Genomic DNA, 138,056 nt, shown 5'->3' on the forward strand with positions numbered 1-138,056 from the left:
TCCATGTTATACTCTATATGTTTTAGACCATCATCTTTCAGTTTTACTCCATGTAGAAACTAAAGCACTGTAACATGATACCAAAAAGGGAAAAGGGAATAGGTCATGTATCCAATTAGTAAAAAAGGGTTTTCATCAAAAAAGGTGTGCGTCCAAACTGCCATGAAAAGATAAAAACAATATTTGAGGCACTCCAAGAGCCTTTATTAAACTCTGGCTACATGCCTACACGTTTCGACACATTCTCTTCATACTCTGGCATGTAGCCAGAGTTTATTAAAGGCTTTTTAACATTAGTAGAGAGTGCCTCAAATATTGTTTCTATCTTTTCATGATTGTAGTAACATGATGTTTTTTTATGGGAAACAGGTCTGGTTCCAGAACCGCCGGGCCAAATGGAGGCGTCAGGAGAAGATGGACGCCAGCAGTATGAAGCTACACGACTCCCCGGTGCTCTCCTTCAACCGGCCGCCTATGCACCACACCAACATGGGGCCCGTCACCAACTCCTTGCCCCTGGACCCTTGGCTGACGTCCCCTCTGACCAGCGCCACGCCCGTGCACAGCATCCCGGGCACACCCGTTCATCACAGCATCCCAGGCTTCATGGGCTCCACGCAGGCCCTTCAACCGGCCCACCACGGATATACTACGGGCCACCACGGCTTTCTGAATAACCCCCAGGCCATGGGCCAGGGGATGCAGACCACCATGGCCCCTCCACCATACCAATGCCCTTCGGCAGCCTTCGCCGACAAGTACCCGCTGGAAGACGTGGAGCAGAGGCACTCCAGTATTGCGGCCCTGCGGATGAAAGCCAAGGAACACATCCAGCACATGGACAAAACCTGGCAACCTATGTGATCCGTGATTTGCACAGCGCCGGACATGTACACTGTATCTCGTACCGTACCTGACCGGACGGACACTGAGCTATTTTTCTGTCTTTTTTTTCATTTTGGAGCACATGATGCGGGCATCGGGACCTTTTTTTTTGTCCAGCTTATTTTATTTGGCTTTGAATCTGTAAAAGACAATTATGTAACAGTGTGCTCATTTTGGAGCTGTCTCATGCACAGTCACCACAAATCTACACTTTGGATGATGCAGGTGAGGTGCTGAAATGTATCAAGCTGATATCGAGTGCCACTTAGTGTTTTGTACATCTGTGACACAAATGTCTATGGACTAAAGAAAAGTTAAATCTGAAAGGGACCACTGGGATTTCAAAACTGGAGGGTTTATAAAACAGACTTGATTATTTACATGTGGGTACTGATTTGTTTTTAAATCAGTAATAGTCTGTCTGGTCTTTCAGACAAACCATTTTCATAATGTTGCTTTTTTATCTTGAGGTTTATCTCCACTCAACTTTACATCCAGTAGAAATACTCTTCAAGGCTCTTCTCGTTTCAAACTGTAGCTGGCCTATTAATGTGTATAGCATTTCATCTGGCCTACCAGGGATCCATTGCTGATGACTTTTTTGACAGAAGGTTTATGTGCAAATGTTTTATTTTTTGTTTTATTTTATTTTTTATTTTATTTTTTGTTTTGATTCAACAAAACATTCAGGTCTCCCAAATGATAAAATAACATTCTGGCTGAAATGTTTCTTAGACCGGTATTTGAATATTAACTCACACAACTTAACAGTTAGACTACATTATGTAAAGCATGGTTTGCTCTTTTAGAGCATGTTAGAGCTCAGACTCATTGTAGTATTACTGGTGTTAACCTGCTGGATTGTTGCATGTAATACTACTGGATACAGCTTTTAGAATTGGGATTTAGTGACGTGTAGTCTGTTTGGTGGAAACAAGGTAAAATGAATGGTTATTATGCCATTATTACGAACAACTTTCATAATCATTACAGGTGGCTGTCATTGTTGTACTGATAAAATGTCCAACACATATATCCACCGTCTGAATATGAATGATTTCCAATTATTATGAGAACAATGTCAAGTGAATCCCACTTGGTGAATTGTGAACTATAATTGGAAATTGCACTTGGTATTTGGTTGAATGTGAATACTGGAGGTTTAAAAAAATAATAATAATAATAATAACGACCAGCAACAAGTTGCTTTGACAATCACGAAAGATAGTCCGTCAGATGTCTTTAAAGATGCTGGGGAAGAAACAGAGTTAGCAAAAAATATCTTCTTTAAATGACTGCTGCTAAGTCTATGTGGCGGACACTCTCTTGGACACAATCTCTGACCAGAAAGGGGCTGGGGGGAAACCTGACGTCTGAGTCACTTGTAGTCAGAAGCGGTTTTTGAAGAGTCTGGGTGACGAGGCAGCAGAGGTCACCCATGGAAGCCGTCTCTGCTTCACTGGTCATTAGAGGAGAAAGCCCTGTTGGCAGCGCGACCCCTTCCATCTCGGCCTCGGCCCCGGCCGGTACGTGCAGAGGAGCAGAAGGGGACTCGACTGATGTGTACTGCCACCCCCACCGGGCTTCGGCCATTGTTCGACTCAATTGATCCAAGCCTCATCTTCTTTTGTGTAGATGTTCCTAAGGAAAAACGGTCACAGACCAACCACACTACAGGGTGTCTGTTCTGCAACTCAGATTATGGAATACTGGATGGAGAGAGAGAGAGAGAGAAAGAAACAAAAAAAAACATTGCCTGTGAAGAGGCGTTTTTTTTTTTTTTTTTTTAAATATGGACCGCAGAGTGTATAGGGGCCTTTTTGTTTCTGCACTTTGCTGACGTCTGATTCTGCCACTGTTTGGCACAGTAGTCATGTGAAAGTAATTACACACACTGACCCTAAATGTGGCGATCTGGTTTAATTGAAAACCTCATTGTTCTCCCGAGCGTTGTTAAAATGGTAGCATTCAGTTCTGAAAGGGATGCTGAAGATGTGTTATGTTTTCATAGAGAGGGGAAAGTGGACAAGGAAACAAAACCTCTCCACACAGAAGTGCAATTTGCAGACTATTTTGAAAGGCAACCTAAATAGTCTGTCTGTGTCCACAGCCAATAGCATACACATTGTACACAGGCGGCTCCAGTGTTTGTTCTATTAATATAATTATTGTTTTTTTATTTTCATTTTGTAATTTTTAATTTGAAATTTCTTAAAGGTCCAATGTGTAAGATTTCCCTTTCCGTCTTCCAACTTGCCAGGGTTGTGCTCGTAGAGGTGAAAATGGAATGCCCATTGCTGTTATGAATTTATCATGTCATAGAGAGAAGAAAATGAAAATTTAGAATGATGTACTGTATGTATACCTCTGGTTGGGTACAGTTGAAGATGGTACGTGAACATGGAGGTTAGACCAACTTTCATGTATATGTATGTAACAAACCGTAAACTTAACATCTAAAGCTGATAGGGATGCTTGGAAATTAAAGTGATGAATGTACAATACATACTTTGATAATGAACGTTCTGGACATTCAGTGTAACTCAGACCACCATTCATTCAGTTGTGTTTGTTTTGATATAGCATACTGTCCGATTAAAGGTCTTTCTGTGTTTGGAAATGTCTTTATTTTGTGGAGAGCTACCATTGTTACTACATACGTACCAATGTGCTTTCCCGGATTCCCTACTTTATCTTCCAAGTATCATCACTTTATCTCATGGGTTTTGTAAGCAATAGGAAAGCCTTGCAAAAACTTCCAATTCCTGCCTTTAGTCAGAAGTTGTTTTTGGACTGAATGTTAAGCCAAAGTTGAGAGAAGTGAATTGCACAGGTTATCCATCTGTGTTCAGTTTTTCCCTTTGAACAATTTTAGTATAGATGATGTAATGTTGTCATTTGGAATGTATTGACATCATGTTGTCTATGTTCTGCACAAAATGATCAAAAAAATAAAAGTCTAGTTTGATAGATTCCTGTCTTGGACACTTCTCTGTACAGTTCAGACTTTGCCTTAATGACAATGAGTAATAATGAGTTATGAGTTAGAACAATGAGCATTTAAAAAAAAAAATCTAAATGAAAAGTTTTACCAGCACTCTTTGCAGGATGCACAGAACCAACACCCAACCCTCACACCACCCCCCCTCCCCCCAACAAGCACACATGCACACATAGGCAGACTCACATGTACACACAGACAGACACACACACACATACGCACACATGTAAGTGCGCTCGTGCACACACACACACACACACGCACGCACGCACACACACACACACACACACACACACACACACACACACACACACACACACACACACACACACACACACACACACACACACACACACACACACACACACCCATGTACATGCACACACACACTCCCATCCTCCCTCTACCCTACTCCTCTGCTCCTCTCCACCTCTTGCTCCTGACTGGTGGCACCCTGCCAGCCCGTTAGGGAGATGAGGCTCCAATCAATCACGATCCCCAGGAGGGAGTGCGGAGATGCAGGGGGGGGCGGCTGGGCGGAGGTGGGGGGGTTGTAGAGGGAGAGTGGGGCTAGTGGAGGAGCAGGAGCTCAGTAGAGGGGGAGATACAGGGGGGGGGTTGTAGAGGGAGATAGGGGGCGCTGTGGAGGAGCAGGGCCTGCACAGCGGGAGTGTGGAGGCGGTATGGGGGGTGGGGGGTAGAGGGTAGAGGGGATATGGAAGGGCATTGGGGTGTAGAGGAGGAGATGGGGCTGTACAGAGAGAGCGTGGAGGCGGTATGGAGAGGCAGAGGGTGTGGAGGGGCGGGGTGGTAGGTGGCGGCGGGTGGTGTGTGTATAGAGAGGTATAGAGTGGGGGGGTGGCAGGACAGGGGCCATAGGGGCCAATGCTGTCTAATTGTCCCCAGGTGGGGGCGGCTGCTGCAGCACATGTTCAGAGCCGTCCCGTCGTGCGTCGGCCACGTCTACCGTGTGCGTGTGCGTGCTGCGCCCTGGGACAGATGGGGGCCCGGACGGACGGACGGACGGACAGGACATTGCATCCGACCCGACCCGAGCGGCACTCTTATCTTATCGCAAGGCCATCTGGGTCTCAGACACACGCAGGCACACGCACGCACACGCGCACACACACGCACACGCACGCACACGCAAGCACGGCTGGACAAGTTCAAATGAAAAAACAATCATGTTCAATCAAAGTGCTATGATGCTTGCTTACACATTCTGTGATTCTGTCTGATGTAAACATAAGGGCTTTTGAATGTATGTTTCAGGATGAATGAGTTTAAGTTTCCCCAGACAGCTGTAAAAGTTTGGAAAAAAATATCCATGTCACGGCTCAGCCTCCCTCTTCTCTATGCAAACGTGAAGTATGCATAACTTTAAAAGAAAAAAAAAACCCACAGAAGGCCCTGCCTGATTAAAACAACATTCTTGTGCAGACTGTTAAAAGCTGTTCCTCGGTGCCTTAGGAGGAGGAAGTGTTATTAATTGTAAGAAAAAGAAAAAGGGGGTGGGAGGAGCACAGGGTGGGATGGCTGCTCATCGTGGTTAATGATGTAGAAAATCCCCCAATTAGAGCCTTTTCCTGCGGGCCAGGATGAGTTCAGCGCGGGGTTCCCTGACAGCTCACGGATTAGTGCCCATGCAGGCCCTGGCCTGAGACGCGGCAGACACTACTGAGCACTAGGACATCTTGGCACGGTTGTGGGCGCGCGGCCCAAGCAAGGGCCCGAAGTAGGCATGCGTTGAGCTGGCGTGAGTGGCACAATAAAGAAGCATGGGAAAAAGAGCAGCGCAGCCCACGGTCATGGTCACCACTGAAAGCGTTTCTTTTCTTCTCTATTTTTTTTTTTAGGGAGAGGCTCGTTGTTTGAGCATCCATTTGTTTGGCCAGCGACCTCTATATCCAATGCCTGTTGCACATGAGCGCTGTTTCACTTGTTTAAGCTTTGCTACGGTTAAAAGTGTTTGGCAAAGAGGCCTGTTTGCATCATTACCTCTATGATGTTTACAGCCTTAGGGTGTTTTATTTGTGAAAACGTGTCTTTTTTGTTAAAACATGGGTGAGGAACCTACGTTGAATGGCCTGCAAGGCCGCCTCATCTGGTCCTTGACATCATTTTCATGTTATGCAGTTTCACATGAAATATGACATGTTTTATAAAACATCTTAAAAATTACATTTGTAATACAATTAAGTTATATTGTCAGGGGACCCAGTGAGGATGGAGTCTGTTCTAATGTGCAGGGGGAAATCCTGGTTTGTGTTCATAGTACGGCCCTTGAAGGACTTAACAAAATTTAAGTGACCCTTTGAATGTAAAATGTTCCTCACCCCTGGTTTAAAAGAAGAGTAGCTAGAAGGCTACAAGTACCCTTAGACATTAACTGGTCCTCTTGGAAGATGCACTGCTGAAGAAAACTGAATGATAATGATCCCACATCAAGGCATTCAGTTGATAAAAAAACTTAATTTCACGGGTTAATGCATTAAACAAAATGACCAGTGCATATCGACCATAGGGAATAAAATACATACAAATCTGTATGACAAATGAACCTTGAACTAGAGGGCAGCAAGTCTTTGTTGAATTTGGGAGGTGCTTTAGATGGACAATGATAAAAATAAGTCTGTGCTAGGCCAGCTTATCCAACATCTGTTAAGGATATTTCAGTTGACCCCTAGGGCAATGCTTAACTTTTACTTTTTACAGTAAGCTACGCTATGCTGACAACCACATAGTCAGGCACTTTACCACAAAAACATTGGCCTAGCAGTATGCACAAGCATAGCAACAATACTCAACACAACAACTACATACCGTGTGTGATAGTTAGTAGATGAGACTATATGGAAGTCATATATGGAACATGTATATATGGAAGACAACTCAATGTTGGTGTAATCTCTGACCATGAACAGTAAAATGATTGGTGCATTAAGTGAATATATATGTTCTTTTTTCTGGAACTGCATAGTTATAACTTTATTTATAATGTCATTGTAACTACTACACAGGAAGTGTTTCCTTTATTCATCAATAGTCAGCAACATAGCTTTTCCATGGATTTAATTTGGAGAATGGAGGAAGTGGAGAAGTGCCAGTGTCTACAAATGTGAATCTAAATAATATGAACAATTATTTAAGCTCTTTTCAAGAGAATATGTTCTTTTGTGTCAGCCACTGTCATCTCTGTGCAGTCTCTAAAAGATGCTGCAGTTATGCTGCCCAGGAATGACAAAACTAACCTTGGGGAAATACCCAAAGACAACTAACTAATAACATAATAGTTATGTACAAACCCGTCACTCACAAGTGAATCACTCACAAGGACTGGTATTTATTCATTTAGAACAATTAAGTCTCTAACGACTGTAATTAATTGCATAATCTATTATTTTGTTCCCCTAGCCTTAGCCTCAGATGGGGCCCGGGCTGGAGTTAACAGGCTGATTGGAAAGACGCGTCCCTCGGTGGGGATAATAAGGGAAAGGAGCGGAATTAATTGGGTTTGATTAAGGAAGCTTTTGAATGGGAGACAGCTTTTTCGCATGACATAATTGGAGGTCAGTATGGGGGGGGGGTGAAGAGGGGGGTGCGGGCCGGTGGTGGGCGGGGTTGGCTGGCGCCAGCCTCTGCTGTCCTCTTTTGCTGTGCACTGGTTGAGAACACGGTGATTGGCAGGTTATAGTAAACAGCCAGACGGCAGGCTCTTGGGGAGCACACAACTGCTTGCCATCTCAGTGATCCCAACATAATGTGCTTTTTAAAATATGTCTTTTGAAATTGATCTTTCTCTTAAAAACTTATTTAAAAAAGTAAAAAAAAAACCCAACTAGCTATTGTGTGTAAATACACAAATATCACACAGAGTGAATGTGATGGAGTGTGGCTTATGTGTGTGTGTTTGATTGTGAAGAAACGCAAATTAAATTGCCCCTGTGTAATTTCTGTTACATCGTGACATTGGCAGTGAAGTACATATTCACTTTGACTATGTCTAATGCAGCTTTTGGAAACCAGACTATAAGCATTGAAGCCTACTGTTTTAAAACAGTAGTAATCAGAATGCATCATGTTCAGATTAGATGAGATTAGATAACTTTATTAGTACCCAAAGGTAGATTTGGTTTGTAGACAAGTGATCTCCACTCATACAAGACAAAACATCTTAATCCGTACTGTTGGTGACAGAGCTTTTTGTGTTGCTGCCCCCACGCTCTGGAACAGTCTACCTCCCAACATACGCCAGGCCCCCACACTGGCTACGTTCAAGAAGCACCTTAAATCACATCTATTCACAGAGGCATATGGACTTTAACTTCACTGCCCCCCCCCCAACGTAAAGTGACCTTGGGTTCCTTGAAAGGCGCTTTATAAAACCAAGTTATTATCATTATTATTATTATTATTATTATAAACATTTACGACACATATAGGCAAGCATTCCACACTTGACATTTAGTCAATACCAAAAAGTTGTGCATCCTATTGAAGGGACATGGAGTCACATATTGACAAAGTTCAGGGCTCTGTATTAACTTTTCTCATAACCAGCCAAAATGGCTTGTAGAAGTTTATCTTACTCTCCAAAACCACACTCAATAATAATGGGTCAATGTGGCTAGTACATTTTCTTTTGTACCAGCCGAACTGAATATTCACCAGCATTTGGCTGGTTGGCAGGTGTTAATTTAGAGCCCTGTTCATGTTAAATTAAGTTATCTGGTCACGCTTTCTATGAATTATAGGCCTCACTGGGGTGTGGTGGTGGTGGGTGGTGGGGTGTGGGGGGTGGGTGGGTTAATTCTGTGAATGGGCCATGTGAATACATGGACGCATACACAAAGACACATGTCACGTGTGTGAACACAGTCATGCACACACACATGCGCACGCACACACGCACGCACGCACGCACACACTCAGGCGCATGCATGCATGCGCACACACACACAGACACACAGACACACACACACATACAGGCACACACACATGCAGGCACATACAGGCACACACACGCACACACACACACACACACACACACACACACACACACACACACACACACACACACACACACACACACACACACACACACACACACACACACACACACACTTACTTTCCTCATGACGTTCCATTTCCCCCTCTGCATGGGAGGAGGATGGCGGAATAGAACTATGCTGCCACCTATAGGTCTACCTCACAGAGGCCTCCTGCAGTTTGAGTGTCCAAGTTCAAACTTTTCACCTGTCTGTGGAATAGACTAAAGGAACACAACTAGGCCTAAATAAACTATAATGAACAACACACTTGAGGATTTTCTGAATGAAGCAAAAATGTAATATTATCCCAATACAATATGTGATACAATTTTAGTTTGCCATTAAAAAATATATGTGTGTACAATATGTGTTCAGGCTGGACCCAGTGTCAGTGAACTACCTTTGATATGGCATCCTTTCTCACATGATGTGTACGCTAACAATACTTTGCACATATGATAAGTAGCCTACTTCAGTCTTCAGCCTATTTTTTTTCAAACATTTCTTTATTGAAATTGTATTGTTTACAAAACATCTCCACCCACACCCACCCTAAACCCAAGGCACACACATAAGAAACAAAATACACATAACAAAAGCAAAAACAAAAAAACAATAATCATCATCCCAAAAACAAAACAAATTCCCATTCAAATTCCCACTTTATCACAGCCCTCTATTTTAATATTATTACTTTTTAGAAAATCATAAAACACATACCAAATTTTCCAAAACCTGTCTAATTTCCCCTTTAGAGTAAAACTATTTATTTCTAAAGCAAAATAAAAAAAAATCCCCTTCATCCATTGTGCCAACACCCATGGTACTTCTGATTTCCATTCTCTGGGCAAGCTGCGCTTGGCCTCCAAAAAACAGATATTGAGAAGACGTCGCAAATAATGGCCTATAACTCTATATGTAGAGTTGGCTATGTAGGCTGTCAAGCCATACCCATATTGCCTAACCTGCATGGTGCATCATAGCCTGGTCCTGACCATCCCATAATACTACAATTTCATTTCGTATTCATTTCATTCGTAGTGCGGAGCCAAGTCTCTTGGCGGAAGTACGTAGGATGGTGTGCGAGGCTAGGTGCATCAGCTGGCTGGTGGTTTCACCCTCTGGTTTCACTTTGTAAACAGTTGCTGCTGGAGTGGAGTTAAATTGAGCCAAGGCCAGATAACCAGTCTGCAGATGTAGACCAAATTAACACCAGCCAACTAGCCAAATGCTGGCAACATTTCAGTTGGGCTTGTAGAAAAGTCCAATTTAGGCTGGTGGTGAAAAATAGTTAATTTTGGGCCCTGGATGTAGGCTAAGTGTGTAGTTATATGCAGTGGTGTAGTCTACGTAGAACGCGGGTATACGGAGTATACCCACTTCTAAATTTCAGGGATTTCAGTATACCCACTTAAAATTGATTGATCCATTGTTTTGAATAGCACAAATATATACAGTATACCCACTTCAAAAAATGCTCAAATATACAGTATACCCACCATTAAAAGGTAAACTACACCACTGGTTATATGTAGGGATCTCTGACTCAAAAGACCTGTGAGGGACTTACGCCCACCAACAGCTAGAGGGCATCGTAATTTTAACTGCTTCTTCGTGAAGTCGCGCCGACAAAAAGATTGTGATGTATTTCCGGTGTCTGGAAATGGAGAAATACAGCGCCTGTGTCTGATTATATTACAAAATTTGCCTATGTTTTAACCTCCAAGTGTACCTTTTTGGTACACAGGAGATTTTTCTCAGTTTGTCGCTGTCCGCAAGTACCACTCACTCTGCTTGATACACCACCACCATGGATATTTCCACACCTCCAGACGGTTCGTAGTGCAGACTTGCATGAGCTGAACACGCTAATTAACCTAGCGTGCTGATCATGTTGACTGCTCTCAATACAAAATCACAATTGTACCCCAAATTCACTTTTCACAAATCATTTCTTGATGCCGATACACAGTGTTGTTTTATTTGAAAGATTACTTACATTATGCTGCTTTAACTTTTCATTGAGAATATTACTAAGGCAGCTACATGACTAGCTGGCCAACCTACCGGCTAGCACTAAAGTAATGCTATTTACCTTAGCATCACAGTGGTATTGCCAAACGAATTGCTTTGGGTCGTGTCTTGTTTGGTTAGAACTAGTTCTACATTGGGCAGCGACTGTAGAAGCAGCGTTGTCTTGCTCTGATCCATATAGTTCTACAGGCGTGATCTAGAATTTTGTTACGCCCCCGCTAGCCTTGCTCTTCATGTTGTTGACCCATTTGCGCTGCTCCTTGAGTGTTAACTTGCCTGTCGTCTCACAGACCAGGAGCTGAGAAATGTCATCGACAAACTGGCTCAGTTTGTTGCCCGCAATGGTCCGGAGTTTGAGAAGATGACCATGGAGAAACAGAAGGACAACCATAAGTTCTCCTTTCTATTTGGAGGGGAGTTCTTTGGGTACTACAAATACCAACTCGCCATCCAACAACAACAACGTAAGAGACCCCCCCCCTTGAGCATGTCTGTCAGATTCTGTGTTCCACTGTAAAGATCATTTTGAGCTGCATTTGAGAAGTTTGTTTTGCTGTTAACCTAACACTATTACTGATTTCAGTATCTACGCTCTGTTGCGTGCAAATGTTGTGTATTTTGTGTTTCCTCTTAGATTCTTCCACACACGAGTGTGAAGATTATAAATCGGAAGGTATTTACCAATTAATGCCAAGCAATCTGGGTTGAACCCCATGCATTTGTTTTACATTCTACATGGAATAATTTTGCATCAGACATGCTTGAGGATTGTGTTATACCATGTCGTTTGGGCTTCCGCTGTGATTTAAGATTTTGTTGCATTTGGCATTTTTTCTATCTGATTTGGAATGGGTTTAATTTACAAATGCATAAATCATTTTTTGGAAAGGCCAAATCAGTTTATTTTTGGTGGTTGCAAGTATTTGATTGTTCATTATTGTTATGCTGTACAAATGTGCAACCACGATGTGGGTTGAGCAACTTGTTGGAAGATTCATGAACCTAAGTGCTAAGCAGTGAACTGCATTGGTCTGTGGTGTCATGGAGACCTATGCATGTTTAACTTTTTCCGTATTATAAAACAAGTCGGTCATTGTTTTTGTTGAAGTGCAATGTCCATATTCTTTCCCTTGATTCCCATGAGTCGACATATCGGGTCTGTTTCCCCATCACTGCAAAGTGTAAACATGGAATTGCACATTGGCTTGCATGAGTTGAAGTGCATGCCATACCGTGCAGCAGATGCTTCTCCCTGTTGGCTGGCGGGCCTGTGGCACTTCCTTTCAGTTTTGGTGGAGTTTTGATTCTTTCTCTGCTTACAATGATCTTGATGGATCTCTGTGCAGATTTTTTTTTTCTTGAACCCTTGCCTTAAACTGGCCAAATGAGGGGATTGAAATGGCAGTGTTCTCTATGACATTATTAATTAGTAATTAGTCTAGCGGTCTGTCTGTCTGTCTCTCTCTCCCTCTCTCTCTCGTGTCTAGTTATGTGCAAGCCTCCTGGGAAGGATATTCCTGACGTGCCCCCACCCATCGCCATCCTGCCCCCTCCGCCCATCCCTCCGGCCACCCCCGGCGTGGACGAGCTGATCCAACAGAGCACATGGAACCTGCAGCAGCAGGAGCAGCACCTCATCACACTCAGACAGGCATGCTCACATGACAACACACTATAGGCCTCTGCATTAGATACATTACATTAAGCAGACACTTTTATTCAAAGCGACTTGCAACAGAGGACCTAACCAGCAACACACAATGCATGAGGAGAAAATGGCAAACATAGTCATACAGTCTTTATAATTGTGATGCGGTCTTGCAATTCTGGGGTGCATTTCTCAAAAGCGTAGTTGCTAGCAGCTAACAACTTGGATAGTTGCCAATTGGAAATTGCATTGCAACCAACAAAGTAGCTACCGTAGTTGGCAACTACGCTTTCGAGAAATGCACCCCTGGGCTAGAGTTTGAAGTGTGTTGGACCTACATCTGGATGGTCTCAGGACCAATGTCCCTCAGGTGACAGTCTGGATGGAGGCTGTTGTGGACCAGTGCTTTCCTCCCACCCCCTATTGCTTCATCTGTTTTAAGCCATGTTAGCCTAAGGCAAGTGCAAAAAAACGCCTGCTGAATGCCAAAACCCTTTTTGGGAAAAGGTGCCCTCTACCTATGAAAGCCTAAATATCTCAGCCTCCGAAGCACATAAAAGCATGAAATAAGTCATTTTGCATTAAAATGTCTCCATTCTAACATACCTACATTTTGAATAAAAAACTGAAATCTCAAGAGCCTGAATATCTGTATATGTAGCTCCAGGCGCCAAAGGTCAAACAACATACAAGCAGCATCAGGATAAAATGGGTTAAAGCACAGCATCTAAACCCATCATGCTCATTGGTGCTGTCCAGCTGGTTGTGCCCACATCTGTGGGCGGTATGTGTGTTGAGGAAAGAAATGTAGAGCAGAGGATGAATTTCTTCAGGCGATACAGTTGCCTTATTCGCCATACATGGCTGAATTAACTGGATATCAAATCAGACAGGACTAATTTTGCTGATGAAAAGGAAGGCAGAAAGCAGCTCCCTGAGAAAACGGCCTAGTTGTTTTGTTTACACACCAGTGAGGGATGCTTTTGGATTGGTCAGGAAATATTGTTCAGTTTCGTTATTTCGCCAGTCTATCAGTTGTATTGCTGTGTTCAGACCCTATTACCATAGCTTTGTCATCCCTCTAGTCACCCTAGAAATATATCTGCAAAATAATTCTGTTCGCTTTTGTTGCTGAAGTCACTCATGTCGTCACGTGAGAGACTTGGATGTTAGATTTTGCTTATCCACTTAAAGCTGACAGCTGTGTTAGTATTGGCTAGTGGACTCCACAAAAACTTTTTTACGCTGCCCTGCCGTGGCCTAGCGGTGGGGCACTGGGTTACTACGCCGGCGACACGGGTTCAATTCCAGCTCGGCTCAGTTGCTGATCCTTTCCCTTCCCCATTCATTTCATGTCTCTCCTCCACTGTCCTGTCAAAAATAAAGGCAAAAGACCCCTAAAGAAGCCGTTTCTTCCGCAAAAGAACCCTAACTTAGATAAATGAGCTGTTGATGTGACTCGTTGTGTGTGTGTGTGTGTGTGTGTGTGTGTGTGTGTGTGTGTGTGTCGTACAGGAGCAGGTGACGGCGGCCATTGCTCTGGCCATGGAGCAGCAGACACAGAAGCTGCTCGCCGACACTCAGCTCGACATGACCGAGTTCGACAACCTGCTGCAGCCCATCATCGACACGTGCACTAAAGACGCCATCTCTGTACGTCAAGTGAAGTGAAGGGTGCACATTTCAAACACTGTGGGTGCATTTCAATATGTGGATTCCCTTCCTCCACTTGTACTTGTGGCCTCACGTTTTGCTAATGCCCCACCTCCGTGGAGAAAACAATTGAGTTTCCCCACTGCCAACCTAGCAACAACAATTTCTATTCTTCTATTCTTCATTCAACATCCAGTTTGCAAATGAGAAAATGACTTTGCAATTCAGCTTTTGCGAGATATTGAAATACAATGCTGTTGTCAATGATGTCATCACTTCCTGGTACAAGGCTACAAGCACAAGTGGAGGACGCTAGTCTGCATATTGGAATGCTCCCTGTCTGTCTGATATGTTTGGAAACCATGCAATGTTTGATTGTTTCATTATTTTTTGCATCACATTGGAGATCCCATGTTCATGTGCAATGTCATTTGTGTCATTTCATTTCATGTGTAATGTTATTTTCATAGGCAAGGTTTTTAAAAATACATATTGGCCCGTGTACATCAGGCGCTACCTACGCGACCCAGGTAGCTGGGGTGGTTGAAGAAGTTTCGCCATGAATTCGTTTTATTCGCTCTGGACGCTGCACTGACATGTTTGATTCAGCTAATCACATAACGGCTCTGTCTTGACAGCCTGGGACATTCCTCGATATGAACGTTCCAATTGGTTTTCGCCGCGTCATAGCGAATTCACTTAAGATTAGCTTGAGTTTAATCGTCAAAATTCGCCCTGGTCGCTCAAGAAGCTTCGCTCCTGGCGAATTCGCTCTGGTAGCTTTATTCGCCTTCCCTCCATAGAGAAACAATGATTTCCGCCGCGCAGGTCGCTTAGTTTGCCTTCGATGTACACAGGACTTATTTCATCTGTAAACTTTTCAGTACTAGCATATAGAAGCATTTTTAGCTCAGATTCACAATACTGTTTTTTGACCATTTTCTCACTCACTCTCTCTCTCACTCACTCTCTCTCTCTCTCCTATTTCTTTCTCTCTCTCTAGGCCGGTAAAAACTGGATGTTCAATAATGCGAAAGCTCCCCCGCACTGCGAGCTGATGTGCTCCCACCTCCGCAACCGCATCACCACAGAGACGGCCCACTTTGAACTCCGCCTACACCTCATCTATCTGACCAATGATGTCCTCCATCACTGGTGCGTCCATAAGCCCCAAGACCTGCTTGGAAATTTCAGACTAGCATGAACTGACTTGTGTTAAAAGATGACAGTCTGATTTTACGATAGATTGCTATTCATGTCGATCGGTTGCTCCTGCTTATGTATAATGTATTCATAGAGTATATACATACTGCGACGCTGATATGCCTATAGCCAGGGTGCGATTTGTCAGAAATCCAGAAGGGGGGATATGTTTCAGATTTCAAGCAATATCAATGGAGTTACATTAAACTATGATTAAAATCATGTAGAAAAAGCGACAATGTCAAAACCAGAAGAGGGGAAAATCCCCCCATCCCCCCTACAAATCACACCCTGCCTATAGCATGTGAATAAAATAACACAACACAACGTATAAGCATAACTGTTCATTATATGTATACGTTGTTGTGTTTTATTCACATGCTATAGGCATATCAGTGTCGCAGTATGTATATACTCTATGAATACATCATACATCAGCAGCAGCAATCGATCGATATGAATGGCAGCTCTGTGTGACATTAATCAGTGTGTTCAGTATTTTGTGATGATTCACTTTTGGGTTCAATTGGCCTGTCTCGCACATGCACCTGCATTACTGTAAGGCAGCTATGCACAGGGACACTTATGAACTTTGATGCGCGCCTCTTACCTCTGTATCTCTAAAATGCGTCTTTATATCTAGATTTAGTATATTAAATGCAGTGTTTCCCGCCGAATTTTTGTTAGTCAAGGTGGTGGGGCGTCAAAAGTATATATTTTTTGGCTAAGCAACTAGAAGTTACATTCACAACATGACATCTTTATCTTTTCAGGGGACCTAGTTAATGTGGTAGGTGTTTCCTGTCAAGGTGGCCGTCTTAGCAATAAAGTGCTGGGGGAAACACTGTTAATGTGTTTTCTGGTGTAATGTGTGTGTCGCTGCAGTCAGAGGAAGCAGCAGCGCGACCTGTTGGCAGCCCTCCAGAAGGTGGTGGTGCCCATCTACTGCACCAGCTTCCTGGCCGTGGAGGAGGACAAACAGCAGAAGATCACGCGGGTACATACTCCAATAGAAAACACGCACATCCATCTAAAAAAAAAATTGGGTGCAGGACCAGAAAAGTCCCATGAAAACTGAAAATAAACTCCGCACACCAATCTCTAAGAGAAACGAGAGATTGGTGTGGGGACTTCATGTATTTTATTATTTTCATACATACATTTGCTGTCATATATTTACTGTTAGTAGAATGGCAATGGCCAAGGCATAATCTATCACTAGACTGTGTAATGGAGATTCAGAATGAAAGGTTTTGCATCTAAACTAAGAATGGTTAGCATTGCTGTGACAAGGTGGTGATGGCTATTACTATAGTTGAGTAGTGTGTACGTCAAGCGTCACGTCACATTGTACGTACAAGTATGGCTATTACAATGATGTGGAAATACAATACAATATGTATTATATAACGCAGTATCACAAGTATGAAGTTGGATTCATTTAATGCACAGAGAGCTGAAAATACCCAATGTCTATTGCAGTTATTGCAGCTCTGGGAGAAGAATGGCTACTTTGATGAGATGACTATCCAGCAGCTCCAGAACCCAGCTGTGGGTCTGGGCCAATACCAGGTGAGCCTGACCAGTCTCCTTCCTTATCGATGTGCATCGCCCAGAGATATTACAGGGGGTTGAATTGTACTCTTTCACATCCATCTGTGGCAGTCAGTGATGGGAACCTTCACTCAGAAAGCTACGATAACGGCCACATTTTTCCCAGCTGTTAGCTAAATCGGTGATCATTACTAATTTAACAGTTTAAAGGACTTCCATTTCTCACTCCAAAACAGGAAGCAACAATGCTTCTTGTCCTCATTTTCACTCTTCTTCAATTGAGCTGCTTATGGGTAATTCCGTGTCGATTTAGGCACGGTGCAACTTCTGTCATGGTAATGTGTCCTGAGCTGAGCTGAGTACGGGCCTCTGCACACCGGTTCCGACAGCACAGCGGAGCTCTATTAGTTCCGAGAGTATCGGTTAGCCCCGTACACTGGCGTCGATGTGCTATAACGAGGAATGGCCAATTTCATCACAGTAGAGCATGGATAATCAATGGGGAACTCTGACGAAAATAGAGCTCTCCCCTAATCGGCAACCGATATCCACGGACATCCGGGTTCGTATTGAAAACAGTGGAATCAAAATTTGGCAGCGCAGTGCTTCGCACTTTGTTGAAACCGGTGTGCGAAGGCCCTCACACCAACTCCTGCCTGGTGTGGTCCCCCCTAACATAGCTGGATTATTCATAAGGGCCAACGGCACAGTGCCCAGGACCAGCGAGGGGGCACCACAAGACAAAAACCTTACAATCATTATCATGAAGGGGGCACAGGGGAGATATATTGCCCAGGGGCACCACATTGGCTTAATACGGTCCTGTCCCCTAGGCGTCCCTGATCACGGAGTATGCGGCGGTGGTGCAGCCCATCCAGCTGGCCTTCCAGCAGCAGATCCAGTCCCTGAAGACGCAGCACGAGGAGTTCGTCTCCAACCTCCAGCAGCAGCAGACGGCAGCCGTGGCCGCCGCCGCATCAGCGGTCGGACAGCTCAACCCCGCCGAGGGGGACGTCAAGTCACAAGCCACCCAGCCAGGTGATAAACACACGCATACATACAGTACAGGCCAAAAGTATGGACTCACCTTCTCATTTATGCATTCTCTTTATTTTTGTGGATTTTCATTGTGTATTTTCATGCAGGGCATAAAAACTGTGCATGAACACATGGAGAATTACGTACTTACCAAAAAATATCATTGTTGTCCAACAGCAATGACGGCTGTCTATCCACCTGACGTCGACACGGCACAACTGATGGCCCCACACATTTCAATAAGCTTATTTTTGTCTATTTTCAAAGAAATATGCCCAGACAGTCATGTCAATCCTAATTGAACATTAAATTCCTTCAATAACTCACTAGAATTGTATAACTGGAATTTTAAGACCTAAAACCTAGTTTTAAACACTTTCCAATTCAAGCATTTTACAGACATTTTCTTGATATGATATTGAGTCATAGCCAGTCACTTGGAGAGGTCAAACCTGTGTTGGAGGCAGGATTTTTCACTTTTACTTTTACTTTTTGTATCACTGTTTCACCTAGATAACCAGCTATGCTGTCCAAGTGACCTATTATCAGATCAAGAAAATCTGTCTTGTATTGCTTGTATAAATTAAAATGGACTCGAATGACTGGGTATTTTTACTTGAAAAGAGACAGAAACATAAGCTTGAAACATGTGGGACCCTCAGTTTTGCTGTGTTGACGTCGCTGTTTAGCATTTTTTTATATTTTTTAAATAATTCTTTTTATTTTTTATATATTTTCATTTTTCTGTTAAGCAAAAATTAGACATGTGTTCATGCACAGAAATAATGCCCTCTCTGAAAATGTATTATGTTCTTTAAAAAGCCACAATTAATTAATTAAATGAAAAGGTGAGTCCATACTTTTGGCCTGTACTGTAAATGCACATACATACACACGCATACATAATCACACATGCACACACACACACGCACACATAAATGCACGCACACATAAACATACACACGCCAGAGACGTACACATTTTCCCCATTTATGTGGTATCCACAGGGTTGAATGCTGCATTTATGACCATAAAGCGTTCATGTCATATGCTTAGTTAATAACCGCAACTACAACCAAAATGATGTCACTGGTTTCTAGTTAGTCATGGCCTTTTCCATGTACTGTTTGGCAGCTAGTAACATCCTGCACAAATGCTGCAATGCAATGACCAACCGTGCACTGAAATGCGCTCACTTGGCCTGTATCTGAACTTGGACACGAACACAGAAGAGAGAATGGCTGTGGGTCTGTTTTTAGCACTCTAACCCCACCCCTTAATCCCTTCTCCAGGTGAGGGGAAGCCCCCTATGGCGGGGCCCCCAGGGGAGTACGACGGCACCCCCACCCGGCCCCCAGACTCCTCCGCCCCCGGCTCAGAGCACCCGTCCTCCAAGCAGGGATGGTTCGACCCACAGCACAACATGCCTGCCTGGAACCCCCAGCAGCCGGTGAGTCACCTTCCTGCCTGACCATCTGTTCCTCTCGCTCCGTCTCTCTCCAACACTCGCTCTCTCTCGTTCTCTCACTCTCTCTCACTCTCTTCTGCCATCTCTCTGTCGCTCTCCCTCTCTCTTGCTCTAATGCTCCGCTCACTCTCTCTCTTTCTCTTTTTCCCTCTCTTTCTCTCTCTCTTTTTTCCCTTCTCTTTCTCTCTCTCTCTCTCTCAAGCTGTTGTCTGGATGATTCCACTGAGAATGTGACATACGCATAACCGTGCTGCTCTTAAGCATGTCTGTGAATTATTGCCTTTTATCCAGGTCTGAACATGTTAGTTAAGGAGTTAAGTTCTTCTTGGAGCTTAAAAGACATTCATTTCATCGACATGTATTGTTTTTAACCATGTTTTTTTAATACCAAGTATTTGAAGCAATTAACATTGACGTGTGTGTGTGTGTGTGTGTGTGTGTGTGTGTGTGTGTGTGTGTGTGTGTGTGTGTGTGTGTGTGTGTGTGTGTGTGTGTGTGTGTGTGTGTGTGTGTGTGTTTTCAATGTCCAGCCTCCGTTCGACCCCACCCAGGCGCCCCCTCCCTGCCCGCCGTGGAACAGCCACGAGGGCATGTGGAACGAGCAGAGGGACCCCAGCTGGAGCGGGCCCCGCGGAGGAGGCGAGGGGGGGCCCTGGAGCGGCCAGTCGGAGGGGCCCCCTCCCAACTGGAGCGGCCAGTACGACCAGCCGCCCTGGAGCAACCAGCAGGACCAGCCCCCCTGGGGTCAGCGGGAGCCCCCGTTCAGGATGCAGCGGCCCCCCCACTTCAGGGGCCCCTTCCCGCCCCACCAGCAGCCCCCGCCCTTCAACCAGCCCCCACCGCCGCACAACTTCGGGCGCTTCCCGCCACGCTTCATGCAGGACGACTTCCCCCCGCGACACCACTTCGAAAGGCCCCCTTACCCGCCGCACCGCTTCGACTACCCGCAAGGAGACTTTCCAGGCGGTAAGCACCATGGCGATGATTGGACAGGTAATTTATTGAAAACGCCGTTTTCTTGATCCATAATAATGATCGTCAAAACTTTCCTGCACTTTGACTGCACTAACCTTGTTGCACCTACCTAATGCTTTAGTTCTCCAAACATTTGGACTCATTTTTAAGTCACTTAAATAAAGGCATGGGCGCTATGCAAGGTAATGTGATTTCCTTGTCCTTTGCTGCACCCAGACATCGGGCCCCCTCCTCATCACCACCCTAGCCAGAGGATCCCTCCGCCCGGCATGTCTGAGCACCCTCCGTGGGGTGGCAACCAGCACCCTGACTTCGGCCCCCCGCCGCCTCACGGCTTCAACGGCCAGTCGCCCCATATGAGGCGGCCGGCCCACTCCCACCAAGTCAGCCAGGACGACCCCAGCCTGGTCCCCAACGTGCCCTACTTCGACCTGCCCGCCGGACTCATGGCTCCCCTAGTTAAGGTGCGGCTCATCGGACATTTTTGTATTATTTTTTTGTGATTATTTTTTTAATGTCTTTTGTTGTTTTGCTCTTTTTTATTTATTATGTGATTTTTTTCTTGTTTATTTGTTTTTGACGTAAGGCTCAAATACAGATAACACACGGTAATCACAGACAAATGATAGACCAAATCACCAAAACAAAAAATCACAAACAACTGCAGCAATGTACAATACAGCCAGACCATACAAGATGAACATCTTAATAAGCCAGTAAAATGACTGGTGACTCACCAGACAGAACATTCCATTGACTTTCAATGGGGTTTCATTTCTGGCAAATTAGAATGTACATAACCACCAAAATAACCAAGCGTGGTATAGAAATCTATGGGGTATAATGAAGAGGGAAGTGTGGGTCACCAGATCAAAGAACAAAAAACAGCTGACAGCTAAGCATCAAGGATATCTGGGCTTCCATAACCCTCATGCAATGCCACCGCCATTGACTTCAATGTTAAACACAGTCAGGTCAGCAGTCTAACCCATGACTGTGGTTTTGAGTAATGAACCAGGCTGAGACTTTTTAAAGCATCAGGACGCTTTTACCAGTGTTTAGAGTTAATTCGTTGATTCAGATGATTAGGTTAATAGCTTGTTTAGACAACCTTTTCATGATATGCACATTTTTTGAGATCGGAATTTTGGCTTTTCATGAGCTGTATGCCAAAATAATCAATATTAAAACAATACAAGACCTGAAATATTTCAATTGGTGTGCAATGAATCTAAAACATATGAAAGATTATTTTTTATCATTACATTATGGGGAAAAAAATGAACTTTAACACAATATGCTAATTATTTGAGAAGGACCTGTATATGAGCATATCATCTGCATATAGTGAAACCTTGTGCTCCGCACCCCCTCTCCATTGGGGGCTGCAAGGGGGGGAAAGGTGTTACAGATTCTAAGGGCCCAACAGCACTGGCAAGGCCCCAGAAGGATGCTGATAACATAATTTGTCATTTTGGGGGCCCAAAATTTGAATCTTTCATGGGGCCCAAACATTTTAGCAGCGCCCCTGCCCCTCTCAATATGCCTTTAATGTCAATATTGTTACGTAGCGCAATTGCCAGTGCCTCAATGGTTAGGGCAAATAGAAGAGGCGACAGGGGGCAGCCTTGTCTGGTACCATGTTGTAAATTAAAGAAAGGTGAGAGATTGTTGTTAGTTCGAACAGCTGCCAGGGGTAGGAAGTATAAGACCTTAACCCACTGTATAAACGTGGTCCAAAGCCAAAACATTTCAAAATGTAGAAGAGAGAGTCGATTTCCACGCGGCTGAAAGCCTTTTCCGCATCCAATGCTATCAAAACTTCTTTGCCTTTTGGTGGAGTGGGATCGTAAAGGATCTGAGCAACCTACTTATATTAGAGGACAATTGTCTATTTTTAATGAACCCCGTCTGATCCTCTGATATCAAAGCTGGTAGTATTCTTTCCAAACGCTTGACTAACATTTTGGCAAGTATTTTATTGTCAACATTTAGAGAGATTGGGCAGTATGAGCCACATTCTAAAGGGTCTACAATTTCAGAAATTAAAGTCATTTTTTTGTCAGCCACTAGGGTGGATAACAAAGCAAATTTAAAATTGAATCCCACTCCAATGTTGTTCCTATTTGTGTCATACAGTTAGAAGACCATGATTATAAGGCTTTGGACCCCAAAGACATCCGGCTACCGCCCCCCATGCCCCCCAGCGAGAGGCTGCTGGCTGCAGTTGAAGCCTTCTACAGCCCCCCGTCACACGACAGACCCAGGAACAGGTATGCACTATACTCCACACCAGTGATTCTCAAACTGGGGGCCAGGGCCCAGTTGTGGGCAGTGAAGGTTTTCCAGTTGGGCCCTGAAATCGTTTTCTAATCTAAAGCTAAACCATATTTGTTGCTGTATTGCTGTTGTTGACTACTCATTTCTGTTGTAGTCATCGGGGCAGAGGTGGGCCCAGAACATTTGTGAAAATGTCAAGTGGGCCCCAAGTTGGAAAATGTTGGGAAACCCTGTCTATGGGGGACTGCACACTCCACACTATGGAGGACTGCATTCATATTTAATATACGGATGATTGTGATTCTGCCCATACTGTGTGTTTTAGAATATGTGTATGTTTTAATGTTTTTGTTTGGTATTGTTTTGTGTTCAGTGAGGGCTGGGAACAGAACGGCCTGTATGAGTTCTTCAGAGCGAAGATGAGGGCACGAAGGAAAAAGGAACAAGAGAAACACAACAGGTAAAGAGGATGATATTGGCCCAGGGTACAGCAGCTGATGCTCACTGTCTTCTTCTCATTTCACTCACATAACCAATGTTCTTAGGGGTGGGCGATATGACAGTATTAAAACGTGAATTGTGAAATCGAGTCCAATATCGTCTCGAATCTGCCAAAGTGGTGATGATCAGTATCAGAGTGATGTCTACTTGTGTTGTTGTATTCACTTTTATTCTTTACATTATTGTTTTTCAATTGTGCACTTCATGAGAGTGTCATCAGTGTATTTACATTTAATTAATTACTATTTACAAATTGCAAATATAAAATGCCTATTTTTTGCCATATTGCCCACCCCTAAATGTTCCCATGCCCGTGTCCTCTCGTCTCCTTTCTTCCAGCATGCGGGCGAGTCGCTCTCGCAGTCGCTCTCGGAGCAGGGGCAGGGGCGGCTCCGTCTCCTCCCGCTCTCGGTCCAGTTCTTCCAAGTCGTCGCGCTCCTACTCCCGCTCTCGCTCCCGATCCAGATCCAGATCTTACTCCCGCTCCAGATCCAGGTAAACACACACACACACACACATACACACACACCAGGGCTTGACACTGGCACCTGCCAACCAGCCAAATGCTGGTAAAACTTGGCTGTGGCTGGTAATAATTTCAGCATCACTAGCCAATTTGGCAGGTAGCTTATTCTCTGGCATGACATCAGCATAGCCTATATTCTGTACTTTGCCCCATTGTGTATCAATTGTTTGTATTTAAGTTCAAGAAAAAAAGCTGTCATTCAGTTTCTATTTGTTCTATTTGATGTGATTCCAATTAGACTGCAAATAGATGGTGCAATATTGACAGTATAATTCATCTGTGTGTGTGTGTGTGTGTGTGTGTGTGTGTGTGTGTGTGTGTCTCAGAAGCAGGAGTCGGTCGCATTCGTCACGCAGCCGGTCCCGCTCCAGGTCTCGTTCCCGATCGCCAGAGAAGGCAAAGCGCCGGAACAAGTCTCGCAGTCGCAGCCCCGGTCCAGGTCCAGGTCCTGGTCCTGGTCCTGGTCCCGGTCCGGTTCCTGTACCCCCGTACGCCAACTTTTTTCTCCCCCCACATGTTTTAATGTCCATTTGTTTTGCAATGGCTACGTTGACATGAGCCCTTTAATTTGGAATTAACCTCATTTAATTCTTAATAAAGCTTAATTCCGCTTTACTGTAATGTAATGTAACGTAATATTTGTTATTTTGTGTACAGCTCGACGTCTGGGCTGGGGGCGGGGGGGCCTCCGCTGCCCCCCACCGTGCGGCTTGGAGAAGAGAACAAGGGCCATCAAATGCTCATGAAGATGGGTAAGACCAGAGCCACTTGCATTTACAGCTGAGCTGTGTGTGTGTGTGTGTGTGTGTGTGTGTGTGTGTGTGTGTGTGTGTGTGTGTGTGTGTGTGTGTGTGTGTGTGTGCACGTATGTGTATACATGTGTGTGTCTGTACGTGCGTGCGTGCATTCAGTGATGTATAAACTTCAGACTGAAAGGAAATACGGTACTTGTGAATTGGCATACTAGTCTACGACTGATGTGCAAGAATATGGAGCAATGTCATGTACTACATCAGCCCAAAATAGTTAATAAGATTTTTGAACTCGCTTTTTTTTAGTTCATGTTTTACTCGCGTTTACTCGCCCTGCACTCTGTCATACCCTGACTCATGTAATGTTAAGCTTTAGTTCTGTGACTCTAAGACACATCGGTTGAAGACTCTGTTGCCTCGAGTATTTAAGCTCTCAATTTCGGCCTGTTGACCTGGTTTTGAAACTGGTTATGTGTAATTTGAGCGCTTCATTGCATCTCAGGTTGGGCATGGGCAGTCATGGGTAGGCGTTTAGGGCATCAGACTTGTACCCCAAAGGTTGTCGGTTCGTCTCCTAACCCGCCAGGTTGGTGGGGGTAGTAATTAACCAGTGCTCTACCCCATCCTCCTCCATGACTGAGGTACCCTGATCATGGTACTGTCCCGCCGCACTGCTCCCTTTCCGGTGCCATTGGGGGCTGCCCCCATGCACGGGTGAGGCATACATGCAATTTCATTGTGCGCAGTGTACTTGTGTGCTGTGTCACAATGACAATGGGAGTTGGAGTTTCTCAGTTGGGCTTTCACTTCACTTTGCTTTCACTTTCGCTCTCAGGTTGGAGTGGCTCAGGGGGGCTGGGAGCCAAGGAGCAGGGCATCCAGGATCCCATCAAGGGGGGTGACGTGAGAGACAAGTGGGACCAGTACAAGGGCGTGGGAGTGTCACTGGACGACCCCTACGAGAACTACCGCCGCAACAAAAGCTACAACTTTGTGGCTCGGATGAAAGCCAGAGAAGAAGGTGGGATTTCTGTTCATTTTTGTTGTTGTGTTGATATGAAGGCTATTTATTTAGCGAACATTATGGTAAAAAAAAAAAATCCTTCAAATATTGTTATGCCTCACTTAATAAAGTGTGTAGTTCAACAGTTTGACTTTCTAACTGCTAAAATTAAATTACTTGGAAGTTGGATCTCTTTCAATTTGGTTGTTGATGTACTGTTAAAGCCAGTTTTCATTTCTCCAACAACTTGATCAGTGTGACATGTTCACCACATAAGCTAAGGCCTGTTGGAGTGTCTAAACATATTTTCTCTCTATTTTATTTTACAGTCAATCGGGAACCATCATCGGAGCCTGCAACGACAGAATGATTTTAAGCCCCATCCAGACGTTTATTTTTTTGTTTGTTTTGTTTTTCTAAACCAATCCTGAACACTGATCGCAATTGTCATTCTTGAATGTCCCCTTCTCCCTGCTCTTGTACTGAATGACAAAAGAAATTGTGTAAAAAAAATCTGACTTTTGTGTTGTAGGTTTCTGTTTTTCTAGTCATGCGCCATAGTGCAAAAGGATGTTTTAAACCCATGTACTCGCATCAGGATTTCACTCATTAATTCCAAAAATAAAAAAAAATATTTTTAAAATCGTGCTGTCGACTCTTAACACTCATTTTGTACAACAGCTGCTAGTGAAAAAAACAATGATAGATATAGAAAAAAATACATAATTTAATAAGAAAAATGTCTGTTTGGCACAAAATAGCTTTGTCATGGCATTCAGTGATTTTTATAAGTAGTGATATTCTCTCATCTCGCGATGCACTTCCTCCAAAGCCTCCTCCATGGTGAGAGTGGGAGGTCTGTGTTTCTGGATGTACTAGAGAGAAAGAAAACCACATTATAGTTACTAGTGAACATTCACTATAGCACAGCAACAACATGGAAAGTGTACTGATGATATTCTGGTGAGAACACAAATGTATACAGATCTAATATTAGGTTTTCCAGACATATCCACCAAAAATCCACACTTTTTTAACTAAGGAGATTTTTTTTTTCTTACAACTGAACAAAAAAAAATGTCATGGCACTACCTTGATGGTGTCCTCCAGCGTTGTGTACTTGTAGTCTGGAGGCTCCAGGGCCTGTACCAGGGAGCTGTACACGTGGCGGCTGGACTCTATGAAATGTCTGGTCAGAGCCAATTGCTGCTTCAGCATGTCATTCATGGCGGTCTCCACAGGCTTCTGAGATGTTAGGGCTGAGAGAAAAGGCAAAATACATTTTAACTCATGCATGCGCGTCAACATTTTTTACAAATATTTTTCAAATATTCATTCATGGCAGGCCCCTACAGGCTTCTGGGATGTTTGTGCTGAGATAGAATTCACAGTACAATAACATCCTTCGAAAGTGAACCTGGTAAGGAACCTGTATACAAGTATCATACATACCTTCAAGAGCCTCCTCAGTGACTATGTAGTGTATTATAGGTGTGGGTTCCACATAAGTGGAGGCCAATGCATCCAGCCCTGAAAAGTCATCATAAAAAGGTAAGCAGTACCGTTATGTCACACTACACATCATTAACTCAGTAACTGTCAGTATTGCATTGTATTGCATGGTGTCTGTATTATTTACAGTTTTAATGTGAAGGAGAAAAGACGCATGCTGGATCACCATTGGTGAGTACACCTTGATCTATTATTTAATTAGACCGTTTAAAAAATGAAAGCTTTCTGTATGCATTTTCACGATCTATAGCATTCAAAAACCATTAATTCACTCATTCTTTCAAGTGATGCAGTGGCCATTTATCACCCTCAACAGACATTGGCCATGTTTACATGATGTTTTTAATTCCGAATTAAATAGTTCCGTCGAGTTTACATTGCACTTTCATTTAATTCCGAATTGTGAAGTGTTTACATGATGTTTTCAAAGCGGAATTAAGTTTTATTCAGAATTAAATCGACTTCTGAATTAAATGTCTCATGTAAACGAGGCTATTGTTTGCAGCCACATTTAAAACATATCATTCGTGAAGAATCATGACTTACCTGATTGCCAATTGAGGCATTTGCTCTTCTCAGTCTGAACCGCAGCCTCTTTCACATCATTTCTATGAGGCTCCCTGGTTGGAGTGAGTGTGTCAGACCGCGAATAAGAGGAATATGACCTGGAGTAGGAGTCCTCTTCACTCTTGCTTTTGTATGACTTTATACTGCCCATCTCTGATCTGCTAGCCACAGATCTGCCAGACTGCGTGTCTGTGTCCCTGTGTGAGTCACTGTGGAGGTGACTGCGTTCAGAGTGTTGGTCCCTGACAGGCTCTGCTTCGCGCTCTACGTCCGTCAAGTTCTCTGGAATCTCACTGACGCTCTGGTGAGTCGACTCAGACTTGATGTCACTTTCAAAGTCACTCTCGTAATCCACTGCGGCGATCAAGCTTTTGTCGTCTGGGAAAATGTCGTCCAGTGAGCGTTCGCTGGCATCTTCAACTGGCTCGAGGTGTATCTATTCACAAGGATGTAAAAAAGAAGAAAAAGTCACATGGTTAAAACTTAAATTCATCAGGTTTGGACAGTACACAGTGCACCTTAAATTTTTCCATGGATGGAGGAAACGTGGAATCAAGGACATGAGAACGGATTGATTATGTATTGCACAACTGCACCCTACCTACGTCATCTGTGAACTAACCTTTTCCTTTGAAGATAGAAGTAGTCCTAAAGGCTCAGCAGGAACCAGGTCATCTAAGGTCAGGACGTTCAACTTGAACACTGAAAAGGAAAAATGGAGCACAGAACAAGATTATAAGACGGGAGCATATCAGTGAACAAGAACAATGGTTGTTTTTGAGACCCATGGCAGTGTGCCATGATGGTGAGTAGCTGCAGGAAGGAGAGAAGCAATGGTCACCAGTGAAAGTAGGCGTGTTCGCTATTGAGAAGCAACCTCTAAATTATATTTTTTAGAGTCATCATGTAGACTGGTATGCTGGGGATCAGACGTGCCATGCAGTGCGCTTGCATGCTGTTCCCTCGCAAAAGCGTCTAGTACAGTGGTTCCCAACCTATGGGTCGGGACCCACCTTATGGGTCGCCAAAGATCCACAGGGGGTCGCGGAGCCCTCTTGATTTTAAGGGGTTTCGTTTTAAATATATATAGCCCATGTTGAATAAAAGACAAAACATTTAACTAATAAATGCATAGAAGCAACAAATTGTAAGTGCTACATTAAACATTTATTCTATATTTGGCCAAAGACGAATAGAGCAATAAAATAGGCCTAAAATTAGTTTTCGCAGGAAACAGAGGGCATCTTGTGACTACGTCTCATGCGGGTGCTCACGTGGGTGGATCACCAAAGCTTGCAATAGTAAAAACATGGGTCGCTTAAGAAAAAGGTTGGGAACCACTGGTCTAGTAGACAACATTGTTTGCACTTGGCCTGCCAATATCATAACCTTGACCAACGTCACGATAATCTCAACACCTGTGTTATCATTCCTACTTGGTACCACTGTCGTCTTAGACATGGGTTCACAAGATGGCCGAGATGGAATATCATAGAATAGAATGCCTTCCCTTGTCACTGTACACATGTCCAGAATGTCATCAAAAGCAGCACCTTCCTCAGTTGCTCCCTGTCCATGGTTGTTGTAGACCAGTGGTCTCCAATTATTTTTTCCCCAAGGGCCAAATTATGTAGTGAGAATGAGGCTGAGGGCCAAACCGCCAAATCACCCAACCGTATGGTCAAAGCTAGCGTACATTTGTTTCACCATTTCTTCCAATCTCATGGCGGGCCAAATGTTTGCCATGCCTGGGCAAAAAAAAACAGTGTGGCATGGCTCATATCAGGGGTAGCCTGGTCCTGACCATCCCATAAGACTACCATTTCATTTCGTATTTATGGTATGGCATTTGTTTGCTCTGAAGCGATTGTAGGAAGCAGGAAGTTTGCACTCAGACCATTATTGGACACCTCTCACCCAATCGCTGGCAGTTACTTAACAACAACATAGCGCAGACCAATGGCTCTGGCGCAGATGTGTACGTCGTTGTCACGAGCGTTCTCCCCCTTTCGCCCCCACGTGGGGGGTGTATTCGCTTATCTGCTGTTTTCTGGGGGGGCGTTGCGATCAAAATTCTACTGCTCCAGGCACTCCACAGAGAAGCACGGCCAGACTACAGTAGTGGAGCCAATCCTTTGGCGGAAGTACGTAGGATGGCTCGCGAGGCTATATCAGGGGAGCCTCCTTGGCTGGAATCTACCGTTATATGGGGGGCCTCGTCATGATTAAGTTTGGGAACCCCAGTAGTAGACCATTTGCAGCAACATGGAACAAAATGGTGCAAGATGGACGATGAAAATAGGATTCTCATTTATGAGATGCTGTTGACATAAATGGGCTTGTATATTGCACAAGGTTTCCCTTACCATCAGACACTGCACTTCTCTCGCTGAGGGTGTCATCGTTGTCTGTGAACAGCTCCTCCAGGGACTTGATATCTCCGTGTATGGATACTGGTGACCGGGAGGGTCGAAGAAACCTGCCTTTTGGGGAGGACCTCCTACTAGATGACTGGATGTTTGGTGGCGACAGAGAGGGAGAGTACACTATGGATGGGCTCCTTAGGGAGGACCGTACAGGACTAGCTGCCTCACTGGGAGGGAGCGGGGTCCTATGTCTGGTGGGCATCTTTGCAGGACTTTTCATGAAAGGCTGTAACACAATGACAAAGATGTTAAAGAGTCAGAAACATGGTATCTGTGCCTAGTAGTTACATTTTCTGAATCTGCAGAACATCAGCATCAACTCACCTTCTCAGCAGGTCTGGGACTTACATCTGGAGAACTGAGAGCTCCTTCCAGAAGAATTTTCATGTCCTCTTCATCACTGTCCAAGTCAATGCCTTTACTGGCAATCGTGTTAAGAGGAGCTTTAGATGCTATTTGTTTGGTGAGGTCCTGTTTACTTTTTTCTGGGACCAATGAAATGTCTTTTTTCTTTAGAAAACGTGTGCCTTTCATAGTGAGGTCATTACTAGAGTGTACAGACAGCGGGGTCTCGTGGGGACTGGGAGGGCTCATGGGCTGTGCTGCTTGGCTAGCCTGACTGCGGTGTCTGAAACGCTCCTCTAGCTGAGCAAGTCGACTGAGTGCTGCACTCTGGGACCTTGGCTGAGGTGTCCTTGCAAACTCCTCCATGGGCGGACGATATGACCCAGTCGGTGCTGAAGACTGTCTATCGCCTGTGTTGGGATGCTTTTTCAGGAACCTAGAGCCCCCACCCACGTCGGATTCACTTGACTGCTCATCTTCAATTATTTTGATCAGAGGAACGTCATTTATTCCGCTTTGTTCGCTGTAAGCGTCTTCTGAAGAGATGTCACTCAAATCTTGGAAGTGAATCTGCCGAACAGGCAACATTCCATCCAGACTGCTGCCGCCTTGAGGTGGAACGTTGCCCTGTGCAGAAAGATACAATGTAGTTCTAAAGACTGCAGTGTTGCAAGGATACAATGTTTACCGGTACAATGTAATGTTAACGTGCTACGTGCATTGGCTACTTACATTTGTTTGTGAACTTCCAGAAGAATTTGCTCCTCTTTTTGCTGCAAGCTGGGCCATTGCTCTGTCCAGTGCGGAGCTTCTGCTAGCCCCCCGTTTCCACATGATGGGGAGTCTAGCTTATTTCTCAATAGAGAATCTATTTTCTTAATTTCAACACAACGTGCATAGTCGCATTTGTCTGTAAACAAAGCACATCTCTGTTTCGGCTAGGTTTCATTCCACTTCGGGTCATGTTTTGATGTCGGTAGGTAGGCTACACATGAAAAACCTGTAAACTTACGGTTACCGTGCGCGTTTAAGTTTGGGATATCCCCAGTATAGACACATCGCATTTATCATATTCGCATTTCACCTACACATGAGATTACAGTGGGCTTTTGGCGACAACTCCAACGAGCCATCAAGAGTAGCGTCCTGGGTAACCAAGGCGGATAAGCGATGATGACCGCGTTGGGCTGCGCCTAAACACTACGGCAAGTCACGAGGTTCGTTTCTCTTCTTTCTCGTTGCGCTATTCATCATCCCATAGGCGTTCGGATCATCTGATCTTGTCTGGTGTATTCAATTGAAAACCCACAACAAATTCTAAATTGGCAGTGGGGACTTCCATATCACCTTCATAGGCAATGTTTGTAATCCATCGTATAAGCCAAAATTAAATTTATTTATGCACTGTGCCTTTGCCTGTTAAAATGTGGGTCAATCAGGACTTCTGTCTAGTCGGCATTAGGCTGGTATTATATAGGCATACGCAACAGTGTTTTTACATGTAAATGCAACAATAGAATCAATACACTAGGCTATGCTTTATTTGTACCTATTAGAAAATACAATGAATGGGAGGGGTAGCCTACAAAAAGATGCGCTGATGTCCTCTGGCCAGAGCCATTGATAACACAGAGTTACGCCTACCTTTGATCTCGGCGGGAAAGTCACCTAGTGGCTGTGTAGACACGCTAATGGCTCTGTAAAGTTCTAAACAAACAGAGAGCCGTCATTGACTTCTACTGAGCAGAATAAGCCTTTCTACAGTAAGCATTGAATAAATATGCACACAAACGGGATCCATCCCATTTTTTTAGGTAATTCGTCTAGTACATCTAGGTGATATAAAATACTGTGTTGTTTACACGCTACTGTCGTAGAACTGGTGTGTTTTTATCACGTTTTGAGGGAAATCACCATTAGCTTAGCTAGGAGCCCGCCACTTACCTATGAGATGCTAACTTTCTTTGTAGCTTCTGACTGTAATCGTTAAAGCGTTGTGTTCATTATTTACACTACAATTATTAATTCGTTAAAAACTAATCACATACACTTGTATGTCTATAGATCTCTAGCAGTGAGACGCAGGCCAGCTTTAGCCTTTATGAGGCTGCATCAGACCTGCCAAAAACATGCATCGTTGCATGCAGGCAGAGTGAAGAGGATCAGGGCAGAGACGTGTAGTCCCTCTGGTCCCTACACACGACTCTGAATCAGTGGCATGGAGCAGGGCCATGGATCTGTCATGTGGACTAAATAAATTATAATTAAAAAAAGACAACAACTGTATAACCAGTACTTGAGTGGGTCAATTAATTTTTTTTAAAAATGTATTTATGTATGTTTTGAACACAGAAATACACTGGATGCTCACTGCTATGGTGCCAAGTTAGACAATAACCTAGTGTGAATATGCATTTTTAATACTGTATACCTTTTGTTATTAACTGTGTGAAGGCATAGCATAATGGTAGAACATCATACAGACACTTGGAATGCTTTGTAAGCATCAAACTGTTGACAGAGCACGACACGCATGAAGAATTCACATAGGCCTAAGAGTAAGGTTTGAGGTTTCTTTTTGCTCAGCGTAACAGTAATACAACAACAAAACTGTACACTTCATAGTTGCAAAACTGAGCTAATGGAACATATTTACAGCAATGCAAGTGATAATGATAAAAAACAAGAAACAGATAGAGCAGTCCAGTTTTGGGTGCAAAAACACAGGTAGTGTAACAGATGTAAAGAAACTGGCCATAATACAAACGAAACATCTGGAGTTGTTTTGGAATGGTGATGTGGGAGAAGAAATGGAGCCTATGCAATCCTACAGAGTGTGGAAGGCCAAAACAGGACACAGGCTTGTCAAGTGATCCGGTTTCTGTAGTACCGAGTAGTTGTAGTATGGAGCCTCTGCAGGTGTCATGCAACTCACAGCACTCCTGAGTGTTGTGCCTGTCAACAACACAGACATGCAGCGGTCATACTCAACGTGTAACATTGAAATAGACAGAAAATTAAAACTGTAAAAGGGGTCTATGCTGCTGTATATGAACAACAAATATCATTATCAGTGAATATGGTACACCTGGAGCAATTAAGTGAAGAACCAGATGAAGGTGGGAGACAAGCTGTATGAAGACGAGCAATGAAATGAAGAATCACATTGTAATAACAATATACACACCATGACTGTGAAGGTGGAAGACAAGGTGTATGAAGAAGGGCCGGAAATCTGTTCAGGGGTCATCAGTCAATGATGAGTGAATATGACACAGCTGGAGCAATGAAATAAAGAAACACATGAAGTTAGGAAGGGCACTGACAATCTGTTCAGGGGTCATCCAGTGAAGTAAAGAATCACATAGTAATAATAACAACACACCAAGCAGTGAATGTGGGGAGGGGGCAAGCTGTATGAAGAAGGGCCGGATATCTGTGAATGATGAGTGAACATGACACATCTGGAGCAATGAAATAAAGAAACACATTGTTACAATATACACACCAAGCTGTGAGTGTGGGGGCAAGCTGTATGAGGAAGAGCAATGACAGAAACACATGAAGTTGGGAAGGGCACTGACAATCTGTTCAGGGGTCATCAGTCAATGATGAGTGGATATGACACACCTGGAGCAATGAAATAAAGAATCACATGAAGTTAGAAAGGGCACTGACAATCTGTTCAGGGGTCATCAGTCAATGATGAGTGAATATGACACACCTGGAGCAATGAAATAAAGAATCACATGAAGTTAGGAAGGGCACTGACAATCTGTTCAGGGGTCATCAGTCAATGATGAGTGAATATACAATATACAATATACACACCAAGAGCAATGAAATAAAGAATCACATGAAGTTAGGAAGGGCACTGACAATCTGTTCAGGGGTCATCAGTCAATGATGAGTGAATATGACACACCTGGAGCAATGAAATAAAGAAACACATGAAGTTCTGGGGTAATCAGTGAAGTAAAGAATGACATAGTAATAATAACAACACACCAAGCTGTGAATGTGGGGAGGGGGGCAAGCTGCATGAAGACGAGCAATGAAATGAAGAATCACATTGTAATAACAATATACACACCATGACTGTGAAGGTGGAAGACAAGCTGTATGAAGAAGGGCCGGAAATCTGTTCAGGGGTCATCAGTCAATGATGAGTGAATATGACACACCTGGAGCAATGAAATAAAGAAACACATGAAGTTCAGGGGTCATCAGTGAAGTAAGGAATCACATAGTAATGATAGCAACACACCAAGCTGTGAATGAGGGGAGGGGGGCAAGCTGTATGAAGAAGGGCCGGATATCTGTGAATGATGAGTGAACATGACACACCTGGAGCAATGAAATAAAGAAACACATTGTTATAATATACACACCAAGCTGTGAGTGTGGGGGCAAGCTGTATGAGGAAGAGCAATGAAATAAAGAAACACATGAAGTTGGGAAGGGCACTGACAATCTGTTCAGGGGTCATCAGTGAAGTAAAATGATAGACTGGCAGACAACAAATATAGACATTAATCCACCACTCATTCAAATCAATCAGAAACTATTTGATTTCACAGAGCTAAAAGGAGAAATACAGGTATACGGCGCATTGTCAATGCGGTGCACATCTGGCTGTGCATAGTAGTTCGACTAGCCAACTTCAAAACTGTTCAGCAAACTGTTCAGCAACTGTTCAGCAAACATCCATGGTTTACTCAACAGAAATATATATTTCTCGGTTTCTGAAATACCTGGGGTCATCAACTTCAGTACTTTAATATTCGGGACTCAATTGTATTTTTTGTAGCTAGCCAACACATCCACACGTAAATGCTTACTCGCTACGCTAACCACATGCAGCTACATGCATTCAAATAGCTGGGAAGATCAAACCACGAATGTACACGGGTAATATGGCGTTATATGAATGTGGGAAGTAGAAAACACAGTCGTTTATGATACAGATAGTAGCGCATTGTATAGGATTGTAACGTAGCCACTATGCTAACTTAAGCTACCAGAAGTGGTTATTCATTCCTAAACAGCGTTCGTCTTTAACATCGACATCGCAATTTTCATGCAAACCACATGCAATTACATAATTGAAGGCTATACTTTAGACAACGGATACTGAAACACAGAAAACATTTCGATTTGTTCTCCCATTTATCAACTTACCGAGAAAGGTGTCGACAGTCAAACGAAAGTCTACGGGGCCCACTTCCGGATATGGAACTTCTTGAAGTCTACAGGGAGGAGCCATGACACGGAAAATAGACCCCGCCCCTTGCCCACGTATGCCAATGGGATATACACAACTCTTTTCTATTCATGACTCTGGCTCTGACATCCTTTGGTCTCATGCCATTGGTTACAAGCACGTCAAGAGAAGACCAATCGGACGCAGCCATCTGTGCAGGAGCCGGACTAGCAACGCTATCTGAATATCCTCTTAATTTCAGGGCTCATCCGTAAATTGTTTGATATAGTACGAATAACACCACCAGGTCGTCGGAGAGGTGCAAGCATGCGACCCGCCTTTGCAATATTTGCATTGCTTGGATTCCTATCAGCGACAGATGCTACTGTATTCCTGAAAGAGCAATTTCTGGATGGAGGTACATGCTGCATGGCTGGAGTAGTCAGCATCTATGGAGGTTCATAATGCCCATGCACAGTGTTCATTTAATTTGTGAAGATGCGGTGGAGACAATTGTGCACAGAATTCTGACAAATAGTAGCCAATTGACACATTTTAATCAAGGCATGCATGAATAGGTAGTAGTATTAGTTGGGATTATTATTACCAAAGGAAATGAAGGAATTTATGTGGTATTACTTTACCATCTTTAAGTAATAATGCAATTTCATGGTCCTATCTGAAATACATTATAGTACTGTATATTTTACCTTAAGACTATGTGCAGTGTCAACTGTGTCATCAATATTGCTCCATTCATGTTAAACTGATTTCTGCCAATGGTCATGCTTTTTGAATGTTCATTAATGGAAGCAAGTGTTGCTTTTGCCTTGCATCCATTTCCCCATATGTGGTTAAGAGCTGGTGACTGGCTGAGGTTTTAGCCTAATCAGTCAACGCCACAATATGATGCCACAAAATACAGCCAATGCCTCATACTGTATGATGTTTTGTTTATAGGGTGCCAATCCATTTTGATGAGGAAATACTTTATTATGTTGACCTCATCAAATTACACCAACTCACGTAGCAGCAGAAAATGGACCGTGTAATTTGTGACATATCATTACACAATAATGTTCCACAAGCAACTTGTTACCGCCATTGTCCCTTTCCATTGTCTTGACTGATTTTTCATTTTGTGTCTTGAATGCAAGGCAACAAGGCAAGAGCAAGCCACAGACATATTGTAAAGGCCTCAGATAAATTGTCATTGTGATGTACCGCAACTTATTAACTTAAGTGTTATCTCTATTTCGCTCTGTCACCTCTGCCAAGATGGCTGGAAGAGCCGTTGGGTGGAATCGAAACACAAATCTGACTATGGCAAGTGGAGGCTAACCGCAGGGAAGTTTTATGGAGACGCCGAGAAAGACAAAGGTAACTCAGTGTTAACACTTTAATGTAAAAGCACTGTGATAGCTCATTGGTTTTTCCTCATTTTTTTTCTTTTGATCGCCCATTTCACCTGTGTCTGCTCTGCCCACAGGCCTTCAAACGAGTCAGGATGCTCGCTTTTACGCCCTCTCCAGCCGCTTTGAAGCTTTCAGCAATGAAGGGAAGACTCTCATCCTTCAGTTCACAGTTAAACACGAACAGCAAATAGACTGTGGGGGCGGATATGTGAAGCTCTTCCCAGCCGACCTGAACCAAGAAGACATGCACGGAGACTCCAGATACTACGTCATGTTTGGTAAGTCCAGTGGGCCATCATGTTATATGGTCCCTCCTGGCTGTGTATATAGTGTATATAGTATGTGATTGTTGGTGTGGTTGTATGACTTATTGTGTTTGTAGAGTGTGCTGTATGTATGAGAGGATATGTGTATGCATGTGAGAGTATGTGTTTACGACAGTAGTTGTGTGTGAGTGTGCATGTATTGCGCTTGATGTCCTGATGTTTGTCCCTGTGTACTTCTATTGTGTTTTGAATTGTATACTTTGTCTTCATATTTGCTGTAACACGTTATGATGGTGGTGAAAACAAATTTCCCTTTGGGGACAGCAAAGGCAATCTAATCTAATTGAATATGCCGATCTACATTTTGAAGCACTGACTTGTGACTTTAATGAAAATGATGAATGTTTCTCCTTGCTTCCATTTCCAGGGCCAGATATTTGTGGCTATGACACCAAAAAAGTCCATGTTATCATCAACTACAAGGGGCAGAATCACCTCATCAAGAAGGAAGTGAAAGCCAGGGTAATTACTGATGATTTGAGTAATTACTAGTGTTAAACTGCAAATGCTGCATATGGATGCTGTATAAGCTTCTTAAGACAATAAATGAATCCATACAGGAGGAATGAGTATTTTGTCACCCCTATTAACCCATTGATGCCTGATGTTGCGTTGCGCAACATTGGCCCTGGCGCTTGGAGCTGCATTACGCAACATTCAGACCCATGAGATTTGAGACAACTTTATTAAAAATCCCTGTTTGTTTGAGACAAATTAACACATTCTAATAAAATATGAAGGTCTTGGCGTTTAAATGCAACTTAGTGCATATATTCATGTGCTTCAGAAGCTGAGATATTTAGGTTTTTATAGGCTAAGGGTAGCTTTTCTTAAAAAGGGCTCAGGCATTCAGCACCCTTTTTTGCAGGTGCCTTAGGCGTCAATGGGTTAATGGTATGGGTTAGAAAAGCATGCTTGTACGTTTGGTTGGCAACTCTTGGGCATGTAAACAAATTGAGCAAGATCATTGCTTCACTCAGGAGACGACAAAATACCTTGTGGTCGCCGGTCTACTGGGTTCAAAACATGGGCTCATGCATAGCTAAAGAGAGAAAGCAGCACATTATTACATTAGTGAAGATTATTCCTGGCATGTGGGAGTAGCTATACACTGTTAGTTTGTGTCACCATAAGCAGTTATTGAAAGTGTGTTTATTTTAAATAATGTTAGGTACCTGTAATGTTTTTACTTGATCAAACTAAACCTGTTACTTTGATACCCTAATATACCCTATAGGATGATGAACACACGCACCTCTATACTCTGATCATAAGATCTGACCAGACGTATGAGGTCAAAGTTAACAATGAGAAGCTGGCCTGGGGTAAGCTCGAGGACGACTGGGACTTACTTCCACCAAAAACCGTCAAAGACCCACACGCTGAGAAACCTGCAGATTGGGACGATCGGGTCCTCATTGATGACCCCGAGGATTTGAAACCAGAGGTTGGTGACTGGTTCTTGTCCTGAACATCATTGTTGTGAGTTTTGTGCACCACTCCCCCCCCCGGCCACCCACCCCCCCAAAAGCTGTCATTAGCATTAGCATGAAATGTCCAATGAGTTAATTTGCCAAACATTTTTTGGGGGGTGGGGCTTTGATGCCTTTATTTGTTCAGGACAGCCATAGAGAGTGGCAGGAAATGAGTGAGAGAGAGAGAGATGGGAATGGATCGAGAAGTGACCTTAGGTTGGATTCGAACCCGGGTCCCTGCATTTATGGTATGGCGACTGAGCTCACTGAGCCACGGCCATTCTTATGCACCTTCTTAAGGGAATTATCTAGAGGGGTAATCCAAACGTTGTGAGATTATTAGTGGATGAAAATGAGTTGAAACATAACCACATCAAACCAACAAGTTTTTAGCAAGACCTCATCTTGCATCACAAACCAGAATAGCTTTTATTGGCGCTGTTTTCTGGAAGTTCAGTGTACACCTTAACAGCTGACATCTGCTCTTATTCTCCCAAGGTTGTATAGAGAGCAGTGTTGCCAGATGTGCCTGATCAAATCCCGCCCAAATGGTGCGCAAAAACCGCCTGGAGGTGCTAAATTCTGACCAATTTCAACGATTTGTAATGATTTCTATGGGCAGAAAAACCTGCCAAATGGCCAGTAACCGCCCAATCTGGCTCTGGATTTTCTAAATGATGCCATTACATTTCCATTTCCCACTGCAAGACATTGTTACTAGACGCCCTGACCCTTTATAAGGTCTTCCAGAGAGATATTAACAGCTACAGTAGTCCAGGCTCCCAGTGGTCCAGCTTTGAAACTTGGAACCTCTTTGAAACTGACCTTAGTGAGGTGGGATGTGCATACAGTACATTTACTTATTTATTTATAGACTTTTATAGACTTGCCTGATCGTGAAACTGCCTGATCGTGTGTGCAGTGATGGCTGAACATTAATGGTTAAACAATAGTGAATATTTTGGCCAGATGTTGGCTGACCAGTACTTGGAGTGTGGCATGAAAAGTTGGCGAGTTATGGTCACTGGAAGAACATGTTAGGAGTATGTTAAGGAAAGAAAAGTTGTGCTTCAATCAATGGTGGTACTCATGCCTTCATCATGTTTCCATGGAGACCAGGATGAAAAAGAAAACCAACTATAGCTTTATATCCCAGCTTTTAGATTCTGATTAGTAACCAATGGCTGATTTCAGAGGACATGCATGTGACAGCTGACTGTCTACTTGATCCCATTTAAAGGACATCATTTGAGTGGCGTCTTCCATCAATTATACAATTATTTATTATTAAATCAGGGTTGGGACGAGCCTGAGAATATTCCAGATCCTGATGCTAAAAAGCCGGATGACTGGGATGAGGAAATGGATGGGGAATGGGAACCTCCCATGATCCCTAACCCTGAGTATAAGGTAGGTACACACAACACACATGTGGGCTGTACAAACTGCATATGAAGAGTTTCATTGCAGTAAGATGTAAGGGCTATTTTTTCCACCTTTGCATTTTATTATTGGAAATGACTATTCAGACGTCCTATCATCCATGTGCAAATATTTTGAGAATATACTTTTTAAACCTATATAAAAAGGCATTTTGCAAAGCAATGCAATGTAATGCCTAATACGAAAATGTCCCAAAATGGTTATACATACGTCTTTCTGCAACAGCTCTTCATATTAACACTTCACAAATACATAATGTACTATAAATTGTTTTCGATGTATTACAGGGAGAGTGGAAGCCGAAGCAGATTGACAATCCCAACTACAAAGGTAGCTGGGTGCATCCCGAGATCGCCAACCCAGACTACACGGCTGATGGCACCATTTACAAGTTTGACAACATTGGCGTGCTTGGCCTTGATTTGTGGCAGGTATGCATGACCCCATTCCTGGTGACCTCGTTTTAACCTCAACATCATTTTCATACATTCTTAACCTTTTTGTAATGCCCATTGTTAGGACTGGGTGGGTTTGTTTATCCCTCTGCATTGGATCTGAGGCGGTCGCTTAGCAACATGTACTAACAAACCCCTGATCTCAGATGATGAGTGAGCTTGAGGCATGTTTGATTCTGGTTCAATTACCCTTCTGCCTTGATAGGCTGGTGAGACTGCCGAAGGACATCACTACCACCCATTTATTCACTGAGGAGGGAGAAGAAGTCGCACACAGAAGCTGAATGCAAATCAGTGAAACTGTATTAAAAGCAGTTTGTCTTTGGTTTTATTTATTTTTGGCTTTTAATACAGTTTCACTGATTTGCATTCAGCTCCTGTGTGCGAGTCCTTCTTCTCCTTCCTGAATCACTCTTTTGGAATAACGCACCGAGCGAAACTTCCTCAGAAAGACAAAGGCGTGGATGCCAACTTTACTTTCACCTTTTTTGTAAATTGAGCCTGAATTTGGTTAGGATAGCAGGGTAAGGCACTTCCTTATTTGCCTCAGATTGGCTCACTTCAATTGGTTTATCAGAGCTGACATATGAAGCTTTATATACACATGGTGCAACATGCATCCATATGAGCAGAGAACATTTCTTAATGGCGCTGATGTGATGGGTGGATGTTTTATATTCAAATTTTAATTGTGTGTCTTGTTGTTTGAGAACCTCCTTGGATAAGGTTGTCTATATCAGCACACACGCAACTCAAAAGGCTTCAGAGTGAGCGTGACCTTATCTCTGAGATCTTAGTGGCTACACGAGGGATAAACAAATACACCATAAACAGACATTTGGAAGTAGCTGTGAACTTGACCATATCATATGTTTGTACATTGTGCATGGAATCACATTCAACGCAGTTATTTTTAAAGTCATACCTGTATATTCCACTTTTTTAGGTTAAATCGGGGACCATTTTTGATAACTTCCTCATTACGGATGACGAAAAAGCAGCAGAGAATTTTGCTAAAGAAACCTGGGGAGCCACAAAGGTAAGTCATTTATGGTTTAAAATTGTGCTATCTGTATGAAATGGGCAATGTGTAAAATACACAAAGAAAAACTTCAAAATGTGAATGTCTTGAAGTACAGAGAGTACCATCAATGCGACAGTGCAGTCAGAAGATTCTCATTATATAAACAAAAGTTGTACACTATATGCAGCTCATATTTGTTTTGATGTGTTTCTCTGCGTTGATCTACAAACATTTACAATATATTGAACACCGTTGTTCCGTTGAGGGAGTGGAGAACACAGAGCTGCAGTATTTCTGTCTCAGTTAGACATTTTCTCTTGGTGTGACCTTTCCTCATAATGCATTCAGTATATCACTTTTATGGTGTAAAAAAATAATTTTATCGTTTTTGGTATGGGACAATGGTAATTGTCATCCATGGTATTGTTGTTGGTTTAACATTTTAATGTTTAAGGTTTAAGATTATAAGCAGATGCTTTTCTTGTCTCATAGGGACCGGAGAAGAAGATGAGAGAGGAGCAGCTGGAGGAGGAGAGGAAACAGAGGGATGAGAAGAGCAGCAAGGACGACATGAAGAACACTGCTGGTGGTGATGGAGATGAAGGTCTGGATGAAGAGGGTGAATATGAGGAGGAGGAGGAAGATGAGGAGGAAGAGGAGAATGACTTTGAAGAGGAGATTCCAGAAGGTCAGCTGGAGGAGGAGGAAGAGGAGGAAGAGGACGCTCCTGCTAAAGACGAACTCTAAAGATGTCCACCCTGTCCGCCCAAAGACACAGGGGGACAAACTACAAAACCCTTTTCTGTTTTTCAGCCGTTGGGAACGAGAGGGTAGAGCAGGCAATATTTGCCTTACTAATCGTTTCGTACTGCTTTTAAGGACCTTTTATTATTTATTGTGGACCACACTTTACTTGAAGCACAGTCAGTCCTGTAGTTGTGATATTGTTTGGTGCTGTTTCTTGTTTTATTTCCACTTATTGGTTATTTATTACAAATCTATTTAGTATTAACTTCTTCAATGTCTGTGTTTTAAAGACTTCTGTATATTAAGTTATCTCCTTGTCTCTGCCTTCTGTCTCCCAGAGAATACGCGTCTCTCGATTTCCATCCAGTATTTGTTATGCAGACTGATTTAAGTTTTTTAAATATATTTTTATTTTACGTTTTTTTTAATTTTTTTAAATCTCCGCCAAGGAGGTTATGTTTTAGTACATATTTGCATGCCTGTTCACACTTCTGTTGTGCTTTAGTTCATATGAGCATTGTGGACCCTTAAATTTGTGTCCTACAAGCTTGCCCACTCTCACCAGTTTCCTTGAATTCCAAAACATTGCACAATGATTTATTCTGAGAGAATAAAGAGACACATCTTCTATTTCGACGTTATGACTCCAAGAAAAGTTTTTGGTGCAGATTGAATAAATGTTTCTGGTCTACAGCAAAGTAAAACTCTTCTGGGAAATGCTTTGGGCATTGAGATTAACCTACAGTAACTTTCAGCCCTGGTTTGGTTAATGTAGGCCTAGTCCTATAAACTCAACTGGGGGTTTTGGGCCAGCTAGTTTCAGAATATCTGCTACGTTTATTTTTAATAGATTGCATTTCAGTTGCATTCTGCCATTTCAGATCATTGTAGGCTACTTTAATTTTAATCCAATAGTATGTGTATAGTTATTTTTCACCCTAAACATGCAATTTATTAATTGCGCAAGGACTGTTTGTGCGCGTAGGGATTGGCGTAAACCAACCAGGGAGTCCAAAGGCAGTGACCACATGGGCTTTTAAAAACCCTGTCTTGTCCTCGGCAGCAAGTAGATGGCGTCTGACCATAATATTATCTTCTAGTGAGATAGCTGAGTCACATCCAAGTGTAGAGGTAACGGTAATAGGAAATTCTTCGTACTTGCGCTGCCAAGAAAGCTTTCCACGAGCTGGAATCTAATCGAAAATGCTGACAATCACCCTGAAGACTTTACAGCAGCAAACGTTTAAGATAGAAATAGATCCAGAACTAACGGTAAGTAACACGCTGGAGTTCCCATGCCCAAGTAAATGGGCTACTGCTCGGGCGAGAGGGACTGGGAAATACCGGGGCCTCGTCGTAAGCAACTTAAATATGAAGGGGGATACTATTTTAAACCATGTCGCAATTCATGCTATATGAGAGTGACATTCCGTGTTTGTCGAGGTGCTATGGTTTTACCGATGTTTTCTCGCCACACCGGTTTTCTGCCCAGAAATGACAGCGCAATATTTGCTCAGGTCTGGTTTGAAATCACGGTGGAGTTCCCTCTCCCCGCACTCTTGAAGCTATCGTTTGAAATCTGACAGATACATTTGCAGTGGGAGGGGGTGCGTCCTGAACATTCTCTGAGTTTGCCCTTAACAGTACTTGAAGAATGTTTCTTTTTTGTTTCTTTTAATACGGCGATGGTAAACACATGATTTTCAAAGTGTCATTACGCATTAGGCTACAAGCTGCAACCCCTGAAAAACATAATTTAGCCTAGAATAGTCAAGCAAGATAAAAACAAAGCTCACACACAATCATCGGACTTACAGTTGTACAAAGCAAGGGAAACATGATTTCAGAATTATATTGTGTTACATTTGTTGTTTTACCAGTGTAGATGCAACCTTTCCAAACTAATGCTTGAAGTCCATAGACTGAGTGCCCTCCCCCGCCACACTGAATGTGCTACATGAAATTAAATAAAGTAGTCATTCACAATGACTAGGGCAAATAGTATACATCTGCTGTAGGATACATTTGTTACTACATGGTAAACAATATTACAATTGAATGTGGATGGTTTCCTGCTTTTGAAGTTGCTCTGGTTTTTGTTGTTTTAGGTGCGAGCTCTGAAGCAAAAAATTGAGGAGGAACGGGGTAAAGATGCCTATCCTGCCACAGGCCAAAAGCTGATATATGCAGGTAAGATATGGTTACACAATTGTCACATTTTGCCTTTGTGCATTTTCTACATTTCTAAGTTAACCCATCATTAAAAGTGTTTAATTGACTGTATACCACTTCTTGTGATTGCATTTGCCATGCAGGCAAAATCCTGAATGATGACATCCCTTTAAAGGATTACAAAATCGATGAGAAAAATTTTGTTGTGGTTATGGTGGCTAAGGTGAGACAAACAAATGTCTACATCTGTGCTTCTCAGTCCTTGTACGCATGGTGTTCATTGACATCTACTTCACATCCCTCTTAAGCCTACTGACTGGCCTGTAAAGAGGGGAGGGTAGGGAGTGAACAGTAAGTCCATTGGGACACCATTAATATTACAGTGTTATTAACGATGGACCACATTGTTATTCTATCATAACAGAAAGCCCAATATTTTGAGGTTACCCCTACCATACCTGCCAATGCTACTGTTTTCCCAATGCTACTGTTTTCACATTTTAAACCCATCTCCCACCGCCTCTCTAGACCTGTATTTAGCTACTGAAATGTTGGCAGACCGCCACCCCTTCTGAATTTCAGATAGATGGCAACTAAGTTAAAGAATTCATGCTAGATCATAACACATCTCCATACACCATTTACTCACCGGCAGCACATAAGTCAATAGTCAATAATCAATAGTGTTACTTACGAGCTATGGAAGCACCATTCTAAGAACTCTGTAAGCAGTTTCCAATACATTTGAAATAACACCGTAGGCGTACATGAGAGAAAGGTTGTACAGCTCATCAGACTGGTAGTTTCACTAATAAGTGGAATCATCTGTTTGAAATAGGGATGCAAATTATCGATTAATTCATTAATCATTGGTTGATAGCCTTATTGATCAACTTACGATTAATTGATAAGCGGCGTTTTCTCACCGAAATCTCAATATTTCTCGAAAAAAAACTACTAAATCTAAAAATTTGAATTACAAAATGGAGATAAAATGCCACATTTAAATTAATTCTATTTAAATTCTTTAATCCAAAGGTGATTTAAATATTCCCACTATTCACACCGCTAGACACACCCTCTTCACATGTCCATTTCACCTGGGTCTCTTGTCAGTTGAATTGTCGATTAATTGCAATTAATGTTTGTTAATCGATTAACACATTGATCGATTAAAGTCGATTAATCGATTAATCGTTTGCATCCCTAGTTTGAAATACACCGGCAGTACAGCATTGGACTTTTTTTTATCACACCACCTAATAGGGCTACTGATCAACATCTCTGTTTGTAATCGAACACACAAAGATATATCATATCAACTGAATAACCACACCTGATTAATTAGTAAGGTGTGTATGATATGAAGTAAACATGAGCACTGGTTTGAATGGTACACATAGGGGAGCTGGTTTGAATGGTTCTCCCAACATGCTTTGCAGTGTGGAGCAAGTAATATTGATCATTTTCTCCTCAGCAGGCAAAACCAGCTTTGCCACCAGTCCAGGCCAGTCCAGGTTCCATACCGACTCCATCTCCGGGTGCAGCGCCTCTCATGGACATAGTCGCTCCACCACCCCCCGCCTTAATGGCCAGACCTTCTGCAGCACCAGCACCAGTCTCAGCACCAACCCGAGCCCCAGCACCAGTCCCTGCACCCAGCCAAGCCCCACGTCCTGCTCCTGCCCCAACCGTCACCCCTGCCCCTGTATCTGCACCTGCTCCAGTTTTACCAGCTCCAGCCCCTATGCCGAGCCCCGTTCACCACCCAGCCCGACCACAGCAGACTCAGAGCACAGCCAGTCAGCCTGCCTCTGGGCCAAGGGCTCCCAGCACAGGCTCAGCAGCAACACAAAGTGCCACCACAGTCGGCACACCGACCGCAGGGGACACATCCCGGGACTTTTTTCCGGAACAACTGCTGGACACGGACCCAGCACTCCTCGCATCTGGGTAAGGAGGGACTAGTGCATGGTTTAACGTCGTAGCAGAGCAGTCGACAGGCCTGTTTACTCTTTGCTGAAAATGCACAACTACATCATAACATTGCTATGACAATGACATGGTCATTACCATTTTGGTAACAATAAGGTTATAACAGAGGCTCTGTGCTAAGGGATTAATATTTAACCAGCTGTGATGTTTTCTTACCTTCTAATCATTTCATACCTTCTGGTCATTATGATGTTTAAATTGAAATTCATAATTTATAACACTTTCTCTTCTAGCCTTGACCTGGGCCTTTTAGAAGAGGCAGCATCAATTTTAGGTAAGAATTTGAAATATTAACCTTGATTGCCTTTTAGAAGAGGCAGAGTCAATAAATCTTGATTGCATGATGATACCATCATTGAAACTCAGACAATGACAATCATCACAGTGGCTCTGATGTTTGTTTGATCAGTTACAGGGCAAGCGTACGAGAATCTGGTGTCTGAGATCATGTCTATGGGCTATGAGAGGGAGCAGGTGATCGCAGCACTTCGAGCGAGTTATAACAATCCAGATCGTGCAGTGGAGTACCTGCTCATGGTAAGACACTCTTTGCTGCTGAAAGCACACATGATTGTAAGGATTGCAAGGAAAACTTGCAAGGATTTTTATTTGTCATATGCAAACTGCAGAAATACTTACTGCAAACTGCATAAATGTCATGCAAACTGCAGAAATGAAAGTATAACTTGGAAATTATAAATATGACGTTTGAGTTGTCTGGCACTATTGTGCATCTATGTACACAGTACAGGCATAGTGCAAATTTGAAACTTCTTTTTTTGTTTTTTACAATTTGGAACAAAATGAAAGAGAATGGCCATGTTTTACAGCCTTAACATAAAACAAACAGCATAAGACAATAAACACATTTAGAGTCAGCTGACCCATTTTCTGGGATGTACTGTAGTTGTTATTACATTGTTTGTCCTTCACAAAGGCCTGGGATGTGCAGAAATATGTTTTCGCCACTAGTTTCAATGCAAGATGATGCCCATTGTGTTATTATTATTATTTTTTGTGATGATAAGGGCATTCCAGCAGAGCCTGAGCAGCCCCTTCAGGAGGTGACGCGGCCCACTGCTGCTGTTGGTGCTGGGGCTGCTGCCGGTGCTGCTGCTGTTGCACCCGTCCCTGCTGTGCCCAACCCCACTGCCCCACCTGCAGACACACCTCAGGCCACACCCACATCAGGTGAGAGAGTGCTATTAAGCTCATACGACTTAGATTTTTGTCGATTGATGTAGACAAAGCATGTGAGCGAGAACTTGTTGTCACAATATGCGTTGTATTAAAACAGCGCATTTAAAGTCAGCCACAAATATGAACGAGACGAGACAGGCAGTGAGGAGAGGCTGAAGTGGGGACCTGCGCAAACTTGTGTAGGGGTGTGAGGCAAGACTCGTATACACACATGAGTGAGTTGTTGACCGACCAGTTCATGGGCGCGTGACCTCGGAGGCGGTCTGCAGGCGAGCGTTGAAGGGGATAAGCAACTGCAAAGGTTGCAAGATCTGACTGCAGTCGCATTCATCCCGAGATAGTTTGACACCATGTGACATGTCACCTCGTCGACACAACATCACCGAAATGTTTAAGTTTGACAGGAAATCTAACCGTCATGCAACTTTTTGAGCCAGAATGCATTGCTGTCTAAATGCGGATGTAGCCGTTGCGGTATCTCGATCGCACCTACTGCCCTGATGGCTTGGATTGGTCTTCAGGTCTTTAGGTTTTCAGTTCTTCATGATTTGTTGTTCATCTGTCACACTCACAAATGTTTCAATTTATTGGTGCGTGTGTATCGTTACAGATTTTAGTCCACACAAGTGTCTTAGTATAGTACATGAAATGGCAGCTGACTAAAGGGGCTGAAAATGTGTACTTTTGAACAGGCACAGGCGCTCCATCTCAGACGCCCTCCTCTGGTAACCCTCTGGAGTTCCTGAGGAACCAGCCCCAGTTCCTGCAGATGAGGCAGATCATCCTGCAGAACCCTGCTCTGCTCCCTGCTCTGCTGCAGCAGCTCGGCAGAGATAACCCACAGCTACTCCAGGTGGGTGAGGCACCAGTCGTCAAATACAGTAGTAGTGGTGGTGGTTAATTAAGCATGTGCTGCCGTGGCCTAACGGTAGGGCACTGGGTTCGATTCCGGCCCGGGTTATTTGCCGAACCTTCCCCATCTCTCTCTCCCCACTCATTTCCTGTTCCTCTGTAACTGTCCTGTCACAATAAAGGCATAAAAAGTCAAAAAAATATATCATAGCCTGGCCTTACTATCCGTAAACCACCTGTCAATTCACATTTCCATACTTGAAAACTTGAGCATATTTTTATAACATGTCTAAATAATTTTTAACCATAACTATAACTAGCCTGTGCATCCTGAATTGTGGACATCTGTATATAACTTGATATTATATTCTTTAGTTTTGGGTATGTTTGGGCTTTTGGGGATTACTTGGCGGAGCCTTTAAGATCTCTCTTAAAACTGGTGACCAATTTCAAATTGGGAACACTGATGATGGGCTACAGTTCCGAAAAGTTGTTTTTACCCACTTTGTCTTTGTCTTTGGCTTTTCTATATTTTCGGGTGTTACGATTTCACAGAATTGCATTCAGCTCCTGTGAGTGACTCCCTCTACTTCCTCCTCATTCACAGTGTTTACTTGCATTTGTAATAAGTCTACAGGTATGTTAAAGAACTAAAAAGAACTGGAAGAATACAACTATTCACAGACAAAGATGGACATACATACCTGTATTTGTCTTTCTGGCACTACACCACTGGGCATCATTTGTTACAACAGGATAATTGACAAGACGTGAATCAAAATATATGACCGTGCATTAACATTTAATTAGAGGGTTCACGTTAGCCAGTAATACATGCCCAACTGTCTGTACAGTATGTGAAAGTGAAAGCCCATTGGGAAACTCCAACTCCCATTGTCATTGTGACACAGCACTCCACAGCACACAAGTGAACACTGCACACTGCACACAACAAATGTGCATTTATGCCTCACCCGTGCAAGGGGGCAGCCCTCAGTGACGCCCCATGGGGAGCAGTGCGGTGGGACGGTACCATGCTCAGGGTACCTCAGTCATGGAGGAGGATGGGGGAGAGCAATGGTTGATTACTCCCCCCACCAACCTGGCGGGTCGGGAGTCGAACCGGCAACCTCTGGGATGCAAGTCTGACGCCCTAACCGCTCACCCATGACTGCCCAACATAGGGTATGAGGGACTTATGACGTGTTCGGGAAAACCAATCTTTATCTGAGTGGTGCATTCACAAATGGATCTTTCGTTGCTCATAAGGCTGAGTGATGTGATCTCGTGCTTTACAGCAAATCACTCAACACCAGGAGCAGTTTGTCCAGATGTTGAACGAGCCCCATGGCGAGGAGGAGGAGGGTGCTGAGGCCCCTGCAGCCGCGCCACAGACAAACTACATCCAGGTCACCCCACAGGAGAAGGAGGCCATCGAGAGGGTACGGCACACATCACATACAGATTTGTCACAATATCACGTTTTAGTAACCAGACACTCACCAGATGAATATACAGTGCCCTCCATAATTATTGGCACCCCTGGTTGAGATGTGTTTTTTAGCTTCCAATTATTTTAATTTTTTTCTAAATAATATGGGACCTTAATGGAAAAAAGAGAAAAATCCAACCTTCAATACAAGTGCATTTATTCAGTGGGAAAAAAATCCCACATAAAGAAATAATTATTTGACATCAAATAATGTGTGTCACAATTATTAGCACCCCTGGTGTTAATATTTTGTACAACCCCCTTTTGCCAACAAAACAGCACCTAATCTTCTCCTATAATGTTTCACAAGATGGGAAAAGACAGAAAGAGGGATCTTCAGCCATTCCTCTTTGCAGAATCTCTCTAAATCATCCAGAGACCTGGGTCCTCTCCTCTGTACTCTCCTCTTCAGCTCACCCCACAGGTTCTCAATGGGGTTGAGGTCAGGGGACTGAGATGGCCATGGGAGGAGCTTGACTTTGTGTCTGGTGAACCATTTCTGTGTAGATTTGGCCATATGTTTAGGGTCATTGTCTTGCTGAAAGACCCAGTGACGACCCAGCTTCAGCTTTCGGGCAGAGGGCAACAGATTTTGATTTAAAATGTCCTGGTATTTCAAAGCATTCATGATGCCATGCACCCTAACAAGGTTCCCAGGGCCTTTGGAAGCGAAACAGCCCCACAGCATCACTGACCCACCCCCATACTTCACAGTGGGTATGAGGTGCTTTTCAGCATGCGCATCTTTCGTGGTACGCCAGACCCACTTAGAGTGTTTGTTGCCAAAAAGCTCAATCTTGGTCTCATCTGACCAAAGCACACGGTCCCAGTTGAAGCCCCAATACCGCTTGGCGAACTCCAGACGCTTGCGTTTATGATTGTGAGTGAGGAAAGGTTTTCTCCGTGCATGCCTCCCAAACAGCTTGTTGGCGTGTAGACAGCGCCTGATGGTTGATTTGGAGACTTTGTGACCCCAGGATGCTACCATTTGTTGTAATTCTGTAACAGTGAGCTTTGAAGATCTTTTGATTTCTCTTACCATCCTCCTCACTGTGCGTGGTGGCAAAATAAACTTGGGTCCTCGTCCAGGCTTGTTTACCACTGTTTCAGTTGTTTTGAACTTCTTAATTATTCCTCTCACAGTGGATATGGGCAGCTGCAGTTGAGTGGCAATCTTCTTGTAGCCTCTGCCTGACCTGTGAAGGTCGACGCACATCTGCCTCACTTGTATGCTGTGTTCCTTTGTCTTTCCCATGTTTAAGAGTGGATAAGAGAAATGGCCTCGGTGTCACGTCATATTTATACCCCAGGGAAACAGGAAGTGATGAATTACTAATTAAATGTTCCTACATACTTTGGTAAACTTTGTAAACTACTGTAGAAATGACAGAAATGCTTCAATTATATTTATTTCCTGGGAATTGTTAAGGGTGCCAATAATTGTGGAACAGGTGATTTAATGAAAAATAATTATTTTTTAGTCAGGGATTTTTTTATTTTCTTACAATTCATTTGAGTTGAAGGCTACATTTTCCTACAATTTTCAGTGTGACAGTATTCTTCTGCAATAAACACTGAATTTATTTTAAGGCTTTTAACACATCTCAACCAGGGGTGCCAATAATTATGGAGGGCACTGTACTTTTAGTTCCGCTTTGCTGCTCCTCCCATATATAATGTCTGGAATAAAATCCAATGTCAGGCTCTTCAAGGCAGCCAAATAATGTAAAAAAATGGGCCAATCAGGCTCGCCACGCACACATTTCTATTGATGTGATGCAGCAAAGAAGTCAAATCTAGAAGTTTAAATCTACCACATTCATTCTTTTTTAAAGATGAATATAGAGTGGTTTTGAAGGCATTTATTGGTGGCAAGGACAGTTTTTTTGCTGTTTTCCAGACAAATTAAGGCTCAGCCACCTTAAGTACGGCTACAATGAAGCCTTCACAGATTCAAGATTCAAGATTCAAGAATTTATTGTCATTGTCAAAAAGGCAACGAAATTGTGTTTGGGGTACAATACGTACGATGTATACAAGGTGGAACTACAAGGTGGAACTACAATCATCTGGCGAGAAGCACAATAACGTTTTAGGAAAATGTAAGTAGTTGTGACTTTATATGAATCACATTTTTAATTACATCTTTGTTTTGCAGTTAAAAGCGCTGGGCTTTCCAGAGGGTCTCGTCATCCAAGCTTACTTTGCATGCGAGAAGAATGAGAACCTGGCTGCCAATTTCCTCCTCCAGCAAAACTTTGACGATGAGTGACCGTGTCTGTTTTTGCAGTGTATATGATGGTGATAGTCAGGGAGATGGCCACGAAACAAAACAAAAAAGTTGAATAGATTTACAGATTTATTATGTGTGTATGTGTGTGTTTTTTTTGGGGTGTGTATGAGAGAGAGCGATACACAGACTATTTGTACTGTATGTGGTCAAGTTTGTAAGGGGTCAAGGCCAGGGATATGCAGTCTTGTAGAAAGTGTTTTCTTGGAAAACAGCCATGGTCTACAAGTCGAGTTAATTTTAACAGCCACTCCCTTTTTATTGAACCATATCACCTCAACTGTGAATTTTGCACTGCTGCTATTGCTGCTGTTAGTATTTATTATTTTTTGTGTGATATGATTGAGGTGGCCACTGTATTTTATTTATGCCAAAGGACACACCATAAAAAGTTATTCTTTGGGTTTGCTTGATCACCATAAACCATCCATGTTCATTTATCTATTTAGTATCAGCGCTGAATCTTACAGAAAAGTCATAAAAGAATGGGTTTTGTCTGCAATGTCCAACTGTTTGTCAGGTTGTATAACAATACAATAGTAAGCTGTCTGAAAACAAGACTTGGTCATACTCCACAAATCTGGAAGATTGTGTAGTATAAACATCTCAACCATGCTACCATCATTAAAATGCCTCCTTGCAATCAAACCTTTAGGCCCAGACGTGTACAGACTAAGAAGTTTTGTGCTGTTCCTTGCCTTGTTTTTCAGTTTTATTGGTATATGTTATTTTTTTAATCATTTATGCTTTAACCCATTTTAGCCTGTAGCGACATATACACTGCATTCAGGTTCTTGAGATTTGAGTTTTTTATTTAAAAAGTGGGTATGTTAGAGCTGAATGAACATTCTAATGCAAAATGAGGGTCCTAACTTTTCAATGCAACTTAATTCATGTTTTTACGTGCTTTGGAGGCTGAGATATTTAGGTTTTAATAGGCAGAGAGCACATTCTCATAAAAAAGGGCTTAGGCCAAAATGGGTTGATGCATTGTAATGGGGAAGAAAAAGTTCAGTCCACAGTTGAAATGTCAAAGAAAGAGGTAGGCTGTTTTGAACAACAGCAAAATAACATATCGTTGCATTTTATCCAATTTTATTTAACAGTTTGTGTCAACCTGTTCCTTTTTTTTCAAAGTGTGTTGCTTAGCTTTTTGAAGGACAACATTACTCTCTTTTTGCTTTTTGATGCGTAGAAGGCCTTGGGAAAATAAATAAATATAAATAATTACCCCCCTTTTTTGTAAATGTTGGCACTTTATGGGAAAGAGTGTTGTTATTATTGGAGGTTTAAACATTTGCATGACTTTAAAATAGCCCGGGGAGTTGAAAAAGTGTCACGGTCTGGTGGTGATGTATTGGTAGCTTTACTATTACTGTTCTTGTTATTTTGGCAAGAAGACGGTTGACCTGTATGAAGTGATATTTGCCTTAACATAAAAAAGTTGCAGGTTTGCTGTATGGTACATAAGATTATTGTTTAAGCATAATGTGAAATAAATAGCTTTTACAAAGCTGAATTTGAAGTTTGGCCTTTTGTTCCAGGAATGTTATTACCAATTAATAAACTAACATGGTTCCAAATCATGCATATTGTAGTGTTTTAGCTTTATGTAATAGGCATATGCATTACAGGAATTATTTAGGCCTTTAAAACATCTTTGTATAGGCCTACGATTCTGGTATTTTTGTTGTCTTCATTTTTATTCCAGAATGTATTTTTTATTTGTTATGATCAGCGCATTGCAGAAAAATAGCTCATTCAAGGGGATTCCCTAAATAAGGAATAATTATGATACAGCTATGTGAACATTATGAGGAGACTTTTGAACTATGGAATTTAGCTATTACAGTAGAACTAAATCCAATCCATGACTGATGAGAGGTCCTGACTCCTGACAGCTCACCAGACACTCCATTCAGTCGACCCTGGGAGTCATCAAGGCATTCGTCCACTGGGGGGTGTTTTTCCGAAGGGTGTGCGTGTTCCCGCAGCAACAGGGAAGATGGCAGCCCTCACATCTCTCACCCAGGTAAATGGCAAGGAATGCATTCATTCTGATAAATAGGATCGTGCGTAATAAATCACAACGGGTGGTTTGTAAAGCCATTTGTGCCCAACACTGTTATTTGTCGTAAGACTTTGTCCAAGATGTGTTTGCCTATCTTGTTGACGACATGGGTCAAGGCCTAATTAAATCAGGCTAGCAAGGGAATAACGTTACCGTTATCTGTATCGCCGCATTAGCTAGCCACCCAATGCCTAGGTGATCAAGAATATGTAAACTAACATGAGCTAGGCATGATTTTCTATAAATTGTATGCTTTCCCTGGTGTGCGTTGCAAACGCAATCCAGCTCGTGTGAACACATTACCACCAGCATCATCTTGCATCGCACGACTAGCTAGCTCACCAAATCCATCACTGTGCATTAATTTCTGTAGCAAGCTACCGCTAATGTTTGCTACCTTGACCGCAGTAGCCAGCGTGACCAATTTGTGACATTACTGTGATGCACATGTTAATGGTATTTGCAGGAGTAATTGTTGTCAACATGCACAGTGTAGGAAAATGCTACAGGGATCTTAGAGGTTAAAAACTAGCACGCGAGTATGAAATGACATCCCCGGCTAGATAGCTTGGATGGTGATTTTATCCACTCTCGCCCATCCTCTTAGCCATGAAACTTGGATTAGGGTTTATTATCATTAGACTGACGGAATTGAATGTAACTTCAACATGTTGAGTAGCATCCCGTTAATAAACGGTGTTGTATTGTTTTCATTATAGTATTTTCCACACAGTTTAAGTTAGAAGTTGGTCTACCTTCCACCAGTAACGTTACTCCGGTGTGTTCTCCAGCCAGCTTTATATCACATCCTTGCTGAATAAATCATATTGGCTGGCAAGCTTTATTGTACTTAATAGCCACCGCGAAAGATGCTGAAGGCCATGAACGCTTCGGTGAAACTGTCAGCGGTGTGTTTCCTAAAGGCAGTCGTCAAGTGGCAAGTCTAGCCCTCAAATGTAACTGAATGAACATTTGCTGGGTGAATGAGATGAGATGATTCCCAGATTCACGCTCCCATCTCATTACACTCCCATTTCATCTCGCTCCCACTAGCCAGACTAACGGTACCACCGCCATATTACGGAGCCAGTTATCTTGTTGATGTTAGTTTTTTGTTTCTAACCCTAACCCTAAACCTAACCCTAACCTTAACCCTAACCCTAAACCTAACCCTAACCCTAACCCTAACCCTAACCCTAAACCTAAACCTAAACCTAACCCTAAATTGCTTGTATGTGGCAGTATATGATAATACGTGAAATATAATCGGGTGGGGACCGCAAGTCCGGGAGTGATAGAAACACCGGGGACCGCACGTCCGGGAGCGAACTCCGTTGGGAGTCTCAGTCTGTATGCCGATAAGATGAGGCATTAGCTACCGCTGGCTAGCTGCATTAGCCAGGATGGCAAATTTTACCACCTTCATCTGGATATCGTTAAGACAGCTGTAGCTCCCAGCTCTAGTTCTAGTACTAATATATTTACCAGCTGCGACTGGCTCAGTTTACAATCACTCTTGGTACTTTGTAGTAAGAAATACTTCACCATCTGTTGAACACACAACGTTTACATTTGCCATTAATTGAGGCTAAGCACGAACGACAGGGTTGTTAAAACATGATCTGCATGTAGATGGGCCTGTGTCATGCATGTTCTAAACACAGCCTTCTCTCTCCAGCAGTTGTCGAGTGGGAACCCCATGTATGATAATTTTTATAGACAGGTAAGATTAGGCCTGCATTAAGCTCCTATCAGTTCATCCAAAATACTTGAAAATACAACTGTTATGATGTGTGATAATGTTATTGTTAATGTTATAATGTGAACATACAGTGTGATCTTGTTTGTGAGGAGTATGCCTGCTACTACTACTACTGTTGTTGACAGCTGCTGTTAAGCTCTTGACATTTCCAAACCTTTGTGAGTTGTAGAACTAATGTGAATTAATATGTCAATGACAGTTGCTTTTATGCTCAGTGCACTACAGCAATAGCAGCAAATGCAATACTGTTCAAGTATTACAATTTTGCATTATAATTTATTTCTCACATTTAATGGAAGAACTACTCTGTATGTGACCATGATATACAGTGGTGCTCATATGTTTACATACCCCAGCAGAATATACGCTTTCTTGACGATTTCTCACAAAATATGAAGGATTACACAAAACCTTTTTTTTCACTCAATGCTAGTGACTGGGTTAAGATATTTATTAGCAATCTTCTGCGTTTATTCTTTCAAAAGAATGATCACAACCCAAACTATCCAAATGACCCTTTTCAAAAGTTTACATACCCTAGTTTCTAATGCTGAATATGACCCTGTTTAACATCAGGGACCGCTCTAAATTGTTTGTGGTAGTTGTGGATAAGGCTCTTAATGTTCTTCTCAGATGACAAAACAGCACATTCTTCCTGGCAGAATGGTTGTTTCCTATAATATTTTTGGGTGTCTTGCTGGAACCTCACATTTGAGGTTTCCCCTGAATGGCTCAATGATGTTGAGATCAGGAGAGTGAGACGGTCGCTCAAAAACTTCATTTTATTGTTTCTGAAGCTAATGACGGGTTGATTTGGCTTTCTGTGTTGAAATATTGTCATGTTGGCATGTCCAAACAATGGACCATGTGCAGTTTCAAGGCTGATGTGTGTCAAGTTTCCTCCAGTATTTTTCACAGGGCAATGTATTCATCATTCTGCGAGTATGGATCAAAAGTATAATGCATTTGTAACTCAAATGTCCCCATGAAATCAGTGGTCCATGACCATGTTTCACAGAAGGGTATGGTGTAACTTTCATCATAGGCTCCGTTGACTGTTCTCCAAATGGTACTGTTAATAGTGGCTGAAAAAAGTTCCATATTGATCTCATTTTTCCAAATGACATTGTCACAGGCATTCTGATGCTTCTCACTATGCTATTTGGTGTATCATATGCAAAATAACATGTTTGCATTTTTGTAGTAATGGCTTTCTCCTGGCAACCCCCAACAGCCCATCTTTCCTCAAGTGCCTCTTTGCTGTACAGTTCAAAACATTTTTTCATGTTGTCCTATATTTCACCTGAAGTTATTTTTTGGTTGTCCTATGCCTCCTGAACAATTTCCCTTGCAATGGTCATTGCAATGCAATGATTCCCTTGCCCAATGGCTTGATTTCAACCAAACCCCCTCATATTGCATTTCTGAACTGAAATTCCAACAGTGCCAACATGACAATATTTCGACACAGAAAGCCAAATCAACCTGTCATTAGCTTCAGAAAGAATAAAATGAAGGTTTTTGAGCGACCATCTCACTCTCCTGATCTTAACATCATTGAGCCACTCAGGGAAAACCTCAAATTTAGTTTAGAGGTTCCAGCAAGACACCCAAAAATATTATAGGAAACAACCGTTCTGCCAGGAAGAATGTGCTGTTTTGTCATCTGAGAATATTAAGAGCCTTATCCACAACTACCACAAACAATTTAGAGCGGTCCTTGATGTTAAACAGGGCCATATTCAGCATCAGAAACTAGGGTATGTAAACTTTTGAACAGGGTCATTTGGGTAGTTTGGGGTGTGATCATGCTTTTGAAAGAGTAAACACAGAAGATTGCTAATAAATATCTTAAGCCAGTCACTAGCAATGAGTGAAAAAAAAGGTTTTGTGTAATCCTTCATATTTTGTGAGAAATCGCCAAGAAAGTGTATATTCTGCTGGGGTATGTAAACATATGAGCACCACTGTAACTTATGATAATGTGTTGTACGTCTTATTGTAGGCTATAGTGTTCAATAAGTAGTTTACAGTATAGTTTGTAGTTCAATGGGACTCTAAGCTATTTTTGTAATGCCACAGTAAGCTCTATCATTGTGTTTTCTATGTTGTATGTGTGTTGGTAAACAAGCAACAAAGCTAACTTGATGGACTCAATGGACTCGATGGACTCAATTAATTGTCTTCTTGTTAGGTTGATCCAGGGAACACAGGGAGAGTAGGGCCAACAGAAGCAGCCCTATTTCTCAAGAAGTCTGGGCTGCCGGACATGACACTGGGGAAGGTGGGTGCTTTGAGAATAGTAGAAATAAGATATCAGTATAGCCTTATATAATAATAATAATAATTATAGTAATAATACTTTCCTTTTATATAGCACCTTTCAAAACACCTAAGGTCACTTAACATGGTATACAGTAGTGTGCGCGTGCGCGTAGGTGCATGTGCTTGTGGAACTAGCAGCCAAAGACCTCCAGGAAAAGATGTGTTTTGAGGTGTTAGTTAAACTTGGCCAGTGAAGGGGCATTTTGAATGTGGTTGGGAAGTTTGTGACAAAGGAATGGAATAGAAATATTAGCCTGGCATTGCCATATGTAAGCTCCTGTCGAAAACATTTTTCTTCCACGTTACGTAGGTTTTCTGGGAGGGTTTTAGTCTTGTTACCAGACAACCAGCCAATCAGCGAACGGGGAAGGGATGAATGGAGGGCTGGGCAATGACACACATTTCAAACTTCTACTGAATTCGGCCCTCACTACAGTGACTGTTATATGTCGTGACTCGTGACCAAATATTGGTGATTGGGTGAAATAAGACGCACTTTTTGTGTACTCCCCCCAGTAATCATTTTTCAATTGGCCGTTCAGGACCGTCTTTATGAATGACTTTAGTAAGAGGGTAACCGGCTAACCTTACATGTGTTGTTATTTGGAACGAAACTGACTTAGAAATTCTTTCTTAGATATGGGATTTAGCAGATCCGGATGGAAAAGGCTTCTTAGACAAACAGGTAAGAGTGAAATGAAATAAAGTGTGAATTCTGTTAAATGATTTTGCTTTTCTTGTCAGTCTTATTTTATTAGCATGTCATGAAATGATTTGGTTGTTCTTTTTTTTCTCTGTTGATTCAGGGATTTTATGTTGCGTTGAGGTTGGTAGCATGTGCACAAGGTGGCCAAGAAGTCAGCCTGTCCAGCCTCAACCTCACAGTTGCTCCGCCAAAATTTGTGAGTATTTATGACTCTTGTTGACGAGATGGAGGGAAAAAAAACCAACATATGAATAATGCTCAGTGTTTTTGTTAATTCTATACTGACTTAAATATGGTTGGAGATTGGTAGAGTTGTTATTCAAAAACTGATCAGTTGTTAAAGATCAGGCGTTTGGGATGACGGTGTGTTTTGTCTGTGGTGTGTTTCTCTGCTGTGTTTGCAGAAGGACTCGAGCAGTCCGTCTCTCAGTACAGTATCAGCTTCGAGTGAAATCCATTGGATTGTGAGGGTAAGCCTTTTCATTCGTTTGAAATCATTTAAAATGGTTGATGTGCTGGTGACTATACTAAGAAGCTGGTTCAGGAGTAAACCAGGTAAAGTTAAGAGGTCTTCTAATAGTGTTTTCAGGCAGACCAGAACGGAGCCTGTGGTGGTGCCTGCACCAGATACGTTCGGCACTAAAGTGCTTATCTGTGAACCGCCCGTGTTCATACCGGGCTCTATACTTTTTCTGCATATAACTGTGTAACCCGGATGAACCTGCTGACGGCCACGTTGTCGTCACGGTTCGCTGAGAAAAACCTAGTATTTTGCGGTTCGCATTGCGAACCAACTTTCCGGTTCTCGAACGCTAAAATATGTGGCATGAACACAGCGGCCGGTTCGCTATTAGGTGCGGGAACGGGCACCGGCACGGTTCTCAGTCGGCCTGAATGTGCCTAAATAGAAGAGCCTGGAGGCCTAATTTTCTTACTTCAGGCTCTTCTATTAGATGATTTACCTCTTAATTTACTCCTGAACCAGTTTCTTAGTAGAGGCCCCTGGTCTCCATTTCCCTTCACTGTCTGATTCGTCTTTTTCCTTTGTTTTTATCCACAGCCTGAAGAGAAGGGCAAGTTTGATGGCATATTCGAGAGCCTTGCACCAGTCAATGGACTTCTCTCTGGAGATAAAGTAAAGCCCGTTCTTATGAACTCAAAACTACCTCTGGATGTGCTGGGAAAGGTAAAGCGTCGTTACAATACATCAACTAGAAAAGCACCCAGAGTGTGCAGACCTCCGCCAAGGAAGTTCAGTTTGTTTTTAGACACATAGGATAATAGTGTGATGATGTGGTGTCATTTATGCAGGTTTATACACACCATTAGTGTGTTCAGATAAATAATCAATCAAGTTGTAACCAAATTATGGTTAAGGTTATGTCACACATAGGCTATCTACTGGAATTTGTGTGATTACGGTTCTATAGGCCCCAAATATAGAGTGATGAACGTCGACCAAAATGCAATAGCCTGCTTTTTGTAATGAAGGTCCTATATGAGAAATAGGACCTCTAGGCTACTGCTTGTTAACTGCTCTAAATATAGAGTGCTTTAACCCTATCCAGACCGGGCTTTTTTGGCATTCCTGGGACCGGGGGGGGGGTTCTTTTGACCCCCCCCTCATAACTTAGGAACCGAATGGCGTATGACCACCAAACTTGGAGGGGATGATCTTCAGCCATTAATCTCTGATTGACATAACTTTGGTGTCATTATTGGGTATTATGACGTCATTATGACATCATTTCCTGTTTTTATTGCCCCAATTGTCACCGAATTGTATTTTCCATCTTACTTGGGTAATGCACATCAATTTTACTTATTATGTGCATCAGACCACTTCAAATGTTCACAAGGGTTTCTGATGCTCATGGAAATGTAAAAAAATGTGAAAAATTACTTGACAAAATCACGTCGTAGATATGGCAAAGCGGCTTCGGTTTCATATAACATTGCCGCAAGCAGTCAGTCCTCAACAACAGGATACATTATTACCAAATTTGCAGGGCATGATCTACATAAGACACACAAGCAATGAGAAATAAAAAGAAGAAATAAAATTGAGGTGAAATGTGCATTGGTAACGATAAAAACAGCTATTTGATTATAAATGTGATGACGTCGTCAAATTAGCATACATTAGCATAAATTAGCATAAATTAATGATAATTTATTAAGCTAATATTATATTAGGTAGGCTAATGTTATGCTAATGTAATGGAATAACTATACCATAAGTAGTATGCAATAAGAAGGGTACACTGATGAGACTTAGATCAGTGATTTTTGGTCAGACGTACCTGTCAGAAAACCGTTGCCATGGCAACAACAAAAACGATAAACCTAATCTTTTGGTATCACATTGTAGCCAACTTCATTTTAGGAAAAGTCACCAAGTTTCGTAGTCATAGCTTAAGTCATTCAGGAGTTATACGACATCAAAGTTGGTGCGGGCACTTTTAGCCCCCCCCCCCCGGTCTGGATAGGGTTAAGCCTCATGAAAAATTAAAATCAAATATCGTCGTAAACCTAAACATCCCTCTCAGAATCATGGCGAATGTTTAGCGTACCAACCTTGTGCGCAAAAGGTAAAAATCAACCCGCTTTGAAAGCTTGCGATCACGCGCTAATAGAACCGTAGCCTAATTATTGAAGGGAATGTAATGATTTTGACCAACAAAACTGAAACAACCCCAGAAGTGTTAGGTTATTTTTTGCCTATGGTAGGCCTATATGCATCATTCTCATGGGCCACTGGTTGGTCTTGGCGCTGTCGGCTGAGAAGCGGCATTTCCTTCTTCGTATTCCTCATGTAAAATAGGCTAACTATTCGCTGTTGTTAATCAGTCCACGGGCATTGCTGTCGGGCTTTTTGGTCCATCTCGCAACTGTGGCGATGGTAGTACCTAATTAATTCGACAGCATTGTCAACCAAAATGATCTACGGTGGTCACTGTCCATCTCGCAACACTTCCACTTCACACATATTTTAGGCAGCGGTAATTAATTTCACAGGATTGTTTGTTAAAGGTACACTGTGCAGGAAATGGTCAAAAAAGGTACTGCAACTATGCTGCTCATTGAAACTGGGCTGCCTATTGCCAAATTTGAACTTTACATAAAAGTGTACTAAGTAATTAACAAATATTTTCTAGTATGGTCCAAGTACAGTCATTTTTGCAGCTAAAAATGGCTAATTTTGGAAATTAAAAATGACGGACCATGGAGAAGATCCCCCTTTTCATGTATGAAAAGTGCAATTTTTCCAGTCATAATGAATAGTTAGAATTTGATGGTGGTGATAAGTATTCATGAAAAGGTAACATTAGGGAATGGGATTCTGGAAATAAACAACTCAAAATCTCACACAGTGTCCCTTTAACTTCATCGAGGGTGTAGCCTGTAGACTGCCTGCTGATGAGCAACTTTTCAGGTTGATGGCACCGGTGTTGGAGCTGGCGTGAAAGTAGACACTCCCACCTTGTTCCTTACTGCTTAGAGTTGCGCAAGCACACCCGTGTGGAATATTCGCCAGTACTCGGCCATCATGCATGCTGTCGGGCTTTCTGATCCCTGCCCATCTCGCAAACAACTTGGGGTTAACTTTAAATGTAGCGAAGGGGATGTAATGACTTTTACCAGCATTATGAACGTACAGACTCATAAATTATTTTGGCAAAGGTAGCCAAATTAATTCGACAGCATTGTGAACCTAAGTCACAGTCCACAACAGCATTAACTTAAACGGTCACATATTCCATTTTTTTGACAACGTAATTAATTCGACAGCAGTGAACCTAAACAATCTGCGGGGGTGGTCACTGTCCATCTCGAAACAGCAATAATAACATATAGGCCTACACAATCACAAATTCCATATTTTTGGCAGTGGTGGTAATTCATTTGACAGGATTGTTTGCTGCCTGCGGATGAAGGCGGCAAAGGAGAGAGTCTCTCCCTGTTTCGGTAATTCATTGACAGGATTGTTTGCTGCCTGCGGATGAAGGCGGCAAAGGAGAGAGTCTCTCCCTGTTTCTTGTTGCGAAAGGCGCAGGCACGCCGGTGCTCAGTGATCACTGCGCGCACCTTGTGGCAGGCAGTGAAATAGCAGTGAACGAACAAACGAACACAGACAACACACACACACACACACACACACAAACCCAGGCGATCACATAACCTCCTTGGCGGAGGTAATTTTGAAAATATTGAAAAGTGATATGAAGAATACTTTACAAAAATGATTGAAATATATTTTATTGTTCATTAAGGTTTGGGACCTCAGTGACATTGACAAAGATGGACATTTGGACAGAGACGAATTTGCAGTGGTATGTACATATATTGTAAAGGGAACACTTTACAATAACCTCCCGCTAATTGGTTAACTAATTGTTAACTAATGGTAAGGTATTATAGTCCGGCGGATTAGACACACAAAAGGGCCTAATCGTGCACTTTTGAGTAAAAGCATGAAAATTGGTACACATATCCTTCTCGATATGCTGATTAATATTAGCGTTGGAGGCGTCGCGAAAAATGAAGAATTTTCAAGATGGCCGCCAAATCCAATATGGTGAACCCAAATTAATGAAACTACCTGACACTTTGTAGTAAAGGCCTGAAAATTGGTACACATGTCCTTCTTAATATGCTGATCAATGTTATCATTGGAGGCGCCGCGAAAAATGCTGTATTTTCAAGATGGCCGCCACGTCCAATATGGCCAACCCATATTAATGAAACTACCTCACACTTTGTTGTAAAAACATGAAAATGGGTGCCCAGTTACCTCTTTATATTCTGATTAATAAAATAAATGGAGGCATTGCAAGAAAGTTTAATTTTCAAAATGGCCGCCAAATCAAATCTGGCCAACCCATATTAATGAGACCATTGAATTTTAATTTAACACCCACTTTGTAGTAAAAGCATGAAAAATGGAACACATTTACCTCTTGATATGCTGATTAATATTTGAAATGGAGGCATAGCAGATAAAACCCGAATTTTCAAGATGGCCGCCAAATCAAATGAAGCCAAACCATATTAATTAATCCTCCAGGCACATTGTGGGATATACAGTACCTCTACCAGTTAGTGACGACTGCATAGGCCTTGTGTTTAATATGCCTCTCATAACTACAAATTCAAAAGGGTCAAGCTTTCAAGGTTGCTAGACAGAAAGTTCAATTGATTTGTCAATTCATGGACATGGTTAAGACATGGTTAAGAAAAGAAACCAATCATTAATTACTATAAAGTTTTCAAACAAACGGCAATCCTGTCCCATGCATGTTGTATGGGTATGTCTTGCCTGGTTAACACCAGTTGATCTCACAAGTGAGATACTCTGGAGGTTACATATGCAATTTCTCATAGGAAAGGTGTGGTTTAAAATTACCCATGGCCGTTAATTGGGTGTTACGAATGTTTCATTTGGCATATGCATAGCACAAAGCCAATCGTGTCAGTTGTATCTATTCAAACAAACTGCAGTCATTGCCTTTCCACCCCACCCCGCTCTCTGAATGGAGCCCAAGATGTGGTACCCTTGCTAAGGGATGGAATCCATGCTGTCTTTCAGATCAGAACGATTGCGCAAAGCAGCATGGGATTCCCCAGGCTGTGGTATATCCTATGGCCAACATCATTCAAACTGCCAATAATGCTTAATTAAAAGATACACACGAACTTTGAATGAACAGTGAATGGCACAGTTGGTGCAAAGTCAACTCAGGGTATGTAAATTTGAGTAACCTTGAGTGAAAGTTTACTTGTACAGTATTAGGATTCATTTTTTGGCTATAATAATGGTGTGCCAGATTTGGCTCATGGTTAACCCAAATTTCTGTATTTGTAGTTCAAGTTATGCAAACTATGCGTCATATGCAAGGTGAAGTTGATAAGATTTGATTTAATCCCCATGTTGAGGGGGGACAAGATTTTGTTTTGTTACTTACAGTACTTGAGTGATGGTTGTGCACACTTTATTGCGATGATAAATGTATCAAATCCATTGAAAATGTGACTAAAATATTTATTGACTCATCAAAGACTACAAATGTTATTATGTTTTTACTACAAGTACAGAAAAATGTATACTGAGATAGATACAGGATATTTTATGCCCATTTATGCATCTATGGGTTGCCCATATTTGATGTGGGGCCATCTTGAAAATTCTTTTTATTCTTTGATGATGTTAATACAATAAAAAGATACATGTGTTTTCATGCGTTCACGGCAAATTGTGCCCTGGTTTCAGTACTGTAACACAATATGTAACACTACATATTATTATATATATATAACATTGGTATTGATGTTTCGAAATTAGGCTATGTTAGGATCACTTTCAGAGTAATCTTTTTTAGGACTATTACTTGTGTGTGTCTGTGTGCGTGCACAAACTTTCTCACGTGAACCCTTATAGATTATTGTACACATCACTAAGTATACAGTATGTGTGCTGATTGCATGCTCCTGCTACAAAGTGCATGGTGGTTTCACTAATATGGGTCAAACATGTTTGATTTGTCTTGAAAATTCTGATATTTTTTTCATACCTCCATTCCTAATATTAATATTAATCTGCACATAAAGATGTAACTGTGTAGGCTACCAATTATCATGCTTTTACCACAAAGTGCCCGGTAGTTAATATGGGTTGGCCATATTGGATTTGACGGCCATTTAGAAAATTCTGTGTTTTTCACATCTAATATTAATCAGCTGAAAAAGAAGGAATTGTGTAACCATTTTCATGCTTTTACTACGTGCATAATGGATTCACTCATCTGCTATACAATTCCTGTTATATGGGTCGGCCATATTTCATTTGGTGGCCATTTTGAACATTTCAATTTTGGTTTTACGCAACAATTCCATTTCTAACATTAATAGGTACATCATAGAGTATGTATTTACCAAATTTGAGGCATTTATGACGCAGTGCATGATGGTTTCTCTCTAATATGGGTTGGCCATATTGGATTTGGCGGCCATCTTGAAAATACAGAATTTTTCGCGGCGCCTCCAACAATAACATTGATCAGCATATTAAGAAGGACATGTGTACCAATTTTCAGGTCTTTACTACAAAGTGTCAGGTAGTTTCGTTAATATGGGTTGGCCATATTGGATTTGGCGGCCATCTTGAAATTTCATAATTTTTCGTTACGCCTCCAATGCTAATATTAATCAGCATATCAAGAAGGATATATGTACCAATTTTCATGCTTTTACAACTACGTGTCAGGTAGTTTCATTAATTTGGGTTGGCCATATTGGATTTGGCGGCCATCTTGAAAATTCTTAATTTTTCGCGACGCCTCCAACGCTTATATTAATAAGCATAGGAAGAGGTATATGTGTACCAATTTTCATGCTTTTACTCAAAAGTGCATGATCAATTCACCAATCCGCTGGACTATTATGTCGCCCCGGAAATTGATGGGGGGTGGGGACATAAGCTCTGGTGCTTAATTGTGAGTAATAACCGTGATTGTGATTTTGATCTAAATAATCGTGATTATAATTTTTTCCATAATCGTGCAGCCCTAATTTATTATTGTCATTAGCAAATGTTTTGTAAGTGTTATCCAACTGATTTAATAATGATATATCAATACTTATAATAGTATTATAGATGCACAACAAACCATTAGTTAACCATTAGTTAACCATTTATGCGGAAGGTTACTGTGAAGTGTTACCGTATTAGATAGAATGCATATCAACCCTTTTATGTTAGCATGTCCAATTATGAGCCAGTAAGGCATTGCTTGATGTTCAGAGGCCAGTGCTATGAAAATGTGGGCTAAGTATAATGACGTTTATAATTTTATAATGACAAGTTTGGATGTAAAACAACTGGCCCATGCTATGTACGTATGCCACAGGCCATGCACCTTGTGTACCGCGCCCTGGAGAAGGAGCCCGTGCCCTCGGTCCTGCCCTCCTCGCTCATCCCGCCCTCCAAGAGGAAGAGGTCGGTGAGCTCCCTGTCGGGGTCGGGACCCCCGGGGTTGCCCGCCAGCCCCCCGCCGCCCAAAGACAGCCTCCGCTCCACCCCCTCCCACGGCAGCATGAACTCCCTCAACAGCGCCGGCAGCCTCTCGCCCAAACACACCCTCAAGTCCAGCTCACAGGTACTACAGTACACCAAGCCAAAGCAATGGTTGCAATGGGTCACTCAGTTCAGTTTTCTGGAAACATTTATTCAATGCACATTTTATGTATTTGTATGGTGATACAAGGTAGGGCACTCGTCTGCTACGTGGTCGACCCGACCCGGGTCCTTCCGTGGTCGACTGCCGGCCCTTCCCCGTCACACCTCCACAGTCCTGTCTGATAATATCCCCCCGCGCCGTGTATCCTTCTCAATGCCCCCCTAGAGCACCCAAACGCCCCCATGGGGGGCTATAGAGCCCCTGTTGAGAAATACTACTCTACACCAAACCGAAGCAGTGGTTGCAATGAGTCATTCAGTCCAGTTTGCTGGAAACATTTATCACACTGCACATTAATGTACTCCCAGGTGAAAAACCCATATACTTAAAGTGTACTTTTTTTGACCGTACTTAGTACAAAGTGTACTATTTTCAGCGATTTAAAGTGCGCTTCATTGCACTATTAGTGCGCTGAAGCACTACTAAAGCAGTACGTCAGCACACTTGCAGCACACTGAGGATGCTAAATTGGCACCGCTTTTGGACAACTTTAAGTGCACTACAAGCATACTTTTGAAAGTATGCTCCAAACACGCTTTTCATGCATTCGTATGGCATTAAGAGTGTGCTTGAGTACACTTCTATAACATTCTATTGTTACTAGAAGTTCAATAAAAGTATATTAACTTCATGCTTCTTTGGACTACATTGGAACATTTTAAGTCTGTAAAAAGTATATCATATGAAGTATTGTAAATATATAACAGGTATGCTTGAAGTGTATTTACAGTACACTCCCAAGTACATGAAATAATATAAATGTAATATTACAATCCATGCTGGTTCTCAGAGCTTGTACGTTACACACAACCACTGTCACAGTAGTTTTACAGTATGCATGCTTAGCATGAGTGACATTTACAATCATTGCATTGTTACAGAGATTTCAGGTACACATTTCACTTTCTTTCAATCTTGCTCCTCCTTCCTGCAATTGATCACATGGATTGATGATTAATGATGACACCATACTCATTGTTTGAACAATTAGTTCCAACTTACCTTCAACCAAGATACTGAGGGAAGTGTGAGCCTATATATACCAGAACATATACGTGACCATCATAATGATGGTGGGAACATGGTCATTTTTTGTGTACCACTTTAAATTTTAAAAACCCCTACAATAAACACAGAATATAACAATGAGTAATATTTTCATGCAAACCAAAAATATTCCTTCAGGATGAATGGCTTTCTGTTTGAGAAATTTACCTCCAAGAACTGCATTGCATGAAAGGACATGCATGATGGTGCATTATGGGTAAATGCACTTTGTATAAGTGTCACAGGGTGACAATTGAGGCCTAAGTGAACCGAAAACTAGGGGTCTTTCTCAAATGCTAGGCCAGTGTCCTTCCAAGTGTATGAGCCTACTTATTCACGCCCAGTGATTGGATACTTTTTGGTGAACTCTACAGAATATCCAATCACTGGGTGTGACTAATAAAGGGTATCCAATCACTGGGTGTGACTAATTAGGCTGATACACTTGGAAGGACACTGGCCTAGCATTTGAGAAAGACCCTAGATGTCATTCATTCCCAATGTAATGCACCTGGAGCATGATTAGGATAATGGAGCGCAGGTGAGGAGGATGGAGGTGATTGGTGCACGTGGGTTGGTGAGCAGAGTTTTAAACAGCAAGAAACTAGACTGTGAGGAGGAAGCCGCAAGGAGAGATGACTGCGAGAATGCCATCCTGAGGGGAGAGAGAGGCGAGAGTGGAGCGGCAAGATGGGAGACGTCGGACACCGGTAACCGGACAGAGCCAGGCGAAAGGGACGAGAAGTTGGACGAGAAGTTGGATGAGAAGTGGACGCGATCCTATGGATCAGAAGGCAAACTGGCAGCTCGGAGGAGAGCGCGACTGGCATAGTGCCCAGAAGTAGTCCGCAATCAGAGTGACGGCCAGGTGAACCTGCCTCGATGGAAAGGGGTGAGATGGACATGCACCCCACCGTGAAGATGAGTGACTCGTATTCGCCTGGTTACTGCGCGCCGTGAGTGCGCCGCTCTCTCTCTCTCGCTCTCGCTCTCGCTCTCTCTCGCTCTCGCTCTCTCTCTCTCTCTTTTCCTCTCGCTCGCACCCAAGACTGCTGAAGACCAACCAGCTATTCCGGGCCTACGCAGAAGAACTCCCATAGCTTCTCATCACCGCCAGCTGCTCCCGATTGAACGTGTGTGCCATGCCCCCGTTGCAGTGTAATTCACCTCGCAACCCCCGCACGGATGGACTTGGTGGCTGGACTGTCCAAGCATTCCATTGGAGACTTCAGACTTGGGCGTGGGTGGGTTCCCCCGTGGGTAATGGACAGAGACAACTAGGCCTACCCCTTTTGACTTTTAATCCAGTGGTGGTAAATAAATAAAACGAAAACTGGAACTTGTGTCTTGGTTTTTGGTGTTGTGCAGTGAACTCCCAGGGTAGTAGTATCAAAGTGGGCGCGGCCAGCAAACGCGCGCCCCACCTGTGACATAAGCACACTTTGAAGATTTTTGGGTGAAGTACAATCATGGTGCACTTAGAAAAAGTGTACTTGCAATATGTTAAAACGATTTACTTTAAAGCGCACTATAGAAAATCACACTTCAAAGACATTTGGGTGAAGTGTAATCATATTGCACTTTGAAAAAGTACAATTGCAATATGTTATTAAAAAATACACTTTTAGTAAGTTCACTATTAGAACACTATTAGTATATTCCTCTAAATACACTTTAGCCAAACATCTTCGAAGTCCACTTGAAGTATGGTTCGCTAAGTGTACTTTCTTTGAGAGCAACTTAATTACATCTAATTTTAAGTACACTTTAAATAAGCATATTGTAAACATACTTTTTCTTAGCACAAAAAGCACGAGTGCACTTTTAACATGCTAAGTACACTTCAGTCATGCTTTTATTGTACTAAATTGAACCACTTTTTCACCTGGGCTTGTATGGTGTCAATGAAGGCTTCTACGTTGATTGTGATGTTAATTTAAAGATGTAAATATTTGCGAGCAAAGTGTGAACTCAGAATTGTAATGCATGCACAGGTTATTGATGACACAAAATGTAACTGTCTATATCTATATAGTTAATATGTAGGTTATGTCTCTAAATCCCATTTTGCATACTTTTTGGATATTAATGATTATTTGTAAACAATGCAGATATTTTTATTCCCAACATGTAGCCATGCTGTGTCTGACGAGCTTTATTTGTTATATTGTTTACTTGACAGCAGCATACGTTGAACTGGGTGGTACCAGTAGCAGACAGGGGGCGCTATGACGACATCTTCTTGAAGACGGACTCTGACCTTGACGGCTTCGTCAGCGGCCTGGAGGTCAAAGACATCTTCATGCAGTCGGGGCTCCCTCAGGCCCTCCTGGCACATATATGGTGAGACTCTGAGTTGTATATAGAAGAAGTACTCGGTTACACTTTATTTTAATGGTTTTCTATTACAGTGGATCTAGGTATAGTGTAATAACCAGTGTAACATTATGTAATACCATGTAATACCAGTGTAACACCATGTACCAATTTTGTACTTACGTTTGTACATCTTACAAATGTACAAAACCCAACTCCGGTGAAGTTGGGACGTTTGGTAAACAGTGAATAAAATCAAAATGCTATCATTTTCAAAACATTCAATCTCATCATTAGATGGAGAATAGTGAAAAGACAACATATTAAGTGTTAAAACCGAGAAAAAATATTGTTTTGGGGGACATATGTACTCATTTCTAATTTGATAAATCCAACACGTCGCAAAAGAGTTGGGACGGGGACAATAAATGGCAGCAAATGTCGAGGAAGACTAAAAACAAAACAAAAGACAACACTTAACAGTTAAATACATTAACCGATGAGATGATTTTATATAAAAAACAGTGTTAATTCCTATCTTGGACATGATTTCACCAGCTTAAATGGTAGGTGTATTCCTTGTCATGTTTTGCAATGTTTTCCTTTCTGTAGTGCTTACAGTGTGACAGGTCTCGACCAAAAGCCCACCATTTTATCACCTGCTGGTCCTTATGATGGAGCCAAACTGTTAAAACATAGTAGAGAATGCAATTTGACCTTATTATGTGGCAGTAATCGAAGATCTCCCTTCTCCCTTCCCTTTTGGGCAGTATTTGTACAATATTGCTAGTGTGATATAACATGGTTCCAACATTGTGATATCATATTATGTATGAAGTATTGTAATTTTACCTTTAGAGTACTTCTACTTCTACCGTATACAACTCTTGTGAGACTGATGGGAGCACAACTGTTTCCAAAGAACAAAGAACAAACTGCTGTGTTTCTGATACTTTTTTATGCTTGCAGTGTCTCAACCCACTTTTGTGTTCCTCAGGAGCACTCTGCGCCCTGTTCTTTTGAACTGGTTTTGATAAGAGACAAGGAGTTACACAGTTTATGGTCATCTCTGTATTGAAATCTCTTCTGTCAGTTTGTACTTCGTGTCTGCTATCTCTAAATGTAACATGACTGTATGGAGATATTGTTTTTCTGAGGCAAGAAAGCATGAACTTGACAGTAGAAATCAACTTTGTCCATTTTCCATCCGATTCAATGTTCACTGCACACTTAACCACAAAGCCTAACCCGCAAGTGTTGTAATTCGATGCCCAATGGTACACTTGAAATCGGAGTAGACAGACACTCCAGTCATGCTCACTGTTCACTGATTTACCATGGTCTGTTAGTCTAGAGCAGTGGTGTCAAACTCAAAGTACCAAAATCAAAATCTAGAACGAAGACGCGAGCCAAAGTCAATCTGTATTTTTAAAAATGAACTTAAATTGGGCATACATGCACTTCATACTCAAAGTCAAATCTCACACATACTTTCACATCATACATAGTAGTTCAAATGTGTCTGCACATCCTGACACACCACATTTCATGTTCAAGTCTTGTTACTCTATAGGCCTACGTTAATGGTGTATGTGGGCCAATACACATTTGAAATGATCTCGCGGGCCGAATAAAATAGCTCTGCGAGCCAAATTTGTCCCCCCGGGCCTGAGTTTGACATCCCTGGTCTAGAGAGTAGAGCCCTACTGCAGGGACTAGAACTAGGCAGTCACGGGTAAGCGGTTAGTGTCCGACTTGTAGCCCAAAGGTTGCCAGTTCGACTCTTGACCCGCCAGGTTGGTGGAGGGAGTAATTAACCAGTGCTCTGCCCCATCGTCCTCTATGACTGAGATACCCTGAGTATGGTACCGTCCGTCCTGCCCCACTCCTCCCTTGGGATGCCATTGGGGGCTGCCCCCTTGCATGGGTGATGCATAAATGCAATTTTGTTGTGTGCAGTGTGCACTTGTGTGCTCTGGAGTACTGTGTCACAATGACAAGAGGAGTTGGAGTTTCCCAGGTGGGCTTTTGCTTTCACTTTCATTAAGAATAAGCTACACCCTCTGATAATCACAGAGCTGATATGAGAGAGAGAGAGAGAGAGAGAGAGAGAGAGAGAGAGAGAGAGAGAGAGAGAGAGAGAGAGAGAGAGAGAGAGAGAGAGAGAGAGAGAGAGAGAGTCATGATGCGCTCCTGTGGTTTGGCCACATCCAGCAAGCGAGCAGTAGGATCATGTTGTGGAGCAGATCACATGTGCACTGTGTGGCAGCCACCCCAGCTCACCTTGCAGAGTCCAACGTGGACACACGAGCACAGTGTCACTGACTCTCTGGTTACACACAAGCCTATGTGCAAATGCAGAGGCTAGAGATTGCTGATTCTCTGGCCAGACACTCTCATACTCTTGTGTCTACTCTCACACTCTTTTTGTCTCGCACACATTCATGTGTTCTCATGTGAAACTGAAGAGAAAACACAGACCAACACAGATGCAATTTTTTCTGTTATTCAATTGGTGTACAACCTAACCTTTTTGGTGGAGAGAGCCATAAACGGCATTTTAAAAAAAAACATTTTCATGAGAGCCATACCATTTTAAAAACACTGAATACAACCAAATTCATGTATTTCAATTCAGCCCAACAATTTAGAGAGTAGGCCTACTGTCAACTTATTGCTTTTATTGTATAAGTATAGGATTGGTAACTGTCAACTTCATTATGTGAAGGTCTGTGAAAATGTTGTATTTCTTAGATGTAATTTCCTGCATTTTAACACTTTTTAACCTCCCTTGTTCCGTTTCAACTCAATATGGAACCCGTAATTTTATCTATAAATACAGGACGATTCCATATTTCAAGGCAACCCTAGATAAGTAAGAGCCATATACAGTTCCCAAAAGAGCCACATGTGGCTCTAGAGTCATAGGTTCCTCATACCTGGTATACAACATATTAAGGGACAAACATATTGTTTGTGATGTACCATCTTGTGATGTCTGTTTTTATGTATTTTTTACGTGTTTTTTTTACATTCTGAGTCTGTAATAATTCAATTCAATTCAATTAAGGGACTAATCTTTTGATGTGAAACCTTCATGACCTCATCACATCTCACATACTCCTTTCTCCCACACACCTCCTCTACGTGTCTGTGTCCGCAGGGCTCTGGCCGACACTCGGCAGATGGGGAAGCTGACGCGAGAGCAGTTTGGCCTGGCCATGCACTTCATCCAGCAGAAAGTCAGTAAGGGCATCGACCCTCCGCAGGCGCTCTCTGCCGACATGATCCCGCCATCCGAGAGGAGCACCCCTGTACCGGTCTGTACCTGTCCCTTAACCAGGCTGGAGTGCGTTTCCCGACAGCGGCGTTGCTAACTAAGTTAGCGACTTACTTGCAATGCAATTTGCAATTGCTAACTAAGTTTGCGACTTAGTTGCAATGCAATTTCTCATTGGCAACCTACTAAGTTGCTAACTGGTTACTTAGTAACCATGCTTTCGAGAAACGTGGTCCTGCACATGATAACGCTGTGCGAAAGTGTCTTTATTGGGGTTTCACAATTTAACATGGGCAATAGGCATTTTCGTTTCTGTTGAAAGGACTGATTTGATCACGGAATTTTTATACGGGACTGTATTATTCAATGACAGCATCTCAATATCGAGGCATTGACACCTCTTGAATTCATTCTTAACAGGAAAGCATTTCTGACTGCACTATTATCTTTACTGATTAATAACCATCTCTCTGTTCTGTAGAATCTGTCTGGATACATGACACCTGTGGGATCAGAAATGGCCGCCCTTTCAGACATGCGGCGGGTAAGTTCATCTTATCAGTTAAAGTTGAATAAGCAGTTTTTAATTTCCTTTTGTCTAAATTGATAATGTCAAGGTTGTCAGTAAAACCCAAAAAATATGTCATAAATGTTAATTGAATGAAACCTTAATGAGATTTGAATTCCATTGATTTCTATTTATTTCTTTGCTTCATATCTTATTTTTGTGGCCATTCAAGCTCACAATTCCAGACAGATTCGACTTCTGATTCACTTTTTAAGTTGAGAATTTCATGTACCGGTACATTTTTACTGCGCTCATCCAGGTTATTGTCCTTAGACGTCCATGTATTGTCAGCAGTGTTTTGACATAGCATTTTAGCCTAAAACTCAATTATGAATTTCAGCGTTACGGCAATGATGTCTAATTAAAATGAGCTGAACATGACTTTAAGCGAAACCCTCTCTTTCCCTTTCTATCTTAATCTTCTTACCGCTGCTGATGGTTTGGGTTGTTTCACTGTTAGCATCCAGTATTGTTCAAGTCATGGGTATGTAAATTACGACTGAAAGGAGATGTATAAAATCAATTCAACAAAACGAGCAAATGCTTTCTGGGCCTGTTAGCCAAGAGGAGCCCCATTGTCTTTTTTTTCTGAAAAGCATTTGTGTCAAAAGATGAAAAATTCCAAGTTGTGGGTGCTCTGTGACCCCGGGGACATGTGTCCGTCCTCCTGTCTTCCACCCCGGTGGTGATGGAGTGAGAAGGGGAGGTGAAGACAGCTTTAACCCCGCGTGCTGTTGCTCTATTCTCTATCCCGTCTCCCATGTACTGGTGGCACTCACCCACCCACCCACATGTCCTGCTCATTATTACCTTACCCTCACTGTCTTTGTGTTTATTTTATTTCTTATTCTCTGTTTGGAAAATGGGCGGTGTGTGTACTGTATATATGTTTTGGTGCTGGGGAGAGTATTCCAAGAAGATGGGAATAACCAGGTTGAGTTAACCATGAGGTAGTGGTAAATAGGCTAATAAAAGAACTTGTTAAAACAAAAGAATATCCTCATATCCTTAACTAAATGGTGGTCAGGTTCATCACTTAACCATGGATGGTTTTCCAAGAATATGTTGAAGTGATAAGCCTGGCTGAGGTAACCAACAGAGAGTGGTTAACCCAATAATAGATGACCCGCTGGCATCATTAAGTAATGAAAATGAGGACTCTGGAGGGCTCTTCTATTAGATGATTTACCACTACCTCAAGGTCAACTTAACTTGGTTTTCTGCTGAACCAAGTATGCGTTTCTCGACAACATTGTTGCTAATTAAGTAACTAGGTGCAATTTCCCATTGTAAACCTAGCACGCAACGCTGCTTTCGAGAAACGGGGTCCAGTGTCCTGGAATGCCCTCCTGGGGCCAGTACTACAAAGCTGGTTCAGGAATAAACCAGGTGAAGTTAAGAGGTAAATCATCTAATAGAAGAGTCTGGAGTCTTCAAGATTCAAGATTCAAGATTCAAGATTAGTTTATTACGTCTTATTATAGGTTTGAAGCCTATAAAGAGTAAAAATTGTTGTGTTTTTCTTGTGTCCTCAAAAATATTTTAAAAATAAAAATAGAATAAAAAGAGGGGGGGGGGGGGGGGAAAAAAGTGCAAAGAAAGTGCCTTGTTGTCTTCAGCATGAATTCAGTAATCTTATTGCTTGGTGGAAGAAACTACTTTGGAGTCTGGTAGTATGAGATTTCAGGCTTCTGTACCGTTTCCCAGATGGTAACATAGTAAACAGTCCATGGTTGGGGTGACTAGGATCAGCCAAGATTTTCTTTGCCTTCCTGATGCTCCTTCCCTCAAATAGCTCCAGTATGGAGGGTAAGTCACAGCCGCATATATTCTGAGCTGTACGCACAACCCTCTGAAGAGCTCTCCTGTTGGCTTGAGAGCAGTTCCCATACCATGCAGTAATGGTCCCCGTCAGAATGCTCTCAATGGTGCCTCTGTAAAACGACCTCAGGATCTTGGGTCTCATCCCAAATTTTCTCAATCGTCTGAGGTGGTACAGACGTTGCTGGCTTTTTTTAACAATGCGCTGTGTGTGACTGTCCCAGGTGAGGTCCTCTGAGATGGTAACGCCAAGGTTCAGACTCCTCTATTAGATGATTTTCCTCTTAACTTCACCTAGTTTACTCCTGAACCAGCAATAGGCCCTTGGTGTTGGTATGTTGTCAAGGCTGTCTCCCCCATGCTAACTGTCTCTGTCCCCCATGCGCGTCCTCCCCAACAGGACAGCTCCAGCTCTGTGGGCTCGGGGGAATTCACCGGCATCAAGGAACTTGATGACATCAGCCAGGAGATAGCACAGCTACAGAGGTGGGTTTTCCATTGCCTGTGTGGGTGTGTTTTTATGTGTGCGTGTGCGTGTGCGTGGGTGTGTCTGTGTGTGTGTGTGTGTGTGTGTGTGTGTGTGTGTGTGTGTGTGTGTGTGTGTGTGTGTGTGTGTGTGTGTGTGTGTTGACACACAGAGAGATTTACTGTCAGGCCTCGGGGCCTTGTGCCTTAGGGCTTTGCGCCAGGGCAATAATGCAATAATGTCCCTCCATTAGATTACCAACCGGCACGCAGTTGGCTCTGCCTCCCCATGTACGAGTGTTTTATTGCTAGATAATTTTGTGTTTTCAAAGCATGAACACACTGCGTTGGAACATGCATATTGTTCTGTTTTCACAAGCTGATACACACACATTGCATTACAGTGCACGCACGCACGCACGCACGCACGCACGCACGCACGCACGCAGGCACGCAGGCACGCACGCACGCACGCACGCACGCACGCACGCACGCACGCACGCACGCACGCACGCACGCACGCACGCACAGACAGGAACTTTATTTTATTGATTTGGCCACTAGATGGCACTCAAGTTTCAGTTACTGTTTATTTCTAATACAGGGATGTAACAAGGCTGTTGACTTGCAGATGTTAGAAGGGAAGGTGTTCAATTGTATCACCAATTGGGAGGTTAACCTCCCAAACTAAAACAACACTATCAAAAAAGAACAACAAGAAAAAGGAATTTAAGTGTTCAGATGCCTCCTCCTGTCAATGTCATTATTTATTTACGTGTGATTTTATTTTGCTTGTGTTGCGTTGTGTTGCATTTGTTTGTTTTATGCCTATGCCTGTTTTGGCCTCAAAAGTGAGTGTGCTCCTCTAAAATTCTTATAGAGCGCTGGCATTAAATTTCCCACTTCAAAGGAAGAGACAGGTAACAGAAGAGATTTCTGATGGTGGTGGTGATGGTGGTAGTGTTGGATGAGGGCTTCACTGGTTGGTGGTGTTTACATGTCTCCGATCTCCTGTCCTCAACTCGCCACACCACCCCTTAAAACGAGAATTCTTGCCAATTTCAACATGCAGTTGTATTGTTCATGCTACCCTTGACTTGTCACTGAACGATGCTGCTACCTTTTTTTGTTGACTTTTCACTACCGGATGCTGAAGCGTTCTTTTTTGTTCTTCAGCGTAGCCTGCTAACTGTGGGCATGGGAGTGTGTCTTAACATGTTCCAAATATCATCCCAAAAAAGTTAGTGCTGCTGTGCTATATTAAGTGTCTGCTGATAGTGTATACCTTTCGGAATAATATTTGGATGAGGCTAAAATATTTCAAAAACTATGTAAACAAGCAATCCCTCCAGTTTGCGGGCCAGGACCTCAGAAAGGGCTGAACAGAAACAATGGCGGTTTCTTTGGGTACAGACAATTCAATGAAGAGTTCTGGAAGATGTCTTTAAGACTCTAATGATGGGGAAGAGTATGCGTTGATGCAGGCTATGTGTTTGTATGACCCACCAAGATGGATCCCCTCAACATATTTTGGATGAGATTAAGACGTTTCAAAAACTATGTAAACAAGCAATGCCCCCAGGTAGCAGGTTAGGACCTCAGCAAGGGCTGAAGGGAAAACAAAGTCTCGTCTTTGGGTACGGACAATTCAAGGTTCGCGTGAGCAATGCGACTGCATGTTGGAAGTGGCCTGAATTTTCCTTTTATTTGGTCTCCTGTGCAACTAAATCTGCCCACCTGTGGTCCTCTTGGCGCTCCTTGATGGTGTGTAATTTACGTTTATTTGATCAAATCTTTTGTTTTGTCATGACTTACTCCTCATGCTGCATCAGCACTCTCGCTTTTACACACTGGGAGACACTCAGGTAATGAGCATCTCATCTCCTCATCACGGATCACCTCACCTCACCTCACCTCACACTTTGGTTCCTCTCTTTTGTTTTGTTTTTTGCCGTTTTCATTTCTGTTTCTGTCTCTGTCTCTTCTTTTTCATTGGCTTTGGCTGTGTTTTTACATGTGTCTCTATGTGTGTGTGTGTGGGTGTGTGGAGGAGGCAAACGGTGGTAAATTTTGTTCATGTTTTTTGCAAACACAGAGTTGGAAGTGGTTGTTATTTGGCTGTTTCTCCTCTCAGAGAGAAGTACACTCTGGAGCAGGAGATCCGAGAGACGGAAGAGGCCATCCGGCATAAGACCACAGAGGTCCAGGTGAGAACAACACAGCCTAGCACAATAGTACACGGCATCTGCATTTGGGGCTTTGTGTGGCACAAAACATTACCCAGACTGATGTTGACTGTGAAGGTTTCTATGACCAAACACTCCATTGGAATATTGGAGATGAATATACAGGTCCTATGTAAGATTTTGTTACTAAAGGCCCTGTGCACTGTCATAGTATTGTGTAGTACTATGGTAGTAAAGTTGTTTTCAGTGACTATTACAACGTTCCAGTGGTGGAATGATAGTATGACAGAAGGAGTATTCCGTCCAGAAGAATTGTTTCAGAACTGTTTCAGGCCTTGAAATCGTGAGAATTTCATACAGACCGCACTAAGTTTGCCTCATGTGTGTATTTCACCATAGCGGATGATAGAGGGCAGATTTTTAACCGTCTTCGTCTTTCAGCCTCTTAACTTAAGTCAAAATGTTTTTACGTGGATTGCCCATGGTGTGTGAGTCCTTACCATTGAAACCTAGTGCATACTTCGACACAGACATGCTAACTTTTGAGCGCTTTGAAGCAGCATCTGAATGAAGAGTTTGTGGGTAAAAATAAAGAAGTAAAATGTATATGTGTGTGTGTGTCTCTCTCTCTCTCTCTCTCAGGAGATGCAGAATGACCTGGACCGTGAGACGTGCAGCCTACAGGAGCTGGAGTCCCAGAAGCAGGACGCCCAGGAGAGGCTGGAGGAGATGGACCAGCAGAAGGCCAAGCTGGAGGACATGCTCAACGACGTGCGGCACAAGTGCCAAGAGGAGAGCCAAATGGTGAGACTGAGACACACACACACACACACACACACACACACACACACACACACACACACACACACACACACACACACACACACACACACACACACACACACACACACACACACACACACACACACACACCCCTTGGGGTGTGCCAGAGATTTCAGGGGATGCACGGAATTTTGTTTGTGTTTAGGTTGTGACCAGAACTCGGCTTGCGACCATTATAACAAGGCCAAATCAAAGCCAACTTAATACATGTTTTGTTCCCCATGTAAAGGCAGATATTGATTAGTGTATCAAGCCAGAATCATTGTAATTAATCAGTGCGTATACACGTGTAGAGTTTTGGGTTGGAGGTGCGCTGCTTGTCTTTGGCTCAGGTTAAGGGGGTGCTTTAAGAAAAAAGGTTAAGAACCACTGCATTAGAGGACGTGCTCAAAATGTGAGGCACAAGTTCCTAGTTAATCTTGCAGAGTTGGGAAACTCTGAGTTGTTGAGTTTAAAAAAACAAATCATTTTCACTAAGAATGTTTTGTTTTGTGTCTTTTGGCAAATTGGCTGCTGTTATGTGTTAGAACATCCAATAAGTGATTCCAAAAAATGTCATTTATTACATCCTCCATGACAAATTGATCTCCTAAATATCCAAAGCAGCATCCCACCTGTGTGCTATCACTACACTCCTTTGACGTGAAACTGCGAAATTTGAACCCGGGTCCTGTTTTATTACCAATCTCCCACTTCCTCTCTTCTCCTCTGTGTGTCCTCCCTGGCACTCCTTAGTTTCTCCTCCTCTCACCTCACTGACACATGCTCACTCGTCTCCCATGGTGTGTATGTCTCTGTCCTCCTTTCTCCTTTCTTGTCCTCCCTCCCTCTTCCACTCCATCCTCTGTCCTTTAATCTCCTCTGTCTGTCTCACCTTGTTGACTCCTACATTGTCTCTCCTTCATTATGTCCTCATTATTGTCTTTCCCTTTCCCATCTTTTCCTTTCTTTCTGTCTCGTTTGTATGTGCAGTTCTTGTGTTTGAGCAGAGAGTTAGCTGGATGGAGTGGGTCTTTAATGATTCTCTCTGCTCTCCTATGGCTGCGCTGTACATATATGGAGTCCATGGAGGGAAGTGCTGTGCCTATAATCCTCTCTGCAGTCTTGATTATTCGTTGCAAAGACTTCCTTTCAGCCTGAGTGATGTTGCCATACCAGACAGTGATGCCTGTTGTGAGGATGCTCTCTACAAGTCCTCTGTAGGCCTGGGTAAGAGGGCGGTAGTTCAGTCCAGCCTTCCTAAGCATCCTAATAAAGTACAGCCTTTGCTGGGCTTTTTTCACGATGGATGTGGTGTTCAGACTCCAGCTCAGGTTTGATGTTACTTGCATGCCTAGGAATTTATGACTTTCAGCCCTCACCACCTCTGTCCCTTTAATGTGCAGAGGCTGTAGGGGAGGAGGATGTTTTCTAAAGTCCACTATAATTTCCCTCGTCTTGTCTGTGTTGAGGATGAGGTCGTTTGTCTCCCCATAGTCAAGTAATTAAGGCCATAAACAGAGGGGTGTTAGAGGCTTCACTGCCACGGGCGCTCAAAGTAAAGTACCAAACAAGGAAGTTGAAAGGTCTCCTGGTCTCTTTAATTTCCCCCTGGGATCAATAAATGATACTCTACTCGCTACTCTACTCTTTGAGCTCACCAGCAAACAAATTTCATAAACATTCGCAAGGATTGTGTGTGGTGGTGGTAGGGGGACTGGCCGTAGACTAAATGGGTAATATAAAGTGTGTGTGTGTGTGTGTGTGTGTGTGTGTGTGTGTGTGTGTGTGTGTGTGTGTGTGTGTGTGTGTGTGTGTGTGTGTGTGTGTGTGTGTGTGTGTGTGTGTGTGTGTGTGTGTGTGTGTGTGTGTGTAGATTTCGTCGCTGCAGACCCAGATCCACTCGCAGGAGTCGGACCTGCAGAGCCAGGAGGAGGAGCTGGACCGGGCGAAGGCGGAGCTGGGCCGGCTGCAGCAGGAGGAGGGCCAGCTGGAGCAGAGCTTGCAGGCCGGCAAGCTGCAACTGGAGACCATCATCAAGTCCCTCAAGGCCACGCAGGACGAGATCAACCAGGTGAGCAACTTGACCCTGCCATGGCCTAACATAGGACACTGGGTTACTACGCTGGCGACCCGGGTTCGAGGGCTAGGGACTCGGCCTTGGGATTGGATGTTTGCAAGTTCGAATTCCCTACTGAGCTTTACTCCCTTTAGCAAGGCACCTCACCACCCTCACATTGCTCCACACAGTAACCAATGTTCAGTAATGTATAACTATATATCGCTTTGGATAAAAGTCTCAGCCAAGTGTAATTTTAGGAGACGCCTGACACTCACACCCTCACTCCACCACTCCCTTAAGCTGCTCAGGAGTGGAAGGAAGTCTAGGACGGAATATAAAAATGGCAAAAAAAAAATAAAAAAAATCCGGCATTATGCAGATGAAGGGGTGGAGATGGGATGATGAATCCAGGTAGAATTGGGTCAGATGAAATGAAGCAGGTGAGGGACACCAACGCTCACAGTAGCCGCCCCAGACACAGACACCCCAGACGCAGCCGCCCCAGACGCAGCCCAGGAGTGGAAGAGAAATCTGGGACGGGTTGTAAAACAACTTAACTGCTTGCTGACGGAAAAAATTGTGCATTATGCAGATTAATAGATGGAATTGGAATTTGGCTTGTGTGATGAGTCCAGGTAGATTTGGGAATTGGCTGTCGCGGTGAATCTCGACACGCTGTCTGGTGTATACGGATGGGAGTTCCCATGCTTCAGAAAGCAACACTCCTCACACATGGGTTGGTAATCAACAACAATCGCACATGCCGAAAAATATCATGGCAGGAATCAGAGAGAGAGAAAGAGGCATTCATTGAGCCGTATGTTAGCAGTATGTAACAGCATGTTATATAATGCACTTTATATGATTGTTGAGTGTTGGGTAGTTACAGTGTACATATGTAATGTATGTGGATACACTAAAAAAAGATCCTGTTACATACACGTTACTCAGAACTAGAGGTCGACCGATACGGGTTTGTTAATGGCCGACGCGATACCGATTTTTTTTTTCATCACCCTTGGCCGATACCTGATATTTGGGGCCTATACGGGTAAAAAAAAAAAGTAAAAATAATGACAAATATTCCAGGTCTCAAGTTAAAAATAAACATTTATTTAACATTATCAATTTGAGGTAGAACTTGTAACATTTAAACACCCACTTTAACAATCAAGTAATACAAAAATAAAGTGTCTTGGTGCTTTTAAAAAACCTGAATATAATAAAATAATAAATATTGCGTATCGGCCAAAATCACACATGTAGCGGCTGATACCGATACACTTAAAAAAAACGCAAATATCGGCAGATATATCGGTCTATCCTTACTCAGAACTCTTCTAATAAAGATTAAATCTTCTAATGAAGATGTGTATCCACCACAGGGTAGAGTGCAGGGTAGGAGAGCGCTTGTTGCAGATTCTGCCCAGTAGGGTGTGTCATTACAGCATGTCAAGTCAAGTCGGCTTTATTGTGAATTTCTTTACATGTGCTGGTCAGATAATTAATTGAAATTACCTTTCTTACTTTCTCGTGCAGACATAGACATACACTTTAGGTATGGACATAGACAGTTAGACATAGACAGTACACAAACATTACACCTAGGGTACCTATACGAATACACATACATACAGCATGGTCTCTTCTCTGTATTGCACACTCAGTCGGGCACACTGTGCTGCTGCCTACGTTTATCACATGAAATGATGTCTCAGAGCTCACACCTTTACCACATAAGGAGCCCAGATGACTCACATGGGCCATGTCAAGTCCTCAAACCGTGAGACTGTTAGCTTTACAGATCTTGTGAAGATTGATATTATTTTCTTGGTAAAAAAGACATGGGGAAGATGAAATCAGGTGTATGTACTGTACCTGATGTTCTATGTGAGTCTGGAAGAGGATAGTGCATGAGCACTGACTCCTTTTCTTGAACAAGGTCTGACCTGACTGCTGCTGGAAAAAAATGGTTCATGCTAAATTTGCAATAAAACTTCAAATAGCTAAAGGCTTAATCTTGGAGCAAAGCCCTTCTCCTATGCTCTTTGATTAAAACAGAGTCTACACAAAGAGCTTTGTGTAAATAATTTCTACGACGTTTGCTTTTATCACAAGAGGGATTCATATTTTTTGTAGCAAATTGGGTGATCAAATGTCACTTTTCAACTCAGGATCTAGGTTGAGTCTGTGAATAAAGTTAAAGGTGCACTGCGTAGGATGGTGACCAGAGTTGGTATTACAATTGATGCTGCTCATTGAAATTTTGCTGCCTACTGCCAAATGTGTCTTTTTAGGAATATTTACTAAATTATAAACGAATATTTACTAGTATGACCAAAGTACAGTAAGTTTTGCAGCTAAAACAATCTACATCTGGAAACTGGTGGACAAAATGTGCAATTTCCCAGTCATAATAAATACTAAGTAATAATAAATACTAACATTTGAAGGTGATGGTAAGTATTTGTGAAAAAAGTAACATTTGTAAACAGGCAGCATGAATTCTGGAAAGAAACTACTGAAAATATTGCACCTTGTGCACCTTTACGTAATCAAAATCAACATCACATAAGAGGGTGTCTGTTGTGTAGACTGTACAGCATGATCATGAAGTGTTAGTAAGCCTGCAAACGATGCACCCATGTGTGACGTTAGGCCTCTCCAGACAGATGCATAAACTTCACACATTCAAGATAAGGTTGTTTTCAACATAATGTCACCCTTGAAAAAAAATAGAAGCTAAAAAAAATGCCGTTCATTTATTTATTAGTGCATGAATTATTTTTTGACACGATTATATTTTGTTTATCTGTAAAACATTCATGTTTATCAGCGTGGCAAAAGCCAGATAGAGTGCAATTATGTGGGCGCACGTTTCTATCAAACTTTCTCACGTTTGAGCGCCCCACGCCCTTCCTGTTCTTTGGGTGGGGTGCCTACTGGCAGTTTCTGTATTAGACCATCTGAAGTGGTGCTTCTGCACTTCAGGCACGCTTTCTTGCACAAGTGAGAGACTGTTCACAAACCACGCGAAAGGAGAAGAAGAAGAAGGGAAAAAAGCCAGCTCACATTAACATGTGTACTAATCGTATAACAAGATGACACAGCAAGGTGGTATAACCTTCAGAAAGACGGCTGACAGCTTTTCCCAGCTGGTTCTCTGTATAGTCGTTCTCACATGGACTGCATCACTTAAGGACATGCTGCCTTTTTGCATTAGGAAAAAGATATGTTTGATATACATCACAACTTCCTACCGTACACACACCTACGCATTTTCCTTTCTCAAAGTTTGTGAGAGCGGAAGGCCCGTTAAGTGTGAAAGTGTTGGGTACTCGGGTTGAGTACATACCTCATATCTTTAACACAGTCAGACCTTCCAGTCACCTCTGCCTTCAGATAAAAAAGCTCTTTTTTTGCTTGCTTTGACATGATAATCTCAAAACAGCCATGGGTATGCTGTCCCTACGCTGCCCTTTAAATTTAAGGAAAGGCATGGAAAAAATCGTACAAATTGTATCCTTGAAGCCAAATTTTGTGATTGGGCTATGTTGGTTGGATGCATGTTATGGGTAGCATCTACTCTTAGAGAGCTAAAATGTTTGCAAATACAGATGCACAGAGCTGCAACCATGAAATGCCAGCTTAAGGCAGCTATAGCACCATGACTAGGCAAGAACCATTTCTCTCAACCCTAAAACACCCTGAAAACACTTAAAATGGGTTTTGTTTTTGAAATAGTAACTTCGCGCACATCCCAGGTGCATGGATGGCACTGGATTCACAGGGGCGTTTTGTCAGTGTTGATTGTTGTCGTTGGTGTTAGAAGGATACTCCTCCAACTAGGGCCACACAATATATCGAAATTAAATGTATCGAAATCGCGACATCAAGAGTGGCGATATGCGTAACGCGGAAATGACTTAATTATTGCGAACAAGTAAAACATTTCTCTGCCGTTCAATCACTTGCTGAATGTCAACAAATGCGCAAGAAGTCTGCCATGACCAAAGCCACGCCCCACCACACAGACCGACAAATTAGTGACAAGAAAAACACTGCTATATTTCTAAATATGGTGAAATATTGAGGTATTGCATGCTGTTATCGAGTATCAATTTTTTTTCTGATATCATGCAGCCCTAACTCCAACACATGCTGTCTACGACATTCACCAGGGTTTTTGACTTCAGTGGTTTGCTTTGTGTTTGTGTCGTTCAGGCTCGCAGCAAGCTGTCGCAGATCCAGGACAATCAGCAGGAGATGAGCAAGAACATCGAGCAGTACAACAGCACCCTGAACGGCACGCACGGCGGCAGCATGACCAACCTGGCCGACATGAGTGAGGGCTTCCCCGAGAAGGAGAATGGAGGCTTCGGCGCCATGGTTAGTTCTAGAATGAAGTCCCGGCCACCATCATCGTGACACAGTGCATGATTTTTTTTTTTTTAAATGCTGTTTTTGGGTGGTATTTTTTCAACTTTATTTGATAGGACAGTGTGAGAGATGGACAGGAAGCGAATTGGGAGAGAGACTGGGAGGGGTCGGCAAAGGGCCGGGAATTGAACCTGGGTCAGCCTGGGTCAGCCGCATGGCAGGCGAGTGTCCTACCGGTTGGCCACAGCAGGGCCACACAGTGCATAATTAACCCATTTAAAGAAACACTATGCAACTTTTTCATAGTCATAAAATGGCTTGGAACTCAAGGTTTTGCTTGACTGACCCGTTATGGCGAATATGGCAATATTTCCATCACTGCCTACTGCTCTTGCGCCGAAACAGCACTTGCAGTTTTGCCTGGCGGCGCCGCACCTTTTGTTGTTGTGGAATTTGCGGCCGCTAGGGGCGTCTAGATTTCTATGCTGTATGAGCGGAACGAGACCCATTCCCCTTCGTTTACTAACTAAGCAGCAGCAGCAGCAGCAGCTCGCTGAAAACTGGCTAGCTGATTGTAAAATATTACGCTCGCATGCAGCGAAAACAAGGAATGGGACTGCAAATAAATCACGAGCTAATTGAGATGAAAGGTTTGGACAGGCAAATAAATCGCTTGTGTGAACATTGGAAAAGGGCTTCAAATCAGAGAGAGCCGAGATGTGGATTTTGTCATTCATTCACTGCACTGGGATTTATGCATTAGCATTCTCAAAGCACACGCCACCTCGTTTAGATTACAAAGCTACACAAATGTATATGAGTTGAAATCTGATATCGCACATTTTACTTGATGTCAAAGGACACAATCAGTCGAGCGAGGCTAAAAATATATGTTGTTGCCGATAAAGAGGAGACAAAATGTGATCTCTTGCCGGCTTATGGATGTCCACTTTCACTTTCAACACCACACAAGATAAAAACGCGTCTTCACCTCGACTTCGAAATCTTTATTATGACAACAAAATAAGCAATTACCTTTGTTTCCTCGTTCTTCTAATGTACAGGTACTATATAGTTACTGGAAATGTGAAATAAAGACGGGGATATCTGCCGGGAACAAGTGGATCAAATAATATTAATCTGAAGGAAGTGCAAACATGATTTCAGTTGTGTGAAGTGAATAGACGAAGCAGCGAACTCATAAGCAGGGGGAGAATCGCTCATATGATAAAGCCCCTTAGAAGTGGAGAGAGCTGAATGCCAGGAAGGCAATATGGCTAATTACAGAAGACGGAGAAATTTAATTCGCACATTCGCACATTCGCACATAATCTCGAAGCCAATGTCTGTCTAATTTAGTTCAATGCAGATTTTCGGCAGAACCACTAGAGGCCGCTATAAAGTTGTTTATATCGGTGTGTTTATGTCAAAGTTGCATAGGATATCTTTAAGCCAGCCTGCGTTGACCTACGCGACCTGGAGCGACATACACGCTGCATTCAGGCTCTTGAGATTAGAGGGTTTTTTTATTCAAAATGTGGGTATGTCAGACCTGAATGACCACATTGTAATGCAAAAGGAGGGTCCTAGATTTTAAATGCAACTTATTCCATGTTTTTGTTTCAGAGGCTGAGATATAAGGTTTTTATAGGCTGAGGGAACCTTTTCCCAAAAAGGGCTAAGGCATTCAGCAGGCTTTTTTGCATGTGGTTTAGGCTTAAATGGGTTGAATACATTGATACCTCTATGCAAGGGGCTGCCCAAATGCGCCCCAAGGGGCACAGTATCATGCTCAGGGTACTTCAGTGATGGAGGAGGACTGGGGATGTTCCCTCCCTCCGTCTGACTGGTGGTGTTAGGAATTGAACTTGTTACTCTTGTTACAAGTCTCCCTCCCTAACAGCTTACCCATGTCTACTCCACTGCTTACCTAGGGCAGTCATGGGTAAGTGGTTAGGGTCAGACTTGTAGCCCAAAGGTTGCTGGTTCGACCTGCCAGGTTGGAGGGAAGAGTAATTAACCAGTGCTCTCTCCCCATCCTCCTCCCTGACTGAGGTACCCTGAGCATGATACCATCCCGCCACACTGCTGCCTTTTGGGCGCCATTGGAGGCTGCCCCCTTACACGGGTGAGGCATAAATGCAGTCACAGTGTGCAGTGCTCACTTGTGTGCTGTGGAAGGCTGTGTCACACTAACAATGGCAGTTGGAGTTTCCCAGTTAGGCTTTAGCTTTCACCTATGGCTGCCCATGACGTACCTATGGCTACAGTCATAGGAAGAAGTTTGTACACCCTTTGAAATGTATTACATTTCTGTCAAAGTTGGTCATAAAACATAGTCTGATCTTCCTGCAAAGAAACAAACAAGAAGGAACAAAAAGAGTCTGCTTTAACTAATTCCACCCAAATATTTACATGTGATCATATTTTTATTGGCCATAAGATGTAAACATTCACAGGACAGCAAGGCATAAGTAAGTACCAGTCTACCCTTGCATTCAGTAGGTGTTTTCTCTGTGATTTCCGGTAAGATCAGACCATGTTTTATGACCAATTTTGACAGAAATGTTACAAATTTCAAAGGGTGTACAAACTTTTTCCCATAGAGGTAGAAAATAACACTAGAGATGACCCCGCCCCCCTTTTTACGGCAATCTGTAGCGGCCATTATCTGTAGGTAGATCAGAGAAATGGAAATTAACGGAGAACGAGGCTCACCTCTGTCAAAAATGGCTTAATCATGTGAAAATGTCCATCAACACACTATACAAGGACAATAGTTGAAGTGTGTTGCTAACTATGTTCATAAAATATATTATTTGATTTTTAAATGTATTTTATCGACTCATAGGATTTAAGTAGATATTTAGCCTGACATTTCAAATCTGGTCTTTGATTAATGTGTTACTTCATATTCACACAGTTTTAGTCAATTTTTTGACAGGGGTGGGCGTGTTCTCCATTGACTTGCATTGCCTGAAGGTACCTACACTACCTACGGAAGTTGGGTAGCTCCATCTGCCATTTCCCAGTGCTGTCGCATATTGCTGTGTCCTCTCTGGTGTTATTTTCTACCTCTATGCTTTTTCCTTTGACTGCAGCTGGTGGAGTGCCAAGTCTTTGTTATTATCTGTCCTTGGGAGAGACTTGTCTGTTGTAGTCTGCTGTTGCATGCACACGTATTTGAATGACTGCAATGATGGAGATGACAAACTATGATTGCTCTGAGGCATTCTATCTGTGCCCAACCTCTACCATGGATGTGTGTTTGCATTAACCAAGGGTGCAGATATGCACCAGTATGTTGCAACATGTCTGTTGCATTTTTTTATTTTTTTTATTGACTTTACCTGGGGTGAACGCTGGCTGTGGATGACTAATACCTGAACTTCGCCCATGAGCTGATACCTTTGCCCCCAGTTCCCTGCCCCTCCACACCTAGTTTCTCTGGTTTCTGTAGTTTACAGTAAAGCACTGGCAGTAAGTAACCAACCGGTGTTGTTCGCTAGCCACCAGTATACCATATCGATGCCCGAAACCCCCAGCTGTGCTGCGCTACCCAGCAGCCTGCACCCTGTCAAAGCGAGCTACACGTGGGGAGAGTATAGTATCGGGCGGTTGCGTAGGACGCAGCGTGCACCAGCGGTGACCTCTGTGCCCCAATACGTGTCACATCCTTTCAAGCAGAAGATGGAGGAAGGACAAAAGGGCACTGCGGTCACAACACCGTAGCGTGAAGTTTAAGCGTACAGCCTGCGTTGATCCACTTACACCGTAACTTTAGCAACATGTTGTTTAACTGGTGCTGATCTGCAAGGTTGTATAGTTTCATTACTACGATGCCACAGATACGGCAAAGAGAAGGAAAGGAGCGACGGTCTGGTTGTTGACGTTCCGCTGGCTGTTTTTGAAGGAGGTTCATGTGTTTAGAATGAAAAATGTCAAAACCAGAAGTGTAGGAATCTTACATACATTAATAAGTTCCAGAAGTGGCGTACGTATTGCATGCCATGCATTGAGCCTCCTGTCAAAACGGCATGAAGTTCACCTGTGAGGGTAAAATTGGTCTCAGCTGTCGAGATCTTCAGAATGAAGTGAGAAGATTATCAGGATATTTATGTAAAGCCTTTTCCAGCACTGGTATTATTGCCCTCATTTTTTAATTCGCTCCATTTTTTTTAGACCTGCACTGCTTAAGGTTAGCCTTGTGGGCAATTACCACAGGGATTGTGATCTTTCCGTTCTCTTTCCAGCATATCTTGTACAACTAACATAACGTGCGGATCATTAGACTCTGGCAGTCAGGGCCGGATTAACGCACAGGCTAGATATGGTTGCAGCCTAGGGGCCCCCACTTGCCAGGGGGCCCCTCACTGGCCAAAAGTGGGAAAATGCAGAATTGTGATAATAAGACGCAATATTGAAAAATTCATCCATCATGTTGAGTACACTTGGTAGACATGCTTACCCTTACTTTCCTAGCTTGTAATTATGACACTGCCTATGTACATTTGTAGCGAAATTTACCTTCAAGGGGGGCCCCCACAGCAACCTGTAGCCTAGGGGCCCCAGGACCATCTTAGCCCGGCCCTGCAAGGCAGTGGGTTACTTAATCTTGCCCCGTGTTTTTATTATTCCAGTCTTCATTACCAGTTGCGTTTCCAGAGGATTCCGCTCGCCACTCATTCGTGCCCTGGAATTTCATTTCACTTCACGGCAGAGTTGTGTCATGGGCAAGCGAGCCGGGATTAGGGCCTGGGGTTTCTTCATTGTGTAATGTGACGGGGCGTCTTTTAATGAAACGCAACACGCAACGTTTTCACAGCGAAGGCCGCCTGGTTGGCATGTGAAGGCCCGTTTTAAGGAGGGATGGAGGGAGAGAGAGAGCGAGAGAGAAAGGGGGGAGGAGGAGGAGGAGTGGAAGGACACCTGACACCCAGAGAGATTGGCCGAGGCTGTTTCTTATTGAGCGGACCTTTTCATTTGGTCCAGCTGAGTCTAATGGGCCCCTACTCAGACTCAGACTGCGAACTGCAAATTGCAAGAGAATGAAAATTGCCCCGCACGTTATTAAACTGAAACCCAACCCCGAGAAAGGTGGGGGACGGGGGGCTCGCCTCGGTTCAGTTTGCGTTTCTTCCCTCAGACGGACACATTCCTGCCGCAGTTTCCCCTCTGGACCTGGGCCGCTAGCGGCATCGTTGTCGACTGAAGTGGCCCATTGTCGGAACAATTTTCTGCCAAAATATTTTGTTTTCGACGGCAAGGCAGGCAGGCAGGCCGACTTGCTTGTTTGTCAGCTTCGATAGCGGGGCTGAATGAACAGGCGAAATGAATGAAGGCAAAACTGTTTTCCGGTAAACGCTTTCCTGGAAGGCAAATTGTAACAAATGAATGTAAATAAACTGTGAGGGTCTCTGCTCTAGCGCTTAACAGATGGCCCCTGCCTCTCTCTCTCTCTCTCTCTCTCTCTCTCTCTCTCTCTCTCTCTCTCTCTCTCTCTCTCTCTCTCTCTCTTTCTTACTCTTTTCTTTTTGTAGGAGGACCCCTTCAAGGTGAAGACATCTGTGTTCAATAGCACCCCCCAGGAGATGAACACTGACCCCTTCCACTCAGAAGATCCCTTCAAAACAGATCCATTCAAAGGTGCAGCACCTTTACCCATCGCTCTTCCGCCCTTTGTCTATCTTCCATTCCTCCATCCTTTATTTTTCTTTCTCTCCCGCTCATCTCTCTCTCTCTCTCTCCCTATCTCTCTCTCTCTCTCCCTATCTCTCTCTCTCTCTCTCTCTCTCAATCTCTCTAATGCATTTCTACCATTCATATCTCCTATTGTGTCTGGTCAACACTCTACCTCTCTGCCTGTCTTTCTCTTCTGCTTAGCTCTTCTCACGGCTCTTAATCCCCCCATCTGCTAAAATCACAAGAGCTGTCCAGGGATACGCTCGTCTGATGTGTATGTAGACCTCAGCCATGCGTTAGTGCTGTCCTATGCGGTTTTGTCTTTTGACCCTTTCCCTTTTCCATACTTGCATGAGTTGACTTGGATTCTGTAGCCACTTGGCAGCAAGCCCCCTTCAACACAGAACGTTAAAGATATGAATATCTATTTTCCCCAAATGGCTTTGGTTTCTCCTTTGGAATCCAGCTTTTTCCCTTTGTCTTCTGGCATGCCCGTTGATACCTTCTCTCTCTCTCTCTCTCTCTCTCTCTCTCTCTCTCTCTCTCTCTCTCTCTCTCTCTCTCTTTCTCTTCTCCTGCTTTTTCTGGCTGGCCTTGTCGTTGGGCAGGAGACCCTTTCCAGAACGATCCCTTTGCAAAACAGCCACCCACCACCACCACAGGTATTTGTGTGCAAATTATTCACAAACGCTCTTCAATCAGCTGCCTCCGGATTTGGAATACATGTTTTGTTCTGTTTTGTCTTGTATGTTAGGGAATGAATCGAAGGACAGCACTCTTCAGATTTTTCTTTCTTTATTCGCCAACGAACGTTTTGGGCAGAGCCCTTCTTCAGCGTGTAATGGAGATAATTACACTCGGCAGAAGGGCTTTTGCCTGAAACGTTCGTGGGCGAATAAAGAAAGAAAAATCTGAAGAGTGCTGTTCTTTGCTTCATTCTCTTATCTAAGTTTTATGTGGGATTCAGCTCCCAGTTAAAAACTGGGTTAATCACTAGGCGATAGTGTGGGCGCGTCTCCTCCACTTTACAATTGTCTTGTATGTTCCAATGTCTTCAGCATGACTGTGTTTGCACTATGACATGCACTGGAGATGACCTGATGCAGCAAAGGCTTTACTAACTCCAGCAATCAACTTCCCCCTTTGTAATATTGGTGATTTCAGTTCCCCCACAACCTCCAGAATGAGGATGTTGTGGAACTGATGATCAAAAACTACACCTTTTTAAAAACAAACATCTGAGTAAAGTTAGTAGTTCTCTGCAGAAGTGAGAGGTGGTGACTATTGTTATAATGTTTATCACAGTTCTACTGTCCTAGGCCATCGTGTATTGTCTCATTAAAGATCTATTGTGAGGTACACATTTGCATTACATTAACATGTTGAGCCACAGAATACTTCATATTTTATGCACTCTCACTTCTTGCTGTGTCAGTATATAGCTTACCGCCGCGTAATGTAGGTTCTACTGTGCATATACTGCCCTGCAAAGGCAAAGTGCAGTAACTAGGGATGTTAACCAGTAACCGGTTAACCGATAGTCGACCGGATCAACTTTAACCGGTTAAAATTTTCTGCCACCGGTTAACCGGTTGTAATAATAATAATAATTATAATGATAATTTCCTCCCAAAAAGCCCCCCCAAAAAAACGATAATTTTGAGGTTTTAGTACGATAATTCAGCATTTTCCATCTGGCAACATTGGCTGGACATGGCAGGTCCTGTCTGCACAGCAAAAAAAAGAGGCTTATGTGAAAAAAAAACACGAACGTTGTATAATTTAAGATTACTGGTTAACCTAACCACCGGTTAACCACCGGTTAATGAGTCTCAGTAGCCGGTTAAGAGTTTTTTCAATTTTCGCCATCCCTAGCAGTAACTACATACTTTGTCAAAACTGAGTTTAACACACAACACTTCCTTTATCTTGTGACATAGCCTTGTGGTCCAAATGTGTCCCATTTCAGGGATACATATTGCTGTCAAATTTGCATTAACCTTTTCCAACCTAATACCAAGGCCGTTTCAATGTTGGTGTAGTTACTAAGCTTTGCACGGTGTAGGGCAGTATAGTGTCTAGTGTCTATAGTAGTCTATTTCGAGGGCTGTTGAGTTAGGATTAATATTGAAAACGAGCCTCTTTCCTCTTTTAGATCCATTTGGGGGAGACCCTTTCAAAGAGAGTGATCCCTTCAAGACTACATCAGAGGACTTCTTCAAGAAGCCCGTCAAGGTCGATCCTTTTGGAGCTCCCGATCCGTTCAGCAAAAGCGCAACACTTCCTTCAAAGGTACAGATGAATTCTCCTCCCCATTGTGTTGTGGTGTGATCTCTTGTTGCTTATCAGATGAAGATGATTTTTACTGTGTGAAGTGTTCCATGACTTGACGTTTCTGCTTGTTTGCTTTATCTCCACAGGCACCATGCCAGTTCACAAGTAACGATCCCTTCACGTCTACCAGCCCCAAGTTAAAAGGCCCAGGCCCAGGTACCCCCTTCAACTCCTATCAGCGTTTAGTGATGTCATGTGGGAGATAACTGTGTGTTGCACTCCTTTTACAGTCCAATCTATTTCTTTTTATTTTATTATCCCGTCAGTACAGTAATATATAGTGGGGTCGTAGGCATGTGCAATTTTTCTCAGTCATTTCAAATTGGTGTTAAAGTTTGGTTTTCACTTCCAAGTTGAAGTTTAGGGTCTATAGAACAATTTGGGTTCGAGTGTCAAACACACAGATAAAAAAATGGCCTGCGGGGGGCGCTCTAAAATATATAAACTGCTATAACTTTTTATTAGTTTAACCAAATTTAACATATGAGGCATGCCATTGGATTCAGCATTAAGAGGAGGAGCTGGTGAGCTAAGTATTTGGTTACCGGATTAAAGACATACTATGTCATAAACACACTTTTAGCCCATGGACAGCAAAATTCAGGGTTTTTTTAAGATAAAGGGTGGAAATGCCCTCCAAGTTGCAATGAAACATCATTTATTGTTACAAGTTATTGTAAATAAAGCCTGGGATATCATTCAACTTGATTTTTTCAGAATATCCCTGAAGCACAAAGATACCTATGAATAGGGCTGCATAAAGCCTATGTGATATTTAGGACCCAACTTGCAACTTTGAGTTTATGAATTTAGGATCATGAGTATCAACTTTTTTTCAATCAAGCCATATTCTATTCACACATAAAATCACAAAAAAACGTTATATCTGGAAGAAAATAAATCAATAATAATAATAATAATAATAATAATAATAATAATAATAATAATAATAATAATAATAATAATAATAAAAAGACTTTCCGGAGAGACAATGCTATTAGTATGCTTGCGGCTTCTGCACACACACACACACAGCTGTTGTATACACACACAAAAGAGATAGAGGTCTGTGTGTGTGTGTGTGTGTGTGTGTGTGTGTGTGTGTGTGTGTGTGTGTGTGTGTGTGTGTGTGTGTGTGTGTGTGTGTGTGTGTGTGTGTGTGTGTGTGTGTGTGTGTGTGTGTGTGTGTGTGTGTGTGTGTGTGGAGATGCTTCAGGTGCCTTTCAGCAATGGGTGGGTAGGGAGAGGTAAGGGTGGGATTCGAACCTGCAACCCTCTGACAGACCAACACCCTACCCAGTAGGCCACTGCCACTTACTGTATAGAGTGGCCACAGCAGCATATTAGGCCATGGTTGCCCAGGTGACAGCAGAGGTCTAAAGTTCTACATGGCTGCATGTGTGTGTGTCAATGATACAGTAAGTAATGTAGACCTCCTTGGTGTGTGTTTATGAATGAAGATTCTAAAGGTGACAATTTGGCGGTCAATGCAGCCTTATTTTTACACTCTCATATCTCCAAAAGTTTTGCAAGTTGTCAGGTGATATTGACACACAAATGGTACAACCCTGCTCTTCATGTCAAAGCTGAGATCACTTTTCTAGGCCAAATGGTTCAGTCAAAAAATGGACATATTCAGGCGCTGAGCTGTTCACACATTTTTTTATCGTAAGTGAATGGGGTCACATCATAGGGATTTCAAAACTGCTCTCTCTGAAACATTTTTACGAGTTGGCTTATGATCTTCACACAGTTTGTATTCAGAGCCAAGACCTCTCTGACAATGCCTTTACCTAGTTGATACCTAATTAAAAACCCTAGGACAGGTCGCCTCTCACTGTAACTGCCACAGTTTGTGACATCATCATCTTGACCATTCTACCATTTCATTTCAATGAGGGGGAAACAGAGAGAAAACTGAGGAAAAACAAGTCTGGTGAAAGAATGGAAGGGGGTAGGCCAGCAAAAAATACACCACCCTGAGCCCTTTTCGAGCCGTTCAATTTGGGACTCGAACCGTGTATCTATATCGAACGCTGCAACGATTCAAAGCCGGTCTACTAGTGAATTCCCATAGGCCGAGGTGAATGGAAAAATGTAGAATAGTAATAAACTGTTGATGAACAATTGGTATGCTTTCCCGCAAACATACTAAATAAACTGTTGGAGAACAATTAGTCTGCTTGCTGGCGGCAAGCAGAGGCATTTGGCAAGCATACTAAATAATACTATTGGAGTATTTCATACATGGTAGACACAATCATCTGCTGTTATGAGGACATCTCTGTCATCTGGGAACTGTCCATTTGTTACAGCTGACAGGAATGAAAACATCATCATCTGCATTTGCCAGAAATGCCTGCCAATCTGGTAACAAATGAACAGTTCCCAGATTTGGACTACACTACCAAAGATGCAGTTGCCAAAGATGTATTCCAACTAGAGGTGAAGTGCAGCTGTACTAGTACTTGTACAAATAGACCTGCCAGATCTCGGTGCAAGTGCATGAAGGCAGAGTTAAAGTGCACACGTCTGTGCAAGTGCACATACAATTTCTAAGACTGACCACTGACTGTTTTTGTTCTGTTCTCTGTCATAGTTATTGTAGAGTGGAGTATTGGAATAAATGTTATCCCTATGGTCTTCTATTTGCTTTTTGAATGCAGGAAAAAATGATGCTCCCCATAGTATTTATTATTATTATTATTATTATTATTATTATTATTATTATTATTATTATTATTATTGATTTACTTTCTTCCAGATATTAAGTTTTTAAGTTGTGAATAAAATTATGGATTGATTGGAACAAAAAGCTGGTACTCATGTTCCTAAATTCATACACTCAAAGTTGCAAGTTGGGTGCTAAATATCACATAACTTAGGCTATATGCTGCCATATTTGTGTATATGTATCATATTAGTATCTGTGTGTTTCAGGGATATTCTGAACAAATCAAGTTAAGTGATAACCCAGGCTTTGTTTACAATAACTTGTAACAATAAATTATGTTTCATTGCAACTTTGAGGGCATTTCCACCCTTTATCTTAAAAAAGCCCGAATTTAGCTGTCCATTGGCTAAAAGTTCGTTTTTTACACAGTGTGTCTTTAATCTGGTAACCAAATACTTAGCTCACCGGTTTCTCCTCTTCATGCTGAATCCATACATACTTCATATGTTAAATTTGGTTTAACTAATCAAAAGTTATAGCAGTTTATATATTTTAGAGCGCCCCCTGCAGGCCATTTTGTTATCTGTGTGTTTGACACTCGAACTCAAATTGTTCTATAGACCCAAAACTTCAACTTGGAAGTGAAAACCAAACTTTAACACCAATTTGAAATGACTGACCCTATTACGACCCCACTACTAGTATTTGCTAATAATTATTGGATTTCTTGCAGTCAAATATACACTTAATTAATCATAAACTTTGTCTCAAAGTGAGAGGAACTGCACAAACTGAAAAGGTGCATTGCTGCCTATACTGTATGCGAAGGTTGTTGTTAGTCCTGGTGCTTGAAGTCAGAGGTAGTTGAGAACTACTGATTGGGACACAGGAGATCATGTGTAGATTGGTTGCGTGCTTCTACTATGACTTCTCAGAACTTAAGGGCATTCAAAAGACTCCTACAAAAAGATTTCTAAACAAATTAACGATTGAGCGTGTACTGTAGCTACGGTAGCTTCCCGTATGCATATAGACAAATGGGGACATCAGTGTTTCCCATACATTGAGTAAACTATGGCGCACCGCCATAGTTTAAATTTGGCTGCCATATTTTTCGAAAATGTGATTTAAAAAAATTGTTTAAAAAAAACCCGATTTCTTTTTTTTTTTTTTTTTAACTATTTGAGTATTTCGTCCTGGAGTGAATACATCCTATCCATGATTTGCATGTGACGTCAAACGTTCTAGTGGACGGCTACTGGACGGCAAGAGTGCCGCATTGATGAATGGATTCCTATGGGACTCGCAACGTTTAGTAACTCATAACGTAACTTAGATCGCCGATAAACTAAACACCGTGAACACCCATTGTGCTGTTTGTTACAAAAACAGATAGGGTTACAACCCAGGCGTGACTTTTCACTGGATCTCAAAATAAAACGAGAAAGCTGAGGTGAATCGCGGCAACCAACTGGAAAACCATCAAACTAGCCTACTCAAGTAGCTGGATGAGCACCACGGTAAGTTTCTCATTTGCCATCCTTTGTATCATCATTTGTCTCTTAATTCGTGAACGCTAGTTAATTTAAGTCTAATGTGCAATTTCAGTGGCTTTTTCTGTGAGGTCAATGTAAGATGCTTTCCATGATTAACGTTAATTATCAGCATCATTACGCTATGATGATGGACGTATGCTAAGATATTGCAGGCTGTAACATTAAACACGGAATTCATAAAGCTCTTGGTGAAATAGCAAGGCTATGACGTTCATACTGTTAAGGTTCAAATGTAAAAATAAACCATGTGTACATCTCTAGCGCTGATTTCCCAAGTAGTAGGCCTACTCTCCAGCATGATGCTGTCATGAAATGCCAATCACCTTATCCATGCTGGCCTATTTATAAGACATTGCATAGGCCCACCAGTGTCGATGTTGTTAATATGAAGTCCACCACTTTGTTGTGTTGTCATCCAAATTGTCTGCCCTCTGAAATCAGTCACACACATCAGAGGCTTGGTTTGGGAAGTGGTATTACGATTGGAGGGTTGCAGGTTCAAATCCCATCCTACACCTCTCCCTTCACCTCCCATCCAGGCTGAAGTAGGCCTATGAGCTAGGCACCAAGCCCCATGCTGCAGGGACAATTCACTGTGAGTAACGAAGTTGCTTTGGATAAGTGTCAGCTAAGTGTTATCTTTCTGTTTCTCCAGATGAGAAGAGCGATGATCTGATGTCATGACAGATTGGATGTATGGAGAGCCAGGTCCAGCACACCAAGCCAAGTTTAGCCGATTTCAACCTCTTAATCACACCAACTAAATGTAGTAATCAGTTCATTCAATGGGTCAAAGACTTTATTTTTAGACACAAAGTACAAATACATTTCAAGGTTATGTAGGTGATGGGAGGGGATATTCTGGGCTGGACATGTACATTAGACGTGCAAGTACTTATTTATATTAATAAATGGTTATCTGAACTAGGCCTGTAATAGTCAACCCATTGATGCTGGATGCTGTGTACACGTTGTATTGACCTAGGTGCCTGGAGCGACACAGCATTCAGGCATGACATATTAGATTTTTTTTAGATTAAAAATGTGGGTATGTTAGAGCTGAATTAACATGTTCTAATGCAAGAGGATGGTCTTAGCTTTTAAAACTCATATCATGTCTGTATGTGCTTCAGAGACTTATTTAGTTATTTGGGTTTTTTTTTATAGGATGAGGACACCTTTCTTAAAAGGGGCATAGGCAATTAGCTGGCATTTTGGTGCCGGCTGAAATGGGTTAATATTATTTACATACAGCACTATCCCCATACCAGTATACCCATGTCACCTGAGATATACATTTAGTGGAGACAATATAATTAGTTAGACTAGACTGAAGATTGACAGGCGGTCATGGGTAAGTGGTTAGAGTGTCAGCCTTGTATCCCAAAGGTTGCCGGTTGGACTCCCGACCCACCAGGTTGGTGGGGGGAGTTAAGTAATCAGTGCTCTCCCCCATCCTCCTCCATGACTGACATACCCTGAGCATGGTACCGCCACACTGCTCCCTTGGGGCGCTATTGGGGGCTGCCCCCTTGCACGGGTGAAGCATAAATGCAATTTCGTGCAGTGAACACTTGTGTGCTGTGTCACAATGTCAATGGGAGTTGGAGTTTCCCAGTTGGGCTTTCACAGAAAATGTTCTACGTTGTTGTATTAATACAATAAAATAAGCAAAGCAAGACATGTCTGGATGGACTTCATCATTTCAGTTATTTATTATCACAGCTACTCACCATCAATGACAACCAGGGCTCACCAGCCAAATGCTGGGGAAAATTAAGTTTTGCTGGTAGAAAAGAAAACATACTTGGCACTTTGACCCATTATTTAATGTACCGGTATGTTTGGAGATTAACATACTAGCCATTTTGGCTACTAGTGAATAATTTTTTTTTAATTTAGAGCCCTTCTGAAAACTCCAACAACTGGTACAGGTGATCAGTGCATCAGGGGAGGAATGTAAGGGTAGGCCCGATGGATGAACAGCATCACTGATGGTGAGGTCCTGGTGCTGCTGCAAAGCCAAAGAGGAAGAAGCCTCTCTGGACACCTCTTCATGTTGGCTCCCCCATCTAATTAGAAAAAAAGAAAAGACAAACATGCTATTTAAATGAATCTAGCCATGCATTGTAATGTACTGGTACAGTACTGAATAATTAACTCCCTTGGCAATATTGTCTGAATTAAAATGTGATGTAAAATGTCAGAAAATAACACTCATCCCAACTTACTAGTCATGTATTTACCTGTGCTGCTGGGATGCAATTCCTGGCCACCATGACGCATGGTTTTAGTTTGGGTGCTGACCACCTGACTGATGAACCTGCAATTACTAAACAATAAAAACAATAAAAGATAAATAACAGGTTTGTTGTGCTTTTCTTTCTCTTGTGAAGGTCATCTTTACAAATGATTTATTTAATCAATTCAAATCAAAATTATTTAATCAAAGTATGTAACCGACATTCTGTCCTATGTGTTTCTACATGTGCAATGTAATGCAACACCGATTTGAAACATTGAAGTATGTCAAGTCAGCTTTTATTGTCACTTATGGTCATACAAGGGAAACGACGTTTTCTCTCTACCATGCCAGGACAGGACTGACAATTACAGACAGACAGAAAGTGCAAGACAGGACAGGTAGCAGTGATGGACTGGTAACATAAGTGGTCAATAATAATACAGTACAAATGAACATATTGGATATGTAAACAGAAGATAAGATATAGAATTATATTTCATATTTGCCTACATTGTGCAGACGTGGCTGAAACAACAATGAAATCCACTTGGATGAAACGAAGCGAGAGAATTCAAGTTAACCTACAAGATACATCTGAGATGAAAAGATATGCTATTCAAAACACCACTTTGCGAAATGCCTGACACAAAATGTACCGTGCGTCTTGTAGCCTAGTAAGTTAGGTTAGCAGCATTATCTTACCTGTGCCATGCCACGAAAAAAAGGATCCATCCGCGGTGCCCAGCCACCAATGAAGAAACGGTGCATAAATGTGCTTATTTTGCCAATGCAGAGGTTTGGTTTAAGTTCACAACTTTACTGAAGAAAATAAACACTGGATAAAAAAATATATCGCAGGCAGAGTAAGTTCATGGCTGGAAGCAAGCAACAACTTTCTCTTCTTCTCCCAGTTTCTCGTACCGCCCGTCCCGGTTATGCCATCTAGTGGAGCAGAATACATTTGAATAAATCTATGATTTGAACACATCCACCGTGGCCAACCTAGCCTGATAACGCCAGGTACATATCCCGTTTAAAAAAAATACAAGAACTACGTGTTTCTTTGGTATTTTATGGTCAAAGTTGTCTTCGTCTGCATACAATTCCTATGTACGAATGTGTACTTCTGCCGTCCAGCAAAATCGATTACGTAATATTGTGACGTCAATGCAAATGATGGATAGGGAAAACAATGAGTGCTTGAAAGACAGAGGGATCAAAAGCCTAGTCAAGTTGTTGTAGTTAACTTGGGTTTGGGAGCAATCAAAAACCTTCAGAGAAAGGACAGTTGGGATGAGTTTACTGACACTCCCCTGGCTTTGTTTTACAGTTGTATGTTAGGCGACAGACCTTCATTGACCATGCAGAGGATACATCGGGCTGCATATAGAAATGAATGTGTAATGAATGTGAATATAGTCATACATGTGTAATATGTTGTTCAGCCCTTTTACTGGAAGGAATTTTGAAAAACTGGCCCTGTGACCAGCACCCCTCATGTAGGCCTACGCCTATGTGTGTGGGGAAAAAGGCGTAGCCTTCTCTCTAGACCCTTTTTGTCTGTGTGTTAACAATTTCACAGTGCTCCTAAATTCTTATTCAAAGAAATTTTCCAAAAATGCCCTGAATAAGACTTGTGGGTAACAGTGTGTACAGTGGATCTACCACATTTGGTAGAACAGTTTAATAACCAGTGTACCAGTATTTCGTACCATCTAATACCAGTGCAATACCATGTACCAAAGTACAAAATTGATACATGGTGTTACACTGGTATTACATGGTATTGAATATTGTCACACTGGTTATATTTTCACTGTAGCTAATGTGGTAGATCCATTGTAATAGTGAACCATTAAAATAGTGTGAAAGTGTAACCGACTTGTGTGTTTGGATTGGATCCCCTCAGATCTCTTTGGGACACTGGACCCTTTTGGAAGCAGTTCGTTTGGTGGCAGCGGAGGCAGTGGAGGCAGCAGCGGCGGTAGTCCAGGAGGATTTGCAGACTTCAGCCAAATGTCAAAGGCAAGTGCAGGCCCTCTGAGTTTAGTCCCTCCGGTAGAACATGTCTGCCTTCATGTTCATCACATCTGCAGTGCTGTGTGTAACTATCACAGCACTACAATACTATGACACAACACAGGCCCTTTAGTAATGCACCACGACTTGGTCATTACCATACTGGTAACAACAAATGTATAAAGCCGTGTCTTAAGGGGTTAAGGTCAAAGGTAAGGTCCGTAAGACCAAACCCAAAAAAAAAAAAAAAAAAAAAATACTTTGTATCTATTTTTTTAATTTAATATAAACATGGTATTGAATATCAAGAAATGCATTTGAAACATTGGAAGTCCAAGGTAAGCATAAGCTGTTCTGAGTCATGGTCTCCCATAGAGGTTGTCAGCCATGATATTCATGGTGTCTGCAGGGCAAGATTTTATTTTCACATGTTCTCGTGTTTGAGCGGTGGTGGCTCAGGTGGTAGAGGAACATGTTTGGCAACCAGAAGGTTGCAGGTTCGAGCCCCACTCCTGTGTCCCTGAGCAAGATACTTATAAATTAACCCAAAATTGCTTCTGGTGACAGAATGGTATACTGAATGGAACACTGTTAGTGATGAACCATATTCAACCACAGGGAGAACCAATGTGTCTTGACCTCAGTAGAACTAGGAAGTGGAGTTGGTTTGGCTTTTGGTTTTATTATCTTTGGGGTGAAGTTTGGTTTGTGGTACTGCTCACTCTTACATGCTCTCTCACTTACTCTCACTTATCTCACTTATCGCTTAAAAGTGCACTGGTATCGCTTTAGAATAAGGTTCTTCTAATAAGCGTTTATAGTCACTAGTGAGCAGGTAGTAATACCCTTACAAGTGCCCAATAACATGCTTATTAACTTTGTTAACATCTTATAAGCTGCTTATTACGTGTATATAGTGGTTTATTTTTTTTAGTCTTATTATTTACATCGGTACACATATCCATCTTGATATGCTGACTAATACTAGATATGGAGGCGCCGCGAAACCTACATTTTCAAGATGGCTGCCACCAGTGTACCGATTTTCATGCTTTTACTCAAATAAAGTTACTCATCAGATGTTAACAACGTTAATAAGCATGCTAACAAAGTTAATAAGCATGTTATTGGGCACTTGTAAGGGTATTACTACCTGTTTACTAGTGATTATAAACACTTACTAGAAGAACCTTATTCTAAAGCGTTACCGTTGCACTGTGTTTTTGCGGCCAGAATGGGTATTGCAACTATCCTTCTCATTGAAATTGTGCTGCCTATTGCCAAATTTGATATTTTCATGAATATCTACTAAGTAATAAACTAGTATTTACTAGAATGACCTAAGTACAGTAAGTTTTGCAGCTAAAAATGCCTATGTTTGGACATTCAAAATGGCTGACCATGGAGAAGATCCCCTTTTCATGTATGAAAAGTGCAATTTTCCCAGTCATATTGAATACTTGGAATTTGATGGTGGTGGTTAGTATTTCTTTAAAAAAGGTTACATTTGTGAATGGGCAACATGAATTCTGGAAATTAACTACTAAGAATATTACACAGTTCACCTTTAATTATCTATATCTTCACCTGAAAAAGAGGGCGGCAGTTTGTGTATATGTCTGTTGTATGTAGGTAGTTTCTTTCAGTTTCTTTCTTTCTTTCACACCACACCAAGCTGTTTTGTTGCGCACACAGCTCTCTCTCATCAACATGCGTTGCACCTTCTTGTTGCTTTAGGGCTTTGCAGAGGATCCCTTCAGCAGAAAGCAGGACACCCCAGCACTCCCGCCCAAGAAAGGTGTACCGCCTCGACCTAAACCTCCCAGTGGTACGTCCACATGAATTTGTGTGCCGAATCCCTTAAAAAAAAAAAAACGACTTGTTAATGCAGTTTTCAATGCAAAAGGAAGTCGTGAATCTGTTTTGTACCTTTTTTATTGTTCTATTACAGTACATAATATGTACTTGGCAATGTGTTTGTTTCCATGACCTCTCGCTCTGTTTTATTTTAGTATCAAGCAGCACACACACACACACACACACACACACACACACACACACACACACACACACACACACACACACACACACACACACACACACACACACACACTAATGTCCATTTGAAAGACACACACACACACACACACACACACACACACACACACACACACACACACACACACACACACACACACACACACACACACACACACACACACACACACACACACTTTCCACCACACCACACCCACCAACCCTTCTGCTCTCAGCCATATCCTGTTTTGGAAATGTTCAGAGTTTGAGCCCTGGCAGTTGTGAGTGACTAACGAGAGATTGAATTATGACATGTGTCGGACTCATGATGATGGGTATGATGATGCGCATGAGAGCTGTCCGTCAACACTCTGGCCCTCACAAGGCCGTCAATCAAGTCAAACTCTCCATCCCCTTTGCCACACTGCTGAGGAGAGGCAGTGGACGGACTTAGCTGTCGATGATGAGGAGGATGATGAGGGTGACGAGGGTGACGATGATGACAATGATGCTGCATGTTCCATTTGGTGCCCCAACTCCTTCAGTGCAGCTTCCTCTAAAAAAGAACACTATTCTCTCTTTTTGTGCGTCAACACTCTGGCCCTCAAGGCCGTCAATCAAACTCTCCGCCCCAACCCCCCCCCCCAGCCATTCTGCTGAGGAGAGGCAGTGGACAGACTTAGCTGATGACGATGATGCTGCATGTTACATTATGGTGCCCCAACTCCCTCCTTCAGTGCAGTTTCCTAAAAAAAAAAGAACCCTATTCTCTCCTCTTAACAAGTTGCCGCTTATTTTGCTGCTCATTTCACATGGTAAACAGGAAATGAGGGCAGAAGATAAGCCAGAGAGCTGGGCGGGTAACTTTGTGTTTGGCCTTTGATCACACAGTGGAACCTTGCAGCAGCAAGATGAGTTGTGCAGAAAAGAAAAGAGCGCTTTTCTGAAACACAAAGTCCAGCTTTTTTTTCTTTCTTTCTGTCTTTCTGTCTTTTCTTCAAATCTGCCACCACCGTGTGATGTCTTTACCCTTTTCTTTGTCTGTGTGTGTGTGTGTGTGTGTGTGTGTGTGTGTGTGTGTGTGTGTGTGTGTGTGTGTGTGTGTGTGTGTGTGTGTGTGTGTGTGTGTGTGTGTGCCTCTGTGTGTGTGTGTGTGTGTGTGTGTGTGTGTGCCTCTGTGTCTGTGTGTGTGTGTGTGTGTGTGTGTGTGTGTGTGTGCGTCTGTGTGTGTGCGTCTGTGTCTGTGCGTCTCTGTGTCTGTGCATCTGTGTGTGTTGAGTCCAGAATTGTACGGGTGGTCTCAGACAGGCATGTAACACAGACAGTCTTACCAGAGAGTGCAGCTCAGAGAATTGCCATTTTCCAATTTCAGTAAATCATGGTAATGTTCTGGAATTCCCTTTTCTGTAATGTTCTGGAATTCCCTTTTCTTCCCCTGTTGGTTCCTGGCTCTGCTGCTGCACCAGTTGTCTGATCTCTGTAGATCAAACTCCTTTTGCATTAACATAATTGCATGTGAGTTGAGCCCCTGTGCTGAAGTTTTACAGCACATAAAGTATTTTTTTGTGTGTGTGACTCATTTACAGCAGCGACCACAGCAGCAACAGGTCAGGTAGCTTTCCAGCCACCACAAACCCATAGACCACACAGTGAAATCATGTTTTTTTTTTAAGAGTCAAGTCCACTGTAATATTGAAACTTGAATGTGTAATTGTATGGAAGAAAAAAATGCATGCATTTGGACAGTTGTTGGAGTGCATTTTCATGTGTGAGCAAATTGAATGTGCAAAAATTAGTTTGTGAGTGTGTTTTGTATTTATGACGTGGTGTTCTGCAGATGAAGACATAATGTTGTAGGGTCATTGTCAACTCTCTCTCTCTCTCTCTCTCTCTCTCTCTCTCTCTCTCTCTCTCTCTCTCTCTCTCTCTCTCTCTCTCTCTCTCTCTCTCTCTCTGACTCCTAGTTGACAGTGTAGGTGGTGATAGTGCAGCACAGATGATGTGTGGTTAGCATGCACTGGCAAGATCAGATGTGTTAATGTGCTCCCCACCCTTTCCCACTTCCTCTTTGTCGTGTGTGTGTGTGTTATGTGTGTGTTATGTGTGTGCGTGCGGACGCGTGCACTGAATAAGTGTGTGTGTGTGTGTGTGTGTGTGTGTGTGTGTGTGTGTGTGTGTGTGTGTGTGTGTGTGTGTGTGTGTGTGTGTGTGTGTGTGTGTGTGCGTGCGCGCTGAATAAGTGTGTGTGTGTGTGTGTGTGTGTGCGCGCATGCGCACGTGCATGCACTGAATAAGTGTATGTGTGTGTGTGTGTGTGTGTGTGTGTCAGAGTGTGTCAGAGAGAGAAAGCAAGTAGCTTTTTCAACACCAGTGTCCTGATGTGTTCTTTGTTACTGTCCAGTAAATGTGTTTTTCCTTTATTTTTTAGGTCCTCTTGTTACTTTTTTGTAATTTATATTTTTGCATTATTTTATGGCATGAAGTGATGTGATCGAAGACAAAAAGCTTAAAAGAGAGTTTGCAATACTTAGAATTCAGAGCATATACAGTGTGAGTTGCAGTTGAAGTCATAGTCAACATTGCCTCTCCTAAGTTTGTCCCATTTCTTGTCTTGTCTTGTGTGAATGTAGTTTTTGCCACTGCCACTGTCATTAGTAGGGACCATGCCTGCAGTCAGTTCTGCATGCATTTGCACCAGCCTCAAGTGGTGCAGAGAGCACGAGAGGATGTTTTTAAAATTTCGCTGATGTGAAAACACACAAGGGTGGAGCTGCCTTTTTGCGGTTACGAGTGCCATTTACTGAAAGAACAGAACTGATTGCTCGAATGTTAGTGTGGTGCGAATCAAGACTGGTATATATAGTATATATGCATGTACCCAATACTAGCCCAATGTGGTTAACACCTTCACATGGGGAACAACAACCAGCGAAGCGTTCCCACGCACTTCTCTTGAGAACAGCGATACACGTAGACACAGAGGCGACAAGTGCATCGCATCGTGTGTGATATATTCCACAGCTCATCTTTCTAAAGAAGTAGCTCGTCTAATTTTGTTAGTCAGCCCTGTAGTTCTTCAGGAAGGCCACGGGAGACACGGGACAGCCGTGGCCCAGTGGTTAGAGAGTTGGTCTTACAATCTAAGGGTTGCCGGTTCAAATCCCCCCTGACCTCTCTCTATATCTCCATCCATGGCTGAAGAGCCCTTGAGCAAGGCACCTAACCCCACATTGCTCCAGGGACTGTAACCAATACCCTGAAAAACAATAGTTGTAAGTTGCTTTGAATAAATGAAAGCGTCAGCTAAGTGCAATATGTGTGAATTAGGGCTGCTCGATCATCAGAAAAATCAATGTCATGATTTTTTCAGACAATATTGATATTATGATTTTTTTAGACGATATTTCTTCTTTATAGACAAATAATTGTGCTAAACAATTCTCAATCTTCCCTCCCTTCAGCATTGTGAGTGGAGGCCCATAGAGAAACACACAGCGGTGTTCTGCATGAGTGTTGGGTAGCAAGTCTGCTCTTGGCTCGCAATGGCTCAAGTGAAGGGGAATGTATTGCACTTGGCGTAACTTACCTTTTGCCAGGATAGACAAATGACAAAAAATATTGTTTTCACCTCGATATTATGAAATTTGATATTTTTTGACAGCAATATTGATATCACAATATCAATTTGATATATTGCACAGCCCTAGTGTGAATATCTGTGTGGGGATATTTGAGGTGGAGGTTTGAAAGCTTGCCTTGTATTGGGCATTGTGCCAACCCTCATAACCACCATCAATGACACTTGTTCCACATGACATGTAGTCCTTACGGTTCAAATGTAAATGTATACATTGGGGAACACAAAAGTAATTAATAGTGGTGAAAGTAATAAAGACAAGATAAATTAAAAAAGATAAAAGTTATAAATAAATCATGATGTTCAGTCCCTAAATTATGGATGATTTTTTTAGGGTTTGTAAAAGAGGTTAGCGCTTGCCAGTCATAGAAGCGCTGCTAACCCCATATGTGGGTTTGGGTGCACCACAAGTGGCGTTCAGGTGAAATGCTCTGTGGGTAACAGGATGAAGCTGCAGTGGTGTACCTCACCTCAGGTACCAAAAACAACAACCAGAAAAACCTCTCTGTGATAGTGATAGTAACATTTATAAACCATTTTTAAAAGTTTGTTTTAGTCTCAATTATTCACATATCACATGTGTTTGTATCATGGTAGTCGGGTAAAAGCCTGGTAATTTCAATCAAGTTTTAGTCAATGTTTTTTTCTCTCTCTCTTTCAAAGAAATGTGAAGGTTTCTGTGGTCATTGTTTTAGTTTAAAGCTAAATATCTACTGTAACCATAACAATATTAGTATCAATGTTTATCTGCTTGAAGACAACAATGAAGGTATATTTGTCTTCTATCTTTAGTTTTTGTGTTATGAAAAAAAATCCCTCTGGTATCCCAAACGCAATCAATGATGCTAGTGAAACCTAAAATGGTTATTCACAAACCTGTTTGTTTGTTTGACCATCTTTGTTAGAAGGCAAAGAATGCAAAAGTGGTACGGTAAGAATGCAGCCCTAAGTGTGAAAAGGATAAAGTCATGTCATTTTTTTTGTTTTTTACCAGATGATTTCACAGCACACTCTCAAAAAAGGAGAAATGGCTAAGTCCTCTCTCTCATAAGGGGGTTTCCCCCTTTGCTATTTCATACAGCTGTGTCCCTGTTGGTATGAAAATATGACCCACAGAATAGAAGAAATAGAACTTTAAAGTGTCCCCATCCAGTAGTAAACATGTCACCAAGTGTGGCATCCCATCCACACCCCTCTTTTGTAATGCCACTCAACCGGTCTTTGTGTCATGAAACTGCAGGAGAGGAGGAGGAGGGAGGAAGTGGTGGTGGTAGGATGGCCGGACTAGAGAAATGAAACAAGGTGTTATCTCTCCTTAACTCCTTTTCAGGTAAAAGCACTCCTGTAAACTTGCCTGGATCGGGGGATGCCGCCAAGCCGAGCGACCCGTTCCAGCCCTTCGGCTCTGACGCCAGCGACCCCTTTCAGAGTAAAAAGGGGGTGGCGTCGGCGGTGGCGGTGGCGGGGGTCCCCGGGGGGGATCCCTTTAGTGGCAAAGATCCGTTTGCTCCATCTGCACCAAGTAAAGCCTCTAGAGAGTCCTCATTGGGTTTTGCAGACTTCAGCTCTGTAAGTTGAGCTCAGTGATACTCTTCTTCTGTCCAGTTACTACACCCCTTTTATGATTTCGCTCTCTCTCTCTCCTCTCCTCTTCACTTCTTCTTCTTGCTGCTGCCACAGTGAATCATGACTTTCTGTCAGGCAAAAAAAATAAAATAGGCCAATATATATATATATATCTTAGAGCAAATACAGCTCTTTTCCTGTCTTCCACCTCTTCGCTACAAACACCTCATTGTGGCTTACTCTCTCCATTCTCTGTTTTGTAAAATAACCCATCAACGCTTGATAGTTTTTTTGTGCTTGAAAAAATGGAGGCTTGTAGGAGCTGGTTTTGAACTCCACCATAACCTCTTGGCAAATGCAATCGATACCTCATAAAAACCCATGTTTTCTTTCATAACATAGTCTAGGGTCTTAAGTATTTCCTGTTAAAGGTGGTCCCGTCTCTTTTTCTTTTTTTCTCTCTCTCTCTCTCTCTCTGGACTGCACACGACTAGACAACAAATCATGACACACACCACTCAGAGGAGACTGCCAGGCCAGAACGGATTTAAAAAAAATATATTCATGTCCTTTGAAGTTCAGAGTGTTGAAACACGTCCCACTGTGTTCTGCAATACAGTTCCAGTGAAAGTCTGTAGGTGTCACCTCACTTGTGGGCCGATACAGATTGTGCAGAGAGAGCGCAAGTTAAGTCTAGAAAGTGTGAAGACATTCCTTTGAAGTAGATCCAACTAGTCCTCATGCTGAGTCATGCAGTTGTAATTCATGGATTTTTTTTTGGACAATCTGAGAGGTGTAGTTGTAGTGATAGAAGACAGCCTGTTATAACAAAGGATTAACTGAACTGAAATGGAAACATTGACTAGCTCTACTAAGAAGTGGTGTCATGTCTGTTGCTCTAAGCACACAGTGTGACCGGGTATGAAAGCATTTGTGCCACGCGGTTAAAATGGTGGATGGTCTCAGCTCTCGGCTCCAGATTTACTGTAAGAGACTGGGGAGAGTTTGGCATTGCTGTTCTGGCGAGACCCCACTCTCGGGTGTAAAAGGGTGCGTAATGGACATTGTCAAGCAATCCAGCTGTTCCTGTGGACTATCCATCCCTCAGCAACCTGCGGGCGTGCAGTGCACATGTTGCACACCTGCCTCTTGGGTTTTGATTTTATTTTATTTTTATTTTATCTGTGAGCGTGTTTGTGTGTGCCCAAGCTCTGTATGCAGCCTCAAAAGGGCAGGCTTACTAAAGATCCTTTAGGATCTCCCAGTTTAAGGGCAGGCTTACTAAAGATCCTTTTGGATCTCTCCTCTGTCCTGAGAGTATAAGTTCTCTTGTCGGAAGTTTAAGGACATACCTGCTAAGGATCCTTTTGGATCTCCTAGTTTATGGACAGGCTTGCTAAGCATCCTTTTGGGTCTCCTCTGTCCTGCTTTGCAGAGTATATGGCCTCTTTTCCAGAAGTTTGAGGGTGTTGGACAGTAGAATGAGAGACTGTAGGTGGCTCATGACTTCTCATTGCCCTTCTTCACCTGTCTCTCAAACTAATTTCAGCCATTATTAAGCTTCATGAAGACACTATAGCCATTATGAATGGTTGCACAGTGTTATGAATGCAAGCCGCATAGATAGTGTTACCTTGTGGCCTGTGGCCTCTTCTCCACCTTCTCAGTGCTTCCTCTCTTCCGTCTCACCCCCTCATCCATTGCCTCTTTCCCATTAACCCTGACGTGCACGTAGAAGCCCTCAAGTCGAGCCAGTTCCCTCATTACATACCTGTACCATTTTGGCATGGTGGCAGTAATCCTGCAAAAATAATGGCCGTCCTGGTCAGCTCAGGGCAACCCTCCTCATCATTCCTCCTGCCTGTCAAGCAGGCCTCCCGGTGCCACCTTTCCATGCCTCCCCACATCTCCACGCACGACTTAAAGGGGTATGCCACTATTTTGGGGCTTAAATCGTTGGCCAGGGTTTATAAAGGTGGTAAAGTGTCTTATTTTTCATGTAAGCCGTTGTTTTGCTTAAAGACAAGTTGAAAGAGGGAACATGTCGCTAAGCTAGTGAAAGTCAATGGATCCGGGTAGCATGCTGCTACACGGATCCATTGACTTTCACTAGCTTAGCGACATGCTCCCTCTTTTAACTTGTCTTAAAGCAAGACAACGCTTAACATGAAAAATAAGACCCTTTACCACCTTTATAAACCCCAGCCAACGATTTTAACTATATTAAGCCCCAAAATAGTGGCATACCCCTTTAACAACATAATTATTGCTATTAGTCAAGCTATGGCTTTTTGCCATCAGCGGGTTCGATTCTGGCATGGGTCCTTTGCCGGCCCCTACCCCGTCTCTCTCCCCACTTGCTTCCTGTCCATCCTCCACTGTCCTATCACAAAATAAAGGCCCACATTTTTTCTTTAAATCAGGGAGCTCAGCTGAGCAAGAGCTGAGCGACCCTCCACGCCGTTGAATGTTAGAAGTTGAGAAGGGGTGTTAGGGTTTGAACGGTAAAAGGGGGGTTGGTTGTTTTGGGGGGGATAGTTCCAAGCCAACGGCTGGCTGTGCGGTTTGCTCACGTACGAAGCAGCAGTATCACTACTCAGCTGTCAGGCCGGAGGTTTCAACCTAGCATGTGATTGTTTGTTTGTTCCTGGGTTTGTTTGGATTTTGTTTGTTTGTGTGTTCTTGCCCTGTTGTTATTGTGTGTGCATTCCAGTACTCCCATACTGTGAGGCTGTAAGTCCTTTCGCCATGTTCATGCGTCACTCTTCAACTTAACCCATTGACTAGTTACTGATGGTCATGTTTTCTGTGCATGACTTTGGGGCATGGAGCTTGCTATACCATTTTGTGAATCATGAATGATGGCTCAATTCCCTTCCCCAAGTGTTAAACTATCAACCCGTCTTGCTAGTTTTTTCTGGGCTGATAAGTTGAGTCTGAAAAGGTCCCATCAAAATTCCAACGTGATTCTGATATGTTGATCGAAATGTCAACACTGACGCTATCAAATGCAGAGTATGCATCTAGAATGGGAAGGCTGTGAAAAATGGCAAAACAGAAAAGCACAGTGACCCTACCCAGCTCACACTGTAAAATGTGAAGAACAGAACCAACGTTTTAAAAAGCAAACATGTTGCATGAACTTGCATATGATGTTGTAATCTAACAGTGTATGTTAGTCGTTGGTTCTAAGCACATTTGCAGTGTTTGCCTACGTAGGCATTTTGAATGGTTAAGCAAGGCCCTCGTATCCACATCAGCAGTTGAACCATGCATGTGGCCATTTCACAACTCCTCCGTGTCTGTGTGTGTGTGCGTGTGTGCGTGTGCGTGTGTGCGTGTGTGCGTGTGTGTGTGTGTGTGTGTGTGTGTGTGTGCGCGTTTGTGCGTGCGTGTGTGTGTGTGCGTGTTTGTGCATGCGTGCTTGTGCGTGCGTGCGTGTTTGTGCGTGCGTGCGTGTTTGTGCGCGCGCGCGCGCGTGTGTGTATTTTGTGCGTGTGTGAGAGAGAGAAAGTGTGAGTAAGTCTTTTTTTAGATGTGCCGTAGTAGGGTTCGTAACTGTAGTCTGAGTCATCACTCCATCGCCATTGGACATATCTTGTGCTTCCTGTTTTTTATGTTTTTGTTTTTTCTGTCAGCTTCTCTCTTGCCTGTAATCATTGCATGCTGTGTGTTGAGTGTTTACGTGGTGATGGTGATTAAGATGATGATAATAATGCTCCTTATGTGTTGACTCCATTGGCCCATCAAAGTGGTCCCTCTGCTGCAATATGTGTGCGTGTATGGTGGTGGTGGTGGTGGGAGTGCGCTGTCTGTCTGTGTTTTGGGTCAGTTGGTGGTGGTCCCGTGAGCTTCAGGTGTTTTGTGTGTACGTGTGTGTGTGGTGGGCCATTGGGGATTTCCAGGTGGCTTGTTGTGAGTTTTTGAACATGTCTGTGTAATTTTTTTTGTTTTGTGCTTTTTAACACGATTTTCATCACACAGGAAGTGAGAGAACCAAGGTAAGACGTCTGACATTGTGGTTTTGTTTCAGGTTTTTTTTTAAAACAGCTTTTTGAATGTATGAATTGCTACACACACTGTTTTACACACACTGTTTGCACGGTAGTCTCTCAATCAAGCAGCGTTCTACACGCACTCTCGAACTGACCTTTTAAGAACAGAAAAAACACATGGTCACCATGAGAGCAATGCTGCAGCACAGCTGTCTTCATGTAATGGTTTGCCTCCTCCAACCAGCTTGTCTTGGGCTTGTCACGGCCCATGATGCATTGTGTCGAGCACGCGCCTCACTGTCCCGCAGCGCAGCTTTACAGAATGTCTCAACTCACACACCCCATCACGTGCACAACAAGTAAAACGTTTACGAATCTGAGTGCAGGATAGTTGTGAGGTTTTTTGGGGTCATTGTCGTTTTTGGTAGCAGAAGTCCGGTGGTGCAACCACAGCTAATGGTGCTAAACATATTATTTTTGATGGATTATATATATAAAAACCATTCCATGTTAAAGATGTACAATTAATTACTGTACCAAATTCACACAATAGTGACATGTGGTTATGCCACCCTGAAGTCTACTTCTAAAAACATCAATGACCCTGTTGGATGTGTAGCACACATGCCCTTTGGCATGATGTCCCTGGTTCTCTCACACTGCATCTCTTCTATGGAGAACATCTAGTAATGGCCATGATTATGATTGAATTCCTGACGGATGATTGAGAAAATGGATGCACCATGACTTGCTCCTGGTGTTGCTATTGTACATGGTCATGAATGTGGTGTGCAATGTTATCTGTGCAATTAAAAGGTTTTAAAACTCTGTTAGTGTATTCATCCCAGGGCACTTTTGTTGAGCCATACCTTTTAATAAAAAAAGCATTAAAAGCAATAAAAATAAGCATTCTAACTGTTATTTGATTGTTTAGATGCCAACAATTGTTTTAGTTCACTGTATTTTCATTATTATCAACTTCTAGAGGGTATTGCATTCATTTGGTTTTCTAGTTTGTTTGTGTTATGGTTGTCATGAAATGCCAATGTGTCAACATTTTCTTTTCTTGCCTCAGATTAGACCTATATTTTATATGGAGAATTTTGTTCCTAAATCTGTAACAGTGATGGTCCTAATTTGGTTTACTTTTTTGTCTATTGTGCCTCCAATCAAAGTAATTGTCAATCCATGTATGAGTCTCTTTATGTTGGTGTAAGTGCACAATGGTGTATGTATGTTTGTGTTGTCTGTCCATCATGCGGTATATTTTAGTGCCAAAGTGCGGACAACTGTTTTCAGCTCACACAAGTGAATGCATAGAATATATCAAAGCTTAAGTCGATGGGTACATGTAAGCATTGACTTAACAGCATTGTGAGACGTGAGGTGTTTTTGAGTGGGCTTCCTGTGCAGATAAGGTGTTGTGTTTGGGTGTGAGTGCTAATGTACTATGTGTCCAGAAAGCATATGTGTGAATTAAGCCTGTGCCTCCTTCTCCTCTTCCTCCTCCTCCTCCTCCTCCTCCACCCCCCTACTCCTCCAGTTTGGGAATGAGGCGCAGCAGATGGAGTGGGCCAAGCGGGAGAGCGAGCGGGCGGAGCGGGAGCGGCTGAAGAGGCTGCGGCAGCAGGAGCAGGAGGACCTGGAGCTGGCCATCGCCCTCAGCAAGGCCGAGATGTCCAACGCGTGACGCCTGGCCTCACACCTCCCATCCCTACGCCTCCCCACGCTACCCCTTACACTACCTTAACCCTACCCTGCCCTAACACACCATCGCCCTCATCAAGGCCGAGATACCCAATGCCTGATCTCCCTACGCTACCCCATGCTACCCGTTACACTACCTTAACGCTACCCCTTACACTACCCCACTCTACCCCTTACATTACCAAAACGCACCATCACCATCAGTAAAGCCGAGATGTCCAAGGCCTGCTGATGTGACGCCTGGTCTCCCTACGCTTCCCCACGCTACCCCTTACACTACCTTAACCCTACCCTTCTCTAACGCACCAGCCCCCTCAGCAAAATGTCCAACGTGTGACAGCTCATCTCAGACCTCCCTCTCAGACCCCCCTACACCACGCTACCCCGCGCTACCTTAACCCTACCCAACGCTACCCCTTACACACCCTTAACTCACCTAACGCACCATCACCCTCCAACGCGTGACGGCTGATTTCACATCTCCCTACCCTAGATTACCCTTCCTGTGGAGGTAGAACTTTTGACTAGAAGTCACGCAGTCCCCTTTTTCACGGCAGTCCTGGCAGCCATTATTTGTAGGTAGACCTGAGCAATGTAAGTAAATGGTGAAGGGAGCTAGCAAAAGCTGTCAAAAATAATGCGAACATTTCTATCGACAGACTATACATGGACAATAGTTGAAATGTGCAGCTAAATATCTACCTAACTAATATGAACTGATTTTAAAATGCATTTTATCGACTATATTTAGCCTGAAATTTCAGATCTGGTCCTTGATTAATGTGTCACCTCATATTCACACAGTTTTAGGCCATTTTGTACAGAGATCTGCGTGTTCTCCATTGATTTGCAATGACTGAAGAGCACAGGTCTACCTACACAAGATGGCGGCTGCACTTGTCGTTTTCCAGTGCTCTCGCGAATTGCCGGGTCACCTCTAGTCTAAAGTTCTAACCTCTATGACCTTTCCTTACCCTTCCTTAGCACACAATCACCTCAGCAAGGTTGAGATGACCGATGTGTGACCTCTGACCTTGCCCTTCTCTACCTTACCCTAACCTTTAACTTTACCCCACCCAGCCTAACCAACTCACACAGAAAACCACTCGTGCTCAACCGGGTTGAGCTCCCCGTCTCCTAACGGAGCCCCTAACCCCCTGACATAAATCCAACGTATGACCTCCCTGCCCTACCCAACCCAACTCTACCCTACTATCACTACACCACTCCTTAGCCCAACCAACCAACCACTCACTCCTTAACCAGGTTGAGCTCCCCACCCCCTAAAACCAATGCGTGACCTCACGTCTGTCTCCCAACCCTAACCCTACCGTACCTTGCACGACTTCACCATTACCCAACTCAACCAATGTACTACCCCTTAACCCCAAACCCACATCAATGCTGACCTCTCACCTACTCCCCAGACACCCCGCCCCACCCCGCACCGCACCGCACTGCACCCTTTCATGTGCTCCAGAAGACTGAAAGCTGTCTGACGCATTTGCTCGCCCCGAGTCGTGAACTCATCTCGCCTCACCTCACCTCACCTCACCTCACGCTGTACTAACCGCAATTCAAAGAGACATTTAGAATTAAAAGTACAAAATGCAAAAGGAACAAAAAACAAAAGCCGTAAATACTAAAGGGGGGAGGGGAGGAGGGTTGGAGGTGGGCATCGTGTGGGAGATTGGATAACAAAAATAACAAATATGGGTTTGAGGGGTGTTGTAGTAGAAATAACGAAACGAACAATCATACTCTCTCTCTTGCTTAACTTCTAATGTGATCGATGACTGACTGACTGACGGGAGAGTTAACTCTGTGGTGTTAATTCTTTGTTATTTTTTTGCGAACAAACTAATGTACTGTACGCACTGCATAACCTGCACTGTCTGAACTTAGCAGGCCGACAAAACAAGCTATTGAAGGGAAACGCAGGCCGGGGGTTCAGACTCGAGTGAGGTTGTGAGTGATGATGTTTATATGACATGGCAGTGGAAACTTCACACTGGACTCATATGGCAGTAGAAAACTAGAGACGGTCAACAAGGGATGATATTATTTTGACCAAGCTGAAAAAAAGGACAAAAATATCACTGTTACATGGTTGGAAACTGACGATTTGTTTGCCATTTTTGTTTTTGTCTTTTTTTATTATTTTGAAAGGCACAGGAGTTGATGCTGAGGTCTCCTGCATGTGTGAATGGGTGGCTTGTTGCGGCCATGACTGGAAACTGAAAATTGTACAGAAAAACAGAACTCTATTTTCCTTTGTCTTGTTTCTCGTTTGTTTGTTTTGTTTTTTTGTTTTGTTTCAGAGAGTATGTGTGAATGAGTCCTAAGTGAATGCTTGTGTATCATGGGCAGTAGGAGAGGTTTAAATGCTTTTCTTTTATTTCTTTTTCTTTTGTTTTATGTTGTTTTTATTTACCTTTATTTACTCAATCATGCCACACTTCGTTGTGTATCCCAGAACGTGTGCAGTGTGTGTGTGTGCGTGCGTGCTGCGTGCGTGAGTGTATATGTGTGTGTGTGTGTTGGTCAGGAAGAGAACCATCAGATGAGGGAAGTCATTCCTCAGTAGTCACCCTGTGTCCTCATGGCTGTAGGAACAGGGGAAGCTTTTTTTGTTGTCTTGTCCACTAGCGCTGTTTGCCCTTTCAGGAAAGGCCACGCCGTTGTTTCACATTACCGTCAAAGCACAACCCTGCCCCTTGCTCTGTCGCTTGTTGAGAGACCACTCTCATAGTCAGAGGTGTGTAGAATAGAAGCAAAAGTAAATTCATGATGCAAGTACAACATTAGTACATATAGACATAATATTTGACAGTTATCAGACCAGTTATTCCACCGGACCTAATGAGGGTTTTTACTTCGCTTTGACTTCCACTTCTACTACTTCCTACATCTCTGCTCATAGTGTTGTGAACATATACTGGCGTCCTCCATGTTGTATTTGTAATTAATGACTTCAGAGTTGAAGTGGCTGCTAGAGGAGTAGGATAGGGACTCACTGAGGGACTCATAAGCTAATGAAAAGGGGAGATGTCTGTGTTTGAAGCGTTTGCTGTGTCGGTACTTTTTTGTTGTAGTTTTAAACAGTGTTCTCATATGTCTCGTATGTTTCGGTTACTGTTACTGACTGTTTGAAAAAAACTCCAGCACATTGACTATTTCGTTGTTTTCTTTAATACACATTTCGGTCCTAGACCTTTATCAGGTAAAGTTTATTGTTTGTTGTTATTGTTTTGAAATAGTCCTCCGTCTCCACAGAACTTCAGCACAGCAACGACAGATTCACGCCTCAATACACACTGAAATAAATCCCATTGGAAGAACAGCTTTTTTTCTCGACTTCGTATGAATGTTGGTAAAAACAGGTGCCAACTGTGCTGAGCTTTGCTTTTAAACCCCTTCCAGGTGGTAACCTTGACCTTGACCTTGAGCCCCCCCTGCCCTCCCCCTTCCTTCACCTTCTCTCAGTGGTTACTGTTCTCCTTTACTTGAAGTCTTACTCGTGGTACTAGTTGTTTACCAGGAGGAAGGTGGGGTCTGTCCTTGTACTGAAAAGGATGTAGTGGCTGAAGTATCAGTGGCTACTTGCGTGACACTGGTCACTGGAGGTTGGTCGTCTGAGCATTGGTCTGACCCTGTACGTGCTCCCCCAGAATGTGTATGTGGATGAACACTTGCCCCTAAATTTGAAACCTCTTTACATTACGCTTCTTATACTTCATCTTTTCTGAGCCTTTTGTGTGGTATCATAATTATTTGAAGGTATTTTTTGTTATTTGTTAATCCATGTTGATAATTACTTGCATCGTAGGGCGGCAATATGTTCATTGTCCGTCGTGTGGTTATTAACTGAAGAAGGAGAAGAAAAAAACTATTGTGGTGAATGGCACTTTTGACTGCAAAAAATTGACCCTGTGTTGAATTCCTTTACTCATGGACGCTAATGCTGGTTATCACTTCCATGTGCTCTATCTGTTACAAGCATTTACGATGCTCGCAACCTCTGCTAGCGCGTTTCTGTCTTTCCTCCTGTGTGTGTGTGTGTGTGTGTGTGTGTGTGTGTGTGTGTGTGTGTGTGTGTGTGTGTGTGTGTGTGTGTGTGTGTGTGTGTGTGTGTGTGTGTGTGTGTGTGTGTGTGTGTGTGTGTGTGTGTGTCTTTCTTTCTTTCTTTCTTTCTTTGTGTGTGTCTCTTGTAAGTGTTGTCTCCTGCGTGTATTCATTCTGTCTTTATTTGTATGTCCATGCTCACTATCTTTCTCTCCCTCCCAGCTCCCCCTCTCTCTCCTCTGTCTCTGCCTCTCTCCTTCTCCCCCGTCCCTGGAGGGTGCTTGTGAGCCTCTCTCTCTCTCCTCTCCTCTCCTCCCTCCTCCTTTGCTTTCTGGCCACAATTTAGCTTGGCTCTCTCCCCTACTGTCTCTAGCTGAATTATACGACTGAATTGGAAACAGGTGAATCTGATATGGGGTATAGGCCTGCAGCGGCCTCCCCGAATGGAACTAAAACTAAAACCAAAACATCCCCAATCAGAAGTGATGAGCCACAGGGGAGGGGGAGGGGGGGTGAACTAGTCCTCAGTGGTTGTGAATGGTTGTGATTGACCAGAGCTGCAGAACAGGAGCCTAGTATACTAAGAAGCTGGTTCAGGAGTAAGCCAGGTTAAGTTAAGAGGTAAATCATCAAATAGAAGAGCCTGGAGTCCTCATTTTCTTTAGACTCCAGGCCCTTCTGCTATGATATACCTCTTACCTTAACCTGTTTTGTTTACTCCCGAACCAGTTTCTTCTTAGTGTACCCCTCTGATCATTCCATGTGAAGATACCAAGTCGGCTTCATCTGCTGCATATCCCGTTTGACCTTTGACCTGTAGCTCGTCCTGCCGTTGCTGCTTTCCGCTGTCACTCATGTTCATAATGTCTTTTGTCTTTTATGTTCACAGTGCAATAGTCTTTTTTTAACTTCCATTTAAAAACGTGTAAATCCAGTTTTACGTATTTCATATTCATTGTATTCTATTTTTATTTTGTTTTTGTTTTTATTATTATTTGTTATTATTATTATAATTATTACCATTAGGTGTATTTAAACATGCTTATCAGATTGCTGTCGCAAGTTGGCGTTTTTATTTTTGTTTAATTTTGAAGCATTTTGGACTGATCCGAAGTTGAATGCGTTCCTCCTCGCCTGCCTTTGACTTATCTTTCCTCTGTAGATAAAACAAAAGAAGAAATAATCAAGTCTGTTGTATTGAAATGCATAAAGTATACATAAACCTTGTATATTATGTCTGTTATATTTGTCTTATAAAAAGTGAAAAACTGCTAAATGTGTAACTTTTGGAGAATTCCTGACTACATTGGTAGCAACTAGAAAAAAAGAAGGTTGGATTTCTTCGAAAAATGTTTTATGCTCAGTATGTGGCCATTGTTCAATAGAATAAAACAACTACATTTCAGATTTACAAGAATATCTATCTTATGTTTGTCATTTAAACATGGTGTGTGTGTGTGTGTGAGTGTGAGTGTGAGAGGGAGATAAAGAGGGAGATGAATCTCAGGAGCATGATTCCAGCTGCCACTCTCTGCTACAGAGCCTCCTGTCTCTCTCAAACCACTTTCACTCCTTTCTAGAGTTGTTGCTGTATGCGGAATGGGAAAAATGCATGCATGAAATAACAGGAAATTCCGAGGTCACTTTGTATTTACCTTAAATCCAAATGGAGGTTTGTAGGTTCGCTGGCCATGGCTGACTTGGGGAGAGTAAAGTGGTTGGAAACGGGATTATGTCTGAGCGAGTGCCCAGTGTTTACCCACGACTTACACACATTTCCTCCCCACACTCCACATTTTTCCCCTCAACATTTCCAAACCTAATTGCTTGGACCTTTCAGCTGCCCAGAAAAGAAATACTGTAACTCAACTGTCCCAGCAACTGACATTCATGTCATTATCAATAGAAAAAAAATGCAAGCCGGATTTCGATAAACTTTGGGACACTTGATGTTTAAAAAAAAAAGCAAAATGCTGTCATTTTCAAAGCATTCAATCCCTCCCATAATATGACAAAACAATAGATCATCTGTTCAATTTCAAGTTGAGGGAGTTATGTGCACATTTCAAATTTGATACATGAAACAAATCTCAAAAAAGTTGGGACAGAGCCAGTAAAGAACTGTGAAAGTTGAATAAGGCTAAAGAAAAGACAGGGGGGGCACCTAATAGTTCATTAGCCTACATTATTAACTGGTGACATAATTTAATATAAATAGGTGGGTTTTTTGTCCTAGACAGCAGCTGAACTGGTAGGTGTCATCATCATGGTTTCCTCTTTGTTCTGCTTATATGTGACAGATCTTGACAGTAAGCTGACCATTGTATCATCTGGTTGCCATTATGGTGGAGACATACTGTCTGAATATATACAGTAGTAGAGAATGCCATTTGCCATCAGTATGTGGCAATATTTTAAGGCTATCCTTCAAAATATAATTCCGGGGTGGCTGTGTATGTTGTTCAAAACCTTTTATCATTCAGCGTACATTTTAACTCCACATGAATAAGACCACAAGTCATTACTGCAACCCCATACCATCACAGATGGTGTCTTTTGATCTGACCACTAAATTAAGTTGAATGATCTGTCTTCTGTGTAGCACAAAAGGTGCCAGACTCCATGATTTTCAAAAAGTTTTATAATCAGATGATAGGTTCACATGTCTTCTGGATCCATCTCAAAAGACCTCTGTCACATACAGTACAAGATTGTTAAACCATGTGCACATGAAGCATTAAGGGTATGATCAACTATTCAACAGCTGTCACTGTTGAAGTGTCACTGAATATTGACAATGGGCATTTCATGATCTCATAAACTTTTCTCATAAATAAATGTTCTTGTCTTATTTTAGCATTATTGAACTATTTCATGTCACTGGCCCTGCCCCAACTTTTTTGAGATTTGTTGCATGTATCACATTTAAATGAGCACATATTTGCCTCAAAACAATAATTTTGTTTATCTTTTTTTAGCTTTTTTGCCTTTATTTGATAGGACAGTGAAGACATTGACAGGAGACGAGTGGGGAGAGAGAGACAGGGAAGGGTCGGCAAAGGGCCTGAGCCAGGAATCGAACGCAGGTCAGCCGCGTAGCAGACGAATACCCTACCGCTAGTGCCACGGTAGGGCCAATTTTCCTCATCTTTGACATCAGATATGTTGTCTTTTCACAATTTTCCATCTTCGGTATGGATTTAAATTCTTGAAAGTGACAGCATTTTGCTGTTATTCGCAAAATACCATGTGTCGACTCCCAACCTTTTTGGAATCCCGTTTTGCAGAAAGAGATTATGGTCGATATTACGGTATACGGTATACGATATAACCTACAACTAAACGTGCTCACTACCAGTGTGCGTCATTCTTGCATCTGCAAGAAATAATTCAAGTAAGTGCTTGATAGAGTTACCACGGCAAGTGCAAACCTCAGCATTGTTGTAGTGTATTATGATACCCTGTAGCCACTCTCTTAAGCACCGAGGCCTCTGGCCACCATAGCACCGGGGATTCCTGGAAGTGGAGGGGGATATCCCGTCTAGGAGAGCCAGGCGGCTGCAGGTGTGGGGATGGGCCTCAGGGGGAGGAGGTGGTGATGGTGGAGATGGTGGAGCTGGGGGAGCAAGGGTTGGGATGGGATATCGGCACGCCACACACGTGCTTACATACAGTGACCCTTGAAGGGAAATGGGGGTCTGCGATACTGCCCTGTGAGGTAACAGGATCCTCTGTGTGTGTGTGTGTGTGTGTTGTGGTGTTATGACTGTGTGTGCTTGCTTGCACGTGTGTGTGTGTGTATGTGTATGTGTATGTGTGTGCATGTGCGTGCGTCTGTGTGTTTTGACTGTGTGTGTGTCTGTGTGTGTCTGTGTACACGTGTGTGTGTGTGTGTGTGTGTGCAACCGTATCTCACTCATTTCGTGAAGTATTCACGAAAAAAATAGATTAATTTTCGTGGTGCATTCACGTTATTGCCCGCCTTTCGTAAAGTCTTCACGAAAATAATAGATTAATTTTCACGCTGCCTATTCACTTGAATTGCCCGACTGTTGCCTAGCGACCCACTAGTTTGATGCCCTTTCGCCTACCGTCACATGGTAATCAAACATTTCAAACAAGCAATTTAGGGTTAGGTTTAGGGTCAAGGTTAGGGTTAAGGTTAGGGTTAGGGTTAGGTTTAGGGTTAAGTAGGGTTAAGGTTAGGGTTAGGTTTAGGTTTAGGTTTAGGGGACATAAGGCGTAAGTACCGAAAGGGCGTCGAATTAGTGAGTCCCGAGTGTATCAGCAGTGTTCTGTCAGCACCCCCTCCCCGCCCCTGCAGACGTTTGGATAACCATAGCAGCAGTGGGGCAATTCAAGTGAATAGGCAGCGTGAAAATCAATCTATTATTTTCGTGAAGACTTTACGAAAGGCGGGCAATAACGTGAATGCACCACGAAAATTAATCTATTATTTTCGTGAAGACTTTACGAAAGGCGTGAGATAGGGCTCGTGTGTGTGTGTGTGTGTGTGTGTGTGTGTGTGTGTGTGTGTGTGTGTGTGTGTGTGTGTGTGTGTGTGTGTGTGTGTGTGTGTGTGTGTGTGTGTGTGTGTGTGTGTGTGTGTGTGTGATAGAGAGAGAGAGAGAGTCTGCATGTGTGCATATTGTACAGTACGTATACAGTATGTGCCTTCTCCCTGCTGTGATGATCCATACCAGTAAGTCTTCCATTCAGAAGAAAGACAAAAAAAACAACTGAAGACAGATAGGTTGTTTTTTCAAACCAGTCTTGGCAAAAATGTGGAAATTACTTTCTTAGTCGCCGGCCTAACCTGTACTGTGTGCCACGCTTAATATGTAATCAATCTGGTTTGTTGGATGGAGTTGCGCCGCCGAGGCAACAGCAGCAGCAGACTTGGAGAGTTTTAGAGTTTTTTTAACCAGTCTTTGTAAAAATGTAGAAATGACTTTATTAGTCAGCCTAACCTGTGTGCCACGCTCAATCTGATTTGTTGGATGGAGCCGCCGAGGCAGCAGCAGACTTGGACTTGGAGAGTCGGAGAGTTGGGGGCTTTTGGAGCATTTAATCATCTGGGGGGGAGAGGAGAGGGGGTGGGAGTTGAACTTGGTTCTCTGCAGCATTGTAATGCTGCCCCAGGGACGTTGTGGTACAGACGAAAAAATGCTCGTGTTCTCCAGCAAGGGAACTGTCAGGAGAGGCACGCGGGGTTAATGTACTCCAGATGCACGCCCCTCCATTACAGTGTCACATGGCATAATTGTCGATTAGTTTCTAAGACTGATAGTCGTGAAAACCTTTTCATTTTGCCTCGCTCGCGTGTTGTGCGCTGAAATGGCAGCTGCTGCAGAGCAAGACAGACAGCCCCTACCTGCTGTGTGTCTCCCTAAAACGTCTATATACCCCCTTGAGATGTTTATCATGTTTTCAGGTCCGCTGTCTGCTCTGCAGCAGCAGCCACAGCGGCCTTGTTCACAGCAAATCGTGGTGAAATCTTGTAAATGTAAATGTTTCACAGACTAATGGACTGCAATCTGGAGAAAACATCTCAGTCAGTGACATGGATGGTAGACCGATGCATAGCTTTCCATTCCAGAACTGCAGCAGCTTAGCATGGTGTGCTGACTGAGGTAGGCCTATGGTACAGCATTCCAGCAGACAGAATTCCAAGACAGAATTCCATCTCATTCCTGCAGGTGGCACCCTCATTCCACGTCTAAAAGCGTTCCAATGAGTTTTCCTCTTGGGAGCATGGGGGTGAATGATGTTAAGGGCTATCAAATGTAGTTATGTAACCTGTTTGTCAAAACATTGCAGAACTACAAATGATATGAGGACCAGGTTTCACAGAAAAGGTGTGTTAATTCCAGACCAGTTATTTGTATTCCACACAAAGAATTGGCACTATCAAGAACAAGAGACCATTACAAGTGAATGCCATACACTTCTCTGCACCTGCGAGAACATCTCTCAACTCATAACAACTTCAACATTATGGTGTAGTTCTACGTGTTGTTGTTACCTGTGTGGAGAGAGAGAAAGAGAGAGCATGATGATGTTTGCTGGTGTGGTCGGTGGAGGTGTGAAACCGCTGCTGAGGTGTTCTTCCGTAAGATGTAGCGTAGCGTAGGCAACAAAAGAACTATGCATGCCATTCTCCTGTTTTTAACTTCAATTTATGTCAATAACACAAATCCTCTCTTGTCAATATATGCAAACCGAAGCACTCTCTTTGCATCAGGACAGAAACACAACATCCGATGCAGAGTTATTTTACCTTTGATGTTAAGGCCATTGTTAGACAAGGTATAAGATAAACCCTAAACTTCAGTCATGGTGGAAGAAATCCTTAAAAATGCTGTTTTTGTCACTGGCTCTTGAAAATTCTTGACTTGCAGAATTTGTATGGAGGCCTTCTCTTTCGGTTATGTGTGTGCCAAGGGATTGGATACATCCCTCTCTGTATTGGTTTGATATTGAGATAACGCATAGACGTGCTGGAAGCTGAGAACCCATGCTGGCACCATGTCCTTTCAACTTCATGAAAGGATGTGTTTAAGCACTTTGTATAGAATATTTGAATGAGACACTCAATCCCTTTTCATGTGTAGAGAAAAAAATGCATACCAACTACTAAAGCTTCTTGCAAAAGGAAAATGGAAGAGTTGGTCTTCGACCAGAGTGAATTTGTTTTTTGTTATTGCTGAACGCAACTCAAAAGGAAAAGTGAAAAGGTTTGGGTGGAGCTGGGGTTTCTTTTGATCATTTGTTGTGCATGTTTTGAAAATTGAGATTACAGAGAAGAGTGTATTTGAGTTATGGAACTCTCTGTGTGTGATACCAGCACGCACAGGCATAACAGTCAGCTTATAAAACTCTAACTGCCCCTGTTTCTTCTGCAGAGTGCACTCAAATCCAAGAATCTCAGTGTCATAACAAATGGTTATGAAACCCTCAGCCTGATAGAAAATGAATTGTGTAGCATCAGGCTCAATTTCTGAACTTGTTGCTGATTGGGAAATGCTTCATCAAAATGTATCGCATGTGGTGTTTGTAAACTCACTCAACTCTTCTTTCAGACCTACAGTATTCCCATCAATTGAGGCAGGATTTTAGAAGAGTACCCCTCTGCCCAAGGCATAACTATATTTGGTCTCTGCAATTATGGAAATTCAATGTTTGTATTTAGAGGCTCAGCCACAGGATTTTGCCCGTGGCACTTGAGAGGCTTTTACTGTGGCTTTTTTTTTTTTTTTTTACTGTGACCTGCTCTGAAGTTTCATCTGAGATATTTGGCCCATGCCTGACCTCTCCATAGCTAAGGTGTGGTATGGAATACAAACCAATCATAGATTATTATAGCATTGCATCAAAAACACAGCAACGGAAACCAGGATATATATTTCAATCAAGTTTATTATGTACATAAAATACACTATATACATTGTATAAATTATGTACAAGTCGAAAAGGCTTCACATACAAAATCTTATGATTTTTTTTTTTTGCACAATTCACTTTGTCCCTTGTCACATAAAACATTTGAGACTGTCTGGAATGATTTAAAAAAAACAGTTTGGATAAGACATGTTAAAGCATAGTTATAGACCCTGATTTACAATCTCGAAAACAATGCACAAATGAAATTCCTAGTTCAAGCCTGAGACGGTAAGGCAGTTTTAGTTCAAAACATTGTCTTAAAGCTTATTTTCCATGTGCTGTTTCAACAACTGAGATTTGAAAATATATATAGGCCTATATGTTTGCCAATAAACCCAATGGCACTCGTATGCATGTAAATACATTGTTTAAAATAAGGCAATGTGGTGAGAGAAAGCAACAGCTCATCATCATCAGAGGTTTGCTGTATGGTTCCAGTATACTTCCAGTCAGTTGTGTACTTAGGTCCAGCCTATTGTTAATGGCAGAAGTAAGCCTATCTAACACTTTTTAAAAATATACTTTGTTAAAAAGTAGTACCAGCTACATATTTCAGATCTATAGAATACTATGTCAAGTTTATCCATGTTTGTCTGTGGGTCTACTGACAAACACTCTGTTTATCCCTAGAAATCCTTAAATATGATGAAATGAAAAAAACAAAAACAAAACAATAATGCAAATATCAAAAGCACACGTGCTTGTGTGCTTGCATCAGTGTAAAGAGTTCTTTGGGTGGTTTCCATGGTGCCTCTCACATATGCCTCTTCATATGCAGTGCCAGGTGATCCGACCTGGAGAAGGCGCGCTCGCACAGGTGGCACTGGAAGGGACGGTGTCCGGTGTGTTTACGGAAGTGGCGCGTCAGCTCATCGGACCTGGCAAACTTCCAGCCACAACCCTCCCAGCTGCAGTGGTATGGCTTCTCACCTAAATAACAGACAAAATCACAGTATTTAGTGTCTGCGCAATGGACTCGCATTTCAGGAACATTCATATGAATACCTTTTGAGACAGATGCTAAACATTTTTCTTTAGTACAAGCAATGAGGTTGAAATGAAACACGCATTCTCACCTGTGTGCGTTCTTTGGTGCGCTTTCAAGTGCGAGCTCTTGGTGTACGTCTTGCCGCAGCCCTCATAGGTGCAGACGTGAGTTGCGGTGCGTTTCCTCGGCCAGGTGCGTCGTCCTCTCTTGGGTTTGGCATCCATGATGTCGAGCGGAGACGACGGGGGCGTAAGCAAAACTCTCTGACTGTTCATGGTTGCGCCGAGTCCGTCTTCGCACATGCTGTAATGGTGCGCACTTGGGTACGGCATTTGGAGCTGGTGAGGCGCGGGCGGATGGTGAGGGCGCGCGCTCGAGTGGGGGAAACCTGTCGCGGCAGGGTAGCCCTGGGGAAATGACATGGTGTGGCACAGTTGAGGCTGGCAGTCCGAGTGCAAGAGGTCGTTAGGACTCAGTGGCGGGGTCATGTTCCCGGTGGACTGCGGAGAGTGGGCAACCCTCGGTTGCTCTCCATAGGACATCATGCAGGACACGTTCGCCTCTTGTTTGATTTTAGGTACCATCCCCATAACTGGCCCGTAACTACTGTCCATGGGCTCTTGCTTGACATTGTCCAAAAGTCCAAATTCCTGACTCGAGAAGGATGGTCGTACGAGAAATCTCCCCTGGATGCTGTTGCCAGGGAGAGCTTGGCAATAGTTGTTATCCACCTCGGACCTGAGAAGTTCCGCCATGAGACTGGTGGTGCTGTACGGCGGAGGAGGTGTGTGCATCTCGGGCATGGAGTACGAGCCAGGTGCCATCCCCTCGCTGTAGAGGCTGCTGGATTCTGACAGTCTGTAGTCGCCCGTAACGGCGGGTACTGGAGTGGCTGCGTTGGCAGAGCCGGTGCTGTTCGCCAGGATAAAATCCAAGTCTAGATACTTGTCAAGATCCTCGTCCTCCGGTCTTCCTAGGCTGTCCATTTTGTGTGTGCTGTCGAGCACGGAGCAACTGGAATGCATGGACCTGTCAATTTCACCCTTCCACCTCTGAAAGACAATAAAAGAAAAATAACAACAATTTAATTCAATGTAATCATAGGTTTAAAAGGTATGCATTAGGTTCAAATGTTGAATCAATTTAGTTCCACATAATAACAATCACAGTAGTTCATACTTACATTTTCCCAAAATTTTTCTCTTTGCGGAGTAAAAGTTGAGATTGATGGCAAAATAGTTGCGGCGAGAGCCATATCCAAAGGTAGGATGCAGTGGTAAGAGAAATGAAAATTTCTCTATAGTTATGTTTGAGTTGCCAGATGTTATCTGCGCGTCAAATACAGTTCCGTGGAGAAATACTTAAAGTGGATCCGAGAGATATGTTACTTCACTAGAGGAATTCAAACGCATAAGTAAATTTGGATTGGTAGGAGAGCCTACCTTTTAAATATCCTCACTGCAAAGCTGGACCAATTGTAGTAAGCGCAGGAAACACGTTCAGGATGGAGGTAGAGCAATACTCGCCCCTAATTTTAGCCCTGGTATATAAGGCTGATTCTCAGCGAGAGCCTGTCGTCAATGCTGGCTCACATGCGCCTATGCAAGCTACTTTATCCTGCGCTCCCTTCACCCGCTTCTACTTAAACCATTTTACCGAGCGTTGTATCGCATGACGTGTTTTTGAACACGCCCCTAGCGTGCGGGTAGGTGTGTGTGCGCGCTCTTCATGAGACAAAACTAGGAGCAAAGAACACACACACACACAAGAATCCAAACGTAAGGAACAAAAAAAAAACATGAGAAATGTATTGGAAAAGTCGTGCGTAAATATATTTGAACGCTAAGCAAATGTGTTGCTTTTCCAACAATCTACACTTCATCATATGACGTTGGTCGTCGTCCAGTTGAATTAATCAATGTGTGACTTAAAAGCCATTTCTGATTTTCTGATTAAATAACTGGAATGGATCTCCTCTCTGCATGCATCAGGCGCCCTGGAACGTCTCAGCCATTAGGCGCCAGATCTGAATCTCTCTCGCTCTTCAAACGAGACCCTAAACATGTACTATTAAAGCTGTTAGAGCCTATCTGATTCTCCATTCAGGTGCAAATAGAAAAGTCAGCGAGGAGCTACTTTAGATCGCTTTGTGCCTCTTTGCATTCATATTGGTATCGGGGCAATTAAACTACATCACCTTGGTTGGTTTCGCGTCCGTATCTTCCATGAAACGCGAGGATTTAAAACAAAAAACTCAAACTCCAATAAGTGACATAGCTTCTTACTTCTGCTCCAGTCGGTGGTGAGGCATATCGTGTAGGCTACATGTTGAGGATCAAAACATACTTATGACACATTCTATGCGTTACGCAAATGGTTTTGGTTATGTGGTGAGACACAAACTTGACATGTGAAAGATTTATGTAATATACCTGCCATGGTTGAACCGTTACCCAAAGGTTGCCTTTCTACCACATTGGTTATATGATGGAGACGCTGCACTGTTAAAGTAGGCTTAGTTTGATATTCTAGGTGCAAAGTGTTGTTACTGAAATAAGTGCAATGGATTCATGTCTAGTTGAACCATTGACCGCACTTATTTTTTGTGAGTGTTAATCAATTGTACTTGCAGTAAATCATGAAACCTTGTAGTGCACAGACAATGAACATCCATTCTCTCATTCTACACCAAAGTCTGTCTCACCTTTCTTTGCTGTCTGTGTGGCTTTTTACAAGAAGGAATATATAGAGAAACTCTGAACAAACAACCTTTGCAGTGTGGAAGGTATGCTGCATTTTACGAGAGAGGCAAGATTGGTTCTCCTTGTGGTTTCCATTCAGAGTTGCTTACTGAGGTGAGTGAAGGCTATACATGATATGGACTGCTGGAACCTACAGAATCCCAGCGCTATGGAGGGCATAGGCCAATTATGTTACTACATTACACTTAGCTGACGTTTTTTTAATATCCAAAGTGACTTACAGTTATTTAGGTACAGGGTATTGGTTACAGTCCCTGGAGCAATGTGGAGTTTGATGCCTTGCTTAAGGGCACTTCAGCCATGGGTGAGGGTGTTAAGGTGCGATTTGAACCTGCAACCCTCTGATCTAAAGGCCAGCGCTCTAACTATTGAGCCATGGCTGCCAATAATGCAATTGGGATAACTAACAATTAGCCTTCAACTTCTGTTTCTTATTCTCAGTGGCGTGTGTCAGCAGAGAAAGCGTATGTTCTGTCAGTGTTTAGATGACACTGTATTCTTGCAGCCCAAAAAGTTAACATCCTGAACCCATAAACTATAAATTCCAAGTCAAGTCTAATACAACACTGAAGCTCTTGGGCCATGGGTTCTGTTGATAGGGTGATGTTTTATCTTGAAAGAACTGATAAAAAAGTCTCTTTACGTTTTATGTAGCTTTATAAAAGTATTTAATCCGAATTCCTTTCACGCAGCGTAGGTATTGTTCAATCCCCAAGGTTTTTGTGTGTGTGTGTGTGTGTGTGTGTGTGTGTGTGTGTGTGTGTCTGTGTGTGTGTGTGTGTGTGTTTGTGTGTGTGTGTGTGTGTGTGTGTGTGTGTGTGTGTGTGTGTGTGTGTGTGTGTGTGTGTGTGTGTGTGTGTGTGTGTGTGTGTGTGTGTGTGTGTGTGTGTGTGTGTGTGTGTGTGTGTGTTCACGGTGAAATGCCTGGAAACACCTGCTCATTGGACCCAGCGGGAGGGCTGCTGTCTGCCCTTTCGAGTGAGGGAAACTGAGAGTGCAGCAGGCTGGAGTGGAGTAAGGGGAAGAGGGAGCGGGAGCGGGAGAGAGAGAGGTACGTACGTGCCAGTGGACTGCGCTGGTGTGAGTGAGAGTGTGAGCCGGAGTGGAGCAGTGGCCGGAGCTTATATATGGGGATATTTTTAACCACACACCCCTCCGCTTATTACGGCGTTTCCTCTGAGGACCGTGCAGGAAGCAAGTTTGGCTCCATTTCCTCCCTAGCTCGGCACACGGCGCTGATTCAAAGCAGGATCAGGGAATGATAGCGCAGCAGTGTGAAGGGAAGAGTGTGTGTGCCTGTGTGTGTGTGTGTGTGTCTGTGCGTGCCTGTGTGTGTTTTGTTTATGTTGGAAAGTACTACAGATGGTCAAGCGCTGAATTACAGAGTGACACACTCACCCTCTCTGGCTCTCTCTCTCACACACACACACACACACACAAAGACAGACACAGTCAGACACTTGCATTCACACACGCACACGCACACACACACACACACACACACACACACACACACACACACACACACACACACACACACACACACACACACACACACACACACACACACACACACACACACACACACACAGGTATGTGTGGAGTGGAGGTCATTACATAATTAAAAGGCCTTGTGATTAGATATGATGATCTGAGTCTGCCCCATCAAGCTTGAGCCCTTCTTCCTTGAAGAACTTCCACCACTCCATACCAAAATATATGCAAATGAGAATGGCAAACCAGCTAATGAAACAGGCATGAGATGGTATCCAGATTTTCTTTTTCTTTAAAAAAAAAAAAGATTCCCAGTTTCCTAAGTCCACTTGGGTTGTTTACCCTCTTCATAGTGAGATATCCTATCAGGTAATCTAAGAGTGGTTAGGACGACTGTGTTTACACTCCAAGCAGACGAATCTGATGAAACCCGTCAGCCCCACCAGTCCAGTCCAGTCCTCTCTCTTACTCACTGGGCTGGACAGAGGGAGAAATAGGTCCTGGGCACTTTTGGCTAAAAGGGGCCCCTCATAATTAGCGGCACAGAACAACTGACTCACCAGTGGGCCCTGCACCCTCGTGGGCCCCTATTTTCAGAGGTGACCCCCCCCCCCCTAATTTTCATATCTGAAAATAGGGGCCCTCAAGGATGCGGGGCCCACTGGGAAATGCCCGCTATGCCAGATGACCAGCCCAGTCCTCTTACTCTCTCTCTCCCTCGGCCCTGTCAGCATGCGGGGAATGCCTCACATGTGGACTTAATTGCTCCGCGCGCTCATATGGGAAAATGAGGCGAATTATTAGCTGTTAACACCTCATATCAGTTGCCTCTTATTACTCCGCGGACTCAGGGCTCTGACGCTGGCCACTAAAATGTTTTCATTCTCCTCAAGTGAAAGGGCCTATTTATTCAATTAGCCAGGGCAGATACTGCAGACGTTTTCCCCCTCCTCCTCCTCCTCCTCCTCCTCTCTCCTTCTTTTTGGCATGCCATATCAATGGTGTTTATGTTTTACTGACCTTTTCGAGACACAGAAACAGAGACTCTTCATTCCAGGAACTGTTTTGTAGTGTTAGAATGTTCGACTCGTAGCCCCACCACATACCTTTTATTTGCCTCCGCAACCCAAACCTCCATCCATTTCAGCAAGGGGAAGTGGGATGACAAGGCACACAGTCTTGGGGAATAAGGGGGCTTCTTCATGCAGATCTGTGTGTGTTTCAGAGCTTCTTATAAATGGGGTGATGAATGTAGTGGTGTATGGAATCTGACAAAGGTAAAGTGAAAAGACCACTGAAGGTAGGCATTGGCTGAAGCTCCAGTCCAACGAGCGACTCTAGCCCTTATACTGACCTATTGTGGGTTTGTGTTTGAACAACCATGTGGACACATACCATTTGACCTTGTAAAAAAAAGTGCATTTCGGAAATCCAAGGGTAATATCACCCAACCATTAGAGTGGGAAATTTTAAGCTTGGATAGAAATGTTTTTGCGTTTAACCTGGCAGTATCTGTGTAATTTCAACATTCTAGATTTTCATCGTTATAAGTCTCAAAACCACAGGATTGCCGAGCAATCCGCCAGAAACAGTTCCTTTTTTATTTAGGAGTTGGAATTATGGAGCCCGGTTGGTTGTTACAATGCAGAGTTGAGTTTCTTAAAGCCAAGGCACAGGCCGCAGGATTTTTTATACACAAGCCCAACCACAAACTCGCACACACTTGAACACGCTGCCTTAAGCTGTGCCAGCTGCATAAATATCGGAGCCAGGGGCTGCACAGCACACACAGGTTCTTTTTTATTCGCACTTTGAACTCCATCATTCCAACTTTGCTTGCTTGTAATGCCATGTATACACCTAAGAAATTGATGTGCTTAAACCACAAATTGATGACACATTCCTTGGCTTGTACAGCAAAGAGGCATTTGTGAACACAAATCATTTGACTCTCGTGTAGAACCTCAAGATGAATATTATTTTTTTGAAAAAGTATTTTACATTTTTCTGAAGCCGAGTCTGATGTTTTGTGGCGTATCTGCTTTCTTGTGTGCTCTACAGTATGGTGGACAGATACTGCAAGTATGTTTTGGTAGGTTACAGCTTGTCCACGCAATACTGCCTGTACTGTAGACACACAGAAAAAAAACCTTATTTATTAAGAGCCAAATGTATAATGTATCTTGTCTGTCACATGTTCCACTAAAAACACAAAAAAGCACTGTGACTGAGACCATATAGTTTTGTGAAGGTTTTTCAGCCCCCATTTCAGATACCAAATGCATTTTGTAATAGACACATTACCAAAACCCTCTGTCAATGAGACACTTTTTGGCAGGAGTCGAGGAGTCTATTGCCTGAATTTTGGACTGGTCAGTCAACCCTTTAATTAGGTTGTCTCACCAAGACAAAAAGGGCATGCAGAGTATGTCTAACTTGTTCAGCTGACCTTAGCAGCAAAAAGAAATGAGAGAGCTCAGTTGTTTGGTTTCACCTCAAATATTCAAATTGGGCTATCCTCAGGCTGAGGAAAAGGACTTAATTTGGCACACAAGGTAATTGTTACGATGATACTTCAATTGATACCAAGGCAAGGTGATATTATCCAGTGTTGAACATGTGTGTGCTTTGTCAATGTGCCCATACTTCAGTTTAATCAAAGACATTTGTGAGAAAATACTCAGAGGAAACAGAAATGTCCTTGCCAGCAAGTCCTTGGAAAACATTGAATAGTCTTCTTCTCAAAGGTTAGCAGGGCTCTAAATTGTGTTTTTCTTCACCAGCACAAATGGTTAGTAGATGTTAATCTTACTAGCCAAACAGACACTCACTAATGGGTCAAAGTGGCTAGTAAGTTTTATTGTCTACCAGCCAAACTGACTTTTCACCAGCATTTGGCAGGTTTGGGGTGTTCATTTAGAGCCCTGGTTATGTGTGTGCAATATTAAGAAAGTGCACAGGATTAGGGAGGAAGGGAGGGAGAGCGAGAGCGAGAGCGAGAGCGAGAGAGAGAGAGAGAGAGAGAGAGAGAGAGAGAGAGAGAGAGAGAGAGAGAGAGAGAGAGAGAGAGAGAGAGAGAGAGAGAGAGAGAGAGAAGAAATGTGGATGAACTATTAGGTGCCTTGTTCGAGGGCACCTGAATACTGGATGTGAAGGAAATACAATACTGTACACAACAAGTATAAGCAGTGCCCACTTCACTCATAGCTTTTAAGCCTATGGAGGAAAACATCAACCACTCATCCACCAAGCAGTCCTTTACATATGCTAAAATTGTTTGTGGATAACTGTTCATTTATGAGTGATAGCATTTGTTTGGTGTGGTGGATCTCATGAGAACTCAGTTCAGCTGTTTTGGGTCATTTGTGTGCAGAGACCTCCTTTCTTAACATGTGATTTCTTGTTGACATGTACACACATGTCACACATTGACACTGTTCTTGAATTCATGGTCTGTTTTTGCTCCATTCACACAGTGTTTGCAGATCCCAGAGAAATGCAAACCTGTACTCATCATTAACTTGGAGCTGGGTGATTGGCCTTTGTTGACAAATGGCTCAGTGTTTGGTAAGTTGTTTATACCAACCACATGTGAGCTGACATCAATTTAAATCTTTGACATGTATACCGTTTGCATTTTTCAACTGGTTTTAGGTCAGAATGCTCAGAATGTCAGTTCAAGCAAAGTCTCACCAGTGTTTTATTTCAGCAATTTGCCACGACGATCCTATTTAAGATTTAATCCTACATTTAAGATTTAATCTACATTATATCTCCCATGATTTTAATCTAATTACACTTTCACCTGTACATGTACATTTAGTAAGATGAGACCACATTCTGGTGTCCACGTTGAGATCCAACCACAGGGTCCCGTCCAGCTCATATCACTTCCCTCTCAAAACAAACAAGAAGCTGTGACCTCGCAGCTTTGGGATCACGATGATGATGATTACATACTTCACTTCACCCACGTAGTGTCGTGCGCAAAAACATGCATTCGTTGTGGTCATAACACAGCCGTAGCACCTCAGGAGGTGGTCTGGTCATGAGATTGTAATCTGTGTTTAATGCATCCTTGGTGGATATAGCCAGGGCCACTGATAGCTTTGTCTGGTGCCCGGACAAAGACATCTGAAAGGGCCCTAAACACATGCAATGTAATGAGGATCCAATTCTGGGCCCCCTCTCTCCCTGGGCCCGGGACAAGTGACCTGTTTGTCCCCCCTGTCGAGTATAGCTTTCATGTGGTAATGTGCCTCCTTATTGCGCCTAATATCACCTCAAACACCTTTCAAAACAAAACATTTTTTTAAGGACAGCTGCACCAACAAGAGATGCAAATGTAATTCATGAATTGGATTAAATTTCAAACACGATAACAGCAATTTGTAGCTATGCACAGAATCATAGCTGCAGGCCAAACAGAAGATGAAGTCTTGCATGCACTAGTGCACTGAGGCACAGAGCAGACTTAGTAGTTTCTGTATGTTACTCCATCTGGTGTCCTTCACTGAGCTCAATTTGTCACCAGAGGTAGGCCTATTTATCCGTTGAAGTAAAAGCCGTCTATGCAAACGAAGTGAAGCTAGTATTCAGATTCACACAAATAGGCCCCGCATCTCGAAAGTATGACAGTTGGGATTTTTTACATTCCCGAGGGTACACATAGTATACACATTATAAACACAAAACAACAGAAGCAGAAGGAAAGAAAGATAGAAAAAAGAAAGAATGTAAGAAAGACAGAAAGAAATAACGAAGAAAAAAAAAAACACTTTCACTTATAAAGCCCTGTTTTTCATTTCAGTGTGCGCCTGAGATACACTTTTTGTGGTTTATCGTTGTTTGATCAGATTAACAGGTGCAGGGCCGCTGACAGCTTTAGCTGGGCCCGGGACAAAGCCATCTCAAAGGTCCCCCCCCACCCAATATATTAAAAGTAATGAGAGCCCCAATTCTGGCCCCCCCTTCTCCCTGGGCCCGGGACAACTGACCCCGTTGTCCCCCACTGTCAGCTTCCCTGACAGGCGTCCTCCAGAGCTGATGCTCCACAATGGGTTGTGTTTCGATGCAACGTGTGCTGAAGGCTTCTGCTTCTGCTGCAGGATGTGTGGTCTGTTAGACCACAGCAGAGTTTCACAGCAGGCCAGCGCTTTCTCAGTGGCCTGCCTGGCTTTCCGCCGCTGCATGTCACACACACACACACACACGCACACGCACACGCACACGCACACACGCACGCACACACACACACACACACACACACACAGGTTACCTCTCTTCCCCA

At 42.8% G+C, this 138,056-nt stretch overlaps 7 protein-coding genes and 2 long non-coding RNA genes across 25 annotated transcripts in view; 5 read left to right on the forward strand and 4 right to left on the reverse strand.

The window, feature by feature from the left end:
* The window catches only part of rx1 (retinal homeobox gene 1), a 4,388-nt gene extending 3,524 nt beyond the window's left edge, over nucleotides 1-864 (forward strand). Inside the window, exon 3 of the mRNA XM_063200162.1 lies at nucleotides 370-864. Within this exon, the coding sequence (XP_063056232.1) occupies nucleotides 370-864 (495 nt within the window). The remainder of the gene's footprint in view (nucleotides 1-369) is intronic.
* A 9,719-nt stretch (nucleotides 865-10,583) lies between these two features.
* On the forward strand, nucleotides 10,584-26,218 carry cherp (calcium homeostasis endoplasmic reticulum protein). Of its 4 annotated transcripts, none has more exons than XM_063201122.1 (19): nucleotides 10,584-10,775; nucleotides 11,265-11,438; nucleotides 11,609-11,647; nucleotides 12,462-12,625; nucleotides 14,138-14,275; nucleotides 15,279-15,430; nucleotides 16,364-16,475; nucleotides 16,961-17,050; nucleotides 17,866-18,070; nucleotides 19,363-19,520; nucleotides 20,069-20,531; nucleotides 20,730-20,977; nucleotides 22,653-22,786; nucleotides 23,167-23,253; nucleotides 23,634-23,789; nucleotides 24,147-24,308; nucleotides 24,478-24,572; nucleotides 25,408-25,593; nucleotides 25,905-26,218. In XM_063201122.1, the coding sequence occupies exons 1-19, from the start codon at nucleotides 10,751-10,753 to the stop codon at nucleotides 25,943-25,945; spliced, it is 2,829 nt and encodes a 942-aa protein (XP_063057192.1). In that variant the 5' UTR covers nucleotides 10,584-10,750; the 3' UTR covers nucleotides 25,946-26,218. The 4 variants fall into 4 exon arrangements, with proteins under 4 accessions (XP_063057192.1, XP_063057193.1, XP_063057194.1 ...); XM_063201123.1 differs by having other exon boundaries at nucleotides 20,069-20,504; XM_063201124.1 differs by lacking the exon at nucleotides 11,609-11,647.
* A 64-nt stretch (nucleotides 26,219-26,282) lies between these two features.
* c6h19orf44 (chromosome 6 C19orf44 homolog) lies at nucleotides 26,283-31,599 on the reverse strand. The gene is made up of 8 exons (XM_063201126.1): nucleotides 31,158-31,599; nucleotides 30,405-31,052; nucleotides 30,021-30,306; nucleotides 28,277-28,356; nucleotides 27,634-28,090; nucleotides 27,028-27,105; nucleotides 26,668-26,834; nucleotides 26,283-26,450 (listed from the first exon to the last, which is right to left on the reverse strand). Exons 1-8 carry the CDS (start codon nucleotides 31,257-31,259, stop codon nucleotides 26,361-26,363), a joined length of 1,908 nt encoding a protein of 635 aa, XP_063057196.1. The 5' UTR covers nucleotides 31,260-31,599; the 3' UTR covers nucleotides 26,283-26,360.
* A 1,225-nt stretch (nucleotides 31,600-32,824) lies between these two features.
* LOC134450313 (uncharacterized) lies at nucleotides 32,825-35,745 on the reverse strand. Of its 3 annotated transcripts, XR_010035063.1 has the most exons (4): nucleotides 35,607-35,745; nucleotides 34,519-34,609; nucleotides 33,613-33,703; nucleotides 32,825-33,380 (listed from the first exon to the last, which is right to left on the reverse strand). It is a non-coding gene; the product is annotated as an uncharacterized LOC134450313 (long non-coding RNA). The 3 variants fall into 3 exon arrangements; XR_010035062.1 differs by lacking the exon at nucleotides 35,607-35,745 and having other exon boundaries at nucleotides 34,519-34,918; XR_010035064.1 differs by lacking the exons at nucleotides 34,519-34,609; nucleotides 35,607-35,745 and adding an exon at nucleotides 33,811-33,999.
* Nucleotides 35,746-35,955: 210 nt separating this feature from the next.
* On the forward strand, nucleotides 35,956-43,149 carry calr3a (calreticulin 3a). Of its 2 annotated transcripts, XM_063201128.1 has the most exons (10): nucleotides 35,956-36,046; nucleotides 36,907-37,008; nucleotides 37,118-37,321; nucleotides 37,737-37,831; nucleotides 38,607-38,816; nucleotides 40,141-40,254; nucleotides 40,575-40,718; nucleotides 41,689-41,781; nucleotides 42,259-42,370; nucleotides 42,410-43,149. In XM_063201128.1, exons 1-10 carry the CDS (start codon nucleotides 35,956-35,958, stop codon nucleotides 42,511-42,513), a joined length of 1,269 nt encoding a protein of 422 aa, XP_063057198.1. In that variant the 3' UTR covers nucleotides 42,514-43,149. The 2 variants fall into 2 exon arrangements, with proteins under 2 accessions (XP_063057198.1, XP_063057197.1); XM_063201127.1 differs by having other exon boundaries at nucleotides 42,259-43,149.
* Nucleotides 43,150-43,582: 433 nt separating this feature from the next.
* rad23ab (RAD23 homolog A, nucleotide excision repair protein b) lies at nucleotides 43,583-54,049 on the forward strand. 3 transcript variants are annotated; one of them, XM_063201129.1, is made up of 10 exons: nucleotides 43,583-43,785; nucleotides 44,622-44,703; nucleotides 44,829-44,908; nucleotides 46,163-46,638; nucleotides 46,914-46,954; nucleotides 47,090-47,217; nucleotides 47,709-47,871; nucleotides 48,573-48,733; nucleotides 50,031-50,174; nucleotides 52,383-54,049. In XM_063201129.1, the coding sequence occupies exons 1-10, from the start codon at nucleotides 43,717-43,719 to the stop codon at nucleotides 52,494-52,496; spliced, it is 1,458 nt and encodes a 485-aa protein (XP_063057199.1). In that variant the 5' UTR covers nucleotides 43,583-43,716; the 3' UTR covers nucleotides 52,497-54,049. The 3 variants fall into 3 exon arrangements, with proteins under 3 accessions (XP_063057199.1, XP_063057200.1, XP_063057201.1); XM_063201130.1 differs by having other exon boundaries at nucleotides 46,166-46,638; XM_063201131.1 differs by lacking the exons at nucleotides 43,583-43,785; nucleotides 44,829-44,908 and having other exon boundaries at nucleotides 44,641-44,703; nucleotides 46,166-46,638.
* Nucleotides 54,050-54,489: 440 nt separating this feature from the next.
* Nucleotides 54,490-121,500, forward strand: eps15l1a (epidermal growth factor receptor pathway substrate 15-like 1a). 7 transcript variants are annotated; one of them, XM_063201132.1, is made up of 25 exons: nucleotides 54,490-54,546; nucleotides 56,264-56,308; nucleotides 58,542-58,631; nucleotides 59,310-59,357; nucleotides 59,479-59,574; nucleotides 59,783-59,848; nucleotides 60,439-60,564; nucleotides 63,653-63,712; nucleotides 67,286-67,534; nucleotides 70,845-71,005; nucleotides 74,142-74,298; nucleotides 74,740-74,802; nucleotides 77,048-77,133; nucleotides 79,247-79,319; nucleotides 79,941-80,102; nucleotides 81,997-82,194; nucleotides 86,407-86,571; nucleotides 92,103-92,208; nucleotides 92,853-92,906; nucleotides 94,400-94,536; nucleotides 94,665-94,734; nucleotides 102,963-103,078; nucleotides 104,810-104,900; nucleotides 110,077-110,315; nucleotides 115,851-121,500. In XM_063201132.1, exons 1-25 carry the CDS (start codon nucleotides 54,520-54,522, stop codon nucleotides 115,995-115,997), a joined length of 2,832 nt encoding a protein of 943 aa, XP_063057202.1. In that variant the 5' UTR covers nucleotides 54,490-54,519; the 3' UTR covers nucleotides 115,998-121,500. The 7 variants fall into 7 exon arrangements, with proteins under 7 accessions (XP_063057202.1, XP_063057207.1, XP_063057205.1 ...); XM_063201137.1 differs by having other exon boundaries at nucleotides 110,077-110,268; nucleotides 115,851-115,912; XM_063201133.1 differs by having other exon boundaries at nucleotides 54,495-54,546; nucleotides 56,267-56,308.
* On the reverse strand, nucleotides 100,496-101,772 carry LOC134451021 (uncharacterized). 2 transcript variants are annotated; one of them, XR_010035183.1, is made up of 3 exons: nucleotides 101,756-101,772; nucleotides 101,055-101,140; nucleotides 100,496-100,880 (listed from the first exon to the last, which is right to left on the reverse strand). It is a non-coding gene; the product is annotated as an uncharacterized LOC134451021 (long non-coding RNA). The 2 variants fall into 2 exon arrangements; XR_010035182.1 differs by lacking the exon at nucleotides 101,756-101,772 and having other exon boundaries at nucleotides 101,055-101,197.
* Nucleotides 121,501-127,480: 5,980 nt separating the features above from the next.
* Nucleotides 127,481-130,135, reverse strand: klf2a (Kruppel like factor 2a). Of its 2 annotated transcripts, none has more exons than XM_063200165.1 (3): nucleotides 129,953-130,135; nucleotides 128,599-129,562; nucleotides 127,481-128,452 (listed from the first exon to the last, which is right to left on the reverse strand). In XM_063200165.1, the coding sequence occupies exons 2-3, from the start codon at nucleotides 129,533-129,535 to the stop codon at nucleotides 128,277-128,279; spliced, it is 1,113 nt and encodes a 370-aa protein (XP_063056235.1). In that variant the 5' UTR covers nucleotides 129,536-129,562; nucleotides 129,953-130,135; the 3' UTR covers nucleotides 127,481-128,276. The 2 variants fall into 2 exon arrangements, with proteins under 2 accessions (XP_063056235.1, XP_063056234.1); XM_063200164.1 differs by having other exon boundaries at nucleotides 129,694-130,135.
* Nucleotides 130,136-138,056: the final 7,921 nt, after the last annotated feature.

Source organism: Engraulis encrasicolus, chromosome 6 (genome assembly GCF_034702125.1).
Source record: "Engraulis encrasicolus isolate BLACKSEA-1 chromosome 6, IST_EnEncr_1.0, whole genome shotgun sequence".
In the NCBI taxonomy this organism is placed as follows: domain Eukaryota; kingdom Metazoa; phylum Chordata; class Actinopteri; order Clupeiformes; family Engraulidae; genus Engraulis; species Engraulis encrasicolus.

What these genes read in the sequence shown, in the direction of transcription:
- cherp (XM_063201122.1), top strand. Translation starts at nt 10,751, where the DNA reads ATGGATATTTCCACACCTCCAGACG. An exon ending in TCATGGCTCCCCTAGTTAAG is followed by an intron (nt 20,978 to 22,652) that starts GTGCGGCTCATC and finishes TGTGTCATACAG; the next exon opens with TTAGAAGACCATGATTATAA. An exon ending in GAACAAGAGAAACACAACAG is followed by an intron (nt 23,254 to 23,633) that starts GTAAAGAGGATG and finishes CCTTTCTTCCAG; the next exon opens with CATGCGGGCGAGTCGCTCTC.
- c6h19orf44 (XM_063201126.1), bottom strand. Translation starts at nt 31,259, where the DNA reads ATGTGGAAACGGGGGGCTAGCAGAAGCTCCGCACTGGACAGAGCAATG. An exon ending in ATGCCTCAATTGGCAATCAG is followed by an intron (nt 27,106 to 27,633) that starts GTAAGTCATGAT and finishes ATGACTTTTCAG; the next exon opens with GGCTGGATGCATTGGCCTCC. An exon ending in CACTGAGGAGGCTCTTGAAG is followed by an intron (nt 26,835 to 27,027) that starts GTATGTATGATA and finishes CTTTTCTCTCAG; the next exon opens with CCCTAACATCTCAGAAGCCT.
- calr3a (XM_063201127.1), top strand. Translation starts at nt 35,956, where the DNA reads ATGCGACCCGCCTTTGCAATATTTGCATTGCTTGGATTCCTATCAGCG. An exon ending in AGAGCAATTTCTGGATGGAG is followed by an intron (nt 36,047 to 36,906) that starts GTACATGCTGCA and finishes ACCTCTGCCAAG; the next exon opens with ATGGCTGGAAGAGCCGTTGG. An exon ending in AAACCTGGGGAGCCACAAAG is followed by an intron (nt 41,782 to 42,258) that starts GTAAGTCATTTA and finishes CTTGTCTCATAG; the next exon opens with GGACCGGAGAAGAAGATGAG.
- rad23ab (XM_063201129.1), top strand. Translation starts at nt 43,717, where the DNA reads ATGCTGACAATCACCCTGAAGACTTTACAGCAGCAAACGTTTAAGATA. An exon ending in TTGTGGTTATGGTGGCTAAG is followed by an intron (nt 44,909 to 46,162) that starts GTGAGACAAACA and finishes TTTTCTCCTCAG; the next exon opens with CAGGCAAAACCAGCTTTGCC. An exon ending in CCAGCACTCCTCGCATCTGG is followed by an intron (nt 46,639 to 46,913) that starts GTAAGGAGGGAC and finishes TTTCTCTTCTAG; the next exon opens with CCTTGACCTGGGCCTTTTAG.
- eps15l1a (XM_063201132.1), top strand. Translation starts at nt 54,520, where the DNA reads ATGGCAGCCCTCACATCTCTCACCCAG. An exon ending in ATGATAATTTTTATAGACAG is followed by an intron (nt 56,309 to 58,541) that starts GTAAGATTAGGC and finishes TCTTCTTGTTAG; the next exon opens with GTTGATCCAGGGAACACAGG. An exon ending in GCGCAACACTTCCTTCAAAG is followed by an intron (nt 94,537 to 94,664) that starts GTACAGATGAAT and finishes TTATCTCCACAG; the next exon opens with GCACCATGCCAGTTCACAAG.
- klf2a (XM_063200164.1), bottom strand. Translation starts at nt 129,765, where the DNA reads ATGGCTCTCGCCGCAACTATTTTGCCATCAATCTCAACTTTTACTCCG. An exon ending in GAGAAAAATTTTGGGAAAAT is followed by an intron (nt 129,563 to 129,693) that starts GTAAGTATGAAC and finishes ATTGTCTTTCAG; the next exon opens with AGGTGGAAGGGTGAAATTGA. An exon ending in GCACCAAAGAACGCACACAG is followed by an intron (nt 128,453 to 128,598) that starts GTGAGAATGCGT and finishes TCTGTTATTTAG; the next exon opens with GTGAGAAGCCATACCACTGC.